The 143,070-nt window shown below is 43.6% G+C and overlaps 4 protein-coding genes, 2 long non-coding RNA genes and 2 pseudogenes across 7 annotated transcripts; 6 read left to right on the top strand and 2 right to left on the bottom strand.

The window, feature by feature from the left end:
* The first annotated feature begins 7,316 nt into the window (after nt 1–7,316).
* Nucleotides 7,317–16,990, top strand: LOC112851235 (uncharacterized). Its single transcript, XM_086688444.1, has 3 exons — nt 7,317–8,153; nt 8,260–8,386; nt 11,645–16,990. The coding sequence occupies exons 1-3, from the start codon at nt 8,004–8,006 to the stop codon at nt 13,879–13,881; spliced, it is 2,514 nt and encodes an 837-aa protein (XP_086544570.1). The 5' UTR covers nt 7,317–8,003; the 3' UTR covers nt 13,882–16,990.
* Nucleotides 16,991–32,295: 15,305 nt separating this feature from the next.
* LOC147573907 (uncharacterized) lies at nt 32,296–44,659 on the top strand. 2 transcript variants are annotated; one of them, XM_086688436.1, is made up of 3 exons: nt 32,296–32,597; nt 35,037–35,163; nt 38,715–44,659. In XM_086688436.1, exons 1-3 carry the CDS (start codon nt 32,565–32,567, stop codon nt 41,873–41,875), a joined length of 3,321 nt encoding a protein of 1,106 aa, XP_086544562.1. In that variant the 5' UTR covers nt 32,296–32,564; the 3' UTR covers nt 41,876–44,659. The 2 variants fall into 2 exon arrangements, with proteins under 2 accessions (XP_086544562.1, XP_086544563.1); XM_086688437.1 differs by lacking the exon at nt 32,296–32,597 and adding an exon at nt 33,324–34,930.
* A 22,569-nt stretch (nt 44,660–67,228) lies between these two features.
* On the top strand, nt 67,229–78,053 carry LOC147573906 (uncharacterized). Its single transcript, XR_015244503.1, has 3 exons — nt 67,229–67,610; nt 68,395–68,510; nt 77,517–78,053. It is a non-coding gene; the product is annotated as an uncharacterized LOC147573906 (long non-coding RNA).
* A 2,990-nt stretch (nt 78,054–81,043) lies between these two features.
* LOC112851360 (uncharacterized) lies at nt 81,044–96,192 on the top strand. The gene is made up of 3 exons (XM_025914887.2): nt 81,044–82,961; nt 84,784–84,910; nt 91,175–96,192. Exons 1-3 carry the CDS (start codon nt 82,929–82,931, stop codon nt 93,490–93,492), a joined length of 2,478 nt encoding a protein of 825 aa, XP_025770672.1. The 5' UTR covers nt 81,044–82,928; the 3' UTR covers nt 93,493–96,192.
* On the bottom strand, nt 87,240–90,525 carry LOC147573905 (large ribosomal subunit protein uL1 pseudogene; annotated as a pseudogene).
* Nucleotides 96,193–102,417: 6,225 nt separating the features above from the next.
* LOC147573904 (uncharacterized) lies at nt 102,418–137,009 on the bottom strand. The gene is made up of 2 exons (XR_015244514.1): nt 136,738–137,009; nt 102,418–102,635 (listed from the first exon to the last, which is right to left on the bottom strand). It is a non-coding gene; the product is annotated as an uncharacterized LOC147573904 (long non-coding RNA).
* Nucleotides 105,785–106,289, top strand: LOC112851231 (DNA-directed RNA polymerases I and III subunit RPAC2 pseudogene; annotated as a pseudogene).
* On the top strand, nt 108,801–131,196 carry LOC112851358 (uncharacterized). The gene is made up of 4 exons (XM_086688438.1): nt 108,801–109,037; nt 111,917–112,043; nt 125,548–129,105; nt 129,343–131,196. Exons 1-3 carry the CDS (start codon nt 109,005–109,007, stop codon nt 128,349–128,351), a joined length of 2,964 nt encoding a protein of 987 aa, XP_086544564.1. The 5' UTR covers nt 108,801–109,004; the 3' UTR covers nt 128,352–129,105; nt 129,343–131,196.
* Nucleotides 137,010–143,070: the final 6,061 nt, after the last annotated feature.

Genomic DNA, 143,070 nt, shown 5'->3' with positions numbered 1-143,070 from the left:
GAGTGAGACAGGGGATGGCTGGAGAGAGAGGGAGAGTGAAAATCCCAAGCAGGCTTCTTGCCTAATCACAGAACCCGATATGGGCCTCAATCTCATGATCCGTGAGATCATGAACTAAGCCAAAAATCAAGAATTGGATGCTCAACCATCTGAGGCGCTCTGGCTGTAATTTTATCTTGTTCTTCCTTTAGGGAAGAATTCCTCCATGTGGGCATTTTGTTTAGGTCTCTGTCTTCTTCTGTATATTAGAGAAGCCCATCAAATTTTCTTTTCCTGACAGTAATGGCTTTATTAAGGAGAAGTCATATAGTGTCCATGGCCTGGTGCTTCAGGGAGTGTCTGTTGTGTGTACTGTGTGTACTCTACTGCTGTGATTTGCTGCTCTATCCTTCAGGCCAGTTGCTTGCAGAGGTTCTCCTTGCCCACAGTGGGCACTGTTTGGTCCTTGGCCTGAATGTGGCAAATTTTAACTAGGTGTCTCCGGCCTGCTTGTTAAATGAGACCTGATGCTACTTCCACTAGAACTGAATCCTTGCAGAACTCTCTGGTCAGGAGATGTGGTGTGTGGGTGGGTTTCTGCTGGTCATCTTTCGAATGGGCCCACAGCCGTGGGACTTAAGCCCACGTGGCCCAGAAGGGCAGTGCTGGCAGAGTGCAGGTGGGTGGGACTTGGTGTATGCAGGTTAGGAAACCAGTGTTCGCCCTGTGCTGTTTACTGGAGCTGGATTTTGCTGAGGGGCAGTGGAGGAAAATGGCACCAGCCAACCCCTTTGATCCTGGAGAGGGGTCTCCATGCTTACTGCTCTCAGGGGAGCGCTCCCAGAAGGCTGAATAATCCCCCATGCATCCAAGGCAGTTTACAGAGAGCCGTTTTCACTCTGTCTGTCTCTGGGATGTTTGCTTGCCAGGAGCAGTGCTTTGGGCTCTATCCCAGCCCAGTATGCTGACGTTTACAACTCAAAAATTTAGGGACATGCCGTGGCAGGGGCCTGTGCTGATTACCTGGGATAAAGTCTCTCCATCCTGAGGCTGATGCGTGTTTGACCGAGAGGGGCGGCTGCCCCAGAGCACGGGCCTTGGGACTTGGAGCAAGCAGGCTAGGCAGCCAGTGTCAGCTTGAGCCACCCTCAGCAGCTCTTCTGCATCTATGCCAAGGGGCATGGGAGGGAAATGGTGCAGCTGGTTCTTTTGTTGCCAGGGAGGCATCTCTGCTAACCCACTTCTCACAGATGCACTCCAAGAAGAGTGAACAGTGTGTGCCCTGTGGTCCCTAGGTGTTCTTCAGATCGTGCCTTCTGACTCCAGGTTGCTTGCCTGCCTTCTCTAGAGGAGTAGGGCAGACGCTCAGGGCTGCATCCCAGTGAAACCCACCAACATTTAAAATCTAGTCTCTGAGCCCTGTTGGTTGCAAAAGCTGCCAGGTGTCAGGCCCTCTCATTTCTCCAGCGAATGGCTTTGGGGAAGTGTTTTCCTAGTGCAATCCCCTGTGCTCTCCTCCCTCCCTCCCTCCTTCCCTCCCTCTCTCTGTCTCTCTGTCTCTCTGTCTCTCTCTGTCTCTCATCTCTCAGGGATCCCAGCCCTCTGCAGCCCCCCAATCTGTTTCTTGCCCAAACCCCATCTCTGCACTTCCTGCTTCCCTTGATGTGACATCTTCTCTCCCTCTAGTTGTGCAGTTTGTTCTGTTGAACCCAGGTTGATTTTATGGGTATTCAGAGTGATTGGATAGTTATTTAGTCGTGTTTAAGGGAAGAAATGAGCCTAGGATCCTCCTACTCTGCCAGTATCTTAGCTCCTCCCCCCCCCAGTCCAAAGATGTCTAATGGACACCTCCTGAGTTTCTCTGCAGTGAGCCAAGCAATCTAAAGGCTTAAATGAATGGAGTTCCAGGGGCTCCGATGCCAAGGAGTCCACACACTGAAGCCACCTACCAACGTGTTTCTTTTGCTGGAAACTGTACATCCACAAGAAGGCCATTAGACTCAGGTGGCTCCAATGCCTTAGCCACCTACACCTCACTTCAAGCAAATTCTTGTAAATGCCTCAAGGGTCAGAATTCAAAACCCAAGGGTACCCTGTCTCTAACAGGCAACTAGGCTTTCCCATATAAGATAGTTTCTGAAGCTATAGCCAGTCATGTAACGTGTTTCCTTTTCTTCTCATTTTGGTCTACAAAAGCCTTTCCCCTAGTTGGGTTTGGGGCTGCCTGATTGGATTTGGTGTTTGCTCAAACAGGCACTTCTAAATTTTTTTTTTAATTTTTTTTTTCAACGTTTATTTATTTTTTGGGGGACAGAGAGAGACAGAGCATGAACGGGGGAGGGGCAGAGAGAGAGGGAGACACAGAATCGGAAACAGGCTCCAGGCTCTGAGCCATCAGCCCAGAGCCCGACACGGGGCTCGAACTCACGGACTGCAAGATCGTGACCTGGCTGAAGTCGGACGCTCAACCGACTGCGCCACCCAGGCGCCCCAAGGCACTTCTAAATTTTAATGTACCTCACTTTATTTAAACAAAACTAATAAAAGTAATAACCCACAGGACTCACATTTACTCATGGTGCACGTAATAATGAGGGCTGCCACACAGCCCTGTGTAATATTACATAAAATGTCCTTCTCTTTTTTTATTTTAATTTTAAAAATTATTTATTTATTTCAAGAGAGACAGAGTGTGAGAATGAGAGGGGCAGAGAGAGGGAGACACAGAATCTGAAGCAAGCTCCCGTCTCTGAGTTGTCAGCACAGAGCCCGATACAGGGCTCGAACTCATGAACTGTGAGATTATGACCTGTGCCGAAGTAGGACACTTAACCCATTGAGGCACCCAGGCACCCCTCCAATGTCCTTTTCTCACAAAATCACCTCTTGTTGTTTCCATCACACCTGCCACATTCTAACGTACAATAGAACTTAGTATTCCTGCTTCATGTTTCCTGTGTTTTTCTTGAACACGATAAAAGGCACATGAAGATGGGACTGCTTCTCTTGTAACTGAATTTTCCCATGCATCTACCAAAAGTTCTTGCAAACACATTATGTGCTCAATGCACATTTTTTAGAACAGAGAATAAACATGACATTTGAATTTACCTCTCATTTTAACTATTCTGGGTGTCCTAAATGTCCTCTTTAAGTCTCCAAATTAGTGTGAAAATTAGTAAATGAAATCTTACTAGAATGGATTCAGGAGGCCCTGGAGGGAGACCTCTCACACAGACATGACATGCATAAAGAGCAGGAGGAGGGGAGATAACTTTTGTCTTGACAAGGGAGGACACATTCCCAGGAGGAAATTAATCTCCTGCCTTTCACAAAAAGAAGGATGATCTCTCCTTGCCCCAGTAAGGAAACACTAACCATGGCATGCAGCCAGTGAAAACCCGCCACAACCTCAAACTTTTCTTCTTCAGTGAACTTTTGTTGAAAGCAACTCTCCCCAATCTCCACCTTAAACCTAATAAACCCAGACTTTTGTGGTGCCTAAGTGGCTCACTTGGTTGAGTTTCCAACTTCAGCTCAGGCCATTTTTTTATGGTTCATGAGTTCAAGCCCCACATTGAGCTATCTGGTGTCTCCCGGAGCGTGCTCTGGATCCAATGTGCGCGCCCCCCCCCCCCCCCCCGCCGCCCCTCTCCCACTTGCTCTCCCTCTCTAAAAAATAAACATTTGTGAAAGTAGCTCTGGACTTTTATTTTTTTTTTAAATGCTGACTTTCCCTCTGTCTCTTGAACCTTGCCTGTGGATAGCCATGGTGTGGTTATCCTCAGTTGAAATTCCTTTGTCATTCCTGAATAAATTCAGTTTGCTAGTAAAGTAGCTGGCTATTTATTTTTAAGCTGGACAGTAGTATTGTTCAATGCTTGTAGGAATGAAAACGTCACATTCTTGAGATAAAACCCTCACAAAAACCAAGTATTGGTTTAGCACAGTCACATGCTCCATTTGGTTCTATCTTTTCTCAGACTTACAGCCTGCTTCTAAAAGTTCTGTTAGTTTGTAACTGTTTTTTACTCTTTACTGATGTGTAGGGAGGTGGAATGTTGGTTTGCCCATAGGTATTTCTGGCACTGTCTTAAACCACTAGATAAACGTTGTGAACTGCTTTCTGAAATGGGCATTTCACATCTGATTTTCTAGGATACTTTCAATTCCTACTGCCAGTGCCTGAAGAAATGAGAATCACTTCCCAGCAAGGAGATGAGGTCATTGGGTTCAGATAATCCTTTACGTCAGGCTTCAGATTCTCCCTTTGCACACACGCTGCAACTAAATGGCAACGTGTTTGGTACCAAATATAGCATCCGTTAAGTTGCTTTCTGTTTGGGATCGAAGTCAATCTCCTGACAGGAACTGAGTATATCTGGGAATGTGGAGTAAGTAATATATGGATAAAAATATTCATCAAAATATGGGAAGACACGGGGCGCCTGTGTGGCTCAGTCGGTTGGGGGTCCAACTTTGGCTCAGGGCATGATCTCGTGGTTTGGGGGTTTGAGCCCCACGTCAGGCTCTGTGCTGACAGCTCAGAGCCTGGAGCCTGCTTCGGATTCTGTGTCTCCATCTCTCTGCCCCTTCTCCACTCACACTCTGGCTCTCTCTCAAACGTAAATAAACATTAAATTAAAAAAAAAAAAAAAAAAAGATGGGACAACAATCACGATATGGGCATATGAAGTTTTGTGTGGAACCAGAGGCTGACGTTGTCAGTTTACCTAATTCAGGGTGGCCTACCATCCCTGTCACGGACTTGTATAGGGTGTGACAAAGGGAACCACATGCCCCAAGTGGAGTCACTTCTGCTGGGTCATGTCACCAAAGCAGGGTACAATACCTAAGTTCATACAACTTCAGCGCTACCCAGAAATATAGTTTCCACTGGTCAGTGAGGAATTTTGTGGTCAGCACCAAAAGGGTAATCGGCCACACGAATAGGTCCTCTGCGTCGCCCAAAGATGAGGTATTCCGCTGATAAGACCTTTTTGTCCCATAACAAAGTGACCTCGCCTGACATAATCCTTTTTCTGTTTATGAACTTCTTGTTCTACCTTTAAAAACCTTACCCTTTCTCTAGCTCTTTGTTGCTTCCCTTAACTTGCTAGATGTGATGCTGCCCAATGCACAAATGAGTGACTGATCCTGAAGACCTTCAAAATGCACTGGGCTGATTTTTTATGATAACGGGGACTTTTGTATTGTTCCCGACCAATTGCAAAACTGACTCTAACGCTTCAGGCTGCAAGCATTTGAAGAGCAACATCTTTCCAGCAGTGCACGGCCTCCTTTGATTTCTTAAGTGCTGGACACATTTGAATGATGTGTCATTTACCTCAGGAAGAGGAAGTGGGAGCAACTAAACTACTAGTTTTAGGCTTTGGACTTTAAAAACCAACAAAGCCGCTCCCTGTGGTAGGAGCAGCACTTTGCAGGAACTCTCGGGGACAGCTGGCCGAACTCTGGAAGTCCCTGGGGCCGAATCCCCTTCGGTGACCGCTGTAACTCTGAGATCTATGGTACCCGGAAAAGCGTGGGGATACAGGACGCAGGCATCAGCCAATGACGGAGCAGGACGAGGCATTTGTGGGCATGCGTGGCGCGTGGGGGTGGGATTTCCGGCCTCTTCGCGGCGAAAGATTTTGGCCTCAGGTTTGTTTACCCTCAGAGGTGGAGAGCCCACCTTTGGATCTTGGTGACAAAGTGATACCGAGCGAAGGAAGGCGCTGTCCTTTCGCACAGACTGGGACCCTCGAGTGCCCGACGCCGTCCGGGCAGCTCCGCGCTCGCTGGACCTACAGAGTCCCATGGCGGCGGCCTCGACTAGGAACCCGGCTGAGGTAAACGCGCGGCCCCCAGGCCCACCCGCCCCGCCCCTGATTCTCCAGACCCGAGCGCGGGGCGCCTGCTCGCGTGCCTGTCCCAGTGCCCGTTGTCCGGGCCCGGGAGGCGCTCGCAGGCGGGGTCCCCGCGTCTGAGCGCCGGCGTGACGGGGTGCGGGAACGAACGGGCTGCAGGGGAGGGGCCGGCTGGTCTGCAGGGGGCCTGCGCCACCAGCTGGGCACGGCAGGTCTCGGTTGTTTCAGCGAACGCAAGGTGCAGCGGCGCCCGTGAGGCCTGTCACCTGGCTGCCTGACCAGTCCATCCGTGCTGGCGGTGTGCCAGGCGGTGTAACCCAGGTGTAAATAGATAGGCGCAATGGCTGCGGAGAGGACAGATTGCAGGGGTGGGGGGCAGAGGGGGCAGGGAGCGCAGGAGGGGGTGCCCGCGCCAGTGTATATCATCGTTGCCGGGCCAGAACGGTCACCGTGGATGTCAGAGAAGCGGTTGAATTTTGGCCCCGGGTTCGAGAAGGGCCAAGGCAAATTTGGGGTGTTGCAGGAGACAGGAGAAAGGGAGGGGTCCCGGAATGCCTGGGGGCTTTGGTCCTTTGAAGTATAATCTGCCAGTTATGTGACGGGCAAAACTGAGTTTCTCTGAGAACGAAAGAGCACCGCAGTCTGGAACAGGCAAGCTGAGGCTCAACAGTAGGCCAGTCTGGAGGACACGAGAGAGGTAGGCTTTTTTAAAGGGAGAGGGGCTAAGTTGGGAAGGCTGTTAAAATCTACAAGTCCCTGAGAGTAAACTGGGAATTGAAAGTATAGTGGCTTCCCATTGGCTGAGCTGTGGGTGGGGTGGTCCCCAAAGCCTGCCTTTTCCCCTCTGGGCTAGTAGAGGAGGTAGTTTCCCAGTCCCCAAGTTCAAGTGTGTCGTCCTGTCGGGTCTGCACTGATCATGGCGGTAGTGCGTGAGAGCTCCCCCAGCTGCGTCCTCCCGACTCCCTTTTAGTGAGGTTTCCCGTTATTAACTTTCAGCGGTCCTAGCAGCGGAAGGGGTGGACGCTCCCATCAGCTGGACGGAAGATGGCAGTAGGTTGATTGTCCTTGGAGATCTCCCAAGTTGCTCGGACGTCGTTAAGTCTTAGATGTTCAGAGAGGCGTGAGTGACGTCATCCAGTGGGCAGCGGGACAGGAAAACCCGGGAAACCGGGGCAGGTTTCAGGATGGAAACTTTGAAAAGTGAGGGCAGTTGTGTGGCCCCGGCGGAGGTTTGGATCACATTGAGGAGGGGGTGCAGACTAGGGGGGCAATGCTATTAGTGGGTCGGAGGGCCTTAGTGAGGTGTGCTGAAGAGTGGTCCCCTGGCTCAGCGCCTGGTTGGGGCTGCTGGGCAGTGCGGGCACAGGCGAAGGAGAGAGAAAGATGTGGCAGATGGATGGGTGGGTAAGGCTTCCATGGCATGATGGGACAAGAGATGGCTGAGGACACCTAGAGTAATTGCGGCAAGGTGACAGGGAGTCTGGGGCTGCCCTTTATTCAGTGGTGTAGGGCTTCACCAGAACTTTGTGGTGCGCTTTTCTGGTGTCCGGGCCGTTTCACAGTCTTGCTGATGGATAAGGTGTGGGGCCAGTGTGGTCACTTGTGCGTCTCTGTGCCTGGCAGGGAGACCTTTAGGGCTGGGCTTTTCACAAAGGTTCAGTGCAGAGTGGAGGGTTGTGACTGTTGGAGGGACAGCATGGGCAGCACAGAAGTATTAGAGGGACTGGGAGTATCTGAAACGGCCACGTGGCTGTGGGTGTGTGTCCCTGAAGCCAGGATCCCCGGCAGGCGAGGGGGACTTCTCGGCCGCACTTGAGGCTTTCCCTCTGGTGGGATCCATGAGAGTGCTGGGGTTGTAGTGGAACCTGTTTGGATTTGTCACACATCCTTTGGGTGTCATGTGACAGGTACCAGTGTGAGTCAAGGGGCATCCTTTGTTGTGGGGCAGGAAGCTGTGGGGGCGCAACTGTGGGGTCTGAAGGTGTGAGGGAGATGCAGACTACAGGGTCATGTTCACTTGGAGAGGGAGTGTGAGTGTGAGCTTAGGGTCTCAGGGCCCTGGGATTGGAGACTGACTGGTCGAGGTGGGTCCATAATTGTCTGTGTTTGAGGGCACATTCGGGGAGACTCCACGGGAATTTCCAGGCAGAAAGGATGGCGCTTGGGGGGCCAACCCAGATTGGCCCCCGCAGATTGCATGTATGCACCCCCTGCCTGTTATTGCTGAGGACCGAGCACAGTGATTGGTGGGATGGTGAGGAGACGGTGGCATTAATGACACCAGGACCTGGTATTTATTCTGAGGTAGGAGCTGGGGTGGCTGGGGAGAATGGGGTGTATGTGTCAGGGTTTAGATTGTGGGTTCCCCGAGAGAGAATGTTCATGGTGCCATCTGTCCGTTTCATGACAGGGTGGTGTGACCTTTGAGGACATTGCCATCTACTTCTCCTGGAAGGAATGGAGACTTCTTGATGAGGCTCAGAGACGGCTGTACTATGATGTGATGCTGGAGAACTTTACACTTATATCCTCCCTGGGTAAGGCCCTCCCCCTCCCCAGTGACCTGGACTGGGCTCTGTATTCCCGCTTTAGCCCCCAACTGCCCATTCCCTAGGGGATGCTTTGTACCTCTTGGGTGTGGACTGTGGGCCCTGCTTGCTCCCCCAGCTTCCGTGGTGGTTGCATTTGTTGCTAAGGCTGGGTTGTTGGTGTGTCCTTTTCTCTCCCCTGCCGTTCCAGTGCTCTCTGTGCCGAACCTTCATAGTGTAAGATTCAAGGTCAGTAGTCATGCCTTGAGGATTATTGATTGCACCTTGCTTGCTCTCTCCCTTGCTGGGTCTGTTTGTTCAGATCACTGCCATTTCTGTGGCCTGGGTTTTGATCTCTTCCTCTCGAAGCCAGTACTTGTGCCTGCCTTTGCCAGAAATTGCACACATTGGCTTGGTCATACTTAAGTGGACTCTGGCCACTTCTCAAGACTATCCAGTGTGGTGCTTTTATAGTGTTTACATCTGTATTCCTACCTCCCCCTACTCCCTTCACCTTTGTTAAGGTACAACTGACAAATAAAATTATGTTATTGAAAGTGTATTATTACATTATAGTTTGATACACTTACACTTTATGAAGTTTTTACCAAGATGAAGGTAATCAACATAACAATTACTTGACATAATTACCTTTTCTTTGGTTAGTGATGAGAAAGCTTAATATCTACTCTCTCAGCAAATTGTAAGTGTACAGTACAGTATTCACAAGTGTAGTCAACATGCTGTCTCTTAGATCCTCACATTCATCTTATAAATGAAATTGTGTATCCATTCCCAGCATTTCCATTTTTCCCAGTCCTTAGCCTTTGGAATTCTAGTTTCTATCTTTATTAGTTTGAGTAAGAAATACCGTGCAGCACTTCTCTTTTGCTTTGTGGCTTATTTCACTTTGGGTACTGTCTTCCATTTCATCCATGTGGTGGCAAGTGTCCATTTTCCTTTCTTTTTTATCACCAATTATTACTACATATATGTGTACTAAATGTTTCTGACTGTATCTTCTCACACACACCTATTCATGTTTCCGTATATTGATTTTTCTGAATGATACTGTAGTGGATGTGTATGCACAGACACTGTGTGGATACTGATTTTCTTTTCTTTGGATACATATATAGAGATGGCAATGGTGGGCTATATGGTAGTTCTGTTTAAAGTTTTGGAGAGGTAGGGGCGCCTGGGTGGCGCAGTCGGTTAAGCGTCCGACTTCAGCCAGGTCACGATCTCGCGGTCCGTGAGTTCGAGCCCCGCGTCAGGCTCTGGGCTGATGGCTCAGAGCCTGGAGCCTGTTTCCGATTCTGTGTCTCCCTCTCTCTCTGCCCCTCCCCCGTTCATGCTCTGTCTCTCTCTGTCCCAAAAATAAATAAACGTTGAAAAAAAAAAAAAAAAATTTAAAGTTTTGGAGAGGCCTCCGTAATATTTTCCATAATGTCTTCCCTGATTCACACCCAGCAACAGTGTTCAAGGGTTCTATGTTGTGCACATCCTCACCAACGTGTTACCTCTTATCTTTTTGGTCATAGCCATTTTAACAAGTAGGAGGTGATATTTGTGATTTTTTATTTGCATTTACTGATGATCAGTGCCTTGATTGCCTGTTGGTTATGTGTATCTATCTTCACTTTCTTCTCTGTCTACGGTTCTGCTACAACTTTTCAATTAGATATAGTCCTGTGTGGTTTTTTTTTTCCTTTTGGAGTATATGCTTTTGAAGTTTTAGGGTTTGAGGTCTTAAGTTGAAGTTTTGAATCAATTTCAAGTTCATCTCCATGAGTGCTGTGAGATGTGGGTCAAGTTTCCTTGTTTGTTCTTTTGGATATTCAGATTTCAAAACAGCATTGAAGAGATTGTTCATTCCCTAGTGTATATTCTTGGGGAAATTTTCAAATACTAGTTGCTTGTATATATTTATTTCTGGTCTCTTTATTCCATTTATGTCAGTGTCCTATTTTTTTGATTATACAGCTTTGTAATGTTGTTTGAAACCAGAAATGGGCTGCCTTCAGTTTTGATTTTTGTTTTCAAGATTTCTTTGCTTCCTGTTTTAGGAGACCCAGTGGCAGGGGTGCCAGTGTCCTCTGTGGAGCAGGCAGTAGGAGTCCCTGCTGAGCAGGGACCTCAGTAGCACCCACCTGGTGGCTGACAGAGATTCCCCAGCCCCTGTTTTCTACCCATCCCCCCATGTCTCTGCTAATATTGTCTCCAGCCATCCTTTCTGTGTGCTTGTGTTCTCTTTTAAGCTTCACTGTGTATTAGTCAGTCTTGATTGGACTCTTGAGCCCTCTGAGGCTACTATGATTCATGAATAGCTGTTGAATTGATTTTTTTTGGTGAAGGCTGGAATCCCGTATTCTACCATCCTGCCAACGTCAGTCACATAGGATGCCTTTCTGAGTCTGTTGTGTGCTGAGTAGCTCTGGGACGGTCGTGGCCATCCAGCGTGACCAATTTTCTTCAGTATTTCTAGCCTCCCTGTGCCCTGTAGTTGCTCACCTGGAGCTTACAGGGAAGAGTCCATACATGGACTGTATCATACAATGGACCTGATCCAGACATGACCAGGTGGGCTCACCGGGGCCTTTTTCTGGTGAATGGCAGCTGGGGAAGGTGTGATATCAGGACGTTGTTCAGATCACACTAGGTACCTTTGTTCAACTAGAGTTTGGTGCCATGCCAATGGCCATACCTCGTTCCTGTCTTTCCTTCTTCACTGTTGACAGTTTGTGTACTTGTGGGTTCTATTCCTTTGGTAGTCCTGTGACTTCCAGCACAGGGGTAATTGCTGTTTCTCAGGCCTCCACATCTTACCCATTTCTCTCACTGCTCTTCCTGGGTAGTCCAACATTCACCTTCGCCCATTTGCCAGAAATGTTCATGTATCCTTAATGTGACCTTGAACAGCCACAGATTTCTTTTGATTGGATTTTTCAGCAGCCTCCTACTCAGCCAGGTGTCAGTAGCAGAAAAGAACCTTGCCAATGCTGTGGGCAGAGAAACAAGTTGTAGACCCTGGCTCTCTTCCTTCCATCAAACCCTGGTTTTCTGTCCTTCCAATGAGCTGTCCACAGTGCATTGACCTTAGGGGCCCAGTAACGCAGAGCAGGCACTCCTTCACCTGAATTCCAACTCCCGTGTCTGGAATAGCATCAACTCAACTCATGCCTACACGAGACAGGTGCATATGTGTGACGGGCTTACCCCTCACTGTAGTCACCACGTATTTCATGAGAGTTTCTTTGCGTTCAGGTTGCTGCTGTGGAGCAGAAGATGCGGAGGCACCCCTTGAACAGAGCGTTTCTGTAGGTGTGTCACAGGCCAGCACGCCCAAGGCAGCTCTGTCTTCCCGGAAGACCCACCCCTGTGAGATGTGCGGTCCGGTCTTGAGAGACATTTTCCGCTTGGCTGAGCACCAGGGAAAACTAAGCAGCCAGAAACTGTTGAGGTGTGGGGCATGCGCACAACGATTTTACTTCATCGTAAACTTTCAGCAGCAGCCGGAGCAGCACACGGGAGAGAAACCATTCAGAAGTAGTGTGGACACGGCCACTTTTGTGAAAGGATATGGACTCCATGATTCAGGAAAGCCCTTTACCTGTACAGAGGTTCAGAAGGACTTCCTGCCTGGCTTGGTGCGTCTGCAGCAGGACGCCATTCATACTGGAGAGAAGCCAAACACAATCAGCCAGTGCAGGGCAACTTTGCAGAGCAGTAAAGGTCATTACACTCGGGGAGAATGCAAGGAAGCTTTTGGTCCCAAATATACACATGTTCAGGATCAGGGTGTCCAACCTGGAAGTCCATGTTTTGTGTGCAGTGAATGTGGGAAAACATTCAGGCAAAAATCTTTATACACTATCCACCAGACATTCCATACTGCACAAGGACATCATGAGTTTGGCGAAGGTGAAAAATCCCTTAGACGAAGGTCAGCTCACAGTCTGTACGGAAAGACTCACACTGGGTCTAGGCAATACACGTGCAACAAATGTGGGAAATCCTTAAGCCACAAATCAGTACTTATTCATCCCCAGAGATGGCATAGTGGAGAAAGTAATCATGTTTGCAGTGGATGTGCAAAATCTTTTAGCCATCGCCAAATGTTGATTACACGTTCTGTTCAAACCTTAGAAAGGCCTTATAATTGTGGTGACTGTGCAAAACGTTTTACCTCTATCTCTGCTCTCAGTTATCATCAGAGATCTCACACAGGGGAAAGACCTTATGAGTGCAGTGAATGTGGGAAGTCTTTTATCTCCAGTACTGGCTTCCGTTCTCACCAGAGTGTTCACACTGGAGAAAAGCCTTATGAGTGCAGTGAATGTGGTAAATCATTTTTCTCTAGGTCTGACCTCCATTATCATCACAGAGTTCACACTGGGGAGAGGCCTTATGAGTGCAGTGAATGTGGCAAGTCCTTTCACCGAAGAAATAACCTCAATGTACACATAAAGGTTCACTCAAGTGAGAGGCCATACGAATGTAATGAATGTGGAAAATCTTTGAAGTGTAAGTCTTCATTCATTCAACACCAAAGAATTCACACAGGAGAAAGGCCTTATGAGTGCAGTGAATGTGGGAAATCTTTTACCACTAGTTTTGTCCTTCGTTCTCACCAGAGAGTTCACACCGGAGAAAGGCCTTATGAGTGCAGTGAATGTGGGAAATCCTTTACTGCTAGCTCTGTCCTCCATAATCACCAGAGGGTTCACACAGGAGAAAGGCCTTATGAATGCAGTGAATGTGGGAAAACTTTTACCACTAGTTCTGTCCTCCGTTACCACCAGAGAGTTCATACTGGAGAAAAGCCTTATGAATGCAGGGAATGTGGCAAGTCCTTTCCCCGAAGAACTAACCTGAATGTACACATAAAGGTTCACTCAGGTGAAAGGCCTTATGAGTGTAATGAATGTGGGAAATCTTTTAAGTGTAAGTCCAAACTCATTGAACACCAGAGAATTCACACAGGAGAAAAGCCTTATTTGTGTAGTAAATGTGGGAAATCTTTTAGTCGTAGCCACGCCCTCCAGTATCATCGACAAAGTCACCTTGGAATAAGGCCTTATGAGTGTAATGAGTGTGGGAAATCTTTTGCTTGTAGTTCTTCCCTCAGATCTCACCAAAGAGTTCACACTGGAGCAAGACCTTATGAGTGCAATGAATGTGGGAAATCTTTTACAGCTAGTTCTGTCCTTCGTGCTCACCAGAGAGTTCATACTGGAGAAAGACCGTATGAGTGCAGTGAATGTGGCAAGTCCTTTCTCCGAAGAAATAGCCTCAATGTACACATAAAGGTTCATTCGGGTGAAAGGCCTTATAAGTGTAATGAATGTGGGAAATCTTTTAAGTGGAAGGCAACATTCATTCAACACCAGAGAATTCACACAGGAGAAAGGCCTTATGAGTGCACTGTATGTGGGAAATCTTTTATCAGTCATCCTGCTCTTAGTTACCACCAAAGAGTTCACACTGGAGAAAGGCCTTAGGAGTGCTGTGAATGTGGGCAGTCTTTCAGCCAAAGCTCCAGTCTCACTCAACAACAGAAAGTATAGTAGATGAAGCCCTTCTGAGTGATCAATTATGAATTGTTTATGTTCACTAGAAGTTGTATTTCTCTTCCTATCCTCTATTCAGGATTAGCAGATGATGTCTTTGGGAGGTAATTTGAATCAGAATGGGTCATGAGTGTGGATGGAGCCCTCATGAATGGGTTTATTGTCTTCATACCAGTTCTAAGAGAGCTTGCTTCCTCTGTGTACCATGTGAGGACCCTTTTGAGAAGATCATCTATAAATCAGGAAGTTGCTCCTCACCAGACATGGAACCGGACCCTATAGGGAATGTTAGGTTGGCTATCCAGCCTCCAGAAAGAAGTTTCTGTTGTTTGCAAGTCACCTAGTTTGTGGTACTTTGTTAGAGCAGCCTGAGCTAAGACATGTGAAGAATGTGGGCAATCTTTTGGCGAAGGATACAGTTTCATAAAAATCAGAAATTACCCTGGGTAAGGCCTCATGAGTGAGGGGAATGACACAATTCCTTTTGCCAGTCCTCTGTCTTCATTGCACACTTAGAGTTCACACTGCCAAAGGGCATTAAGGTAGCAGAGCAGGTGGTATTTCCTTGAGTAGTGTAATCACAGTGGAGGAGTGCCTTTGTGAAGCAGCCACTTAGCTGGAACAAACCTTGTTCACTTGAATGTCCGCAGTGGAGTGACTTACCCTAAGTTCCAGCTATTTGGGAAAACTTGAGGAGCTGTGTTGTGCTTCTGATGTGTCCGGAGTCATTGCTAGATTGAAGTCACTGCCAGTTTCTATAACAAATGACTCCACTTTGATACCTGACAGGTCCCCCTAATGTGTATCAATCACCGCCTACATGCTTAAGCATGTTACCCCTGCGCATTGTCATTGGTGATGGACATTATGGGTAATTGGAACTTCACATTCCCTTCTAAGTTAGGACATGGATGTGATGCAGTGTTTATCCACAGTACCTGATCTGAGATTTGGATAGTGTCTTGCAGATAAAGAGTAAATGTCTTAGGATATTGTTGGTCTTGTGATGCTTGTGATAAATCTGTGCAGCATCCAAGTCCCAACACAGGTATTTGCTGCCACATTTTGCTCTGGTTTATGCATTAATAAATGCCTTTTTTGTTTAATTACTTTAGTCTTAGGTGTTGTATTCTAATGGGTTATTTGAAAGCAGAATTTGGCTCTTCCAGCAGTAAGGACTGAACAGATTTCATTGCATCCCAAGCTTGCTGTGTCCTGGAGAGGATAATTGCAAATAAATAATATGTACGTGTGCACTCTCCAGCTTGGGTGTGAATTTGCATTATGATCCACTACCTTTCTTATGGGCTGAATTGTGAATCCAAAATACCTATGTTGAAGTTTTGGCCCCCAGTATGTCAGAATGGGACTATAGTGAAACACAGGATGTTTAAAGATATAATGAAGTTGAAATGAGGTTATTAGGATGGACTTTTAGTATGACTGGTGTCCTTATAAGAATAGTAGCTGAGGATAGAGGACCAGAAGAATGACCATTTGAAGACAGGGAAATCCCCATCTCCAAGCCATCTCCATCTCTCTCCAAGGACAGAGGCCTGAGAAGAAACTAACCCTGCTGATTTATGTCCAGTTTCTAGATTCCAGATTTGTGGGCAAGTAAATTTCCGATGTCAAATCACCCATGTGGTACATTATTATGGCAGTTCTAGCTAATACAGTCCCCTGTGTTCTATATCTGGATTCTGTGTGGATGCCGGCAATTTTCCTGTGCTCAGAGGGCACCCTGAAGAGGAAGCATCTCCAGTGGTTATGAAACCATCTCCAGTGGTTGTGGAGACGACATGAATATTTTGCTTGTCCACAGCTGATACCACATACTGCCAGGCACTGTTGAGTGGAATATCTACCCCAAATGCTTCAAAGGAGCCATGTGGCCTGACGCACACTATTCGTGTGTTACACCACAGGGGCAAGGGAACTGTAATTGGTAATCTAGAAGATAGGGTAATGAGGGAATAGAGGAGACATCAGCCACTTAGTGGAGTGTATCTCTTACAAACATGTATCCACAGATGTTCTAGTGACTGGCTGGGCAGGATCGGTGTGCACAGAAATTCTTCACTATCAGACATATGTATCCTGTGCTACAGAGCTCATTGTATCTGAAGTCTCATATCCTCTCTGGTGTTTACATCTCAAGGCCATTGTGTGCAAGAGGAAAAGGATAGGGGACAAGGGTGGTTTCAAGTCCAGGGTGGTAGCTTTTTTGACACACCTAGCCAGCATTGTTGTTGGTACCAGCTGTGCCTGTGGCAGATGCTTGTTCTGAAACATTCACCTCCCAAGTAGTCTCCCAGGTACTCCCCAGCCTCCTTGGCTGTAAAAACTGGTCGTCCTGGCGTTGGTGGTGCAGGGACCGACTCCTCTTATGGGTGCCAAAGTCACGCTTCTGTCCCTGAGTCCGTAAATAAACCATTTCTCCTCAAGCTGGACTTCTCAACCTTTTCCCTTGCTTAAGGTTTGGAGGTCATTTTGCGTATACGTCCCTTCCAGGCAATACTACTATTTTCTTCTCTGGAAGTATACCACTATTTACTCATTCATCTGTTTGGACCATTTGGGTTACTTAGAGTTTTGGTGTTTGTAAACAAAGTGCTCTCTCAAAATTTTCATTACCGTTCTCTATGTGGATAGAGGTTTCCTTTCTCTTGTGGTGAGACTCAAAGCGCAATGCCCGTCACAGGTAGGTTAGTGCTAATATTTTTAAGAAACTGCCAAAATGTGATCTAAACTTCAGTTCTGCATTCCCACCAGCATGTACGAGAGTTCCAGTGCCTCCAGTCCCTGCCACTACTTGATAGTGCCAGTCTGTAATGTCAGCCCATTTCATAAGTGTGTAGTGCTGTTGCCATTGCATTTCCTAGGGGTGTTGATTTTGAGTATTTTTTCGTGTGTTTATTTACCACCTGTCTATCTCCTTTGGTACAATTTCTGTTCATATCGTTTGCCCATTATCTTTCCGATGAGTTATGGCTATTTCCATTTTCATTTACAAATAAGAAACGCATACAACAATGGTTTGTATTCAAATTTTCCTCATTCTTAAATGGTGTGACATTTTGCTGTATGGAGTCATAGTAACAGTGTTAGGCTATTTCTTCACTATTTTCACTCAGCTGCTTTTGTGTCCTGCACACGTGACGGCCCAGAACACCATACATGTGTAAGTTTAGTGTGCATTCTTACCATTATGTCTTCACTTTCTTACATCCAGGCATTCAGAAATACAAAACTGCAGCCCTGCTTTGTAGTGCTTGCCAATTTCCCAAGTGTAAATTCTCCCATCATGAGAGCGGGATATGCTGGGAGAAGGCGCTGAAAAATTCCACTTGGGTGTTTGGTGGAAGACTAAACTTTGGCGTGTGCAGGAGACTTTACAATCCCAGGCGGACAGGAGCTGGGGTGGGGGTGGAGGTGGGGGTGCTGTGAGCCAGCTGCAGGTCTGCACAAGCCTCAGGAGAAGATGTTAATCCTGATTGGCCAGAGGGGAGGGACCTCCCTAAACACCCTGATGGGTGAGTGAAAATATGGCTGGCCTCACCTTAGTGGTGACCAGGTTGTCGGGCAAACCCGCTGGGTTCAGATTGCTTCCTCGGATCCCACCCAGTACCTTGGAAGGATTTCTCACCCTCTAGTGATCACCTCCATGTGATGTAACTCTTTCTTTCTGTAATAGTTGAGTGCATTCCCCAAAGATGAATGCCTTTGGTGCATCTCACCCTGAATCTAGGTTGCCTTACCAGCCCTCCCACTCAGGGGAAGACTGCTGGCCGGGGCACTGCGGCCATTTCTGGCTTCCCCCTCTCCAGGGAGGACTGGGAGCCAGTGGGCCAGGCAGAGGAGGGCGACACTCCCAGAAGGAGAGGTCAGCGGCCTTAGTGTAGGAACCCGCTGAGACCTTTTTTCCTTGGACCCACGCGTGATGGTGGTGTCATCTCAGAGCATCAGCCAGGAAGGGGCCTGCAGGGAGAAAAAGGTGCTGGGTCGCAGGTCAGGAGTGGCACAGGGACAGGGGAGGAAAATGGCACCCCCCGGAGGTGACTTTGGAAGGACCTGCTGGGTTGAGTCCCCGTATGTCCTGTGGAGTTCAAGGTCCCACTGTCGATCCTTAATGCAATGCATTGCCCTGAGCCCTGGCCATTCTTGACCCGGGAGGCGCCTGAGGGACACAGCCCAGTCCACAGGTGAGTTCTTGATTCCTTTCCATGTGTACAATTGTGACCACTCTGGCAGCTCCTCAGGGCGACAGGGTGTGACATCTGGGCTAAACTCATTGGATTAGGTTGTCCAAGATTATGTTAAGGGAAAACACCTCAGGCGCAGGTTGGTCAACAAATTATGAGTTTGTTGTACTGTGGGGTACAGGGATGTAAGAGCATCAAGCCTGGGGGTCCCAAGTGGACTAGGTTTGGCTGCTCAGCGTTGACAAAATCCCAAGGCAGAGAAACGAGTGGGGGTGAAACAGGAAAGGAATCTCTTTCAGGGAGGCTAACATAGGGAACACAGTGGACTAAACTCTCAAAGACTGATTCCAAAGTGGTGAAAACACTTCTAGGTTTATATAAGAAAAATGTCAGCAAAGGTGGGTGTGTACATGCAGGGAGGCAGTGAGTCAAGTAGATCATTGTCATGGAGTCACTCATGAGTGGGGTCTTGCTGTTCAGGGCACTCTTTATTGCTTGAAGGGGTCGTTTTGGTTCTCATCTGGGAATGCTTGCCATCAAGGTCTTCCTTAGCCAAGAGACAAGCTCAAAGAACCCAATGAGAAAGTTTGGGGTCAAAACGGGGGCAGCTGAGTTCCTCTTTCAGTACTAATAAAACAGGATGTATGGGAAATCTACCTTGGGCCCTCCAGCCAACCTAGTAATTGTGAAAATTTAACAAACACCTTTAGCCCACATGATTGATTAAGCTTTTTCTGTGTATCCAAAGATCCGGCGTTGTCTCATGGAAAGAATTTAGCACTTCTGCATGTCACAAAACAAACCTGACCCCTAGCATTAAGTCATCAGACCCCCTTGACAACCTTCCAGCACTGTGAAAACATCTATAGCTGTGACTATTGAGTCTGCATGCAGTCAAGAAACTTATGGACCACTGTACTCCCTTTACGATTAACGTCTCTAAACTCCATTAAAAACCCCTGGGCGGGGCGCCTGGGTGGCGCAGTCGGTTAAGCGTCCGACTTCAGCCAGGTCACGATCTCGCGGTCCGTGAGTTCGAGCCCCGCGTCGGGCTCTGGGCTGATGGCTCGGAGCCTGGAGCCTGTTTCCGATTCTGTGTCTCCCTCTCTCTCTGCCCCTCCCCCGTTCATGCTCTGTCTCTCTCTGTCCCAAAAATAAATAAACGTTGAAAAAAAAAAATTAAAAAAAAAAAAACAACCCTGGGCTACACACAGACCTTGGATTTGGCCTTTGTACAACAGCCCCACCTTCCTTAGGTGATCACCCTCTTGAATAAAGCTCATATTCCTTTCCATGGAACACTTGTCTCTTGCATATTGGCTTTTGGAGCAATGGGCAGCTGAACTTTGTCTTTGGTAATGTACAAACAGGAATTAACAGACACATAGACACATGATGGGGTTTTGGAGTGATGGGGGTCCAGAGGTGATGGCCAAGAAATAATTCTTGAGATGACTTTGATGCAAAAATTGATTTTATTATAGCATGGGGACAGGACCCAGGGGCAGAAAGAGCTGTACTGGGATTGTGAAGAGAGTTAACTGGTTATATACAGGGACCTGGGGGAGATAAAGTCCTGAGGATGTTTCTGATAGGATCTTCATCTGCTAAAGAAGACTCACAGATTGCTGGACGCCCAGCTATTGTCAAGCTGAGGTGGTTTTTCCCTTCAGCACATTAACATTAAGAGGATAGGGAGTTCCTGGAGAAATGTTATGATCTGTGTTTGACTCAAGTATTTGACAATGGACTGTTGGTTAAAGGAAATTTAATTTTATCTGCCATTTCCTTCTTGCCATTGTTCCCCACATCACTGTGGAGGGAAGGGTGAATTTGGAGCTAGAGATTTCTAGAGATTAGGCTATTGAGAAGGTTGCCTTTTTCTTGTAATTTGCTAAGATATTTGTAAACTGATGGAGACTCGTATCTTGCATGACTGTGATATCTATCAGTTAACCATTTGTTTTTCCCTTTCCTTTGTTCTTGGACAGCCAGGAGTGCTTGAGGAATGTCACACATAACCCACTGGGGGGAGGGGGAGGTTTGCTGTTAGCCTGTACTTTGCCCTCAGCTTGCCCCACCCTCCCTCATCATATCCCCTGAACAGTTTTGATCCTGAAGTCATTAAGGTTGTTAAAAGTGGAAGGTCTCATCTTCTGTAGCTTCTTCCTGCCGAGTAGGGGTGTAGAGATGTCCCTACCTATGGGTCAATATTGATCAGGTGGGAAATGTATGGGGGAGTTGCAAATGGTGGAGGCAACTGGATCCAACGTGGACAACAGGTGTGAACCTCCTTGAGGAGAAAAGATCATCTGTTGTTTTGAAGTTATTGCAGGGGTGGACTCTGGGCACCAGAGTAGTTGACAAAAATCCTCTAGTCCAGGAGGTTAACCAATCACTAAAGGAAAGAGAGGGATTGTTTAAAGCACCAGTTTGAGTATTCATGTCAGTTAGAAATCCAGAAAGATTTTTGTGGTAATCTGGAATGCACATACAGCATTGTTTGTGTGAGATCACGAGTTCCACTTTAAGTAGCAGCTAAAACATTTAATCCCATTTTATTTTGTAGAACTGTTTTATGAATTTGGGCTATTTTAGCATTGAATAATATGTTATTTTAAGAGTCATTTAAGAACTTAACTGTGTGGGGTGCCTGGGTGGCTCAGTCGGTTAGGTGTCCGACTTCAGCTCAGGTCATGATCTTATACTCCGTGAGTTCAAGCCCCACGTCGGGCTCTGTGCTGACAGCTCGGGGCCTGCTTCAGATTCTGTGACTCCTTCTCTCTCTGCCCCTCCGCCTCTCCCTCTGTCTCTCTTTCAAAAATAAATAAACATCAAAAAAAATTTTTTTAAATACCTTAACTGTGTAACAGGTGGTGTTTAGCCAACAGGTGCTTTCCTGTTTAGTAAGCAATCAGGTAATTTTAAAAAGACATTTTTATAACAAAAATAAAGGTTAATGGATAGAGAAAATTACAAACCCAGTGTCTACCAGTGCTGCCAGTGAGATTTTTAGATGTCAGGCTTGACGCATCCTCAGATGGAGTGGAAACAGGCAGCAGGAATCAGATTGGTCTTTCTGGTTTGTAACTCAAATGTCTGTGGTGATACTTTTGAATGGCCCATTGTAAGAAGGAATTGTTAGTATAAATTGGGGAAAGGATAATGAAAAAGAAAGGTACAACCACCATAAGAGAAGTTTGAGGCTCACAGGAATGAGAAGGCACATTAGTTTGCTCATTGATTAAAGGGGGTACAGGTTTTATTTGAGATATAGGAGCCTATGAAGAGTGTCCCTCTAATTTACTGCAGTGGGAGTACTCAATATGACCCCATAGGGGCCCTTCCATTCTGGAGTTAGATCTGCTGCTGTATTAGACTTTCAATCTTTTTAATAAACCAGGTCTTTGGGTGTAAATGGTATGAGTTTCTATTAGCTGTCAGATTAGGTTTAGGGAGGATATGGTTTGCATATTCACTTAGAGATTTATGAATTAACCCGGCCTCAAGTGAATAATTTAATGAAGTACTATAGTCCTTATCTATTGATAGGCTTACAGTGATAAAAGTCTTTACATACAATTGTTGGGGGAATCCATCCCACTTTCCAGTTGTTTAAGTAATCATATGCCCATGGGGTCTTATTATTACCCCCACAGAACAAGAAGCAAAAAATTGTCCACACCTGTGCCATTGTGACAATTTTTCTGAAGTTTACCTCAAGTTGTCTAGTTTAGGCAAATAACATTTAAAGACAATGAAAACTAAAGTTTAACATCCATAAAGGTGCATTATTGAAACATAGTTTTTCTAAGAACCCTCATTTCCAGGGATAGCCAAATCAAGATTAATTCATTTGTAGACCAAACCAAGTTTCAACAAACTTGGCCTAATTATTTACATAAGCTCAGCAAGAACAGCAATTTATCATGTAGATCTTTTAAAGTTTGCTTTGCTGGAAACTTTTGTAAGGAATCTCCAGATTGAACTTTTGGTAGGCTCTCAAGACCAGAAGCCAAGACAAGTACTTGCCATCAGACAGTCCTGCAATACCTGTAGAATTATGCAAATTCCTCCTCACACAGTCCCCAAGATATCCTGAGGTTCCTGCACCTGCCAGGAAGTGACATTCTTTACTCACCTGGTAAGGCTGCTGGGAACTCTGTAAGCAAGGTATCAGGCTAACATTTCCAAGGGGGTTTATGCCTCCATGTTTCTTAAAGTGAACCTGTTATGCCCAGAATTCATGATCCCCAAAGACAACCAGGGAGCTGAGTCCAATGCAAAAGCAAAGAGCCTTTATTCGAGCTAGCTCGAGTTCAATCCCCTACCTGCACTGACGCAGTGGTGAGATGCCGGAGAGAGAGTGCGAGTTTCAAAAGCATAAAGGTTTTATAGGGATCTAGAGGTGGTTGGTGGGGTAATGGTCGTGGCCTTAGCCAATTGGCTGGGGAAGGGTCAGAGTCCCGTTGCACAGGTCACCAGACGTGGTTTGAACGGGAAGTTTGAATGGGTGAGAGGGAAGTTACTCAAGGGGAGGAGGCGTGGTCTGAGGTTTGAGCAGGAATTTCTTTCTGCGGTTTTCCTGGAAAGGGGGCCATGTTGGGGACATAGTCACTCAAGATGGAGGACACAGAACAAGATGGAGGACGCAGAACAAGATGGAGGACACAGAACAAGATGGAGGACACAGAACAAAATGGAGTCAGCCGGCCTAGGTCTGCTCTTTCAAACCTTAGTTCCTTAGAGCTGTGTGGTCATATCTGAGTCTATGCATGTCTCTCAAATATGACATTCCAGTCAAAGCCTTGGTAAAATAACCAGTATTTCCAATGGCATCCTGTTACAAGGTGAACATATTCTTATTGAACTTACGCAAGTAAGTATGATTGCCATGGAGAAAGAACACTCACTGAGTTTGTGAATTTCAGAGGGTTTAGGTAGAGAGAAAAGTTCAATACTATAGTTTGTTGACAAATGAATACTTTATCACATTCCTGTATATCATAGATATCTTAAGAGAAAGTTTCCTTAATCTGGGTGAGCAAATATTAGAGATCCAACAATATTTCCAACAAGAATCACAAAACTATAATCTTCCTCTCAGTTCATTTAGTCCCATGTTCCTAATTCTTGTTCAGTTTGAATGCAGCTTTTTCATTTTGGAAATTCTTACCCATTTTAGTTTTAGGATTTTTAAAGATGTCAAATACCTGTGTTTGTCCTAAAAGTCCTTTTTATGAATCTTCTTGAAGATGAAATATGTTTTGAGAATGAGAACAATTATGAATGACACAATCTCAGAAATGGACATTGCTAAAGATCTTATGAGAGTTCCTTATATGCAATTGACAGGGAAATTCAGTGATTTCTGTGACACATAACATTTTATGATCAGAATATCAGGTGATTACCTTATTACCGAAACATATTAAAATTTTAGGAGTTGCATATGTATTTGAGCATTTATAGCATTTACTTATGCAATACAACCTAAGGTTTACCATTATTTGGGAGAGCTTTTCCAAGTAACTTAACATACCAAATAAGTCTGAATGGTCAAAAGGACTTCATTTACAATTTAAATCCTGGGAAGTTTGTTAAAACCTTACAAAGTTATAAAACATATCCTAAATAGGATTACAGATCATTACGAATCTTATTTGTTTAACCAAGGTGGCAATAAGAGATTCCAAAGGCAAATATGTAGGGTTATATAGTTGTTAGCAAAACTTTGCTGGTTTAACATTGACAAGTTTTAACTTTAAGTAATCAAAGACCTGATAAAGACAAAACATAAAGCTTTGGTTTTCCTGGCGGACAAGAGAGCAAAAGCTATTGTTTACATTATTCTTAACAGCAGATCAACAGTCCAAGAAAACTTTGTCTTTTGAACCGAGAAAAAAGCAGAATTTTAATCTAATACCAGTGTACTTTTAAAATCCATCCATTTCATCCTTAGTCCATTCTGACCACCATAAAATTCCTTTCCAAAGATTTCCCTTTACAGACCTACAACTTTCCTTCGCCTTCAGATTTTGTCCCAGGCCATTTCTCTGCAAACAACCAATCTCATTTAGGACAAAATTACTTTCTTTTACCTTCAACAAAACTGTATTTCCATTTTACATACAGAGTTGCTTTTCTTATATCTGTTAGTCTTAACTACATTCTGCAGAATTTTAACTCAGAAACCTTAGTCTCCAGTGAAGACAGTAACCAACTGTAACCTGTTACACCAGAATTCTTTAGATGACAAATTTATAAACCAGTTAAGCACAAAGCATGTTTACCAACAGATCCAATAGCCTTAGTTTTTCTGCAGTAAGTCGAAGCACAAACCTATGTTTAGTAATCAATGCTTTAGTATTTTATCTCATTAGATATCCAATGATTTCAATCGCATTTAATGTGTGTGAGAGAAACTTTAAAGTTTCAGATTACCAAAGGCTTTGAAAGCTATCTTAACAATTACCCATGAAAACTTTGGGGCAGACAAAATTAACCAATATTTTAAGTCATATTTTGCTAACAAATTCGAACAGAGATAATATGAGTTTACTTGACCTTCAGCAAGCCTAGGTAGATGAGTTCCATATTTAATGCTGATAACTATAAATACAGGTCTATCTTAATTAAACCAAAGAATTTAAATTAGTTTACCAAATATGTTTCACTTGGGTCCAGTTAAGACAAATTTTTCCCCATTGTCCATTTTTTAACCTGGAACACTGGTGGGAAAATCTGAAGTGGGCATTCCATGGGTGGGGGTTGCTCTTCTTCTCTGACTTTGAGGGTGGGAGGAGGAGTTGATGGTGCCTGAGGCACTGAGGATGGTATAGGAACCAGTTCTGCAGGCCGCACCCAAGATGGTGCAGAAAGAGGAAGAGGGGGAGGGGAAGGAAGAAGCAAGTTGCCAGCAGAAGGTAGACAAAGGGAATTCCCAGTCCTGAACCTTGTCACCTTGGACAGAGCAACAGATGCCATTTCTTTCTATCTGTCTCTCTCTCGCCCTCTCTCTCCCCTGCCCCCCATTAACTATTGGAATTAGGCAGTCCACATCAGGCCGGAGAAGACAGAGAATTTCCCTGAAACAAATGGAGTTTCAGCAGCTGCTTGGGAATATTCCTTAAAGTCCCTGTCGCAAGGTAGACTAACCACAGTTAGTTTCAATTATAGCCATTAACCTGGGAAATGATTGAGGGAGAGGCCTTCACATCTATTACGAGGAGGAACAGAGAGAGTCAGTGACCCTTTCATTAAGGATGGCCTGTGTTTCCTCCAGCAACTGAGTTCTAGCAGGAGGAGGCCTGTTTAGACATCCAATTTGTCAGGAGGGAGTTTAGTAGCCAAACACATTTGGTAAAACACATTCTGCAAGAGGCCTTTTGGTCTGGGTCCTGATTTAGAGCCATGAAGACCTGGACCTAGGGTACCTCTGTCGATTTTCCCTATTGCCTGCAGAAGAGATCTGTTAGATTCGACTAAGGCCTTGCAGTGTTGCAGGACATCAGTCCTTTCCTAAATCTTGCAATCCAAATTGTTTTCAATGAATTAAAAAGGCATCCCAAGGGAGAGTCCTTAGGGATGGAAGAGAAGCTCCCAGGCTCCTAGAAAGAGAAAAGTAGAGAAGGTCCATTACCACGAAGATCCCCCCTGACGCCCAGGTGGTGTTTCATGCACCGTATATGTCAGAGGTTCCTGGTGTCAAAACGAACTGAGACATCCCTCAAATGAAGTCACTATGATGACCAACCAGCCAAACAAGACCGCTGAAAAAGGGATGGTAGCATTCCCCACCCCCCCCGCCCACCCCCCCACCCCCCCCACCCCCCCCCCCCCCGCTTCCCCATTGCACCCTGGCTACAAATGGGTGCCGGTATATGGACCAAGTTTGCCTTGCTGAGAAGGCCAAGAAACCACTGTTTGTTTGTTTTTTAATTTTTTAATGGTTATATTTTTGAGACAGAGAGAGACCGAGCATGAGCAGGTGAGGGGAGAGAGAGAGAGGGAGATACAGAATCAGAAGCAGGCTCTAGGCTCTGATCTGTCAGCACAGATCCAACACGGGGCTCAAACTCATCAACCGCAAGATCATGACCTGAGCCGAAGTTGGACGCTCAACCAACTGAGCCACCCAGGCACCCCCAAGAAACCACTGTTTTTAACCCATGGCAAATATTGGGGAAATGTTACATGGAGGAATTAGTCAATTTTGTAATTTAAGTAGTAGTTAGTAGAGGCCATTGACCAAAAACAGTAAAGACAGAAATCCATCATGATCTAAGCGACATTCCAACACATATAGTTTTTACAGCCAACTTCCTAGGAAATGGTCCCTGGTTGGGTTTTAATTCAACTGGGTACTGGCTTTGGCCAGGTCCCGGTGCAGGTCCCCCTGCCAGAAGTGGCTAGACCAGGGATGTGGAGGGGGTCATGTTAGACCAATGAGGAGGAAACCTTATACTGGAGTCTTAAGATTGGCAACCATCTTGGTGACTTGGGTGGCTGTCCTGTGCCCAAGACATACAACTTTTTATAAAGACAGGAATAAAGAGAGGGCGTCAAGTTTCTGGGTCTTATTACTATTTTGGCCAAGGTACTAACTTCTAGCCAAAAGTCAGGCTTTCTCCTCCATGTAGAGTAGCCATGGGCTAGAGGATTGCAGCCTGAACAATTGACCAGAAAATGTTCCAATAAGACCATGCTCCTTGAAAGGCCCTCGAAATGAGAGTAAAAGAAGAAAAGAGAAAGTACTCACCAAGTTTGCACCGAAGCTCAGAGTCCAGTTGAAAAGACTCATAGCCCCACACATTGGACGCCATATGATGAGGTTTTGGGGTGATGGTGGGGTTCGTGGGGTCCAGAGCTGATGGCAAGAAAGAATTCTTGAAGACGTCTTTGGTGCAAAAATGTGATTTTATAAATCATGGGGACAGGACCCATGGGCAGGAAGAGCTGCACCGGGGTTGTGTAAATGACTGGTTATATACTTTGCAGTTTTTTTTTTTGGGGGGGGGTAAAATCAAAAGGGAAGTTTCCAAAGAGACTTTCATATGCTAAAGACTCACAGATTACTGGAGGCCTAGTTATTGTCAAGCTAAGATTGTTTTTCTCTCTAGCAAAGCATTAAGACAATAAGGAGTTCCTGGAGAAACATTTTATTCTGCAAGCCTCAAGTATTTGTCAATAGGCTGTAGGTTATAAGGAAATTTGCTTTTATCCACCATTTCCTTTTTGCCTTTGTTCCCCACAATACTACAATATTTACTAAGATATTTGTAAACTGATGGAGACTCGATCAATTTAACCATTTGTCTTCTTTCCTTTCCTTTGTCCCTGGGTAGGCAGGAGTGCCTGAGAATGTCACACATATCCTACCTGGTGTGGGGGGCAAGGAGGGCTGCTAGGATAAGAAATCGAAACCTAAGAACACCCAATCGAAACACCCAATCACAAACAGCTAACTAGGCTTTCCCAAATAAGGCAATTCCTTAAGCTATAGCGAATCATGTAACTTCTTTGCTTTGCTTTCCACTTTTGTCTAAAAAAGCCTTTCCCCTGAGTTTGGTTTGATGCTGCCCAAATGTATTTGCTGTTTGCTCAAATATGGTCTTCAGAATTTTGATGTTCATCAATTTGGTGAGGGAGCCAAAGGCAAGTAGAGGGCGAACCACAAGCCAGCAACCTGCCAACCTCATTGGGATATATGTGACATTCCTCAGGCATTCCTGACTGTCATAAGCTAAGAGAAGGAGAGAACAAATGGCTAACTGACAGAGATGATAGTTATGCAGGATGCAAGTCTTCATCAGTTTACAAATGTCTTAGTCAATTACAAGAAAAAGACAATCTTATCAATAGTCCAGCCTCCAGAAACCCATATACTCAGTTTCCTGGAGCCCCAACATCACCCTCCCTTTCATAGTGATGTGGGGAACAAAAACAAGGAAGGAAGGAAATGGCAAATAAAATTAAATTTCTTTATAACCTGTACCCATTGACAAAGACTTGAGACAGGCAGAGTAAAACATTCCTACAGGAACTCCCTACTTTCTTAATGTTAATGCCTTCATGAGGAAAAAACAACCTTAGCTTGACAATAGCTAGGCCTCTCATAACTTATGCGTCTTCTTTAGAATATGAAAGTCCTTCTGGAAACCTCCCTTTTGCCTTTACCTCCCCCAGCTCCATAGTACATAACCAGTCACTCCTCACAACCCCAGTGCAGCTCTTTCTGCCCAAAGGCCCTGTCCCCATGCTTTCATAAAATCACCTTTTTGCAACAAAGAGGTCTCAAGAATTCTTTCTTGGCCATTCGTTCTGGACCCTCACCACCACTCCAAAACCACCTCAACTTTATCTTTTAAAAGAACTAAAAAAAAAAAAAATAAAATAAAACTCACATGACTCATCCTTGCTCAGTAGTGCTCTTATTAAAAAGAGCTTCCTTGCATAGGGTGCCCAGGTGGCTCAGTCCAGTGGGCATCTAGCTGTTGATTCCGGCTCAGGTCATGATCTCACAGTTCGTGGGTTTGAGACCCAAGTCTGTCAGTGCAGAGCCTGCTTGGGATTCTCTCTCCCTCTCTCTCTCTGCCCCTCCTCAACTCTTTCTCTCTCTCAAAATAAATAAACTTAAAAAAAGGGCTTCCTCACTACACAATGTAATATTACATCCAATCCCCTCTTCTCACAAAATCACCTCTCCTTTTTTTCATTGCACCTGCCACATTCTAATGTACAATATAACAGTATTTCTGCTTTCATGTTTCCTGTGTTTTCCTTGAACATAATAAAAGCCACATGAATATGGGACTGCTTGTCTTCTCTCTCCATTTCTCTCGTGAATCTACCAAAAGTTCCTGAAAAGGCAGTATGTGCACAATGCAAATTTGTTAAGACAGTGAATAAACATGACAATTTTTAAAGTTGATTTATTTTGAGAGACACAGAGCAAGCAGGGCAGAGATAGAGGGAGAAAGAGAATCCCAAGCAGCCTTTGCACTGTCAGTGCAGAGTCCAACGTGGGGCTCAATCTCATGAACCCTCAGATCATGACCTGAGCTGAAATCAGAAGTCTGAAGCTTAACTGACTGACCCACCCAGGTGACCCTAAACATGACATTTCAAGTTCTTTCCCATTTAAACTATTCCAGGTACCCTAAATGTCCTCCTTAAGTCTCTCTTCAAAGTAGTGTGAAAATTAGTAAATGAAATCTCCTTTAAAAATGGAGTCAGGAGGCTGAAATGAGGGAGCTCTTAGTCTGGTAGGACATAATCTGCAGGAGGAAGGAATATCATTTATTTTATTTTATTTTTTAAATTTACATCCAAATTAGTTAACATATAGTTCAACAATGATCTCAGGAGTAGATTCCTTAGTGCCCCTTACCCATTTAGCCCACTCCCCCTCCAGTAACCCTCTGTTTGTTCTCCATATTTATGAGTGTCTTATGTTTTGTCCCCCTCCCTGTTTTTATATTATTTTTGACTCCCTTCCCTTATGTTCATCTGTTTTGTCTCAAGTCCTCATATGAGTGAAGTCATATACTATTTGTCTTTCTCTGACTAATTTCACTTAGCATAAAACCCTCCAGTTCTTCCCACATAGTTGCAAATGGCAAGATTCCATTCCTTTTTGATTGCCGAGTAATACTCCATTATATATATATATATATATATATATATATATATATATATATATATACATATATATATATATATATATATATATATATATATATATATACCACATTTTCTTTATCCATTCATCCATCAATGGACATTTGGGCTCTTTCCATACTTTGGCTATTGTTGATAGTGCTGCTATAAACATTGTGGTGCATGTGTTCCTTCGAAACAGCATACCTGTGTCCCTTGGATAAATACCTAATAGTGCAATTCCTGATTTGTAGGGTAGTTCTGTTTTTAGTTTTTTGAGGAACCTCCATACTGTTTTCCAGAGTGGCTGCACCAGCTTGCATTCCCAAGGAATATAATTTTTATATTGACAAAGGAGGATGCATTCTGGGTAGGAATTTAGTCTCCTGCCTTTAATAAAAAGGATGGTCTTTCCTTGCCCCACCAAGGACACACTAATGAAGGCATGCAGCCACTGAATATCTGCCACAGCCTCACACTGTTGTTCCTCAGTGAACTTTCATTGAAATCAGCACTCCCCAATCTCCTCCTAAAACCTCATAAAAACTGACTTTACCTGTGTCTCTTGACACTTGCCTGTGGACACTTGCCAGTTAAAATTCCACTGTTATTCCTAAATAAACTCAGTTTGCTAGTAAAATAACTGGCTGTTTATTTTTAAGCTGGAAAGTATTGCTCAATGTTTGCAGAAATGAAAATTTCACATTTTGCAGATAAAAGTCTCACAAAGACCAAGCACATTGGTCTGGCACAGCCACATGCTCTGTTTCATTGTATCCTTTCTCAGACTACTTAGAGCCTTCTTCTAAATATTTATGTGAGTTCCAAGGCTCACTTGTTAGAGTGTCCAACTTCAGCCCAGGTCATGGTTTTGCGATCCCTGAGTTCCACCACCACACTGCACTCACTGCTGTCAGGACAGAGCCTGCTTCAGATCCCCTGACCACCGCCTCCCCCCACCCCACCCCCCCCACCCCCGGTTCTCTATCCCTCACCTGGCTGTATTCTCAAAAATAAATAAACATTTAAAAAAGAAAAGTTCTGTGAATTCTACTGTTTTTTGGTCTTTACTGATGTGTAGGAATATGGGATATGGGTTTGCCCTTAGGTATTTCTGTTACTGTCTTTATACCACTAGATAAACGTTATGAACTGCTTTTTGAAATGGGCATTTCACATCTGATTTTCTACGATAATTTCAGTTCCTACTGCCAGTACCTGCAGAAATGAGAATCATTTCCCAGCGAGGAGATGAGATCATTGGGTTCAGATTCTCCCTTTGCACACATGCTCCAAATGGAAATGGCAACAGTATTCGGTACCAAATATAGCATCAGTTAAGTTGCTCTCTGAGATTGATGTCAAACTCCTGTAAGGAATTGGGTATATCTGAGAATATGGAGTAAGAAATATATGGATAAAGGTTTTCCTCAATAGATGGGACACAATCACTATACAGGCAAGTGAAGGTTTGTGTGGAACCAGAGGCTGACCTCCTCATTGTCCACCTAACTCAGGGTGACTTGCCATTCATCTTCCTTCTTCCCTGTCACAGACATGCATGGAGTGTGACAAAGTAAACCACAGGCCCCAGATGGAGTCCCTTCTGCTAGGTCATGTCACCAAACCTGGGCATAATACCTAAACTCATTGTACTTTCAACCACCCCCAGAAATTTAGTTTCCACTGGCCACTGAGGAATTTTGTGGTCAGCACTAAAAAGGTAATCAGCTACATGGATGGGTCCTCTCCATCACCCAAAGGAAGATGAGATATTTCTCTAATAAGACCCATTTGTCCCCCAATTAAGATGACCTCAACTGACATAATCCTTTTTTTCTGTTTATGATGTTTTTGTCCTACCTTTAAAAAGCTTTTCCTAAAAACAAAAAAACAAAACAACACAAACCAATACCAAAAAACCTTTCCCTTTCTGTAGCCCTTTGGAGCTTCCCACTACTTGCTAGATGTGATGCTGCCCAATTCACGAATCAACGAATAAAGGCAAAAGACCGTTAAAATGTACTGGGCTGAATTTTTGTTGTTTAAAGAAACTTTTCTATTGTTCCTAACCAATTACAAAACTGACTCTAACGCTTCACGGTGCAAGTGTTTGAAGAGCAACAACTTTCCAGCTGTGTATACTCCTTTGATTTCTGAAGCGCTGGACACATTTGAATGATGTGTCCTTTACCTCAGGAAGAGGTCGTGGGAGCATATAAAATAATAATTTTCTCCTTTGGAAGCTGATTGAGCTTCATGGAGTGTGAAGTTAGGGCTCTTCTCTGTCTTTAACAATGTGCAAAGCAGTTCCCCGTGGGTAGGAACAGCACTTTCCACTAACCCTCGGGGTGCGGCGTGTCCAAAGCTCCAGGGTGCAAAACCTACTTCTGGTGGCAACTACTGCGCTGGGAGCTAAGGTACCCGGAAGGCACTGGACACAGAGGACAGAGCGAGGAGCCAACAAGGGTACAGGAAAGGGATTTCTAGGCGTGCGCAGCCGCTGGGGGCGGGACTTCCGGCCTCACCCCTCGGACGACTTCTGGCCTTTCCTCAGGTCGGCTCAACCTCTAAGGTTCCGGAGCGGACTTTCGGGGACGAGGTGACAAACTGACAAAGCGCGAGGGGAGGCGACGTCCCCGCCGCATAGACTGGGGATAACGACTCGGCTGACGCCACTCGGGCTGCTCCCCGCCGGGGCCGGAACTGGGACCGCGGGTTCGAGTGTCAGTTCTCCCACAGAGTCCGATGGCGGCGGCCGCGCCTAGGAACCCGGCTGAGGTAAACGCGCGGCCCCCGGGCCCTCCCGCCCCGCCCGCCCAGCCTCCCCCCGCCCCCCAACCCCGACCCTCCAGGCCCGAGCGCGGGGCGCCTGCTCGGGTCCCTGCGGCCCAGGTCCCGGTGTCCGGGCCCGGGAGGCGCTCGCGGGCGGGGTCCCCGCGTCTGAGCGCCGGCGTGACGGGGTGCGGGAACGAACGGGCTGCAGGGGAGGGGCCGGCTGGTCTGCAGGGGGCCTGCGCCACCAGCGGGGCACGGCAGGTCTCGGTTGTTTCAGCTAACGCAAGGTGCAGCGGCGCCCGTGAGGCCTGTCACCTGGCTGCCTGACCAGTCCATCCGTGCTGGCGGTGTGCCAGGCGGTGTAACCCAGGTGTAAATAGATAGGCCCAATCTGGCTGCGGAGAGGACAGATTGCAGGGGTGGGGGGCAGAGGGGGCAGGGAGCGCAGGAGGGGGTGCCCGCGCCAGTGTATGTCATCGTTGCCGGGCCAGAACGGTCACCGTGGATGTCAGAGAAGCGGTTGAATTTTGGCCCCGGGTTCGAGAAGGGCCAAGGCAAATTTGGGGTGTTGCAGGAGACAGGAGAAAGGGAGGGGTCCCGGAATGCCTGGGGGCTTTGGTCCTTTGAAGTATAATCTGCCAGTTATTTGACGGGCAAAACTGAGTTTCTCTGAGAACGAAAGAGCACCGCAGTCTGGAACAAGCAAGCTGAGGCTCAACAGTAGAGGTAGGCTTTTTTAAAGGGAGAGGGGCTAAGTTGGGAAGGCTGTTAAAATCTACAAGTCCCTGAGAGTAAACTGGGAATTGAAAGTATAGTGGCTTCCCATTGGCTGAGCTGTGGGTGGGGTGGTCCCCAAAGCCTGCCTTTTCCCCTCTGGGCTAGTAGAGGAGGTAGTTTCCCAGTCCCCAAGTTCAAGTGTGTCGTCCTGTCGGGTCTGCACTGATCATGGCGGTAGTGCGTGAGAGCTCCCCCAGCTGCGTCCTCCCGACTCCCTTTTAGTGAGGTTTCCCGTTATTAATTTTCAGCGGTCCTAGCAGCGGAAGGGGTGGACGCTCCCATCAGCTGGACGGAAGATGGCAGTAGGTTGATTGTCCTTGGAGATCTCCCAAGTTGCTCGGACGTCGTTAAGTCTTAGATGTTCAGAGAGGCGTGGGTGACGTCATCCAGTGGGCAGCGGGACAGGAAAACCCGGGAAACCGGGGCAGGTTTCAGGATGGAAACTTTGAAAAGTGAGGGCAGTTGTGTGGCCCCGGCGGAGGTTTGGATCACATTGAGGAGGGGGTGCAGACTAGGGGGGCAATGCTATTAGTGGGTCGGAGGGCCTTAGTGAGGTGTGCTGAAGAGTGGTCCCCTGGCTCAGCGCCTGGTTGGGGCTGCTGGGCAGTGCGGGCACAGGCGAAGGAGAGAGAAAGATGTGGCAGATGGATGGGTGGGTAAGGCTTCCATGGCATGATGGGACAAGAGATGGCTGAGGACACCTAGGAGTAATTGCGGCAAGGTGACAGGGAGTCTGGGGCTGCCCTTTATTCAGTGGTGTAGGGCTTCACCAGAACTTTGTGGTGCGCTTTTCTGGTGTCCGGGCCGTTTCACAGTCTTGCTGATGGATAAGGTGTGGGGCCAGTGTGGTCACTTGTGCGTCTCTGTGCCTGGCAGGGAGACCTTTAGGGCTGGGCTTTTCACAAAGGTTCAGTGCAGAGTGGAGGGTTGTGACTGTTGGAGGGACAGCATGGGCAGCACAGAAGTATTAGAGGGACTGGGAGTATCTGAAACGGCCACGTGGCTGTGGGTGTGTGTCCCTGAAGCCAGGATCCCCGGCAGGCGAGGGGGACTTCTCGGCCGCATTTGAGGCTTTCCCTCTGGTGGGATCCATGAGAGTGCTGGGGTTGTAGTGGAACCTGTTTGAATTTGTCACACATCCTTTGGGTGTCATGTGACAGGTACCAGTGTGAGTCAAGGGGGCATCCTTTGTTGTGGGGCAGGAAGCTGTGGGGGCGCAACTGTGGGGTCTGAAGGTGTGAGGGAGATGCAGACTACAGGGTCATGTTCACTTGGAGAGGGAGTGTGAGTGTGAACTTAGGGTCTCAGGGCCCTGGGATTGGAGACTGACTGGTCGAGGTGGGTCCATAATTGTCTGTGTTTGAGGGCACATTCGGGGAGACTCCACGGGAATTTCCAGGCAGAAAGGATGGCGCTTGGGGGGCCAAACCCAGATTGGCCCCCGCAGATTGCATGTATGCACCCCCTGCCTGTTATTGCTGAGGACCGAGCACAGTGATTGGTGGGATGGTGAGGAGACGGTGGCATTAATGACACCAGGACCTGGTATTTATTCTGAGGTAGGAGCTGGGGTGGCTGGGGAGAATGGGGTGTATGTGTCAGGGTTTAGATTGTGGGTTCCCCGAGAGAGAATGTTCATGGTGCCATCTGTCCGTTTCATGACAGGGTGGTGTGACCTTTGAGGACATTGCCATCTACTTCTCCTGGAAGGAATGGAGACTTCTTGATGAGGCTCAGAGACGGCTGTACTATGATGTGATGCTGGAGAACTTTACACTTATATCCTCCCTGGGTAAGGCCCTCCCCCTCCCCAGTGACCTGGACTGGGCTCTGTATTCTCATTTACCTCCCTTCCGCCTACTCCCTCTTCCTCCTTCCATTCCCCCGGCGATGCTTTTTCCTTCTCAGGTGTGGATGTGGGACTTGCCTGCTTTCCCCGCTTTTTTGGTGGTTGCATTTGTTGCTGGGTCTGGGTTGTCCATATGCCCTTTTCTCTCTCCTTTCAGCCCAGTGCCCTCTGTGCTGAACCCTCATACGGTAAGATTTGGGCGGTAGTCATTAATTAAAGCTGGCAGATTGCACCTTGCTGGCCCTCTCCTTGGCTGGGTCAGTGTATCCAGATCTATGCCATTTCTGTGGCCCAGGTTTTGATCTCTTCCCTTTGGTGATGTGTACTTGTGCCTGCCTGTGCCAAAAATTGCAGGCATTGGCTTGGTCACACTCAAGTGGACTATGGGCTACTTCTCAAGACTATCTTATGTGGTTCTTCTTGTAGTGTTTACATTTTTCGTATACCTGCCCTTCTCCATTCAGCTCTGTTAAGGTTTGATTGACCAAATTGTATCATTGAAAGTATATTACAAGATGAATTGATATACTTAAACATTATGAAATTATTACCAAAATGAAGGTGATCAGCACACTGATTACTTGACATAATTACCTTTTTCAGGCTCGTGGTGAGAAAGCTTAATATCTACTCTCAGCAAATTTTAAGTTACAGTACAGTCAGTATTAACATGTGTAGTCAACATGCTGTCCTTTAGATCCTCAAACTTACTCATCTTATAAATGAAAGTGTGTACTCATAACCATCATCTCCCCATTTCCCCCAGTCCAGAGCTTCTGGCATTCTACTTTCTGTCTCTATGAGTTCGAATATTTTGTAAGAATACCCAAATAAAATACCATGCAGTATTTGTCTTGTCCTGTGTGGTTTATTTCACTTAGAGTAAGTTTTTCCGTGTTCATCCGTATTGTGGTAAGTGCCCGTTTTACGTTCTTTTTTATGGCTGAATATTCCTACACTTGTGTGTGTACTAAGTGTTGTCACTTATCAGCTCATGCACACTTAATCATGTTTCCCTATGTTGACTGTTGTGAATAATACTACAGTGGATGTGGATGTGCAGACACTTCGTGTAGATTTGATTTTGTTTCCTTGGGATACGTACCTAGAAATGGCAATGGTGGGCCATGTGGCAGTTTCATTTAAAATTTTTTTTGTGACTCCTCCCTATTATTTCCTATAATGACTTCCCTGATTTACATACCCAGCAACAGTATTCAGCCATTCTTTTTTCTCCACATCCTCACCAACATGTTACCTCTTGTTTTTTGGTCATAGCCATTTTAACAGGTATAAGGTGATATCTTGTGGGGGTGTTTTTGTTTTTTGTTTTTGTTTTGTTTTGTTTTTTTGAATGAGAGACTGATAGAGATAGCACGTGCAAGCAAGGGAGAGAGAGAATCTTAAGCAGGTTCCAAACCGAGTGTTGTGCAGAAATCAAGAGATGCCTAAAATGACTGAGCCCCCCAACACCCCACATAACTTATGATTTTGATTTGCATTTCCTGATGATTAGTGCTCCAAGCCCTTGTTGGCCAATTGTGTCTCCTTTTCACTGTCTTCTGTGTGTCTGGTTCTGCTGCTACTTTGCAATTTGCTATAATCCTACTTGTTTCTTTTTGATTTTGTTGTGTGTGTTTTTGATGTCATATTAAAAAAAAAAATTGACAATAGTAAGGTTAAGGAGACTTTTCCCTAGTTTTTTTCTAAGAGTTTTAGGGTTTGATGTCATGTGCTGAAATTTTTAATTAATTTCAAGTTTATTTCCATGAGAGCTGTAACATACAGATCCTGTACATTATTTTTTTTCATTTGGAATATCAGATTCGACAACAGTCTTAAATAGATTATTTTTTTGGGGCGCCTGAGTGGCTCAGTGGTTGAGCGTCTGACTTCAGCTCAGGTCATGATCTCGCGGTCTGTGAGTTCGAGCCCCGCATCGGGCTCTGTGCTGGCCGCTCAGAGCCTGGGGCCTGTTTCGGATTCTGTGTCTCCCTCTCTCTCTGACCCTCCCCCGTTCATGCTCTGTCTCTGTCTCAAAAATAAATAAATGTTAAAAAAAATTTTTTTAAGAGATTATTTTTTCAACAGAGTATTCTTGGCATAATTGCCAAAAATCAGTTAATTATGTATGTGTAGTTAGAATTTGGGCTCTTTATTCAATTGCACTGGTCTATTTTTTATGCCAGTGCCATATTGTTTTGATTATATAGCTTTGTAATGTTGTTTGAAACCAGAAATGGGCTGCCTTCAGTTTTGATTTTTGTTTTCAAGATTTCTTTGCTTCCTGTTTTAGGAGATTCGGTGGCAGGGGTGCCAGTGTCCTCTGTGGAGCAGGCAGTAGGAGTCCCTGCTGAGCAGGGACCTCAGTAGCACCCACCTGGTGGCTGACAGAGATTCCCCAGCCCCTGTTTTCTACCCATCCCCCCATGTCTCTGCTAATATTGTCTCCAGCCATCCTTTCTGTGTGCTTGTGCTCTCTTTTATGCTTCACTGTGTATTAGTCAGTCTTGATTGGACTCTTGAGCCCTCTGAGGCTACTATGATTCATGAATAGCTGTTGAATTGATTTTTTTTGGTGAAGGCTGGAATCCCGTATTCTACCATCCTGCCAACGTCAGTCACATAGGATGCCTTTCTGAGTCTGTTGTGTGCTGAGTAGCTCTGGGACGGTCGTGGCCATCCAGCGTGACCAATTTTCTTCAGTATTTCTAGCCTCCCTGTGCCCTGTAGTTGCTCACCTGGAGCCTACAGGGAAGAGTCCATACATGGACTGTATCATACAATGGACCTGATCCAGACATGACCAGGTGGGCTCACCGGGGCCTTTTTCTGGTGAATGGCAGCTGGGGAAGGTGTGATATCAGGACGTTGTTCAGATCACACTAGGTACCTTTGTTCAACTAGAGTTTGGTGCCATGCCAATGGCCATACCTCGTTCCTGTCTTTCCTTCTTCACTGTTGACAGTTTGTGTACTTGTGGGTTCTACTCCTTTGGTAGTCCTGTGACTTCCAGCACAGGGGTAATTGCTGTTTCTCAGGCCTCCACATCTTACCCATTTCTCTCACTGCTCTTCCTGGGTAGTCCAACATTCACCTTCGCCCATTTGCCAGAAATGTTCATGTATCCTTAATGTGACCTTGAACAGCCACAGATTTCTTTTGATTGGATTTTTCAGCAGCCTCCTACTCAGCCAGGTGTCAGTAGCAGAAAAGAACCTTGCCAATGCTGTGGGCAGAGAAACAAGTTGTAGACCCTGGCTCTCTTCCTTCCATCAAACCCTGGTTTTCTGTCCTTCCAATGAGCTGTCCACAGTGCATTGACCTTAGGGGCCCAGTAACGCAGAGCAGGCACTCCTTCACCTGAATTCCAACTCCCGTGTCTGGAATAGCATCAACTCAACTCATGCCTACACGAGACAGGTGCATATGTGTGACGGGCTTACCCCTCACTGTAGTCACCACGTATTTCATGAGAGTTTCTTTGCGTTCAGGTTGCTGCTGTGGAGCAGAAGATGCGGAGGCACCCCTTGAACAGAGCGTTTCTGTAGGTGTGTCACAGGCCAGCACGCCCAAGGCAGCTCTGTCTTCCCGGAAGACCCACCCCTGTGAGATGTGCGGTCCGGTCTTGAGAGACATTTTCCGCTTGGCTGAGCACCAGGGAAAACTAAGCAGCCAGAAACTGTTGAGGTGTGGGGCATGCACACAACGATTTTACTTCATCGTAAACTTTCAGCAGCAGCCGGAGCAGCACACGGGAGAGAAACCATTCAGAAGTAGTGTGGACACGGCCACTTTTGTGAAAGGATATGGACTCCATGATTCAGGAAAGCCCTTTACCTGTACAGAGGTTCAGAAGGATTTCGTGCCTGGCTCGGGGCATCTGCAGCAAGAGGCCACTGAAACTGGAGAGAAGCCAAACACAATCAGTCAGTGCAGGGCAACTTTGCAGAGCAGTAAAGGTCATTACACTCGGGGAGAATGCAAGGAAGCCTTCTGTTCCGAACATACACATGTTCGGGATCAGAGTGTCCAACCTGGAAGTCCATGTTTTGTGTGCAGTGAATGTGGGAAAACATTCAGGCACAAATCTTTATTTGCCATACACCAGAGATTCCATACTGCGGAAAGACATCATGAGCTTAACAAATGTGGAAAATTGCTAAGGCAGATGTCAACTCACACTGCACATGGAAAGACTCTCACTGCGTCTAGGCAATACACGTGCAACAAATGTGGGAAATCCTTAAGCCACAAATCTGTGCTCATTCATCCCCAGAGAGGGCATAGTGGAGAAAATGATTATGTTTGCAGTGGATGTTCAACATCTTTTAGCCATAGTTCAGTTTCGATTATACATTCTGTTCAAACCTCAGAAAGGCCCTATAAGTGTAGTGTCTGTGCAAAATGTTTTACCTCTATCTCTGCCCTCACTTATCATCAGAGATCTCACACAGGGGAAAGACCTTATGGGTGCAGTGAATGTGGGAAGTCTTTTACCTCCAGGACTGGCCTCCATTACCATTACATAGTTCACTCTGGAGAGAGGCCTTATGAGTGCAGTAAGTGTGGGAAGGCTTTTATCTCCAGAACTGGCCTCCGTTACCATTACAGAGTTCACACTGGAGAAAGGCCTTATGAATGCAGAGAATGTGGGAAATCTTTTACTGATACTTCTGCCCTCCGATATCATCAGAGAGTTCACACTGGAGAAAAGCCTTATGAGTGCAGTGAATGTGGGAAATCTTTTACTACTCCGTCTGCCCTGCGTTGTCATCAGAGAGTTCACACTGGAGAAAGGCCTTATGAGTGCAGTGAATGTGGGAAATCTTTTACTACTCCTTCTGCCCTCCGTTCTCACCAGAGAGTTCACACTGGAGAAAGGCCTTATGAGTGCAGTGAATGTGGGAAATCTTTTACTCATACTTCTGCCCTTCGTTATCACCAGAGAGTTCACACTGGGGAAAAGCCTTATGGCTGTAGGGAATGTGGGAAATCTTTTACTACTCCTTTTGCTCTCCGTTCTCACCAGAGAGTTCACACAGGAGAAAGGCCTTATGAGTGCAGTGAATGTGGGAAATCTTTTTTCTCTAAGTCTGACCTCCATTGTCATCATAGAGTTCACACTGGAGAAAGGCCTTATGAGTGCAGTGAATGTGGCAAGTCCTTTCTCCGAAGAAATAATCTCAATGTACATGCAAAGGTCCACTCAGATGAAAGGCCTTACAAGTGTAATGAATGTGGGAAATCTTTTAAGTGTAAGTCAGCATGCATTCAACACCAGAGAGTTCACACTGGAGAAAGGCCTTATGAGTGCAGTGAATGTGGGAAATCTTTTACCACTAGTTCAGGCCTTCGTTATCACCAGAGATTTCACACTGGAGAAAGGCCTTATGAGTGTACTGAATGTGGGAAATCTTTTGCTGACACTTCTGCCCTCCATTATCACCAGAGAGTTCACACAGGAGAAAGGCCTTATGAGTGCAGTGAATGTGGGAAATCTTTTTTCTCTAGGTCTGACCTCCATTATCATCACAGAGTCCACACTGGGGAGAGGCCTTATGAGTGCAGCGAGTGTGGCAAGTCTTTTTCCCGAAGAAATAACCTCAATGTACACCTAAAGGTTCACTCAGATGAAAAGCCTTACAAGTGTAATGATTGTGGGAAATCTTTCAAGTGTAAGTCATCATTCATTGAACACCAGAGAGTTCACACCGGAGAAAGACCTTATGAGTGCAGTGAGTGTGGGAAACCTTTTTCCACTAGTTCTGTCCTTCGTTCTCACCAGAGAGTTCACACTGGAGAAAGGCCTTATGAGTGCAGTGAATGTGGGAAAACTTTTACTGCTAGCTCTATCCTCCGTAATCACAAGAGAGTTCACACTGGAGAAAGACCTTATGAGTGCAGTGAATGTGGGAAAACTTTTACCACTAGGTCTGTCCTCCTTTATCATCAGAGAGTTCATAGTGGAGAAAGGCCTTATGAATGCAGCGAATGTGGCAAGTCCTTTATCCAAAGAAATAGTCTCAAAGTACACAGAAAGGTTCATTCTGGTGAAATGCCTTATAAGTGCAATGAATGTGCGAAATCTTTCACCTGCAAGTCAAAACTCCTTGAACACCAGAGAATTCACACAGGAGAAAAACCTTATCTGTGCAATAAATGTGGGAAATCTTTTAGTCGTAGCCATGCCCTTCAGTATCATCATCAAAGTCACCTTGGAATAAGGCCTTATAAGTGTAGTGAATGTGGGAAATCTTTTGCTTGTAGTTATTCCCTCCGATCTCACCAGAGAGTTCACACTGGAGAAAGGCCTTATGAGTGTAATGAATGTGGGAAATCTTTTACGGCTAGTTCTGTCCTACATGCTCACCAGAGAGTTCACACTGGAGAAAGACCGTATGAGTGCAGTGAATGTGGCAAGTCCTTTCTCCGAAGAAATAGCCTCAATGTACACATAAAGGTTCATTCGGGTGAAAGGCCTTACAATTGTAATAAATGTGGGAAATCTTTTAAGTGGAAGGCAACATTCATTCAACACCAGAGACTTCACACAGGAGAAAGGCCTTATGAGTGCACTGTATGTGGGAAATCTTTTATCAGTCATCCTGCTCTTAGTTACCACCAAAGAGTTCACACTGGAGAAAGGCCTTAGGAGTGCTGTGAATGTGGGCAGTCTTTCAGCCAAAGCTCCAGTCTCACTCAACAACAGAAAGTATAGTAGATGAAGCCCTTCTGAGTGATCAATTATGAATTGTTTATGTTCACTAGAAGTTGTATTTCTCTTCCTATCCTCTATTCAGGATTAGCAGATGATGTCTTTGGGAGGTAATTTGAATCAGAATGGGTCATGAGTGTGGATGGAGCCCTCATGAATGGGTTTATTGTCTTCATACCAGTTCTAAGAGAGCTTGCTTCCTCTGTGTACCATGTGAGGACCCTTTTGAGAAGATCATCTATAAATCAGGAAGTTGCTCCTCACCAGACATGGAACCGGACCCTATAGGGAATGTTAGGTTGGCTATCCAGCCTCCAGAAAGAAGTTTCTGTTGTTTGCAAGTCACCTAGTTTGTGGTACTTTGTTAGAGCAGCCTGAGCTAAGACATGTGAAGAATGTGGGCAATCTTTTGGCGAAGGATACAGTTTCATAAAAATCAGAAATTACCCTGGGTAAGGCCTCATGAGTGAGGGGAATGACACAATTCCTTTTGCCAGTCCTCTGTCTTCATTGCACACTTAGAGTTCACACTGCCAAAGGGCATTAAGGTAGCAGAGCAGGTGGTATTTCCTTGAGTAGTGTAATCACAGTGGAGGAGTGCCTTTGTGAAGCAGCCACTTAGCTGGAACAAACCTTGTTCACTTGAATGTCCGCAGTGGAGTGACTTACCCTAAGTTCCAGCTATTTGGGAAAACTTGAGGAGCTGTGTTGTGCTTCTGATGTGTCCAGAGTCATTGCTAGATTGAAGTCACTGCCAGTTTCTGTAGCAGAAGTCATTTCACCAATGCCACCTGGCAGGTTCCCACAATATATATCAGTCACCACCCCAATATGCTATGGCAAGATGGTCTCTGTGGTTTGTCATTGGCAATAGGAATTATGGATTGTTGGAACTTCTCATTCCCTTCTCAGTTAGAATGTGGATGTGACACATTGTTTATCCACAGCACCTGATCTGAGTTCTTGGTGGTATCTTGCAGAGAAAGACTCATCTTAGGGACGTTACCATCTTTTGATGCCCAACTGGTCATGTGGGGCAAGGCCTCGTCCAGAAGGAAGAGGCAAGAGGTAGCGTTCTGTGCAGCAACATGGTGAAGTCTTTTCCTTTGCAGACCCTGGTGTGAGTGTGGTAACATCTCAGATATGATTTTGAGGAAGTGGCTGAGCCTTGTGGACAGCAGTGTGGGGCATGCCAGGGGACCACTGTGCCAGGTTGGAGGGCCGGGTTGACATGCAAGGAGTAGGTGAGACACCTGAAGGGGGTGGCACACCCAGCAATGCTATTTAGGTAGGACTCTATGGGCTGAGTCTCCCTTTTTCACCCTGGACATGGATTTCCCACTGTGGGTCCCTAAGACAGTGACCTGCCTATTGCTCTAGCCACTCTTTTCCCAGTAGTTCCCTGAGGGACACCGCACAGTCTATGTGGCCCAGAGGTCCTTGACCCAACTCATATGTGCATGCTGTGCAATGGCATGTACAAGTCTGTGGTGCCAGTGAGGGACTCAATCTCTATAGTGATTATATTTTTTGAAATAAATTGTTAAGGACAAATTAGTATCAGGCAACAAACCACATATTCAGAAAGCTTAGAGTACACTAAACAGGATAAATGCAAGAAGAAGAAAAAAAGACCCACATGTAGGTGTTTTATTTTCAACTTACTTGAAATCATAAAGTTTTTAAAGAAGCCTGAGGGAAGAAAATACCTTAGCTCCAGAAGAACAAAGACTTACATCCATTTTCTCAGAAATCATGCAAGCAAGACAGGAGAGGAATGAAATATTTAGTGTTGAGAGAAAAACTCATCAGGCTAGAGTTGTCTACCTGGCAAAATTATCCTTCGACAGTGCAGGGCAAACAGCATTTCTGAAAGAAAAACTAGGGAACGTTTTGCCAGCAAACCTGCCATCTTATTCCATTTTGGGTGATATGACAAAGTACTACAGACTGGGTAATTTATAGAAAGATAAACATTCATTTCTCACAGTTCCGGAGGCTGGCAAGTCCAAGGTCAAGGCGCCAGCATGGGTGAGTTCTCTGGTCAAGATCCTCCTCCTGGTTCCTAGTTGGCTTTTCTTGCTACATTCTTCCATGATTAAAGAAATTAGGGATTTGTTTTTTCAGTAGGCTGCAGGTCCAGGATGGAGCCAAATATGGGGCTTTAACTCATGATCCTGAGATCAAGAGTTGGATGCTTAACTAATTGAGCCATCCAGGCACGCCAGAAATAAGGGATCTTCGTGGAGCTCCTTTTATAAAGGCAGTAAACCCATTCGTGAGGGCTCTAACCTTATAACCTAAGCACCTCCCAAAAGTGTCATATTTAGGGGTTAGGATTTTTTCACATGAATTTGGGGAAGGGGGGTGACCATAGGATCTTGCTTGCAAGAATTGTGAAAAGAACTTTAGAGACAAGGAATGTGATATGGGTCAGAAACTTAGATCTACATAAAGAAAGAAAGAGTATTGTAGGAAGAATAACAACGTATAAAAAGTATTTTTCTGGGGCACCTGGGTAGATCAGTCAGTTAAGCGTCTGACTTGGGCTCAGGTCATGATCTCACAGTTTGTGAGTTTGAGCCCCACGTTGGGCTGTGTGCTGACAGCTCAGAACCTGGAGTCTGCTTTGGATTCTGTGTCTCCCTCTCTCTCTGTACCTCCCCTGCTCGGTCTCTGTCTCTCTGTCAAAATAAATATTAAAAAATTTTTTTAATATATTTTTCTTTTTTAATATTATTATTTAACAATTTTTAAGTATGCTCCACACCCGACAAGGGGCTTAAACTCATGGCCCTAAAATTAAGAGTTGCATGCTCTGCCAACGGAGCCAAACAGTTGTTACATGAACAATATATTCTGTTATTTATGATTATCTTAATGTGTGTGTGCAGATATTAGGCTTTGATATTCATAGAATGAATGATGTCAATGATAAAAGGGACTGGAATGAGGAATTGAGATTATTTTGTTATGATAAGGTATAGTATCCTTGAGGTGGTGTAGTATTTGAAAGTAGATTTGGAAGGGCTCCTGGGTGGTTCAGTCAGTTAAGCGTCTGACTTAGGCTTAGATCACAATCTCACGTTTCATGGGATTGAGTCCCATAGTTAGTGCAGAGCCTGCTTTACATCCTCTGTCTCTCTCTGGCCCTCCTCTCCTTGAGCATGTGTGCACACTGTCTCTCTCTCTCTCTCTCTCAAAAATAAAACCAGCATTAAAAAGAAGTAGATTTGGATTAGTTGTCAATGTTTATTGCAAATTCGAGGGCAACAAAAAGTATAACTGATATGCTAAGGAACAAAAGAAGATGGAGTACCATAAAATACTCAGTTAAAACCATAAAAAGCAGGAAAAGAGTGGAAGACAAATTGGGACAAAGAACAAGGGTGATGAATAGAAATCAGTAACAAATATGGTATATGTTAATCTAACTATATCAATAATCACTTTGAATGGTAGAAAACTAATTAAAAGATTTTCACAATGGGCCCCAAAGCAAGATCCTACTATATATTGTCTACAGAAACTGTGCGATGATACGTATGCAGTGTTTTAACCTCTGAGTTTGTAGTAATCTATTACAGGAACAATAGAAAATGGATAGAGGAACAGACATGCAGAGAAATGAATGATTGAGAAAGACATAAAGCAAGTTAGTGAGGGCTCACTTTATGAAGCTTCTCCCTCTGTGTGACATGGTAGGATCAGTGTTGGTAAGTAAACTGCTTTATTTACTGTGGCTTCATTGCTTAACAGTATCCATTAACTGTCATCAGGCAAAGGTATAACTTTATGTTGATGTTTTATCATAAAATTATGCAGGTATGACTGGGTCAGAAATGACCTTAGGATTATAGAGTGCAAAAGTCAGTTGGTGACCTGTTTAGCTAGTTAGAAAGCATTTAAGTCATTGTGCTTTAACGAAACACCCTTTATCTGATTGTGAAGTTCTGAGAATGGGGAGGTATTGGAAGGATACAGCCTCATCACAGAATATTGTATGAAATTAACCTGATAAACACACAATGTGTAGAATTTTATAAATATGAAACCATACTCCAGGAATATAAGAGTTTGAAATTAAGCAAGCCTTCATAACTCATTATTGACATAGAAACACACAAATATCAATGGAACAGAATAGGGAGCCCAGAAATAAACCCATACATTTATGGGTTTGTCTGTTTATAAAGACAAAGCCAAGAATATATAATTCAGAAAGGATAGTCACCAATAAATTATGTTGGCAAAACTGGGCAATCACATGCAAAAGAATGAATCTGGACACCAGTCTTATACCACAAATGAAAATAAGTTCTAAATGGATGAAAGATTTGAATGTAAGACCTGAAACAATAAATCTAGAAAAAACATAGGGGTAATCTTGAAATTGGTCTTGGTAATGTTTTGTTTTGTTTTTTTTTTTATTTGATACCAAATATATGGTGGTGACGAAACAGGTACAAACATTTGTCAAAACTCAATGAAGTGTATATTTTATTACTGTTTTCAGTTTATTATTTTGAGAGAAAGGGAGAGAGAGAGAATCCTAAGCAGGTGATGTGCTGTCAGTGTAGAACCTGAGATAGGGCTTGAACTCATGAACAGTGAGATCATGACCTGAGCTGAAATCAAGAGTCAGGCACTTAACCGTCTGAGCCACCCAGGCACCCCAATTGTATATTTTAAATGGGTACACTTTTAACAGTTTAAATTGTGCTTCAATGAAGTGTGAAAACACTAGCTTGTTTAAATGGTCACTAGGATCAACAGCCTAGCCATCTTGTACAAAATGGGACACAGAGGTATACCTTTCTCTGGGAGAATGGGGAAAGGATCTTCCCCAACGTAATAAAAATTATGTCAGACCTGAGGCCAGAATGCAGGTCGCCTGACACACAAGCAGGGTTTCTTTTACACCCCTGTCTTCCACATAAAGGCTCTGAGGCACCTGGGTGGCTCAGTTGGTTAAGCATCTGACTTCGGCTCAGGTCATGAGCTCACAGTTTGAGTTTGAGCCCTGCTTTGGGCTCTGTGCTGACAGCTCGGAGCCTGGAACCTGCTTCAGATTCTGTGTCTCCTCTCTCCCCCTCTCTCTCTCTGAAAAATAAATAAACATTAACAAAATTTTTTTTAAGAAGGCTCCATCCGACTTCCTTGAATGAACATGGGCACATCCTCAAAAGACAGGTTCTGGGTCAGAGACCACAGGGCAGCTCTTCACACTCACCTCCAGGTGACCATGATATCTGAACTGCTGGTTGACTTGTCCAGTAGTTTTTGTCTTGATAAGCTCCACCTGCCAGGGTGGGGAGGAAAGGACAGTCATCCCCTATGATTCTTTTACCTGGCACCAGGGCTGGTCTCCAATCACTCAGAGAGAGAGAGAGAGAGAGAGAATCTTGAATATATTCAAAGATGTTGAGGTCTAAGGGGGCACTGAAAAGAGGAGAGTTCAAACATCTTCATTTATCCAAGTTAGAATTTTTCTTTCTTCTTGATTTATTAAGGAGAGAACCTCACCTTTTCGATAAGTTCTTCATTTTTTGTGAGTTCTTTGGACCATGACAGATCCCAAGAGGGAAGAATGAGTATGTGAAAGAACTTATAAATAGAGGGTGAGGCTTCTACTTGTCCTTGGAGGAAGCTAATAATTAGGTGGGTGAAAAGAATGAAATACTTTTGCAGGTGTCTTTTGTTGTGTAAAAACATGACCCCAAACTTAAGTGATTTTTTTTTTAATTTTTTTTTCAACGTTTTTTATTTATTTTTGGGACAGAGAGAGACAGAGCATGAACGGGGGAGGGGCAGAGAGAGAGGGAGACACAGAATCGGAAACAGGCTCCAGGCTCTGAGCCATCAGCCCAGAGCCTGACGCGGGGCTCGAACTCATGGACCGCGAGATCGTGACCTGGCTGAAGTCGGACGCCTAACCGACTGCGCCACCCAGGCGCCCCTTAAGTGATTTAAAATAGCAAATAATGGGGACACCTGGGTGGCTCAGTTGGTTAGAAATCCAATTCTTGATTTTGGCTCAGGTCATGGTCTCAGGGTTCATGAGATCGAGCTCCATACAGGGTTTAGTGCTGACTTCACAGAGCCTGCTTAGGATTCTCTCTCTGCCCCTCCTCTGCTCGCATACACATTCTCTCTCAAAATAAATAAACAAAAAAATAGTGCATTAATTCAGTTTTGGGGGTCAGAAAACTGAACAAGTTTCAGTTGGGTAATTCTCTTCACTGTATCAACAGAAATTATACTTAGAGACATTCAGGTAGTGGGTGGGTTGGTTTAGGGAGCCTGGGATGATTCACCCACGTTCCTGTGCTGCCTTAATAGATGGCTGGAAAGGTGGGCTCAGCAGGAACTTTGAACTAGAGCATTTACATACACATGGTCAAACTTCTTACACGGAAGTCCAGGTGTATCTAGAAGCTCACAGAGAAGCTGCAAACTCTTTGTGTCTTGTTCTCAGAGATGAAAAAAAATGCATCCACCAGTTCTTTCAGTCAAACAAGTCATCCAGTTTTGAGGTAAGTTGAAATAGAGTCACTTTTCAGTGGGAGGAATAGCAAGGAATTTGCTGTCTTCCTTAATATACCACGAACACTTGGGGCACCTGGGTGGTTCAATCGGTTAAGCGTCCAACTTTGGCTCAGGTCATGATCTCATGGTTCATGGGTTCGAGCCCTGCATTGGGCTCTATGCTGACAGCCTGGAGCCTGCTTCAGATTCTGTGTCTCTCTCTCTCTCTGCCCCTCCCCTGCTCATGCTGGGAGTTCTGTGACAATGGGGACACTGATGTATTAGCCAAAGCCCTGCAGGTAGGAAAGCCAAAGTAAACCTTCTATGATGCCACACTAAATGATGAAGATTGGAATGTTATGAGAACATCGAGGACAAACGAGGGTTAGTGAAGCTGTTGGGTATTAGGAAAGGGTCCTTAGTGGTAGCCTTGAAGGATAGATGAGATGCCTCAGTGAAGAATCGAGGGCAGGCATCAGTTTTGTGATACTTGCCTCTTCCTCTAGCAGCCAAGGTCCATTTGAGCAAAGGCTCTGTGTCTGTTCCACCCATGCTGCATCCATAGAGCTTCACACCTGTCATTTGTTCACTAAGTGTTCATGAGAAAAGAAAAGCAGTTAGGAAGATGCACAGAAGTACAAATGTATAGGATATTCCAGGAAGGCAAGTAGATTAATGAGGCTGAAAGTTTCTGTGCAGGGAGAGGGTTAATGAGGGCAGACGCTGCAGACAGAAGCTTAACACAATGCCTTACCATTTACAAAATAATAGAATCACATATTGATAATACTTTGAATTATAAGATAAGATGTTCATAATACAATATTACATTTAAATGGGACACTATACAATTCCTATGGTTTAAATCAGGAGTAAAACATGTATCCAAATTGGGTAGTATTTTTCACTATGTTGTGTGATTTTTCACAGAAATGTGACCTGCTCTGGCCAGCCTTCCTGACCTCAGATGATGCCAGCTTCATCTTCCCAGTTGCAGAGCCCACAAATCTAGGGACTATCTTTGATTCATTTTATTTTCACTCCCCGTATCCATTCCTACTGGATATCCTACTTGCTCTGTCTCAGAATTTGTCAACAATGTGAACACTTTCCATTGTTTTCTCTGCAACTAGCCTGGACAGAGCCAGCATCTTTTACCTGGGTTTCCTCATTGGGTGTGTAACTGTTCTTCCTCTTCCTAACTTTATTTTCAGTGTAGTCTCCACCCACCAGTCAACATGAACCTTTCAGTGTACAAAGCAGATAGTGTCTGTGTTTTGGTCAAACCCTGTAATGGCTCCCATTTTATTTAGAGAAAATTCAAAATTCTTACAGAAACCTAGACAGCCTTACAGTTCTTCCATGTTTTTCTCTGACCGCCTCCTTAAACTCTGCCCCACATCTAGTTCCGTGTGCACTGGCACTTGGCTTTGCCTGGGACAGGACACTGGTGGCTTCCTGTGTTTAGATAATATATACAACATATCTGCATAGCTTAGTCATTCATCTTTTTTCAAATACTGCCTGTAATGATCTTGTCAATGAGGTTCTCCATTACTACCCAGTTTATATTGCATCTTCCTTCGTTCCCTGATCATCCCTCAAACCGTCTTTTTTTTCATGCAAGGAACTGTCATCTTAGATTCAATATTTTGTTATTGTCCATCTTTCTTAACTGTAATGCTGGCTTGATAGAGACAGATTCTTCACAAGTTTTTTTTTTTTCCTGGTACCTCTTATACATCAAAAAAATTAATAATAATGACATGTGATGCTTCACCTGTGCCTATTGAAGCAGTGAGTAAAAGTCTATCCACTTTTTCCAGTTCATTTCTGACATTCAGGCAATTTGTTCCTAATCAATTCTTTTCTTCTCCCTTTCAGGCTTCCATGGTGCAAAGTTATAAGAATTAAAAAATAATCACATTTGGAAAGCAAAATGCCTCAGGTTGGCAAGAAACAAAGCCCAGCCTTGTTCTCAGCTTCCTTCTCTCACTTTCTAGACCCCAGTGTCCTTCTCTCACCTGTCCCTTGTACCTGGTCTTTTCCAGGCTTCTGAGATGTGTTTTCTCTGGCCTCTCTCTCTCTCTCTCTCTCTCTGACCATATAATTGGCTAATCATTGCAAATTGCTCCTACTAGCTTTTAGTAATTTTCACATTTCACAGTTGTCTTTCTGAGAAAACTGCCACTACCCAGACAGACACTGTCACTAAGCTTACAAGTGAAATGATAATCACTTGCCAGCAAGAGAGGAGATCATATTGTCCCCAGCCTTTATTGTGGGGATAAGATGCTCCCTTTGCACTTGCACTCAGACTGCGGTCATGGTAGCTACTGTCTCAGCAAGAAAAGGTATTTGGTAAGTGGACCTTCTTTCTAGATAGATACTTAGAAAAGTAGAATATTTCTTTAGAAAACTCATAAGAAATATGGACATAATCATCTTTTCTTCTTCCCCTCCCCCCGTGGTTGAAACTGAACCAAGAAAAATATATGAAGTGGTGATATTTTCTGAGGGTTCCTGAGGCACAGAGCCACCCCAGCCTTCCTAGCTCAAAGTTGCCTGACATTTCTTGTCCATCTTCTTTGTCACAGCCCCATCTGCAATCCTCTCCCTGAGTGAACACGTACACCCTCACAGCCCTCACTCCCCTACTTACATGGTTGGTATGAGTGTGTTTAGCTCTTGGCTTCTGCTTAGACACCTGGTGTCTGATGGCACCTGCGACATCCTTTTACACATCTGTGTATATTGTGCTCTGATTGGCTGTGACAGTATGTCTGTGAAAACTTTCTGTGACCAGTGCAATCCTCCATATCCTTTATTATGGGTTCTGGAGAGGAGGATGCACTTTACTGAACCAGTATTTCATTGCTACAGAAAATTTCTGGGATCAGTGTCAAGAAGATAGACTATATCTCCCATTTAGTGAAATACAAATCAATCGCTCTCTTTCTCTCTCTCAGATTGCCAGGTTTAATCAGCAGGATTAATCAGAGATTAAAATGTGTTAATGTCTTTTTAAAACAATTTTTAATTTTTTTCTTTTGAGAGAGAGGGAGAGTGAGTGGGGGAGGGGCAGAGAGAGAGGGAGACACAGAATCCGAAGCAGGCTCCAGGCTCTGAGCTGTCAGCACAAAGATGTGGGGCTTGAACCCATGAACTGTAAGACCATGACCTGAGCCACCCAGGCACCATGAAAATGTGTTAATGTCTTAATGCCAATCTGACATTTAAAGATTTAAAAATGCTTTGATAGTCCTCAGACCTCTGCATCTGCACCAGATCCATTGAGATTTCGGAAGTTGTCACCCCACTCAGTCATCAGGTAGTGAAAACTTTACCTGTTCCAAGCCAGAACACCTGTGGAGCGGGTATTTTCCTGTCACTGTGCCAGGAAGTAAATGTGCCCAATTTAATCCCTAACTGTTCCTCCATAGAAAATACTTTGATAAAATAAGGGAGAAAGGTTTTTGCTTTTCCATGAATGACTACCATTCTTGAACGCACCCAGATCCATAGCCACAGCTGGCCCAGGATTCAAATATTTTCTTGTTTGAAAATATTTACCAAAATTTTATTGTTCTCCCTCTTACTCACTTGCATGGTTTCTGAGAAGATGAATGTAATTCTTAATCTGTGTTCCTCCATAGGTAAGGTATTTTTTTCTTTCAGGATTGTTTTCTTATTTATCTTTCAAGTTTCTATAAATTGAAATATACCTACATGTAACTTTTTTTGGACATTTATCTTGCTTAGTGTTCTCTGAGTTTTCTTCTATTCCTCCTGTTCTTCCTCCTCCCCTTTCCAGTGCAGGATATGTGATTGTGTTCCACTTAGTTACCACTTATGTTGTTTATACACACTTATATTTAGTTGATCAAATTATTTAAAATATTGAGGCATTTCATGCAAGGTAGTTATTTGTGCATTCCTTTAGATCTTATTTTAAGTTATTTTCTTGAAATATTTATTCTGTATTTAATTCTTTGGTTTTGTACCTTTACACACATTTTATCAAAGCACTTTTTTCCCATCATATTTTCAAATATAATCTATATCTACGCAGAACCACCTACAAATTATTCATTTTACCGTAGCACTTGTACATTTTCTAAACTCATAATTATTCATAATAATTCATTTTTTCCATTTACTAATTACCTATTTATTTAGCAGGTATTCAACTGTATCATCTCCACCAGTTAAAAGGTAAACTTGTGATGCCAAGAAATTCAGTATCATTATACTTTTGCCTTATATTTGCTAGAGATATGGATTTCAGCCTTATCATATTTCTGAAATTTTTTCATATGTTGCTGGTTACAACCGCTCTATAATTATAAAGGATGCTCTTTAATATGGAAAAAATTAAAATCATACAAGAGGCAGTGCTCTATTAATAAATCATTGGTCCACACATTCCTGAGGTCTAGAAGTAGGGGTCAGGAAGTCTCACCCAAAAAATGTACGTATTTGTTTGAGTGCTTTGATTTTTAAAAAGACTTTATTATTTATTTTTTTTAAGTTTATTTATTTTGAGAGAAAGAGAGAGAGAGAGTGCAAGTGGGGGAGGGGGAAAGAGAGAGAGGGTGAGAGAGAGAGAATCCCAAGCAGGCTTCACGCTGCCAGTGCAGAGCCTGCCGTGGGGCTTGAGCTCACGAAACCTTGAGATCATGACCTGAGCCAAAACCAAGAGTCGGGACACTTAACTGATTGGGCCACCGAGGCGAACCTCAGATTTTATTTTTAAGTCATTTGTACAAAAAACATGGGGCTTGAACTCAGAAGCCCGAGATCAAGAGTAACATGCACCACTGACTGAGCCAAGTGTTTTGGCTTTTAATTGAAATTTTGTTTTCTGATAAAAATCAAGGATGCATTTTTATTTATTTTTTTAAAATTTTTTTTTAATGTTTATTTATTTTTGAGACAGAGAGATAGAGCATGAACAGGGGAGGGTCAGAGAGAGAGGGAGACACAGAACTGAAGCAGGCTCCAGGCTCTGAGCTGTCAACACAGAGCCCGACGCAGGGCTCGAACTCACGGACCGTGAGATCATGACCTGAGCTGAAGTCGGTTGCTTAACGACTGAGCCACCCAGGCGCCCCAAGGATGCATTTTTAAAAACAGGTGATATTTGATGACACCAGAACACAACATCAAAAGAAAGTTAGAACTGGGACATGGCACCCTATTCCCTTGGGCATCATATTCTCCATTTTCCACTTCTGTCCACATAGCTGGCCTCTTTCCTTTGATGTGACTCTGAACAGTAAAGGCATTAGGGTTTTTAAATGAGACTTCAGAAAAATAATAGAAATAGAGTAAGATAAAGAGACTTCAACATAATACTCTCTGAAAATTGCAGGCCAGTTGATACAAAGTGAAAAAATTACAGTGCCCAGGAGAAAAAATAAATGTCCCAAATAGAAAACAAATTCTAATATTTGTTATTCAAATAAGAATTTTAAAACATTGATATATGAATTTGCAGACATCTACAAAAGATGAGGAGGCAGTATAATAAACCACATGAATCTATTACACATCTATTCCAGGATCAATCCATGGCTAAACTCATTTCATGTATAATTGCACCCATATTCTCCAGGAACTACTTAAAAGCAAATCCTAGAAGCCATATAATTGCATCTATAAATACATCACTTTGAAAGACAAAGACACTTGGAGTACTTGGCTGGCTCAGTCAGCAGAGCATCTGACTCTTGATCTTGGGGTCATGACATGAGTTCAAGCCCCACATTGGGCGTGGAGGCTCCTTATTAAAAAAATTTTTAGGGGCGCCTGGGTGGCTCAGTCGGTTAAGTGTCCGACTTCAGCTCAGGTCACGATCTTGCGGTCCGTGAGTTCGAGCCCCGTGTCGGGCTCTGGGCTGATGGCTCAGAGCCTGGAGCCTGCTTCCGATTCTGTGTCTCCCTCTCTCTCTGCCCCTCCCCCATTCATGCTCTGTCTCTCTCTGTCTCAAAAATAAATAAACGTTAAAAAATTTTGTTTTAATTTTTTTAAAAAGACAAAAACCCCTTTCCTCTTATTTACAATATCTTTCCATCCATAAACATATTAATTCTTCAATACCGTGAAGTATCAAATCATTATTCAGAAAGAGGTCATTTATCATGTGGAATTCACCTTATTCTAAGTTGGCTTCTGATGTGACTCTCTGCCCTGTAATTCCTTTTACAGATAATTATTCTATCTAATTTGACATTCAGTAGACTCATTCACAGATGTTCATGTCTACTTCTGTCTACTTCTTTTTGCATAACATGAAAATATTCTATATTTCTGGGGCACCTGGGTGGCTCAGTTGGTTGAGCATCCAACTTTGGCTCAGGTCATGATCTCACAGTTTGTGAGTTCAAGCCCCACATCGGGCTCTCTGCTGTCAGTGCAGAACCGGCTTTGGATCCTGTCTCTCTCTTTCTCTCTCTCTCTCTCTCTCTGTCCCTCTCCCTGTTGTGCACACGAATGCACACACACACTCTCTCAAAAATAAACATTAAAAAATGCATTAGAAAAAGAAAATATTCTGGGGCACCTGGGTGGCTCAATTGGTTAAGTGTCCAACTTCAGCTCAGGTCATGATCTCACAGTTTGTCAATTCAAGCCCCACGTTGGGCTCTGTGTTGACAGCTCAGAGCCTAGAGTCTGCTTCAGATTCTGTGTCTCCCCCTCTCTCTGCCCCTCTCCTGCTCGTGCCCTGCCTCTCTCTCTCTCTCTCTCTCTCTCTCTCTCTCTTTCTCTCTTTCTCTCTCATAAATAAACATTAAAAAAAGGAAGAAAGAAAATATTCTATATTCTTGTCTACTTTTGTGACATTGTTGTTATTTTGTTAGATTGATTGAATAAGAAAAATAAGAGTTTTGGGGCGCCTGGGTGGCTCAGTCAGTTGAGCGACTAACTTCAGCTCAGGTCATGATCTCACGGTCCATGAGTTTGAGTCCTGCGTGGGGCTCTGTGCTCACAGCTCAGAGCCTGGAGCCTGCTTCGGATTCTGTGTCTCCCTCTCTCTGTCCCTCCCCCACTCATGCTCTGTCTCTCTCTGTCTCAGAAATAAATACACATTAAAAAAAATTTTTTTTAAAGAAAATAAGAGTTTTAATTTTACTTTCACTCATTCCTTTGATGCTCTTCATTTCTTTGTCAATCTGAGTTTCTGAACTTGCTTTCCTTTTCTTTAAAGAATATCTTGTGACATTTCTTGGCAAGGTAGGTCTAATAGCAAGAAATTCCCTCAATTTTTGTTTGTCTGAGAAAGTCTTTATTTCTTTTTCACTTTTGAAGGATAATTTCACAGGGTACAAAATTATAGTTTGGTGAGGGTTTTCTCTCAACATTTTCAATGTTTCACTCCTCTCTTGATTACATGGTTTCTGAAGAAAAGTTGTAATTCTTACTTGTTGCTCTGCTATTGGTGAGGTGTTTTTCACTCCAGCATTATTCATGGTTTGTTTTTACTTATCTTTGGTTTTACATAATTTGAAAATTATATTCCTACTAGTATTTCTTTTATTGTGGGTGGTGGTAGTGGTGGTTTGTTTTGTTTTGTTTTTGTCCTGTTTGGTGTTCTCTGAGCTCCCTGGATCTGTGGTTTGCTGTCTGACATTAATTCGGGGGAAATTCTTAGTAATTATTGTTTCAAACATTTCTTCTATTCCTCTCTCCCTTGTCCATCTGGTCTTTCCATTGTGTATATGTTACACTTTTTGTGGCTGCCCCTCAGTCCTTGGATATTCTTCCCCTTTTTTTCAATCGTTGTTCTCCTTGCATTTTAGTTTCTGAAGTTTCTGTTGATATCTTTCTGTAATGTATTTATTTATTTATCTATTTATTTATTTATTTATTTATTTATTTATTTATTTATTTATTTATTTATATTTGAGAGAGAGCACAAACAGGGGAGGGGGAGAGAGAGGGGGGCAGAGGATCTGAAGCAGGCTCTGCGCTGACAGCAGTGAACCCGATGTGGGACTTAAACTCAGGAACCTTGAGATCATGACTTGAGCCAAAGTCAGACGCTCAACCAACTGATCCACCCAGGTGCCCCACTATTAATATATTTTTAAGCCCAAAGAATCTTTCCTCAGCTGTGTCCAGTCTACTAATAAGTCCATCAAAGGCATTCTTCATTTATGTTACAATATTTTTGATCTCCCGCATTTATTTTTGGTTCTTCCCTAGGGCTTCCATCTCTCTGCTTACATTGCTCATGTGTCCTTGCATGCTGTCTACTTTATGCATGAGAGCCTTTAGCATATTAATCATAGTTGCTTTATATTCTGGGTCTGATAATTCCAGCATCCTTTCTATGTCTGTATCTGATGCCTGCTCTGTCTCTTCAAATTGTGGGTTTTTTGCCTTTTGTACCTTGTAATTTTTTTCTTGATAGCCAGGCATGATGTATGGGTAAAAGGAACTACTATATTTAGTCCTTTCATTGTGTGGTAGTGAGGTGTGGAGGAGGGGAATTCTAAGATTAGGTCTCAGTGTTCTAGTGAACCTGTGCTTCTGGACTATTTACTTCACAAGTGTTTCTGTATTTTTCTCCTCCCTTAGATGGGACGGATGAATGGCTAGAATGGGCTGGAGTTGGGTATTTGCCTTCCCTGGGATTAGTTAGGCTCTGATAAAACCCAGCAAGTCAGGTTCAGGTTAAGTAGTTTCTCCTGAGTGCAGGCCTTGTTGAGAAGAATGAACTGTTGTGGCTTATTTCAGAAGGGTTCTTTTTCCCCTCCTCCTGCAGGAATCTTGAGATTGATGGTTTTTTGTTTGTTGGGTGTTGTTGTTGTTGTTTCAGTATTTACTGTGTGAATCTGGCCAAGTTCCTGGAGATAATTTCACAATTTTGTGGGGTCCTGCTGTGACTGGGTCCCCTGGAGTTTTCAGCTCGGAATTGTCCACACTGTGCATCCAGCAATTCATCAATTACAGTGTGGGTTTTTCTACCCAGACACTGGTTCTCGTGGTGGTTTCTGCTCATGAGTGTCTCTGCTGCAGCAAGGGGTGACTTTCTATATTCACCTGTCTGTCTCTCTGATCTAGGGCACCAGTTTACCCTGCGCCCCTCCCCTTATGGATCCAAAAAGAGTTATTAGTTTTTCAGCCTGCTCAGCTTTTTATTTATGGTGAGGTTGTAGTGGTGACTTCCAATTTCCTTATGAGTTTAACCAAAAACTAGAAGTCATCCATCATGTTCATATTCTCTTGGAATAATGGTGGGTTTTTTTTGTTTTGTTTTTGTTTGTTTGTTTGTTTGTTTTTGAGGAAAGACACTTTCTTGATGTAATGAGAGTAACCAAATTTTCTTTCAGTCTCCATATTCCTCTGATTCAAATGAAATTAAACTGTAACATGTCTTCTGAATGGATGGATTGATTTCTATTAACTTAAACTGGGGTCTTACCTTCCTAACTCAGATTGTTGCTGGGATCCTTGGAAATTCTTCACTTCTTTGTCTTTATAATGTTATGTTGCTCAGTGCACAGGTCTTGAGACCCATAGACTTGATTCTTAACCAACTGGCCTTAGCTAACATCTTGGTTCTTTTCTCTAAAGGGGTCCCTCAGACACTGACAGCTTTTGTATTAAAATCTTTCCTGGATGATGCTGGATGTAAATTGGACTTCTATTTATACAGAGTGGCCAGAGGGGCTTCCCTCAGCACCACCTGCCTCCTCGGTTGTTTCCAGTGCATTAAGCTTTGCCCCAGTTTCTCTGGGTAGATGCATTCAGAATTAGATCCACAATGTGCATTGGCTTCTGCTCTTTCATCTACTGGATTCTGCACCTTTTGTTAAATATGCTGATTATTATGAATGTAACTGGCCCAAAGAATAGCAAAAACATAGGTGTGGAAAACATTTATAGATACTGTTCCTCCACCCATTCCTGAGAGATTGGTATTCTCTGTAACTGCAGTTGTTCACACCTTCACTGATATTGTGTGTTTCAGCCTCATGATGTGGACTAACTGCTCCATGGTCCTTGTTCTGTTCAGGCACAATCAGAGTCCAACACATTCACAGCAACAGCCTTTCCCCCCAGTCCTTCCCCCGAAACCAGAGCGACATGCACCATCTTGATCCTGGTGAGCATGTTAGTCTCTATCTTCTATTTTATCATTCTGGATATCCCAGACTGTGAACCCAAGCCACTGGCTGAGGAATGCCTCTGCACTAAAGATTGGTGTCTTTAGGCTTCCCAACATTCAGCCCCTTTGTGTTCATTTTCAGTGATATCCGAATCTCAAAGTTTTGCTTTGTTGGCTGGACAAGGAAAACAAATGCTCTAAGGATGGTCTCTGGGCCATAAGTTTCTTCCAGAACATCCCACCACTAATTTGATTACTTTATGCAACATTTGTGGGCTTCTATGCAAAAACTCTGAGATTGTGTTGAATAAAAATTTTGATTTTACATTGTTTAATGGGCTTCCAAGAAATGAACATGGTATAAATAATAACTCAAATGTATGGCAATTCCTTAAAAAAAATAGCATTACCTCCTTAAAAATGTAGCATTACCATATTATTTAACAATTCCACTATACCCAAAAGAATTGAAAGCAAGGACTCCAACAGATATTTGTACATCAGTGTTCATAGGAACATTATTCATGATGGTGAAAAGGTGGAAACAACTCAAATGTCCATGGATGGATGATGAATAGATACAATATGGTATATACATACAATACGATATCATTCAGCCTCAAAAATGAATTAGATTCTGAAACACGCTACAACATGGATAAATCTTGAAAATATGCTTAGTGAAATAAACAAGACAACAAAAGACAAATACTGAATGATTCCATTTATATGAGGTATTTAGAATAGCCAAACTCAGACAGAAAGTAGAGTATTCATTACCAGGGGCTGGGGGAAGTAGGGAATGGAGATTTTTGTTTCTTCAGTATGGAGTTTCCATTTGGGATGATGTAACGAATGTGGACAATGTGATGATGTGGACTTAATGCTGCTGGTGGTTGCACAACAATGTGAATGTACTTAATTCGACTGAATTGTACACTTAAAGTGGCTAAGATAGCTAAGGGCACCTGGCTGGCTCCGTCAGTAGAGCATGTGACTCTTGATCTCAGGTTCTTGAGTTTGAGTACCACTTTGGGTGTAGAGATTATTTTAAAAATATAACGGGGTGCCTGGGTAGCTCAGTCCAACTTTGGCTCAGGTCATGATGTCATGGTTTGTGGGTTCGAGCCCTGCATCAGGCTCTGTGCTGACAGCCTCGAGCCTGGAGCCTTTTTCAGATTCTGTGTCTCCCTCTCTCTCTGCCCCTCCCCCATTTGTGCTCCATCTCTCTCTGTCTTTCAAAAATAAATAAATGTTAAAAAAAATTTAACATATAAAATGGTTAAGTGGCACATGGGTGGCTCAGTCAGTTGGGCATCTGAGTCTTGATTTTGGTTCAGGGCATGATCCCAGAGTTGTGGGATTGAGCCCCACGCTCAGCTGGGAGGCTGCTAAGATTCTCTCTCTGTCTCTCTCCCTTGCTCATGCACTCTCCCTCTTTTTCTTAAAAAAAAAAAAGTAAAAAAATAAAATGGTTAAGATGGTCAATTTTATGTCTATTTTACTACGATAAAAATGTAAAAATACTCAAAGATGACTTTCTCAAATGGTAGTATCACTCACTACTGAAATTTGAGGGTTTCATGATAATGCTGTGGATGGAATTTTCAGTGTTTTGGAGTTCTGAGATGGAAACTGTTGGGGAAATATAATTATCAACAAAATCTGCTGCTGACCCGGAAAGCTTCTCCACACTAGCAGACAACAGTCTTATTCTTGAACAGGATGTAATGTGCATCAGGGACTACCCACTAAAAAGACAATAAAATCAATAAGGACTCTCTGCCTTTTATAGGTCAGAGAAATACAACCTAAGACATCCATGTTCTTAAGATAAACAATAACTAGATGTCAAGTAAGATGACTTCATAGCACCATTTGTTGCACAAAATCCATCTTAAACTCACTTCACAATTAGAATGGCTGTTGGTGTTTGCTGGTTGCCTTATCCTAAGGAAAAATAAATTTCTTGTATCTTTTATGGCAGGAAGGAATTTTGTAACTTGGACCCTGGCTCCTGCAGAAGTTAGGCTCCTATCTTCCCTTGGAATCTAGGAGATGGTATCTTAGTTTTCTCCATATCATTTCAAAGAGATGCCCTTCAGATCTTCAAGAAAAAAAATCCTGGGTTTTAAAACTGGCATGGGGCTTATCTAACTTTTATAAATATTTACATTTCAAAGAGCAAAGGAAGAATTCACAATTATAAGTTTTCTAAAGCAAATACTCTAAGAAAAGTGATGGATAGATGGAGTCTCTTTCTCTTCTTACCTCAGGTTTTTTTTTCTTTTTTAGATTTATATTTACCCTTACAAAACTCACTGCTAATCTGAACTTTAAACTAATGACTAAAAGATTTGTTTGCATTTTCTAAGCATATAGGGTGAAGGTCCTTTCAAATGGAGAGAAAAGTCATGGGAATATCCCAGATTATGGAGGCTGATAATAAAGACTTCAGAAAAACTGAAGGGAATTTAAGAAGTATGTGAGTGCATATAAGACAAAGCAGAGGAAGTATTGATCATTTCTTCTGTTAGGTCTTGATGGATATGCTAAAGATGAGAATCTTTACAGAGGGGACATGATGGGTCAATAAGCATTTATTCACATAGGTGAAATGATCATATTTCTTTAAAAATTTAATTAAATAAATTTACTTTATTGACTGTTACATTTAACCACCAACGAACCAGGAAAAATACTAAAGGAATAGTTTGGAATTTTTTATGAAATGAAAACAACTTTTAGAAATATTTGGTGGTCACTGGTGCATAATGGCAACTTTCAAAGACCTGGATTTTCATTTCCTCATTATCTATATTTCATAACCATTTGTCTTTTATTTATTTTAATAAATTTAGTATTTATGTATTTATTTACTTTTTTGAGTGAGTGAGAGAGAGAGAGAGAGAGAGAGAGAGAGAGAGAGAGACAAAGCACAAGCAGGGGAGGGGCAGAGAGAGAGGGAGAATCCGAAGCAGGTTCCAGGCTTCAAGATGTCAACACAGAGCCAATTCAGGGATTGAACTCACGGACCAATGAGATCATGACCTGAGCAAAGTCGGATGATTAGCTGACTGAACTACCCAGGCGCCCCCCCCCCCCATTTGTCTTTTATGATGACTAACATAAAAATAATTCTTGGTCATTGAAAAATAGTCTTATCTGTGGCTAAATGTAGTTCTGTGATATCTGCTTTAAAAAAATCGATTTGAAAATTGTTTGAATTTTAGTATTTAATTACTGTTTAAGTAAATATGAAGCACATGTTTGCCTAAATAGCACTGTAATCCAATATATTTAAGTAACATGGGTGTTATAAATGATAAATCATGGTGATTTAAGTTATATTTAGTATTTCTAATAAACTCAATAACAACATAAATTTCCATAGGAAGAGTTGTTTCTTTTCAACATTAATCTATATTCTAATAGAAAATAAGAAACTGCATGATTTCCTTGAAGCTTTTTTCTTTTGAAGTTTTTACTTTGATGTTTTAATAGTTTTCACAGTCTAAGAGTTTTTAGTAAATGCTCAGTGGCTTACCTAGATGTCATCTGAATGAGATGCAATTATTTTGAAATGTTGAATCTTTCCATTGTTTTCACAAATACTGACTTTGAAATCTGGCCTAATGCAAGACACTCAAATTACATGTTCATGTATTGCATTTTTCAAAGGTACATATATTATATGAGGGTTTTTGTGCCTATGCACCTTGTCTGTTATATTCCAAAACTTGGGGCATCTGGTTGGCTCAGTCGGTAGAACATGCGACTCTTGATCTCATGAGTTCAAGCTCCATGTTGGATGTAGAGATTACTTAAATAAATCTTAGGGAAAAAAAGAATCCAAAACTTAACTCCAATTTGTCTCAGTGTAAACAAAGCTCCACTTGAAAAATTGGTTTATGAAACTCTCAGAATCACTTTTCTTTTCTATAAATGTGTTGTAGGTTCTAGTAATGATGGAGTTACACGATCTGAATCACACCCTGCACAGTGGAGAGCAGATTATGTATGAGGTTAAGAGAGGAGGGAGGGAGGCCAGAAGGAGGCTACTGCAATAGTCGTGGTGAATGTTGGTGAACCAGAGTAGTGGCTGTAGAGGTGGGAGAAGTGGTTGGTTTCTGGGTCCATTTTATGATTTATTGTTTATTTATTTATTTCACACAATTGGAAAGGAAGAAGGAGAGAGAATGGGTCTATTTTTAAAGAAAGGCCAAGTAGACATTTTGATGATGTAGGTGAGGGAGAAAAGGGAGGAGTCAGAAAAGACCTTAGGGTTTTTGGTCCTAGCAGCTGAAACAATGGAAGCTCCATCAACTAGGATGAAGTTGGTGGAAGATTAATTTTTATTGGGACTATCAGGGGTTTTGTTTGGCTCTGTTAAGAGTCTATGATATTTCACAGAATGCTAAGTGAGGTCACCAAGTGGGCAGTTGGACACACAGGACTAAAAATATGGGGAGCAGTTCAAGAGGGAGACATCCAAAAGTGGTGAACCTGAGTGGAGCTTTGGATCACATGTAGGAGGGGGAAATTTATGTTATGATGGTGATACTCTTATTTTTATGGTGGTGATGCTCTTAATAGGTTAGGAAGATGGTACCCAGGATTGGGCACCATGGTTGAGTGTGGAGGGCACAAAGGTGAGGAGAGGATGGTCTGGCAGGTGACCAAGGCTTCCCTGGGATGAGTAGATATGAGATGGATATGAGGACAGAATAGTAATTGAGTCAAGATGACACTGAAGGCAAGGCTCCTGCTTATTCTTACTACTATACCGAATCAGCATAATTTTGTGATGAGCTTTGGTGAGGTCTGGGATTTTTCAGTCTTGCTGGTGGATGAGATCTGGAGCAAAGGTTGTCATCTGTGAGAGATACTATGCCTGGCATGGGGGACCAGTAGTGCTGGGATTTTAATGAAAGTTTTGTAGAGAATGGTGGGTAATGGCTGCTGAGGGGATACCAGTGCAGCACAGAAGTGCAAGAAAGCCATGCGTGTCTCAAACTCACTTGTAGTTCTGGGTGGTTAATATTGAAGAAAGATTCAGAGGCAGGCTGTGAGGCCTTCAAAGCAGCATTTGGGACTTTTCCTGACTGTGGGATCCATCAGAGGTCTGGGGTTGTGCTGGATCATGTTTGAACTGGTCAAGCACTCTTTGGATGCCATGTGCCCGGTACCTGGGTGAGTCCAGGGAGATACCTGTGAAGGGGGGCAGGGAGGTGGTGGTGACTATGGTGTCTGGAGATGTGAGAGTATGGTCCACAGAATGATGTGCATATAGGGGGGAAGTGTGATCTGATGGCTCCAGGGCCTTTCTATGGGGACTGAAGGTAGAGTTGTGAAGACAGGTTTGGTTGTATCTGGGAGTCATGATCTTGGGGGGCCCAGGGTTATTGCCTGGCAGGAGGGTTTGCACCCTGCAGGCCAGGCTCACTGCTTAGATGGGGTCTATCTCCCCACCTGCCCGTTGTTAGTGAGGTCTGAACAGTATTACTGTGACAAAGAGGAGAGCATAGTCATCAGTGGGACCAAGGACTGGTATCTAATCTGAGATGTGGATCTCTGGAGGAAAATGAGTTTGTATTGTGGGACCTCAGAGAGGCTACTCCTGAATTCAGCTGTCCCTATAATGACAGGCACTATGACATTTGGGGACATGCTTTTGTATTTGTGGGAGGAGTGGGGGTTCCTGGATGAGTTCCAGAGATTCCTGTACCACAATGTGAATCTGAAGAACTTTGCATTTATATGCTCATATCCTCACTGGGCAAGGCATTCATGCCCTCCCCAGTGCTCTGGTCTAAGCTTTGTATCCCCACTCTCCAGCCCTGCTTTCCCCAGATGGTGCTCTGTCTTTCTCACATCAGGACCATGGACACTGTTTCTGTCCCCAGTTCCTGAGCAGGTGCTGTGGTTGATAGGGCTGGACTGTTTGCACTGACCTCTTCCCTCCTCATGCCCCAACATCTGCCTCATAGGGAAAGATTCAGGGTCAGTACTCTTATAGTGAGCCCAAGGATCTCACTTGCTTGCCCTCTCCCTGGCCAGTGACTGTGTTTAGGTCCATGGAACCTCTGTACCTTAGGTTTTACTCCCTTACTTTAACTGACATTTCCGTGTGCAGGCTCGTGCCACGAATTCCTTGCATTCTCATGGCCTCTACTTACCTGGACCATGAGCTGTTTTTCAAGCCTCCTGCTCAGTTCTCTTTGTAGTGTGGAGATCTCTTTTGTGGTCTGTTGTGTGCTTAATTGCCCTGGCCCGGTAGTGACCACTCACCTGACAGTTTTTTCCTTCATTGCTTGTATCCTCCATGTCCCATGTAGTTGCTCAAGTAGGGCTTCAGAAGAGTCCTTTCTGCATCACAGGATGGACATGACCTTAGCTGTGACAGGGTGGGCTCAGAGGGGGCCTGACCCTGGTGGATGGCAGCTGGGGAGTGTGTGATGTCTGGGCTATGTTCAGATCACACCAGCAACCTGTCCTTTCCAACCAGGGTTTTGGTGCCATTGCCAGTGGCCACACCCCATTTCTATCTTTCTGTTGTTGGTACTGTGCTGACTTGTTGAAGTCCAGGGGAAATCTTGAATATCTCTGTATTCCACATGTTACCCATCCCTCTCAACAATCTTTCTTAAGTGCTCTGCCACACTGACCTGCCTATGTTGTACCCGAAGGTGTACAGTATCCTGACATTGGCCTTGAACTCCCACTCATTTGTTGCAATTGGATTTTCCTGGGCTCTCACATGCCTCTGCATGGCCTTCAATGTCACCAGCAGACAAGTTCCTGCTGAAAGCCTTTGGTGGAAGAAGAAGATGTACATCTGCTTTGTTTCCCTGTGCCACACCCGGTCCCATGTCCTCCTGGTGAAGCCTCTACTATTCTGTGACCTTATGGTTTTAGTAATGCTCAGCAGCCACATCTGCAACCAGAACCCCACTCCCATTTCTCAAAAGCTTCCCCTGAATTATTCCTGGTTGCAATTCAATTGAGTAATTCAACTGGATGTGATTCATTGAGTCAGTGTAGACACATTACTCCAATAATGTCAACACATATTTCACTGTTATTTCTTTGCTTTAAGGTTATTGGTGCAGATCAGAGAACAAAGAGGTACCTTATGAACAGAGTGTTTCTGTAGGAGTAGCACAGATCAGGATTTTCAAGGCAGGTCCCTTCATCCAGAAGACCCACCCCCGTGATATGTGTATCCCTATCTTGAAACACATTTTACAGTTGTCTAAGCACCATGGAAAGCATCATGGACAGAAACTGTTTACAGGAGAACAGCATGTACCAAACAATTTTATTTTAGTGCAAACCCTTAGTGTCACCAGGAGCAGCATTTTGGTGAAAAATTTCAGAAGAAACATGGAAAGGGCCTCATGTGTGAAGAGATGCAAGTTCCATGTGTTAAGGAAGCCCTTTACCCGTGGGGAGGTTAGGAAGGACTTCCTGGCCACCTTGGACTATTTTTATAAGTAGGGCACTTATACTAGGGAGAGAGCAAACAAAACCATCAAGTGTGGGTTGGTAGAAAAAGTCATTAAAACTGGGAAGAACGCAAGACAGCCTTCAGCTACACCGACACACTTGCTCAGAATCAGGGTGTCCACACTAAAGAAAATCCTTACAGTATAGTGAATATAGGAAATCTTCTGGCGATAGCCTCACCTTCAATTATCAATGGAGAGTTCACGCTAGAGAAAGACCACAGTTTGGAGGAAATGTGAAATTTCCTTGTTCAGTATAACAAAAATGGATCAAAGCCTCTGTGAGTATCCATCTGTCTGCTTTGAATCTCATACATCTGAACCTCCATAAAGGGAAGATGCCCCATAAATTTCATTTATGTGGGAAGCATATGTGGCTATGTTGCACTTTCTAACCAGCCCAGGGCTCTTTCCAGATTCATGTCACTGCCAGTTTCTGTGGCCAAAGCCACTTCATCTCAACTACCTGGCAGGTTCCCCTCTGGGAAGCTGGCATCTGTTCTGCCATGTATTGGAGAAAAGTAGTAGTAGCCTGAGCCCTTAGAAGGTCCATATCCCCTTCTCTCTGATTAGTTGGCATGGACCTCACCTAGTGTTGTCCCAGAGGAAAGCAAATGAATTCTACTGGCAGCTTGCCAAGAGCTACCTTTTTCAGGTACGTTTGTCTCACGCGATACTTGCAATTAATTTTTCCCACTCCCAAGTCTCCAACTTGGGGACTGCCTATCACATATTGCTTTGGTTTGTACCATTAGAAAGACCTTATTTTTAAAATACTCTCTAAATTTGGGGTTTCTAGCTACTATGCAGTGGTTTATAATAGATTTGGGCTTTGCAAGCATTACAATTTTTGTCGATTCCCGAACTCTGTGTGCCTCTAAGGGAACAGTATGGGAGGAAATGGCACCTCAGTGTTGGGCAAATTTGCATCGCTGCCCATAGCCTCTTGGCAAAGATTTGTTATTCTAACTCATGGCTTGGACACCTGGGTGATTAGTCTCCAGATATCCGCCCATGACCTCCTTAAAGAAGGACTGCCGAACCTCTACCCTTGAACAAGGGCCTTCCATTTCCCAGAGGCCCTCTCAGTAAATCTTGGCCTTTTCTCCTGGAGTCAGGTGGAGAACCCTCTTTCCTAGGCCTTGGGAATCTGTGGGAACTAAATTTCCCAGAACGCCCAGCGTTAAAGACGGCATCGCTGAGCCAACGAAGGCTTAGAAAAGAGGTGTTTCCGTTTGAGCACAAAGGGTTGGGGCGGGGCTTCCTGTGTCCAGTCTGTGGCCATCGTTTTGGCTGTCGGCAGGTGTCTTTGCCTTGTGAGACGTTCCGGAGGGCCGGGCCGGGCGAGAAAGGAGGCTTTGTCCCGCCGTACGGAAGCGCGTCTGGGGGCGGGGACCTCGTCGCCAGCGAGACCGGCCTGGAGACTTCTGTGCCCGTGACCGTCGTGTTCACTCAGCTGTCATCACTTCACTCCGCCCACAGTCCGATGGCGGTGGCCGCGCCCAGGGACCCGGCTGAGGTAAACGCGCGGCCCCCGGGCCCCCGCCTCCGCCCCTCCAGGCCAGAGCGCGGGGCACCTGCTCGGGTCTCTGCAGCCCAGGCCCCAGTGTCCGGCCCCGGGGAGGTGCTCGTGGGCGGGGGCCCGGTGTCTGAGCGCTGGCGTGACGGGGTGTGGGAGTGGGCTGCAAGGAAGGGGCCGGCTGGTGCAGGGCTGCAGGGGGACCTGAGGGGGAGGATTCGAGAGTGTGGGGTCCTCCTTCTGCCCTCGGGGAACATAAGTGCCGCGGAGTCACGGGGGGACTGGCGGGCTGGAGGGTTGTCCTTTCACGTGAGGACTCTAGACGCCAAGGACTCTAGACACTAGACGCCAAGTTTTGGCCAAAGGAGGGACACGATCTCCGTAAGGGGTGGGGGGTGAGGGGTGGTGAAGACCTTGTGGCCCTGGGAGGTTGAGTCTTTGTTCAAGGTCACACCTGGTAAAAGGCAAAACTGAGTACTCAGGCACAAAAAATAGAAGCCAGCCTGAGGTCAGCTGGCTGTGGTCCTAAGTCCATGTCAGGGGTTATATGTGGATGTTCCCTTTAATGGCGACCTTTTTAAGCAGGTGTGGAAGGTTAACCCAGGACTGGGTACCAAGATGTGCAAGTGCCTAGAGGTAAAACTAAAGTCAGGAATGTTCAAAACCACAGGTCTCCGTTTCTTTCAAGTAGGAATAAATAGCAAGTGGATAGGTGTCATGACAAGAGTGACTGCCTGAGCTTCTGGGTGTGTGTTCTAGAAGTAACAAGAGGTTTTGATCACAGGAAGGAGGTGATGTTACCAAGGTCTTAGAAGACTTCATCTGGCTTCAGAGTGGAAAACAGACTATGAGCTTGAGGGAGCAAGGACAATCATTGTGGTGGCTACTGCTATAGTCCAGGTGAGGGGTAATGGACCAGGGTTGTTGCTTAGGAGATGGTTGTATTCTGGCTGTGTGTTAAAAAAATTTTTTTATTAATGTTTTATTTTTGAAAGAGAGAGAGAGGCAGAGCATGAACAGGAGAGGGGCAGAGAGAGAGGGAGACACAGAATCTGAAGCAGGTTCCAGACTCTGAGCTGTCAGCACAGAGCCCAACACAGGGCTTGAATTCATGAACCATGAGATCATGACCTGAGCCAAAGTTGGTCACTTAACAGACTGAGCCACCCAAGTGCCCTGTGTGTCTTTATTTATTTTTTATTTTGTATTTATTTATTTAAAAAAAAATTTTTTTTAATTTATTTTTGAGAGACAGAGAGAGACAGAGCCTAGGCGGGGGAGGGGCAGAGAGAGACACACACACAGAATCTGAAGCAGGCTCCAGGCTCTGAGCTGTCAGCACAGAGCCTGACATGGGGCTCGAACCCACAAGCCGCGAGATCATGACCTGAGCTGAAGTCGGACACTTAACTGACTGGACCACCCAGGTACCCCTGTGTGTTTTTAAAAGGGGCAACTAGGGGCGCCTGGGTGGCGCAGTCGGTTAAGCGTCCGACTTCAGCCAGGTCACGATCTCGCGGTCCGTGAGTTCCAGCCCCGCGTCAGGCTCTGGGCTGATGGCTCGGAGCCTGGAGCCGGTTTCCGATTCTGTGTCTCCCTCTCTCTCTGCCCCTCCCCCGTTCATGCTCTGTCTCTCTCTGTCCCAAAAATAAATAAATGTTGAAAAAAAAATTAAAAAATAAATAAATAAATAAATAAATAAATAAATAAATAAAAATAAAAGGGGCAACTAGACTTTCTGATGTGGACAGTGAGAAAATGAAAGAGCTAATTAGTGATGACCTCAAAGATTTTGGTCTTAGCAGCTGTAGGAATGGAAGCTGCATCAATGTGTTACCGAACTCCAGTCCTTGGACCCAGTGAGAGTAGAAATGAACCTGGACCCACGATTTAAAAATACAGACAAAGCTTTATTGGAGCAACAGCTGTAACTGAATGGAAACACAGTCACAACAAAGGTGTTAGACTGGCTCTCCGAAAAATAGGGAACTTTAAAGGACCTAGGGCGGAAAAGGAGTGATGTGTAAGCATGTAGAGGTGGGGAAATACAAGGAATTGGGCACGCAGGCGCATTGACAGAACATCCTTCTTCATACATTGGGTGTTTTGTTTGCAGTTAAGCCTCCACCTCTGGGCGTGATTTTCAACATTGTAGTGAGTTAAAGGTAACTCTTGGTCACTCCATGATCCATCTGTGCTGGCGTGAGTTAGGGGTTAAGCTCCAACTGGTCTGGGCCGCAAGAGCTCTTCCTCCAGGCAGTCGTGATAGCTTGAGGGGTAGTTTTGGTTTCCATCATGGGATGCTCTGCCTCTTGGGTCTTTGGCCTGAGTTAGGAGATAAGCTGGAAAGAAGAGCCTAAGAAAAATGTGGGACAAAGGTCGGTGGATACAAGCAGGTGAGAAGTAAAGGTCAGGTCTTGGGATCTAGCTGCTGGCACATTCAGATGAGCAAGTTGGTATTCACCGAGGATATCAGGAGCTTAGTTTTGACCATGTGAAGAGTCTGAGGTGTTTCAAAAATCAGTGACTGGAGGCATCAAATGAACAGCTTACAGGTCGGGAAATCTGGGGAGGGATTCAGGTTAGAAACATCCAAAATGTGGAAACTACAGTGGGGACGAAGAGGACTGAGCGGTGGGTCGTATTTAGGCAAACTTGAGGTTGTGGTGGCAAAACTATTTGGGGGCCAGGTGTGGAGGGTGAGGGCCAGGACTGGGTCTCTTGCTTGGATACCTGGGTGATGGTTTCGGGCTGCACAGATGCAGGTAAGTAGACATGAGGTTTGGTGTATCAGACAGACTAGTCTGTAGATGGCCAGAGCTTCCAAGGGAAGAGTGGATTTGCAGTGGATGCAGAGACGAGAGGTAGGGGACAAAAGATGACGCCCAGGCCAGAACTGGTATTTATTAGCCACTTTTTAGACTTAGCAAGATTTTGTGAGGACTTTGGTGGGACCTGATGTGTTTCATTCAGCCTGGTCAGGGAAAATAGGGTCACCTGTGAGAATCACTAGGCCTGGGGTGGGCAATCAATGGAGTTGGTCTCGAAGGTTAGGGGGACAGAGAAAATTTTTATTTGCTGAGGTGATAGCAAGTGCATCGAGGAAATAGGATGGGCCTATGGATATGTGAGATCTGCCCATGGTTCTGTGTGTCTAAGTCAGGCAAGGATCAGAGCCACAGGATGATCAGAGCCATAAAATGATTTGGAATAACACTGCTGTTGGGACCCGTATGAGGTTAGTGGTCTTACAGGATCCTGTTTGAATTTGCCACTTGAATTGTGGGTGCTGTGTGCCAAATTGTGGCATAAGGCCTAAACCCTGTATGATATGCTTCCTTGACGTGTGGAGGTACCTAGTGCTCTCAGATGGCCTGAGTGCAAATTCTCCTTCCCACACTGCTTCACGGGATAATATCTCCTAGCCTAACAACCCTTTTCATAAAGGGAACAGGGCACGGTTCCTGCTCATCTCTTTGTAGCAGGTTTCAGTCCCCTCCCAGCCCACAGACTTATTCACACAAGCCAGTCACAGCCTATGGGATTCAGAGGGCTCCCAACCTTTTCATCCTACAAGGATAGCATCTCACAGCCCCTATTTTCTCACTTTTTTCCAGAATGCAGCCCCCATGTGGGCCTTTATGGTGAGTAGTATCCTGTACTCAGAGGGGTGAATTTGTGATAAACTGCTGTCAGTCACATCTGTCCAGTCTTAGGTGTTATGTGTTCAGCCATCACCATAATCTGAGGGTGGGGTGAGGAGGAAGCAGTTTAAATATAGGTAACTTCTGGGCAGGTCAGGGAGCTGTCTTTGGAGTGGGACAGTGAGGCGGTGGCAGCCACAGTAATTTGACTGTGGGTTACGGGCACTAAGGGATGTGCAGCCTAAAGAAAGATGTGGGTTTGGAGAGGGAACATGTCAGATGATCCCAGCGCCCTGCATTGTTAATTACATGACAATGACCATACCAGGGGAATTGCTTGTCAGGAGGTTGTGGATCCCTGTGTGCCAGGCCCACAGCTCAGATATATATTTTTCTGCCTGTCTTTTATTGCTGGTGGTTGAACCCAGTGGCCAATGGGACCATGAGGAGACAATAAGACCAGTGGTACCAGGGCCTGATTTCTCCTCTAAGTTGGGAAGCTTGGGAGATGGATGGTCATAGGGAGATGTGTGGGGGAAAGGATTGTGGCTTCTCAGAAGTAGAATGTAGTTTTATCTGTCATCATGCAGGGCAGTGTGACCTTTGAAGATGTAGCTTATAGTTGTCTACACTATAAGCAAGATGAAGCAGACTTACTATCACTGTTACTGAATTTTGAATAAAAATATCCTGGAAGACTAAATGACATGAAATGTGAGCTTACAAATATATAAAGTTGATTAGATAAATAATGAGATGTTCTAGAGGGAACTTAAAGCCTAGAGACTATACTTGGAACATTTGTTTTGCTTGCCCAGCAGGTAAAGCAGGACTGAGACACCCACATGTCACTGTCAGAAAGCATGAAGGGATGAATGTTGGGGAGGCTGAGGAGACCAGTGTAGAGGTGTTCATCAGACTATGTTGTAGGTTCATAATCAGGGTTATTCAAAAAGATGAAGTCGAAGAAAGAAAAGGCGACTGACATATTCTTTAGGATGAGACATGGCTCTTGTCTCACTGAGATGAGAATAGAGTTTGGGGCTTTGGTTTCACAGGAAGGTCTGGGGGAAAGGCCGTGGCTGTGAACGTGGTGGGCTTGTTGCTTGTACCCGATCAGGACAAGGACATGGAGCCACTTGGTAGATGAGGCCAGAGCACACAATGTCAGTGGATGGCAACATGCATACCTGCAGTGAGGTGATATTTCTAGAATATCCAATGAATACTACTATATATATTTTTTAGTAGTTTTTATTTATTTTGGGGCCATTTACTTTCATAGCAGTAAAGTTACTTAATGCAGATGCAGGCTGCAGGAGAAGAAACCAGTGACACTTTGGAGACATCATTCTAAGCTCCATCCACTGCAAAGTATTATGGCAAAGCTTAAGGTTCTGAAAGCCACTCAGAAAGCAGGCAATGCTGAGAAAAACCTGCCCCTTGTGTGAAAATAAAGACAAGGTAATATCCAACATCATTCCAGAAAACATTTCCTTCCAAAAGCTGTCATTGGCTGAGAAATCTCATTAGAGGGAAGGTTTATTGAGTTTAAAGATAAGTTGGTTGAAATTCAAGTCTGTCAATAACACCTTCTGTGCTGTGAGAAAAGTAAAATTATAAAGATAATATAAGGATCCCACATTCAGTATGGTTGAGGAAGATAATATCCAAATTTTAGTAGAAACCATTTTATCAATTTAGAGGACTTGGGTGGTTTGATTTTCCTTGAATCAGAGAAATGTGTAAACTTTAAAATAAAATTGGATTGGGGCACCTGGAAGTTGGTGGAGCATGTGACTCTTGATCTCAGGGTTGTGAGTTTGATAAATAAATAAGGCTTATTATCTTTACACTCAGAAGTCATTTTTCACGTAACCGACTTTTCCAACTCAATATAACATAAACATTAACATCAGGTCTTTCACACACACAAATTTAATTTTTGGAGGGTTTTTTAATACTACCAAAGATTGAAACTAATTTGATGTCTGTCAATGGAAGATTGAATAAATCATGACGGATACCAAGATGGAGCATTAGCTTTGGAGGAAGTTCTGCCAACTGCTACAGCTCTGGAACATACTGTTAGGTGAAAAAGAAGAGGAAGAAGGTGTCATAATATTTTGTGCAGGTAGCTGTATTTTTCTAAGAATGGAAGGAAAATTTTGTTTGTTTGTTTCTCTTGAGTGTCATTAGGAGCTGATTGGCTCCTAAGTAAGAACTTACTGAATATATTGATACTGACTTGATGAAAATAGAGATAAGGAGATAGTATGTTTTTTGGAATGTCATATAGAGAAAAGTAGCAATGGCAATGACCCCATATGAATAATTCTACCCAAGTACCAAATCTAATTTTGATCCCACCCATTGATTTTAAGTGACTGTTTAAAGGAACAATGGGGCATCGAAGATTATATTAAAATACATTATGAGTAAGCAGTAAGCCAAATTAATATATGTGAAATTCTATTAAGATATATGAACCCTTTCATAAAATGTAATATGTTAAGATAAAAGGGATAGGATATCTGTAGAATATAATAAAATCTAGAGAACATATAAATATGATACAATGGTCAGAAAAATATTTGAGTGCTGATTCCAACAAACAACTCTAAATATTTAATCAACACATCACAATTGAATACTGACTTGGTAATTGATGATTTTAAGCAACTATTATTTAATTTACATGTAATAAAAATACTTTATGTTAAATGAAATATTCTTTTATAAAAAACATTCTTTTATAAATATTCACATAAGTGTTTAGAGGCACAATTATATGGCTTCTTAAATTATCCTTAACATGAATTAGCTTTGGAGGGAAGTTGGGTGGGTTTATAAGCGAAATGAGTTTGGCAGTGGGTAGGTTCTGTGAAACTGTTATGGGTTCACATGGTTCATTTTATTAACCTTTCTCTTTTGTAGATGTCTGAAATTTTAAAGTTATTGTTAAAATGTCATTATTTCAATAATTAAATACAGATAAAAAGATTTTTCCTCTATTTGCTAAAATCATTATTTTCTAGGGCACCATTCATCCTTATATTGCATTATTTAGCCTTCAATTTTGAGAGTATTACATTGAAGTCTCTTTCTGTTACTCTGTTTCTCATCATTTTTCCTAAGCAAGAATCGATAATTTATATGCTTTCTACGTTGGGAGGAGAGGTCAGTGAAAGGAGTAAGGTCAGCCATGTGGGTAGAGCTTGCATACTGGAGAAGAGAAGACCCCACTAAGTTAGCTGTTATTTTGTATTTATGATCAGTTTTTTACTTGTTAAGCAGGTCATCAAATCCAGATTATTATTTAAAAAAAATTTTTTTTAATGTTTTATTTATTTTTGAGACAGAGAGAGACAGAGCATGAACAGGGGAGGGGCAGAGAGAGAGGGAGACACAGAATCGGAAGCAGGCTCCAGGCTCTGAGCCGTCAGCCCAGAGCCCAACACGGGGCTCGAACTCCTGGACTGTGAGATTGTGACCTGAGCTGAAGTCGGACGCTTAACTGACTGAGCCACCCAGGCGCCCCAGATTATTATTTTTTAAATTAGACTTTATGATTTTAGGGCAGTTTTAAGTTCACAGCAAAATTAGTGGAAGCTACAGAGGTATCCCGTATACGCCTTCTCCCACAAAAGCACACACTTCCTGCTATCAACATCCCACGTCAGAGTGATATGTTTGTTCACAATCTATGAATCTGTGCTGACACATCATTTTCACTCAAAGTCCACAGTTAACATTAGGGTTCACACTTAGTGTTGTGCATTCTGTGGATTTTTACTATCTCCATAGTTCGACCTTTTCCAGAATGTCATATACTTGCAATCCTACAGTATGTACCCTTTTCAGATTGGTTTCTTCCACTTAGTAATATGCCTTTTCATGACTTGATAACTTCTTTTTTTAAATAATTTAAAAAATATATTTATTTTGAGAGAGAGTGCAAGAGAGCACATGTACATGAGCAAGGGAGGGGCAGAGAGAGATGGATGGAGAATCCCAAGTAGACTCTGCACTGTCAGCGCAGAGCCCGATGTGGGGCCCAATCTCACGAACCATGAGATCATGACCTGAGCCGAAGTCAAAAATCTGATGTTATCCAACTGAGCCATCCAGGTGCCCCTTGATAACTTCTTTTTAGTGCTGAATAATATCCCATTGTCTGGATAGGACATAATTTATCCATTCGCCTATTGAAGGACACCTTGGTTGCTTCCTAGTTTGGGCAGTTATGGATAAAACAGCTAAAAATGTCTATCTTCAGGTTTTTATGTGGACATACATTTTCAACTGCATTGGGTAAATACCAAGGGGCACAATGCCAGATTGTATGATAAGAGTGTGATTAGTTCTGTAAGAAACCACCAAACCATCTTCCAAAGTGGTTGTACCAGTTTGCATCCCTACCAGTAATGAATGAGAGTTTCTATTGCTCTGTATTCTTGTGAGCATTTGTTGTCATCAGTGTTCTGGATTTTGGCCATTTCTATTAGATATTTAGTTATATCTCATTGTTTTATTTTGCAATTTCTAATAATAAAATGATGTTGAGCATCTTTTCATATGCTTGCTTGCCATCCATCTGTCTTCTTTGGTGAAGTATCTGTTCACGTTTATGTTAAAAAAAAAACAGTTTTATTAGCTACATTAAGTTAACGACACCTAAATCATCCAAAGTTGAGATTCTCCCAGAGAATTCAAATTAGGATTCATCACAGCATCACTTACTTCAAATCCATAATAATATTTTACTTGTTTACATTAATAGTCCATAAGTTATTAAATAACAGCAAATTATTAATTGGAATTAGACTTCAGGGACCGTCAGATGTTTGGTAAACTACAGGTTAGTTACCGCGAATATATGCTAACAAATAAGTATTTCTGGAGGGATGCACAACAATTGATGACAGAACTTAACTCTTGCGTTATAGGAGATAGGGCGTCAAGTAGGAGAAAGAGGAAATACTAGGTATTGTATGTGTATGCACATAAATCTCAAAATTTGCTAAACAAAAAGATTGTATACATATTGAAAAAATAGTAAGGAAAACAGTAATAAACTAGAACAAAGTGTGTGTGTGCGCGCATGTGCGTGTGAAATTAATCAATAAATACAAATAATAGAAAATTGTAGGAATTGTAATAAAGAAAAAGTATGAAATGAATTTAAATAATAATCAGATGTAACATGTAAGTGGGAGTCAGAACCACAAGATTTGGGTACATAAAGAGATCACAAAAGATCTTTGAGTCCTGGACCAGTTGTGGTTACCTGTCTCACTCCTACTAAGAACTATAGTCATTTGTGAAAAAAATCAAGCCTGTGTCCTGTCTTTTATCACATAGTTTCTGTAGAAGGACACTTAGGGACTAAACTGGCACATCTTATTTTCAGGAGAAGTAACAGGAGACTCCCCACCTCACAGCTGTGTGGCTTAAATTCTAGAGGTCAGATCAGACCAAGTTGTCACTGCTCAGAGGATGAGTGGGGCAGCTGCTTTAGAAATCCTTGCAGATCTGGAGCAGGTGCTGATATCCAGGGGCCATATAAGTGCCAGAGAAACACTTGGGCCTTGACACCGTCATACACCTTTGTGATTCCTGGCCTCTGCACTCGGTGATTTTTCACTTGTTCTTTCTCTTATCCAATGAGGTGTTTATTCTGAGTGAGAACACACTTGTGACAGCACTCCGGCTGTTTTTTTTTTTTTTTTTTTTAATTTTTTTTTAACGTTTATTTATTTTTGAGACAGGGAGAGACAGCATGAACGGGGGAGGGTCAGAGAGAGAGGGAGACACAGAATCCGAAGCAGGCTCCAGGCTCTGAGCTCTCAGCACAGAGCCTGACGTGGGGCTCGAACTCACGGACCGCGAGATCATGACCTGAGCTGAAGTCGGATGCTTAACCGACTGAGCCACCCAGGCACCCCCCCGGCTGGTTTTAAAGGTTAACTTGCTTCTAGTTGACACGCTCCTTACTTGCTGACCTGAGGTCCTTGATCTATAACAGCTCATTTATACTCTCTTTGAGATTTGCAGACCACCTGTCTTGAGGTGTGAGGAACTAGAACTTTCCCAGGCCACAGAGGCCAGCAGATCGGTTTGAAGGCACCTCGGCTTTCTGATTAGCCTAGCAATTTTCTTTTCTTTTCTTTTCTTTTCTCTTTTTTTTTGTAGAAAAACTTTTTTTTTTTTTTTTAGGTCACAGAAATGTTTTTCCTCACCTCCCTTTTTGTATCTGTAGACCTTGCCCTCCTTTGCAGAAAGAACAGAGTCCTCCTGCACAGCACATAACCAGGACCCCGCCGCACAACTACCAAGCACCGAGACAACATCTATAACTGGCACCATCGAGTTTGCCCGTGACCAAGAAATGTTGCAGGTCACGGCACTCCCTTTGCTGAGTAGCTGTCCTAAACCCTTTTACCAACCCCTGGGCCAGGTAGAAACCTCAGAGTTGGTGTTTGGACAAGAGTCCTCTTCTCCCCAGGTTGCCGGCCTTGTATATAAAGCTCAAATTCCTTTCCAATTAAAACTGGTCTCTTGAGCAATGATCTTTCAGGCGACTGCCAGCCAAACTTGGGTTCAGTAACACTTTCTTTGTGCTGATCCCAGAAATTTGCTATAGACATAAAATACAGATGAAATAATGTGCACCCAGCTCCCCAGGACCAGTAATAAAGTACACGGGGTGTGCAGTTTTGTAACTGATCACAGAAAGTTTTCAAAGACTATTCATTCATCGGGCTCTCCAGAGCAACAGAACCGAGAGAGAGAGAGAGAGAGAGAGAGAGAGAGAGAGAGAGAGAGAAACGTCATATTCATTTTTTCCTCGGTAATATTGGCTTAATGGAGACACAAGAGAGAAAGGAGAGAGATTTTAAAGGAACTGATTCACAAAAATGTGGAGGCTGGAAAAGTCTAAGATCTTAGATCTTAGATCTAAACTGGAGGTCCAGGGAATAGTGGATGTTCAGCGCTAGTCTGAAGCCAGTCAAGAGACAGAATTTCCTCTGTCTGTGGAATCCCTGACTGTGCCCTTCTCATCTGAAAATATATTGCATATTTTAGCTATTTGTTTTGTTTGAAGTTTATCTTTCCTGATGGTAACATTGACTTAATAGAGGCAGGTTCTTTGCCAGACATTTTCTTCCTCCTACTTCTCATATACAAGAATAAGGTGTGACACACATTGCATGCTTAACATGTACCTATTGAAGCAGTGAATAAAAGTATACCTACCTTGTCCCTGTTCATTTTTAAGAATGTGAAATCTTTCCTACTTCTTTATTTTCATCTTCTAGCAGGCTGCAATGATGCACAAATAACAGAAATTTAAAGTAATATATTTTTAGGTGAAACACTTGGGTTGACCAAAAACACATCTCAGTAAACACATCTTCCATCTTAGCTGTCTTCTCTCAATGATTAGACCTTGTCTTGCCTGTCGTTTTTACCTGGTGTTTTCCAGGCATTTTAGATATGTTATAGGCTGGCTGTTTCTCTCAAATAGTTTTTTTAATTTTTTTTTAACTTTTTAATTCCTTTAGTTTATTTATTTTTGAGAGACAGAGAGAGACAGAGCATGAGCAGGAGAGAGGCAGAGAGAGAGGGGGAGACACAGAATCTGAAGCAGCTTCAGGCTCTGAGCTGTCAGCACACAGCCTGACCTCGGGCTCCAACTCATGAGCTGTGAGATCATGACCTGAGCCAAAGTCTGATGCTTAACCGACTGAGCCACCCAGGTGCCCCAAAAAAACACTCTTAAAAAGTTGAGTTGTAAAGGGTGTGAGTGAGAAATGGTAGAAGCAGGAAATGTACTGGATGGAAGAGTGAAGTATAATTGTTTTAAGGTGTCCAACGAAGTTATTTTAAGTTTTTATTTAAGTAGTCTCTACACCCAACATGGAACTCAAATTCACAACCCAAAGATCAAGAGTTACATGATCTTCTAACTGAGTCAGCCAGACACCCCCAACATAGTTATTTTAAGAGATTTAAACAACTTGTCTTTGCCAACTCCTTACAGCTTCTCTCTAAAGAGTACCTTCAGACAGTGGTGGCTTTGGAAGGAAATATTTTCTAGGTGATGTTGGACATAAACTTGTCCTTTATTTTCACAGAGGGGCAGAAGGATCTGTCTCAGCACTACATTCTCTCAAGTGACTTCTAGGCCAATACACTTTGCCCCAGGATTCTGAGGTGGGTGGAGCTAAGAATGATGTCTTCAAAGTGCCTTGGACTCTGCTCTTTCCTCTAGTGGGCCCTGTAACTCCTGCTAAATTCCTTTCTTGCCATGAATAGACGGGAGCAATAAAAAGGAAAAACAACTCCAGAAAAAAAAATAATTCATGGAAACTGTTATGCAGGCATTCCAGAAAGATATATAGTCCCAGTACATGAATTCATGTTGTTCGTCATTCACATTGTATGTTCTCACTTCATGGTCTACCAAGTGGCTCCAAGGGACTTTGGCGCAGACACAAGTGGAGAATCCAATACAGTCACAGGAACCGCCTTTCCCCTAGACTTTCTCGTAAGCAGCATTCTTATCCTGGTGAGACAAAAGCCACATTCACCATTCTCATCCTGGTGAATACGTTTGTCACCTTTTGTTCTCTTTTATCTTTTGGAATATGAACCTACACCATGGTCTGATGAATAGCTCTACACTGATTTCTTCAGGCTCCCTGACATTCATCCCTTTGTGCTCGTTGGTAGTGACACCCAGGTCTCTCAGTTATACTTTGCCGGCTCGGCAAGAAAAACATATGTTCCAAGTGTAGTTTCTGGGCTCTAAGTTCTCTCTAGGACATCTCACCATTTCTTTAAATAAACTTTACATGTTTGTAGGCTCAGATTTTATGTCATTTAATCTGAGAAACTTTGACTCAAAGGTGAATAACAAAGATCATAACTCTGTTCTATATTGCTTATATTGTGGAAAACATGAAGGCCACTCATTCAAAAGTAATTTTCTAAAATTGTATGATGTCGTTCACTAGAGGCTCAGGTAATTTTATGATCTAACAGTGGGAATGTTCAGAATATAGGAGTTGAGAGTATAAAACCACTTCTGATTAGAAATTTATGCTGACATTTAAAAGATTCTAATTAACAAAGCATAGTGGCAGGGGAGGGGGTGTTTCAATTGGAGAAAAAAAGACCTGGGAATACTCTGAGATGGAAAGGCACATGGAATTCAAAAGACTGAAGGAAGATCAATGGGTGTTTAGTACAATGTATGATGGGGACTGTGGTGAGAAAAGCAGCATAGAAAGTGGGTGAGGCTTTTTCTATGAGGTATCAGAGGACACCTGAACTGTAAGAATGATTAGAACTTTGAGTAAGGGAAATAATGGGTTTGTGAGGGATTAATCAGATGGGATCAATAGTATTGTTAATGATAACATTTAAAAAAATTTTTTTTCAACGTTTATTTATTTTTGGGACAGAGAGAGACAGAGCATGAACGGGGGAGGGACAGAGAGAGAGGGAGACACAGAATCGGAAACAGGCTCCAGGCTCTGAGCCATCAGCCCAGAGCCCGACGCGGGGCTCGAACTCCTGGACCGCGAGATCGTGACCTGGCTGAAGTCGGACGCTTAACCGACTGCGCCACCCAGGCGCCCCAATGATAACATTTTAAGTATCCAAATAAATGTATTAAACTTTACATTTTAGCACCTTTTAATATTTGTTTTAATTGAAAGGTTTTTGTTTTAAATAGTTCTTATAAGTGCATTTACAGTACTTAGTATGAAGCTTTTGGAAATTGTTTTTATAAAAGTCAATTTTAGTAATTATTGTGAGCCATTGGCACCTGGATGATACTTTCAAAAAGTTGCTCTTTTTCTCTTTATTACATATCGTTAGTAAGCCATTTGCCTTTCATTACCACTAAAACGTTTATTAATGTAATATTAATATTTGAAATCCTAAGCCAGAATGTGTATCTGGAGAAAGAGCATTCATAGAGGCAATTAAGGTAAAATGACATCATAAGGATGGGGCACTACTTCATTAGGACTGATTTCTTTATAAGAATAGACACCAGGAGTATGGTCACAGAGAGGAAAAGGCACAGCAAGATGGCCATCCACAAGCCAAGGAGAGAGGCCTTAGGAGAAACCTTCATCTTCAACTTCCAGCATCCAGAGCAGTGAGAAAATAAATTTCTGTTCAAGCTGCTTCAGTCCATACTGTTTTATGACAGTCCTAGTAGGCTACCACAATTGTCATTTAATGTGTTCTTCTCACCAAAAAAATAAATAAGCTGGACATCCAAAAAGATACAGTTAGGGGACACAATGGTCACAATTCTAAAAAGGCTACACCTGCCCTGGCTGGCTCAGTCAGTGGAGCATGTGACTCTTGATCTCACGAGGCTGTGGTTCCAGCCCCACCTTGGGTGTACAGATTACTTAAAAATTTTTTTTAAAAAGGCTACACAATTATAAATTAGCTTTTACAAAATATAGAGGGTTTAGTATAGAGCTTTTACAATTTTACTTCCACTTCTGTTGATTTTTGCTTCCACTTCTCAAAATCACTTATGATACAGGTAAGGGAGAAGTTTTCTGTGGGAGCCAGAAACAATTCCTCTTTGTCCACCTGTGTCAGGGTGGTGTAATATGCCTTTTCTTGCTTTTCTGTGATGGCCCTGTGTGGAGTCTTTTTTCTTCTTCCTGACAAACACACACACAAAACAGAGTAATGCTTCAGGCCATATACATTTGAGGAACAATACCGTAATGTTTCCAGCTATGTGTGAACTCTTTTATGTTTTAATGATGTATGGAATCAGATGCCATTTTAAAAATTTGTTTATTGAGAGCAAGTGAGCACATGTGAGCGAGCCAGGGAGGGGCAGAGGGAGAGAGAATCTCAAGTAGGCTCCATACATACTGCGGACCCAGGAGTGGGGCTCGATTTCACCACCCTGAGACCATGACCTGAGCTGAAATCAAGAGTGGGCCGCTTAACCCACTGGGCCAGCCAGAAGCTCAGCCGGGCGCTCCTAAAATTAATATTATTTGAGATGCACCCAAATCCTCTATCCAAATGTCATCTCTGGCACCTGGATGGCTCATTTGGTAGAGCATCCCACTCTCGATCCCAGGGTCCTGAGTTCAAGCCCCACGTTGGGCATGGAGCCCATTTAAAATAATACTTTTATCCTCAGGGAGCAGGCTGAGCTTTATAGAGTCGAAATAATGTCTCTAAGCCACGTTTAACAATGAGCAAAAACCCCTTCTCCCCACTGACTCTGAAGCGTCACTAGCCTTGCCTGCGTGCCGCGTGGCCCACCTGCTTGGTAGACACTGCGGACCCTGTGCTACTACTACATTTCCCAGGAGATCCTGCACTGGGCGGCCGCAGTCAGGAGCCAATGAGGGGCCATTTCCGTGCGTGCGCATCGTCTCGGGGCGGGACTTCCGGGGCCGTCATCCTGGTCCTTTTGGCACGTTCTTTCACACAAATTCCGGAGCTCGGGGTTCGGACTGTGGATGACTGACCGAGAAAGGGCGGGAGGAGGCGCCGTACGCGGCGCGCCAACCGGGATTCACGGCTCGGCTACGCCGCCCGTGCTGCCCCGCGCCGGGGCCGGGACAGGCACCGCCCGCCCGGGTGTCCGCTCCGCCCACAGAGTCCGATGGCGGCGGCCGCGCGCAGGGACCCGGCTGAGGTAAACGCGCGGCCCCCGGTCCCGGTGTCCGGGCCCGGGAGGCGCTCGTGGGCGGGGGCCCAGTGTCTGAGCGCCGGCCTGAGGGGGTGCGGGAGCGGGCTGCAGGGGAGGGGTCGGCTGGTGCAGGGCTGCAGGGGGCGCCGAGGGGGAGGAATCGGGGGGTGTGGGGTCCGCCCTCTGCTCTCGGGGAACAGAGGGTGTGCGGCGGGGGCACTGGCGGGCTGGAGGGGTTGCGCCTTCATGTGAGGACTCTAGACGCCAGGGAGCGTTCTGGCCTAGCAGAGGGGGGAGGGTTTGGTCTTAGCAGCTGAAGCTACGGAAGCTCCATCAACTGGGATGGGGACGTTGGCGGTGGGCTCATTTTTACTGTGAATGTCTTAAGTTTTTCGGCCCTGTTAAGAGTGTGAGAAGCTTCAGAGAACTGAGTGAAAGCGTCAAATGGGCCACTGGACACTCAGGTCTGGAATCTGGGAGAGGTCCAGGATGGAGACATCCAAGAGTTCTGGCTATTGTGTGGACCAGGTGGAGCTTTGGATCACACATAGGAGGGGTGAGATGCAGGTGGTGGTAGCGTGGTGGCAGTGCTGTTGGTGGGCCGGAAAGAAGAGGGTGCCTGCTGAAGGAGAAGTGTGATAGCGGGAACAGTGTGGGAGAGAGGACCATCTGGCAGGTGGCCAAGACTTCCCTGGGAGGAGTGGACAGGAGACGGCTGCGGAGGCAGAACTAGTCGTTGAGTCAGGATGACAGTGAGGCCTGTTTATTCGCTACCGTGCAGATTCACCAGAATTGTGGCGAGATTTTATGGCATCTGCGGTGTTTTAGTCTTACTGGTGGATAAGGTCTGGGGCAAATCTGTTCATTTGTGAGGGTCACTGTGCCTGGCATGGAGACCATTGGGGTTTTGATGCACTTTTTTTTCCTTCCGTTTATTTATTTTGGGAGAGAGCACAAGCAGGGCAGGGGCAGAGAGAGAGAATGGCAAGCAGGCTCTGAAATGCCAGCGCAGAGCCCGATATGGGGGTCAATCTCATGACTGTGAGATATGAGCTGAAATCAAGAGTCGGACGCTTAAGAGACTGAGCCACTCAGGTGCCCCTTGATGCACTTCTAATGAAAGTTAAGTGGAGAAAGGAGGGTTGCTGCTGCTATGGGGACAGCAAGGGCAGCACAGCAGTAGAAGAGGGTCATGAGATTCACTTGTGGTTCTGGGTGACTAATACTGAAGCAGAGATCCCAGGCAGAGAGATGGGCAGGCCTTCAAAGCAGCACTTGGGGTTTCTTTGTCATTGGGATCCCATCAGAGGACGGGGGTTATACCAGATCATGTTTGAAACTTTCAAGCACGCTGGATGCGGTGTGCCCAGTACGTGGGTGAGTCCAGGGAGATGCCTGTGGTGCGGGGCAGGGAGATGGTAGAGCTTGGGAGTGCATTTGAGGGATCCGTAGATGTGAGAGAGGTCTACTGAATGATGTACACATTAAGAGTAAGTATGAGCTGAGAGCCCTCCGGCCCTGGGATTGGGGACCTTGGGGTGAAGCATGAGCCCATGTGGCCGTATCTTGTATGTATGATCTGTGAGATGTAGGAGAAATGCTTGGTAAGAGGGATGGGGCCCTGAGGGCCAGTCCCAGAGCTTCCTTGACATCATGTGCCCTGCTGCTTGTTGTTGCTGAGAACCGCTGTCAGTGGCGCTGGGGCCCGGTACCTCCTCTAGGGTGGGGAGTTCTGGAGGAGGATGGATGTGGAGTAGATGTGTAGGAGGTGGATTGTGGGTTCTCAGAGAAAGAATGTTCATGGTTTCATCTGTCCTGTTCTTGACAGGGTGGTGTGACCTTTGAGGATGTCGCCGTGTACTTCTCCCAGGAGGAGTGGAAGCTCCTTGATGAGGCTCAGAAACGCTTGTACCACGATGTGATGCTGGAGACCTTTGCACTTATATCCTCACTGGGTAAGACCCTCCCCAGTGATGTGGACTAGGTTTTGCACTTCACCATCCATAACCCTCTTTTCCTTTTTTTTTTTTTTTTTTCCCTTGTCCCTCTTGCCCCCGGGGTCTTCTCTCTCCTTTTCAACATATAGACCATAGGTACAGCTGGCTTTCCCCGTTTCCTGGATAGTTGCTGTCCTAGGTAGGGCTGTGTTTTTGCATTGCCCTCTTCTCTCCCCACAGTCCCAGCACTGTCCCTACTGAACTTTTACAAGAAGGATTTGATTTCAGTAGTTGTGCAGTAAGGCTAATGGATGGCATCTTGTTTGTCCTCTCCCTGGCCAGTTCATTTCTCTAGGTCCATGGCTCTTCTGTGTCCTTGGTTTTGTTTGCTTATTTAATCTGAGATTTCATTGTGCTTGCCTGTACTGGGAATTGCAGGCATTATCATGACCATTATTTACATGGACCATGGACTGTCTTTCAAGACCATCCCGGTTCTATTTATAGTGTTCAGACTTCTTTTTTCTTTTTCTTGTTTGCCAGCTTTATTGAAGTATCATTGACCAATAATTTTGTATATATTTATATTTGTAGTGTATAGTGTTATGACCTTAATATTCATGTATATTATGAAATGGTTATTACAATTGATTTCATATCATCACTTTACATATTTTTTGTGAGTATAAGAACCCTTAAGATGTATTCTCTTAGCGAATTCAAGTGTACAACACAGCATTATTAATGATAATCACCGCAGTGCATATTAGATTCACAGAACTTGATCAGTTTGTAACAGACCAACATCTCCCTGTTTCCCATAGCCTCCAGCCCCTGGCATTCTACTCTTTGTTTCCTTCCTTCCTTCCTTCCTTCCTTCCTTCCTTCCTTCCTTCCTTCCTTCCTTTTTTTGATTCCACATAGAAGTGATACCATATAGTATTTGTCTTTCTCTGTCTGACTTATTTCACTTTGCATTATGCTCTCCAAGTTTATTCATGTTGTCATAAATGCATGATTTCCTTTTTTATGGCTGAACAATACTCCATTATATATATATATACACCAGGGTTTATTTATCCATTCATCCATAGATACTTACCTTGTTCTCATACCTTGGCTGTTGTGAACAGTGCTGCAATAAATACAGGACTACAAATACCTCTTTGAGATACTCAGTTTTTTTAAGGTTTTATTTTTTATTTTTTTTATTTTATTTTATTTTATTTTTTTATTTTTTTTTCAACGTTTATTTATTTTTGGGACAGAGAGAGACAGAGCATGAACGGGGGGAGGGGCAGAGAGAGAGGGAGACACAGAATCGGAAACAGGCTCCAGGCTCTGAGCCATCAGCCCAGAGCCTGACGCGGGGCTTGAACTCCCGGACCGCGAGATCGTGACCTGGCTGAAGTCGGACGCTTAACCGACTGCACCACCCAGGCGCCCCAAGGTTTTATTTTTTAAAGTAATCTCTATACCCAAAGTGGGGCTTGAACTCACAACCCTGAGATCAAGAGTCTCATGCTCTTCTAACTGAAACAGGCACTGCTATTTTTTTTGTAATTTTTTTTTAACGTTTTTATTTATTTTTGAGAGAGAGTGTGCTAGCAAGGGAGGGGCAAAGAGAGAGGGAGACACAGAATCTGAAGCAGGCTCCAGGCTCTGTGCCTGGATGCAGAGCTCGTACCCATGAACCTTGAGATCATGACCTAGCCAAAGTTGGACACTTAACGGACTGAGCCACCCAGGCGCCCCTGGTGCTGCTATTTTTAATTTTTGAAAGCTTTTCCATTCTGTACCGATATGTGTACCAATTTATCTTACCAACTGTGATGATTTCCTTTTTTTCACGTTCCTTACCAACACTTATTCTCTCTTGCATTTTGATAAGAGCTATCCTAATAGGTGTGAGGTGATTTTTTCATTGTAACTAAGATTTGCATTTTTCTGATGTTAGTGATGTTGAGCACCTTTTCATGTACCTGTGGGCCATTTATATGTCTTTGGATAGATGTTTATTCACGTCTTTTGCTCCTTTTTAATTGGGTTATTTGGGTTTTGTTGTTGAGTTTTATGAGTTCTTTATATATTCTGGATATTAATCTCTTGGCAGATACTTTCTCTTATTTCTTAGGTTGTCTTTTCATTTTGTTGATTATTTCCATTGCCATGAAGAAGTTTTTGGTTTGATACAGTTCCACTTATTTATTTTTGCTTTTGTTGCAAAACAAAATGGTGTCCTATCCAAAAAATCATTGGCAACACAAATGTCAAGGAGCTTTTTCTGTATGTTTTCTTCTAAAACTTCTATAATTTTAGGTCTTATGTTTTAAGTTTTTAAAAAAAATCCAATTCAAGTTAATTTTTGTGAGTGGTGTAAAATACAGGTCCAGTGTTTTTGTTGTTGTTGTTGTTGTATTTGGTAGCCTTAGGGTTTATTAAGCTGTGCCTTAGTATAGATAGGCACTGGGGCTTGCCCATGGTGCTCTTAACATGGAAAACCCAGGTGTTCTGCCAATTCTTCTTGAGCACTGACAACAGGAAATTGATAGCTAAGTAGATGTTGTCCACAAGGTCCTCATCTGTCATCTTCACATGGCCAATGGCCACTGCCCGACACAGCATTTTCTTCATCTGGAATTTGATTGTGAACTTCATCCACATAGGCCAGGTATTCTCATTATGGGTCAGCAAGGAAGGGAACTTATCAGCCTTATTCAGGCCTGGGCCCAGGATTTGTGTAATCTGCTTGATCAGAGATTCTGAAAGCAAAAAGGCATCATAGTTCTTGGCCAGCTTCTTGACTGATTTTTTTATTCTTGTTGAGTTTCTTCAGTGCCTCAATATCCGTGTAGGGAATATCCACAGCCTTGGCCTCATCACAGTGATGCTGGCACCCAAATTACATATGGAGAACTTGGGGTGGGGAGTGGACAAAAGCCCACAATGTCCACATTCACCGACAGCTAGTCTGCCTTCTCAAACCAGCTGGCAGGCTTGGCCAAAGTCTCCCCATGCCTCCCATCTTATTTTAAGACCCAAGGTGGAGGTCTTTTTTCTTTTTCCATGTGGATATCCATTTATTGAAGAGACTGTCCTTTCCTCGTTATGCATACTTGGTGTCTTTATCAAAGATTAGTTGACCCATGTGTGCAAAGGTTTATCTCTGGGCTCTCTATTCTGTTTCATTGGTCTGTTTTTATGCTAGTACCATACTGTTTTAATTACTATAGCTTTGGAATATTTTGAAATCAAGAAGTGTGATGTCTCCAGCTTTGCTCTTTTTTCTCAAGATTGCTTTGGCTATTTGGAGTTTTCTGTGGTTCCATATGAATTTTACAATTGTTTTTTCTATTTCTGTGAAAAATGTCATTGGATTTTGTTATGGATTGCATTAAATCTGTAGATTGCTTTGGGTAGATTGCTGTGGTAAAATGGACATTTTAACTATTAATTCTTCCAGTCTGAGAACACAGGATGTTTTTCCATTTGTGTCTTCAATTTTTTTCATCAATTTCTTATAATTTTCAAGATACAGATCTTTCACCTTCTATGTTAATTTTATTTTGAATATTGTTTTCTTTTTGATGCTATTTTAAGTGGGATTGTTTTCTGTTTTTTTTCCCCAGGTAGTTTATCATTGGTGTATATAAATACAATTTAGTTTTGTATGTTGATTTTTTTTTTTTAGTTCTACAACCTTACTGAATTCATTAATTACTTCTAACAGTGTTTTGGTGTATTCTTTGATTTTCTGTATGTTAGGTTGTATCACCTGCAAACAGACCATTTTACTTTCATTCCAATTTGGATGCCTTTTGTTTTTTTTCCTTAATTACTTGGGGCTAGAACTTCTAGTTCTAGGTTGAATAAAAGTGAAGGTGGGGCACCTGGGTGGCTCAGTCAGTTGAATGTCCATCTCTTGATTTCTGCTCAGGTCGTGATCTCATGGTTTGTGGGATTGGGCCTTGCATCAGACTCTGCACAGACAGTGCAGAGCCTGCTTGGGATTCATTCTCCTTCTCCCTCTCTCCCTCTCTCCCTCTCTCCCTCTCTCCCTCTCTCCCTCTCTCCCTCTCTCCCTCCCTCCCTCCCTCCCTCCCTCCCTCCCTCCCTCCTTCCCCTCCCTCCTCCTCCCCCACTCACACTCTCTCAAAATAAATAAACTTACTACATCTATTGATGTGATTATATGATTTTTACCTTTTAAACTCTTATTCCATTAAGGTGGTGTATTGCATTTATTGATATGCACATATTGAACTCTCCTTGGATCCCAGGGATAAATCCTGATTGATTGTAGTGTATGATCCTTGTAATGTGCTTTTGGATTTGGATTTGGTTTGCAAGTATTTTTTTTTTCTTTCTTCAAAGAGTTTTGCATTCATGTTCATTGGGGATATTGGCCTGTACTTTTCTTCTCTTGTACTACCTTTGAGGTAATACTGGCCTCATAAAATGATTTTAGAAGTGTTCCTTCAGTTTTTTGGAAGACTTTAAGAAGGATGGCGTTGATTCTTTAAATATGTAGTGGAATTTCCAGTGATTCTGTCCGGTTCTGGGCTTTTCTTTGTTAGGAGATTTTTTTTTTTAAAGTTTATTTATTTATTTTAAGACACACAGAAAGAGAGCATTGCGGGGGGGGTGGGGTGCAGAGAAAGGGGGAGAGAGAGAATCCCAAGCAGGCTGTGTGTTGCCAGTGCAGAACCCAGTGTGGGGCTTGAACTCATGAAGTGTGAGATCATGACCTGATCCAGAATCAAGAGTCGGAAGCTTAACTGACTGGTCACCCAGGCACCCCTGGGAGATTTTTTTTTTAATGTTTATTTATTTTTGAGAGAGAGCAAGTGGGAGAGTGGCAGAGAGGGAGACCGAGAATCCCAAACAGGCTCTGTGCTGTCAACACAGAGTCCGGTGCAGGGCTTGAGCCCACGAACCGTGAGACCATGACCTGAGCCAAAATTAAGAGTCAGAAGATTAACTGACTGAGCCACCTATGTCCCTTGTTGGAAGATTTTTTATTACTGATTGACTCTCCTTACCAGTTATGAGTCTGTTGAGATTTTCTATTTCTTCAGTATTTAGTATTGTCAGGTTGTATGTTTCTGTGAATTTATCTGTTCTAGGTTAGCCAATTTGTTGTCATGTAATTGTTCATAGTAGTCTCTTTTGTTTGATTATATTCCTGCAGTATCACTTGTGATGTTTCCACTTTCATTTCTGGTTTTGTGTCTTCTCACATTTTTCTTAGTCTAACTAATGGTTTGTCAAATTGTTTATCATCTCAAAAACCCCAACTGTTAGTTTCATTGGTCTTTCTATTTTTCTAGTTTCTGTTTCAATTTCTACTATAATTTTTATTCCTTCTTATAACTGATTTTCTTACATTCCATAAGTTTTAATGTATTGTGTTTCTATTTTCATTTGTTTGAATATAGTTCTTGATTTCTTCTTTGACCCATTGTTCAGGATAATGTTGTTTAAGTTCCACATATTTGTGATATTTTCCAGCTTTCCTTCTATTAATGATTTCTAGTTTCATACCACATAGTTGAAAAAGATCCCTGGTATGTTTTCAGTCTTCTTAAGTGTTAAGAATTTTTTTGTGACCTACATGTGAGAGTCCTAGACATGTTCCATGTGTACTTAACAAGAATGTACAGTTGGGGCGCCCGGGTGGCTCAGTCAGTTGAGTGTCCAACTTCGGCTCAGGTCATGATCTCACGGTTCGTGAGTTCAAGCCCCACATCAGGCTCTGTGCTGACAGCTCAGAGCCTGGAGCCTGCTTCTGATTCTGTGTCTCCCTCTCTCTCTGCCCCATCCCCACTCATGCTGTGTCTGTCTCTGTCTTAAAAATAAATAAAAAAAACATTTAAAATTAAAAAAAAGAATGTACAGTTTATTGCTGCAGTTGGATGGCATCTTCTGTGTATGTCTGTTAGGTCTCTTTGGTATCAAGTGCAGTTCAAATCCAACATTTCCTTACTGATTTTCTGTCTGCATAGTCTGTTGATTGTTGATAATAGGATATTGAAGTCCCCTACTATTATAGCATTGCTGTCTATTTCTGCCTTCTGGTCTGTATTTGCTTAATATATTTAAGTGCTTGGATATTGGGCACCTATATACTTGTAATTAATTATTCTATCCTCTTGATAAATTAACTATTTTATCATTATACCAGACCTTGCTCTTTTTTGGTTTTTATTTGCATATTTGTAATTGGGTTGCCCTCTTCCAATAAAGTCAGCGTGTATTTCACTAGTGTTTCTTTGCGTTCAGGTTGCTGCTGTGGGGCAGAAGATGCGGAGGCACCCCTTGAACAGAGCATTTCTGTAGGTGTGTCACAGGCCAGTGTGCCCAAGGCAGCTCTGTCTTCCCGGAAGACCCATCCCTGTGAGATGTGTGGTCCGGTCTTGAGAGACGTTTTCCACTTGGCTGAGCACCAGGAGAAGCCAAGTAGCCAGAAACTATTCAAGTATGGGGCATGTGTGAAGCAAATCCATTGCAGTGCAAACCTTCAAGAGCATGAGAAGCAGCACATGAGAGAAAAATCCTTCAGAAGCAGTGTGGACAGGGCCTCATTTGTGAAGAGCAGCAATTTCCATGATTCAGAAAAGCCCTTTACCTATAAGGAGGTTGAGAAGGACTTCCTGACCCCCTCAGAACATCTCCAACAACAGGCAGCTCATACTGGAGAGAACAGAATCACCAAGTGTGGGATGACTTTTCAAAGCAAAGAAAGTCATTACACCTGGGAAGAATGCGGTAAAGCCTTTGGTCCCAAACACACACTTGTTCAAGACCAGGGTATCCACACTGGAAGACAGTGTTTTGTGTGTCCTGAATGTGGGAAAACATTCAGGTACAGATCTTCACTTGCTATTCACCAGAGAATCCACACTGGTGACAAGCTTCATGTGTGTAGTGACTGTGGTAAATCATTTACGGGAAGCTCAACCCTCAGTCAACATCGAAGAATTCATACTGGACCAAGGCAGTACAAGTGCAGCAAATGTGGGAAATCTTTTAGCCAAAAATTTGTCCTCCCTTATCCTCAGAGAAGTCACACTGGAGAAAACTGTTACGTGTGTCGTGGCTGTGCTCAATCTGTTAGTCAGAGCTCCATCATTATTCGACAACGTACAATTCACACTGGAGAAATGAGTTATGAGTGCACTGAATGTGAGAAATCGTTTCGACGAAAATCCGATCTCATTGAACACTGGAGAGTACACACAGGAGAAAGGCCTTATGAATGTAGTGAATGTGGGAAATCTTTTACTTCTAGCTCTGCCCTCCGTTATCATCAGAGAATTCATACTGGAGAAAAACCTTATAAATGTAGTGAATGCGGAAAGTCTTTTACCTCTAGCTCTGGCCTCCGTTACCATCAGAGAATTCACACAGGAGAAAGGCCATATGAGTGTAATGATTGTGGGAAATCTTTTACCCAAATAAATCACCTCATTATACACCGAAGAGTTCACACAGGAGAAAGGCCTTACGAATGCAGTGAATGTGGGAAATCATTTAGCCACAAATCTTACCTCTCTCAACACCAGAGAGTTCACACGGGAGAAAGGCCTTATGAATGTAGTGAATGTGGAAAATCCTTTACCTCTGGCTCTGCCCTCTGTTATCATCAGAGAGTTCACACTGGAGAAAAACCTTATGAGTGTAGTGAATGTGGGAAATCTTTTACCAATGGACCGATACTTATTCGACACCGTAGAGTTCACACAGGAGAAAGGCCTTACGAGTGCAATGAATGTGGGAAATCCTTTACCCAAAGAAATCACCTCAATATACACCAGAGAGTTCACACAGGAGAAAGGCCTTACGAGTGCAAGGAATGTGGAAAATCCTTTACCTCTGGCTCTGCCCTCCGTTATCATCAAAAAGTTCACATTGGAGAAAGGCCTTACGAGTGCAAAGAATGTGAGAAGTCTTTTACCTCTGCCTCTGCTCTCCGTTGTCATCAGAGAGTTCACACAGGAGAAAGGCCTTTTGACTGCAGCGAATGTGGGAAATCCTTTAGGGATAGTTCCCAATTGAATCAACACCAGAGAGTTCACACTGGAGAAAAGCCTTACGAATGTAGTGACTGTGGGAGATCCTTTAGTCAGAACTCCTATCTCTCTAAACATCGGAGAGTCCACACTGGAGAAAGGCCTTACGAGTGCAGTGAATGTGGGAAATCTTTTACTTCCGTCTCTGCCCTTGGTTATCATCAGAGAGTTCACACTGGAGAAAGGCCTTATGAGTGTAGTGAATGTGGGAAATCTTTTACCAATAGCTCCATACTGATTCGACATCGCAGGGTTCACACAGGAGAAAGGCCTCATGAATGCAGTGAATGTGGAAAATCCTTTACCCAAAGAATTCACCTCATTATTCACCGGAGAGTTCACACAGGAGAAAGGCCTTTTGAGTGCAGTGAATGTGGGAAATCTTTTACCTCTCGTTCTACCCTCCATTATCATCAGAGAGTTCACACAGGAGAGAGGCCTTATGACTGCAATGAATGTGGGAAATCTTTTAGCCGAAAATCAAACCTTTCTCAGCACCAGAGGGTTCACACCGGAGAAAGGCCTTAAATGGGTAAGACGCATACAGTTTCCTTGTTCGGTGTAATGATACCAGAGGCAACTCTTTGTAAGGCACCATTTGCCTGAATTCAATCTACTGCATCTAAATGCCAATAGTAGAGAGGTTTCTCATAAGTTTCAGCTATGTGGCTGAAGCATGTGTGGCTATGTTGCAGTTTCTAAACTGCTGAGGGCTTTCTCCAGATACATTTCACTGCCAGTCTGTGGCCAAAGCTATTTACTCCTCCCCCGGCAAGTCTCTACATCATGCATCAGTCATCACCCCACTGTGCTCAGGGAAGCTGACCTCTGTTCTCATTGCTGGAGGAAATTAGGAGTAACCTGAGTCTCTGGGGGACCCACATTTCCTTCTTTCTGACTAATTGGCATAGACCTGGCCAATGTTGTCCTAGAGAACATCAAATCAGTTCAGCTGGCAGCTTGCAGAGAAGGATGAGCATTTGCAGGGACATGGTCTCCAGAGACATTTGTGATTAATTTTTCCAGCTTCCAAGCCACTCACTCAAGAACTGCTAGCCCCTGTTGCTTTGGTTTGTGCAGTAACAAAGTCCATGTTTAAGTCCTTTTCAATCTTGTGTGTTTTATCTACCATGTGTGGTGGTTTATAAACATTTTGCGATCTACAAACATGAAGGGGTGAACAGCTTTCATTGGGGAGGGTCTCAAATTTCTGTGCCTCAAGGGGACAGTATGGTGGCAGAAATGAGCTTACCAGTTTTTGCCAAATTTGCACTGCCCGTGACCTCCTAGGAAAGACTGCATAGAGATCACCCTGAGGAGGGGCAGGTGTGAGAACCTCAGGTGCTTCTGCGAGCAGCATGATTTTTTTTTTTCACAGGGGATAGCACAGGGGATGTCAGCACTGTTGAGGGACACCTCTTTCCCAGGTCCTGCAAAGAGCCATGTGTCCTGATATCCTGTGTTTTGTCATTGATTGTAAGGCCATAAGGTTCAGGGGAGACCAGAACTGCTAAAGAAACACTGACTTAACAGGGAGTGGAGGAGACTGCAGCCAACTAGACAGAATGTGCCTCTTCTAAAAGTGTGCCCACGTATACTGCAGCAGAGGCTGTGCAGAGCTGGGGTGTGCGCAAGTCCATGGACCTCCGGGTGGATGGATCTGGTGTAGCTTACATCGTTGCCATTGGAAATAATTGAAAGGTTTTGTGGATTCCTGCAGCCTCTTAGTGATGTTCATCTCAAGACCACTGCTGCACAGGCAGGAAAACAGATCGAGAAAAGGGGGATCTGTAGTCCGGGGATGCGGCTTTTGTGACCCAGCCAGCAGTCCTCTTGACTCTCATGGAGAGTCCTTCGTTGATCGCTGTATTTGCTTTCACAGCAAAACTAGCCTCCGCGGGGTGAGACTGTGTGTTGAATGTAGGGTTGCAAAACCTATTTTCCAAAAAGAGTTGGACAAACAGATTTTTTATCTTGAATTATTTAAGAAAGGTTTATTAAGGTATAATTACATGTAATAAACTGTACATATTGGAAATGTAGTCTTTAGTAAGTTTTGACATACTTACAAACCTCAGAAAACATCGTGGTCTTATAGTGATCATATCGGTCATTGTATATTTACCTCATGTCCTTTATCTGCCTTCACAGCACTCCAAGTAACCATTGATTTACTTTCCATTAAAAAAAAAAAAAAAAAACCTCTATTTTCTATGATTTATATAGTGGGAATCAAAGTATTTTTTTTTTAAGTTTTTAAAATTTTATTTATTTTGAAAGAGAGCAAGGGAGGGAGAGAAACTCACGCAGGCGCTGCCCTGGCAGCGCAGAGCATGATGTAGGGCTTGAACTCACGAACCATGAGGTCATGACCTGAGCCAAAATCAAGTTGTATGTTTAACCAGCTGAGCCACCTAGGTGCCCCCCCCCCTTTTTTCCTACTTTTGTGTTGCATAAATAATTGTAGATGCATCAATGATATATAAGTAGGTGATCTTTTTTTTTTTTTTTTTTGGCTGAGAAATATTCTTTTGAGTATACCACTCTTAGTTTACCCATTAATTTGTTTACAGGCATTTGGGTATTTCTAATTTTTGCATATGGAAAATAAAGTTGGTATAAACATTCATGTGTAATTATTTATATGGATATGTGTTTCACTTATTTTTTGTCTGTAACTCAGAGTGGAAAGTCTGAGTCATGGGCTAAATGTTTAACTTAAAGAATTTAGCATATTGTGATGTAAATGGTATACCTTTTTGTACTCTTACCAGCAGTGTATGAGAGTTCCATTTCCTCCACATCCTAGTGAATTGTTTGGTTTGGTCATTCTTAATTTTAATCCTTTTTATAAGTTTATAGTGCAGTCTCAGTGTTTTAACTGCATTTTCCTGAGGAGTCATGATGAGCATTTTTTTCTGATGTGTATTTGCTATCTATATTTTTGCTAAACGGTTCATATCTTCTGCCTATTCTATGAGCTTTGGTTATTTTCCTTTTCCAAAAGGATGTGAAACAACAGATGTATGTTGGAATTTCATTTTGTGACTTTTACTTTGTGGGATAATTATTTTTAATACTGAAAGTATATGTTCTTATTGTTTTCAGTTTTTTAATGCTGTGCATAATGGACACACATAAACACTTCTAATCTACATTAATATATTCTCCTTCACTTTCTAAAGTCCAGACATTTAATAATACAATAAAGCCTTGCTTTGTAGTGTCCACCCATTTTCCTGGTCTGTCATTATGGAAGTTGGTAGGCTGGAGCAGGACTCTCGGGGCACCAGGTGGACTCAGGATGGAGAAGGTGTTTTTTGAGTCCTAAAGCCCAACAGAGAGGATATAAGGCACTGATCAGGATCCCTAAGCCCTGGGTTTGAACCCCAGATCCCCAGGACACATTCCCATCTTCTGTGGGCCTCAGGTTCCTCTTGTGTAAAAGGCATGTAAGGTGTAGGCTGCTCCTGAGCATTTGGAGGTCATTTGCTGTGCAGTGGCACCTGTGGCCTATCTAGCCCTGAGCAACTCCAACTTCTGCCTGCAGTGGCACCCCTGGGCCAGGCAATGTTTCTCCAGTGCCCCAACAGCCCTCTATCCCTTGGTGTGTTTGAGAAAGAAATGGGGCCTTCCAGTACCTGCTAACCTGCCTGCAGGGGAAGCGGGGCTTCACGTGGGAATCTGGGCAGCTCGTTATTGCTCCCGGAGTCTCAGCTCCCTGACTGACAGGGAGGCAGTGATGGTTGCTTACCTTGGCCCCTGTGAGAATTACTAAGACTCGCACCCTGAGCATTTATCAGTGTCAGGACTCGTGGGCTTGCATTGTGAGCATCTCTAGTCATGGCAACCTGAGGAGGTGAGAATGATTTTTGTATTTCCAGAGAAGTCCAGGGTTGGAAAGATGGAGTTGGTTTCTCAAGGTCATATAACAGACAAGTGTCGGATTTGAGAGACTGGATTCAAACCTGAACAACTAGCTCCAGCCCTGGGTGTGTGTAACCCCTGTACCACAGTTCACGAAGCCCTCAGCCCAGGGCAGGTGCATAGCAAGGACTAAGGAGGTGCTGTTGCTGCTGCTGTTCTCCTTGGAATGGTCATGACTGTTTTCCCACTTGTCCTCTGCCCCCACTGTCCTCATGGGGAGGCCATTGTCATCTCCAGTGGCCTTCCCCAGGGAGGGCTTTTCTCTCAGTCACAGTAGCATTATGTACACGACTGCATTAGCCTCCTCCTTGAGCCCAGCACAGAGCTCAAACCTTAAGACACCTTGGTGATTCACGGTTGGGTCTATCTTTATCAGCAATGGAGTGATAAGTAAGCTCTGATCCCACTCACCAGTCCGAAGGTCAATATGATGCCTTAGTTTGACTTCCAGGTGTTTATGACCTTCACTCTGGTGGGCTGGGCACAGCCCAGAGAATCTAGTACCTGGAGGTGATGCTGGAGACCTTTGGACTCCTGGTCTTGCTAGGTAAGGGCTCACCTCCCCAAGCATCATCTCTCTCCCTTGCTGCATCTCTGCTTTTCCCATAGGAGGAAACACTGAGCTCTGGAAAGAGCCGGGTCGCAATGCAGCCTCTGTCTCCCTAGCTGTGTGGCCTTGACACACACACCTGGCCCAATGAAGGCCTGCCGGCAGCTGCTTCTGAGGGTCCGCCATCAGTTATCCTCTTGCTTCTCGGAGTCTGTAACACCGACATGGGACACGGAGAACAAAGTTGTACCAGCAGGCGAACACCAGGCCACTACGGCAGCAGGATGACAGCCAGGGGGTAAAGTTGGAGGTTATAAAATCGACAAATATTGGCCATCGCTTGCCTTAGAGAGGGTTTGGGAAATCAGAAGAGCACAAGGGAGACTGCAAGGGGTAGTGGAACAGGGATAGAATCAGGTGGCAGAAGCCCCAGGCCCTCCCTGCCCTGCTGCTTCCTGCTGTGTGATAGCCTGTCATCTGCCCGGTGGAGGTTATAACCTATGCCCCGCCTACCTGACGTGGCCATTATGAGAAAGAGGAGATAATGGCTGCCAAAGTACCAAACCGGTATTAGCTTTCATTTTTGCTACAGTTTTTAAGATCTGGTGTCTGACCCAAAGGAGTTCACAAGAAGGGGGGGAAGCGGGGAGGGGAGAGGGGGAATGGCCAAACTGCTTTCCATCTTGGTTACAGGGTTCTACATCTTCACCACTAGTATTACTGAGAATTTGATGGAAAAGGAAAGAAGCCTCAGTTCTCGCTGCCACAGGAAAAAATTACAGGACAGCAAAATGAACGTAAAGGTGAGCAAAGTGTTACTAAAGTACACTCCAAGGGAGACAAAGTTCCCCCTCCCCCCAGGTGGCCTTCGGTTGGGGCTCTCCATCAGGACATCTAAGGTCCGTCCTCCTGTTGCACATGCCTAGCTTCCTGCCCAACAGTAGCCTATGAATTTCAGTTTCTTTAGATGCTCACCAACCCTTGCTGTAATCGATCTTTTTAGTGTTAGCCATTCTGATATTTGTCTCTTGGATCTCCTTACAAAAATGTGGAGCACGGCACCTGGTAGGCTTCTTTGTCTTTAAGAAGCAACATTTCCTCAACTAGAAACACTTGTCCTATGCCAGAGGATATGGAGGCCATGGACGGGGTCCTGTGGGAAAGAGCTGTGCAGCAGATCTGAGCTGTGGTGGGAGCAGTCCTGTCCACTGGGCCACAAAATTGAGCAGACCACCTGGTAGGAAACATGCAGTGTGGGGTTTGAGTAAGAGTCCAAGCCAGAGAATCACAAGACAGTCCCCCAGGGCTCTGGAGGAAGCCTATGTGTCTGTAGTACAGACTTCTACATCATTTTGACACCATTCCTGTTGAGTCATTGTCTCCAAATAAGAACTGAACAGTGAATAGGGTGTATAAATATCTGTGTATCCAGAACAACCCACTATGAGGAGAGTTCTCTTGGACCAACCAAATTATAAAGTCAAAGGACTCCGGTGTATTTAATTAGAAGGTAGAAATGTGCAGTCAGGATTGAGCCAAATCAGATCTAGAGAACACAACTGGGCTTCATGAGAACCCACCAATGTGGCAATAGCTCACTATAATGGCTGTACTGGGCGTTAAGGGCTTGAGCTTGGGTTCTGCTTGGCTCATTTTGGTTTATGGTTGCAAGTAAAATCAATGGTAGCTGCATCACAGCCATATTCAAGGTGTCCCTGAAAGACAATGAAGCAGCAGCATTTTACCTATGCTTTGGTCTGGCCATCCACTTTGTGTGGAACAATTATTATCCCAAGCTGATAATATATGTAGATTCCAGGTAGTAGCCAGTGATCTGCCCTGGTGAAGAATGAAGAGTGAAGAAGATTGGAAACCAGGGGGTCTGTGGTAGAGACATGCAGATGTACTTACAGAAATGTGCACACAGGAGGGATATTTCTGTCTGGCTTACTAAAATTTACCAACCAATTCAAACAACAATCACATCAATTGTCTTATACTCCAGGCAAGCTCCTGGTCCTGGGACATTGTACTGGCTATTTCTTCTCCATGGGACATCTTCCCCAAGATTCCAAATCTCTCCTTTCCCTCCTTTAATTGTGTGGTCAAATATCTCCCTATGAGAACAACCCTGACCCCTCTATTTCCTATTGAAATCCTCCTGAATCCACATCCTTGCCATTACTTGGTAATGCTTATTTCATATTTCCACAGCACCTGCCACCTTATAATTTAGTATAATATAGAATAGTCTCTTCACTACTTATTGGTCATTCCCCTCAATAACTTTGAATGCAGGCTACGGCAGGACACATTTCTTTCTTTACTGATGTGTAACATATCTAGACCAGTCTCTGAACCAGGTAAGATGTTGAGTGAACGTTTTTGAAACAATGAAACAGCACAAGGCTATATAGCTTTCCTTCCACTTTTCCATGTATTTCTATTCTCACTTGATTATTTCCTTTTCTCTAAGTGTAATTTTCCTCAGAGTTCTCAAAGTGAGAAAAAAATAAACAACACGCTTTTTAGAAAGAAGAATTTCCTGGTAGCCAAGTTTCCAGTGTAGCCGTGGGTTCAACTTAATTCTTTTACACCTTAGAACTCAATGTTCTGTGCTTACTGCCTGAAGGTTCTGCACTCTGGTCCAGTGTCCGTGGTACTGGGGGTATGCGTGGGGGGTGCACACCAAGCAAGTCTCTGACACCATCTGGGTGTCCTACAATTGAAATCAGTTCTGACGCTATCTACCTGGAGATAGCAGGGATTGCTGCCCCTCCCCCACTTCAGATACCAGTCGTAAGCCCATGTTGTCACATGTCCTTCTCACCTACCTGTGTTCCATCTCGCTGGGAGCCCCTTTCGAGGCATTAATGTAATTTTGGATTTCCCTCATTACATAACTCATTTGTTCAATCCTTTGAAAATTACAAAGATGCAGAAGTAGAGGGCTTTACACCAGGTGATACATCTGCATTCACTGTTAAGCCTCAGTTTTGCCAGAGAGGTGAAAAGGTGACTATCACCAGAAAATTATAATGGTTTAGAAGGTTTGCATCAGGAACCAGGGACAGATATATATTATTTCAGATGTGAATGAGAAACAGTAGTATTAGAGGAAGTCATCAAGAAGTCACCATCGGTTGAGTGAAGAGATGGGCCTGGGCAGTCAGAGGCTCCAAACCCCTCCCCTGTCCTGGAAATGTCCACTCTGCTTGCCTTCCCTGCACTAGAAGCTGCCCGAGGACAGCCTTGCGATACTAAGTGTTGTTGATACCATCCGGATGGTATATGCAGCTGAACCCAGTGAAGGCTTCTATATACATTTTAAGATTCCGGCGGGCAGATGCAGAGATCTGTTTATCTTGCAGTCACCCAAGGTAAGCCTCACACATAAGTTTCCTTGCTTAATTCTGCCACCTAGCAATCTGGAGCGGTCTGCCTCTGTCCTCTGTGTACAAGGGCCAGTTTCAGATGATACCCAGGAAGCTCCCCAAATTATGAACTAACAGGTAGAAACAAGAAATGTACTGGATGGAAGAGTGAAACTATAATTGTTTTAACGTGTACAACATTTAAAGAGATATTTTATTAAATTTTTTTTTTCAAACGTTTATTTATTTTTGGGACAGAGAGAGACAGAGCATGAACGGGGGAGGGGCAGAGAGAGAGGGAGACACAGAATCGGAAACAGGCTCCAGGCTCTGAGCCATCAGCCCAGAGCCTGATGCGGGGCTCGAACTCACGGACCGCGAGATCGTGACCTGGCTGAAGTCGGACGCTTAACCGACTGCGCCACCCAGGCGCCCCTAAAGAGATATTTTAAAAAGAGACTCAAAGAGACTGAATAGTACTGATGGGGAGAATATCTGTTAAGAGATATGGTTAAACAACTTGTCTTTGCCAACTCCTTGGGGCTTCTCTCTAAAGAGTTCCTTCAGACAAGGGCAGCGTTGGAAGGAAATATTTTCTAGGTGACATTGGACATAAACTTGTCCTTTATTTTCACAGAGGGGCAGAAGGATCTGTCTCAGCACTACATCCTTTCAAGTGGCTTCCAGGTCAGTAAGCTTTGTCCCAGTGTTCTGAGATGGGTGGAGCTAAGGAATGATGTCTCCGAAGTGCCTTGGATTCTGCTCTTTCCTCTGGTGGGCCCTGTAACTCCTGCTAAATTCCTCTCCTGCTATGAGTAGACTGGACCAAGAAAGAGGAAAAACAACTGCAGAAAAATATTCATAGATACTGTCTTTCAGACATTCCAGAAAGATGGACCATCCCAGTACACACATTCATGTTGTTCTTCGTTAATGTTATGTGTCCTAACCTCATGGTTGGCCATGTGGCTCCATGATCTTTGACCTACACAGGCACAGGAAGCAAGGCCGTCGAATTCACAGCAACAGCCTTTCCCCCAGACCTTCCCACGAGGCTAGAGCCCTCAGCACAATTCTTGTTCTGGTGAATGTTTGTCTCCTTTTACTCCGCCTTCTATTTTATATTTTCACATACCCCTGATTATGGGATTATGAAGCCACACCTCTGATGAATGCCTCTGCATGGGTGTCTTCAGGGTCCCTGACAGTCATCCCTTCAGTCTCTTTGGCAGTGAAACCCAGATCTCTGTTTTGTGTTGCCCACTGGGCAAAACCCCAAATGTTCCAAATGCAGTTTCTGGGCTAGAAGTCCTCTCTAAAACATCCGATCATTTATTTAGTCAACTTTATGTATTTGTAGGCTCTCATTGTATACCATTTAATCTTCCAGGACATTTTGATTCAAATTGAGTAACAATGATAATAACTCTGCTTTGGATTGCTTATAGTGTATGGAAAACAGGAATGCTATTGATAATTATTTTTAAAGAATTTTCTAAAATTGAATACTGTTAATCACTAGAGATATTCAGGAAATTTTATGATAGTATAATATAGGGAATTGTCACCTTAAATAGGGAGGTAAACTGGAACAAGCTTGAATTACCAGAAATCTATTTTATTTAGGAATGACAGAGAAATTGCAATTCAGCACATATAATGTAGAAAGATACAGGCAAGTCCAATGGGGGTTTCAAGCAGGCTGTATTTAGGGCTTGCAGTGCAAAGATAGAGGAGTCAAGCTCAAGTCCAAGCAGGAAGTTCATTGTCTTGAGGATGGAGATTCTTGGGGGATGTTCATTGGTCAGGTGACAAGTCTTCTGTAAATCAAATGTTTACAGCAAATCAGTCTCTCAGTTCTTTTTTGTTTTTTTAATAATTTTTTTGAATGTTTATTTGTTTTTGAGAGAGAGAAAGAGAGAGACAGAGCATGAGCATGAGCAGGGGAAGGGCAGAGAGAGGAGATACAGAATCCAAAGCAGGCTCCAGGCTCTGAGCTGTCAGCACGGAGCCTGATGTGGGGCTTGAACTTGCGAACCATGAGATCATGACCTGAGCCCAAGTCAGATGCTTAACTGACTGAGTTACCCAAGAGCCCCGGGTTTGTTTGTTTTTTTTAATATTTTAATGTTTATTTATTTATTTTGAGGGAGAGAGAGAGAGAAAGCACAAGTGGTGTACAGGCAGAGAGAAGGAAACACAGAATCCCAAGCAGGCTCCTCACCATCAGTGCAGAGCCTGATGTGGGGATTGAACTCATGAATCATGAGATCACAACCTGAGATGAGATCAAGTATCAGATGCTTAACTGACTGCACCCCCCAGGAGCCCCAGTCTCTCAGTTCTTAAGTTCCACTCTTCTGAGAGTCTGTGTGTGAGAGTCTCCATTTCATATTTTCTGGTTCCATTTTAAATTGAGATCCTTTCACAGAATGTTCAGGATTTAGGAGTTTAGGGTAGAAAACACTTCTGATTTGAAATTTATGCAGACACCTATATATAGATATATTTAAATTTACAAAGCATAGTGGGGGCAAATGTTTTAATCAGAGAGAAGGAAAGCCAGAAGTACTCTAAGTTGGAGAGATGCATGTGGAATTAAAAAAACTGAAGAAAGATCATTGCCTCTGTGGAAAAATGTATGATGGAGACAGGGGCGAGAAAAGAATCCCAGAAAGTAGGTGAAAGGTTTTCATGCCAGGTATCTGAGGACACCGCAAAGACCAAAATGTTCAGAACTTTTCTTAGGCCAGATGATGTGTTTGTGAGGGTTTAATCAGGCTGCATAAATAATCAGCGTTGCTTATGATACAAAATGATGAAATTCGAAGTGGGGTCCATGAGCAAACAGCTAAGAAAGAATTCTTGAGACATTTTTGGAGAAAAAAGGTGATTTTATTATAGCACGGGGACAGGACCCATGGGCAGAAAGAGCTGCACTGGGGTTGTGAGGAGTGACTGATTATATACTTTTAAGTTTGCAGAGGGAGTGGGGATAGAGAAATTTTGAAGCAAGGCTTTCAGGACCTTGAGGGGCTAGCTGTTAAGGTTACTTTTAGACTTTAATAAAATATAAACATAAAGTCACTAAGGCAGCCATGAGTTCCTTGGGGAAGGTCACACTCTGCATGTTTCAGGTGTCTGTCAGTGGACTGTAAGCTGGAAAGAGATTTAATTTAAGCTACATTTTTCTTGCCTTTGTTTCCATCATCACAAAATACTAAGTTTCAATTGAAAGAAATGTATTTTACTTTATTAAACTCTATGTTTTAGCACTTGGTAATATTTGCTTTATTTTCTTAAGTATTTGAATTTTTTAAAGTTTATTTCTTTTGCGGGTTGGGGCATAGAGAGAGGGAGACAGAATTCCAAGCAGGCTCCGCACCATCAGGGCAGAGCCTGATGCAGGGCTCAAACTCACAAACCATGAGATCATGATGTGAGCTGAAGTCATACACTTAAGTGACTGAGCCACCTAGGCACCCTGTTTTCTTTAAGTAGTTCTTAGAAATAATGCATTTACAAGGGAACCTGGGTGGCTCAGTCAGCTAAGCATCCAAGTCTTGGTTTCAGCTCAGGTCATGATCTCACAGTTTGTGAGTTTGAACCCTACAACTCCCCATGCTGTCCATGTGGAGCCTGCTTGGGATTCTCTCTCTCTCCTTCTCTCTATGCCCCTCCTCCATGTGCACTGTCTCTGTCTCTTTCAAAATAAATATGTAAATTTAAACAAACAAACAAAAAGAAACAATGCATTAACAGTTGATACTGTAAGTAAATACCACTAAATGCACCTTTTGGAAATTGCATTTTCATAAAAGTCACTTTTAGAAGTTATTGTGAGCCACTGGCAACTGGAAGATACTTTCAAATAGTTGAATGGTCTTTGTCTATCATCTAACTTTAGTAACTCCTTTGCCTTCTATTACCACTAAAACATTAATAGAATACTTTTCATATGTTGGAGCCCTAACCCCTAAGCGACTACTTTTAAAGAGGTCACTAAGGTTAAATGAAGTCACTAAGGTGGGGTCCTACCCTATTCAAACTGGCTGCATTTTTTTAAAATTTTTTTTAACATTTTATTTATTTTTGAGACAGGGAGAGACAGAGCATGAACGGGGGAGGGTCAGAGAGAGAGGGAGACACAGACTGAAACAGGCTCCAGGCTCTGAGCTGTCAGCACAGAGCCCGACGCGGGGCTCGAACTCATGGACCATGAGATCATGACCTGAGCTGAAGTCGGACGCTTAACCGACTGAGCCACCCAGGCGCCCCCAAACTGGCTGCATTTTAAGAAGAATAGACACCAACACTGCTCACCAAGAGGAAAAGGCCCATTAGGACACAGCTAGAAGGTAGCCATCCACAAGCCAAGGAGAGAGACTATAGATCACCAAACCTGTTGACCCGTCCATCTCGCACTCCCAGCATCCAGAACTGTGAGAAAAACATTCTGTTGTTGAAGCCACCCGGTCTGTGGTGTTTTGTTGTGGCCACCCCAGCAGACTAACACAGCTCTCACTTCATGTGTTCTCTTTGCCAAAGACATAAATAACGAGGCTCCACACCCAAAAGATGTAGTTGGGGACATACCTGGTATAATTCTAAAAATGCCACAACAATTTAAATCAGCTTCTTAAGTTTTTAATTTTTTTTTTCAACGTTTATTTATTTTTGGGACAGAGAGAGACAGAGCATGAACGGGCGAGGGGCAGAGAGAGAGGGAGACACAGAATCGGAAACAGGCTCCAGGCTCTGAGCCATCAGCCCAGAGCCCAACGCGGGGCTCGAACTCACGGACTGCGAGATGGTGACCTGGCTGAAGTCGGACGCTTAACCGACTGCGCCACCCAGGCGCCCCTTATTTTTTTTTTTTTTTTTTTTGAGAGAGAAAGAGAGCAGGGAAGGGGCAGAGGGAGAGAGAGAATCTTCTTCTATTTTTAAAATGTTTATTCATTTTTGCCTCTGTCCTTGGCTCCTTGCATAGGTCGTTCCTTCCTTCCTGCTTTGCCCTCACCATTTGCGGTATGCCTTAGAGCCTCCGACCCTCCTACACCACCTGAGGCTTCAGGAAGCCGCCCCCATGTTAGGAGAGGACCAGGAGCTGGAGGGAAAAATTCCTGGATTGAACCTCAGTGGCTGAAGGTGAGAAGAAGACAGCCCTGGAAATGTGTGACAATTGTGTGACATTTTTGTTGCACAAGGAGGAGGACCATACCCTAAGAAATGCTCTTCGTTACATGATCATGAAGAACCCAGAAGTGGAATTTTGTGGTTACACTACAACCCATCCTTCAGAGAGCAAAATTAATTTATGCATTCAGACTTGAGGTGCTTTTCCAGCTGTTGAGCCGCTTCAGAGAGGCTTGACAGGGTTTGTGAATGTCTGCCAGCATGGGCTGGACAAATTTGAGGCCAGCATAAAGGAATATAAGGATCAACAAGCAAGCAGAAATGAATCGACATTCTAGTCTCTTATGCACTGTTGTTGCTTGAGTTGTTAATGTTAGCCATTCTGAGAGGTGGGAGGTGGTATCTCATTGTGGTTTTGATTTGTATTCCCCTGATGATGAGTGATGTTGAGGATTTTTTAATGTACCTGTCAGTCACCTGGATGTCTTCTTTGGAGAAGTGTCTATTCATGTCTTTTGCCCATTTCTTCACTGGGTTATTTGTTTTTTGGGTGTTGAGTTTGATAAGTTCTTTATAGATTTTGGATACTAACCCTTTATCTGATATGTCGTTTGCACATATTTTCTTCCATTCTGTTGGTTGCCTTTTAGTTTTGCTGATTGTTTCCTTTGCTGTGCAGAAGCTTTTTATATTGATGAGGTCTCAGTAGTTCATTTTTGCTTTTGTTTTCCTTGCTTCTGGAGACGTGTTGAGTAAAATGTTGCTGCAGCCAAGGTCAAAGAGGTTTTTGCCTGCTTTCTCCTCAAGGATTTTGATGGCTTCCTGTCTTACATTTAGGTTTTTATCCATTTTGAGTTTATCGTTGTATATGGTGTAAGAAAGTGGTCCAGGTTCATTTTTCTGCATGTCACTGTCCAGTTTTCTCAGCACCACTTGCTGAAGAGACTGTCTTTATTCCATCGGATATTCTTTCCTGCTTTGTCAAAGGTTAGTTAGCCATACGTTTGTGAGTCCATTTCTGGGTTCTCTATTCTGTTCCATTGATCTGAGTGTCTGTTCTTGTGCCAGTACCATACTGTCTTGATTATTACAGCTTTGTAATACATCTTGAAGTCTGGGATTATGATGCCTCCAGCTTTGGTTTTCTTTTTCAAGATTGCTTTGGCTATTCGGGGTCTTTTCTGGTTCCATACCAATTTTAGGATTGCTTGTTATAGCTCTGTGAAGAATGCTGGTATTATTTTGATAGGGATTGCTACCTACCTGTGTTCTCTGAAGAATGTAAATTGCATGAGTATTTGTCTTTCCAGTGTTCTAATGTTTCTTTTTTTTTAACCTTTTTTAAAATGTTTATTTTTGAGACAGAGAACAAGCAACTGGGGGAAGGGCAGAGAGAGAGTCGGGGACAGAAGATCTGAAGCGGGCTCTGCACTAACAGCAGAGAGTCCAAAGTGAGGCTTGAACTTGCAAATGGTGAGATCATGACCTAAGCCAAAATCAAGAGTCTGACGCTTAACCGACTGAGCCACCCATGCATCCCCTAATGTTTCCATTCACATTACAAAAGTGCCTAAGTGCCTGCAACTGAGTATTTGCTCAGTGTACAGCGGTAGAGCTGTGAATAAACAGAACACCTCAGTTTCTTGTCCATTTTTAGTAATCTGGCTACTATAAATGTTCACTTCTTTTCTTCCCTCCAAGGTGGTATTGCTTAATATTTTCAAGAAAAATAGCTCTGCTAAAAATTCTCTAACATCTTAACTTTCTTCAGCATCCCCTGGTATTTTCCCAGAGCTATTTCTAACACTATCTCTAAACTGCAAAAACATTATTACTGGGGCACCTGGCTGGCTCAGTCAGAAGAGCATGTGACTCTTGATCTCAGGGCTGTGAGTTTGAGCCCCAAGTTGTATATGGAGATTACTTAAAAGAGAACCTTAAAAAAAAAAAAAAAAAAAAGAACAAAAACATTATTACTAATTTTCTGAATTTGCATTTCCAAACTACTCTTCTGAAATAATCTCAGTTCCCCATGCACAACTGTACCTGCAATCACTGGAATATCATAGTCACTTACCAGTCAGGACATGACATCATGGGGGTCAATTACACCCTTTATCTGGAGGTTCAGATACTCTGCATCAGACATTCTGCAACTGTTAAAGTTGTAGCCACTGACCCAAACTAAAATAGCACTAAGGTTGGTCTTTGTTTGAGGTAGATGTCACTTTGCAAAATAGAATTGAGTGTATCTTAGAACACTGAGTAAGAATACTAGGTAGTTAAAAATGGGCAGGACACAATCACTGACCTTACAGGCAAGGAACAAATTTTCTGTGGGAGCCAGAGGCAGAGATCCTGTTTATTCTGGCCTAACATCTCTCTTTAGTCCCAGTCACGGCCCTGTGTAAAGTTTTTTCCCTTGCTCTTAGTCAATCATAATAGAACTCACAAAGTGATGACAAAAGCATCAGCTACATTCATTTGAAGAGGAGTAACATACTGCCTTCAGCTATGCGTGGATTATTTTATGTCTGAATGGTTCTATGGAATGATAGGACCATTTAGATCACTGGATTTGGGAACATCTCATTTCTGGGAAGAGGCTGGCAATCACAGAGTATGAAATTATGCCTGTTCATCGCAGTTCACAAGGAGCAAACTCCTTCTCCCTCTAGGTTTCCAGCATCCCTTGGAGAGCAGCCTGGCCAATGCTCAGATCAGAATGGAGAAAACCCTGGCTGCTGCCTCTAGGGATCCGCCAACTACATTTTCCAGAAGACCGTGCGCGGAATTGAGCCAATGGAAGCGTTTCCGCGGGAATTCATCCCGTAGGGGCGGGACTTCCGGCCTCCTCCTTGTGGCGGCCATTTTGCTGCTCTCGGGCGTGCCGGGGCGGGACCGAAGTGACGGAACTGTCAAGGCTCAGGAGTCGTTGTCCCCACGGCGGAGAGGCGGGTCCGCGGCTCGGCGACGACGCCGCTCGATCTGTCCCGCGGCGGGTGTCTGCTCCTCTTTCGCCGCTCTGGGCCCCGCTCCGCCCACAGAGTCCGATGGCGGCGGCCGCGCGCAGGCACCCGGCTCAGGTAAACGCGACGCCCCCGGACCCTCCCCCACCCAGACTCCCGAGGCCCGAGCGCGGGGCACCTGCTCGTGTCCCTGCGGCCCAGGTCCGGTGTCCGGGCCGGGGAGGCGCTCGTGGGCGGGGCCCCGTGTCTGAGCGCCGGCGTGATGGGGTGCGGGAGCGAGCTGCAGGGGGCGCCGAGGGGGAGGATTCGGGGGTGTGGGGTCTGCCCTCAGGGACACAGGGTGTGCGGCGGGATCATGGGGGGACTGGCGAGCTGGGGTGTGGTACCTCCGTTCTGAGGGCGCTGGAGGGTCGTGAACCGAAGAGGGACACGGTCCGTGTTTGGGTGTGAATAGCTTTCCGAAAGCTTCTCAAGAGAGAGGTGAAAGGGGGTGATGAAGACAAGGAGGCCCCGGGAGTGCAGTTCTTGTCGAAGGTCACAGAGCTGGTAGGAGGACTGAGGCGCCGAGGTTGGTCATCCCGAGGTCCCTGGGTTCCAGGGCCGGGCGGGATGCAGGGGAGGCCTGACCTGGTAGAGCCCAGCCCTGGTTGCCTTCACTCAACCACAAGTTCTGAAGGTTGTGAAAGCTCATATGGCACCTGCGCAAGTCCCTCACTGATCTTGACATCGCCAGTACGGCGTCCAGGATTGTGGTGTCTTGAGCCCTTTCCCTTGCTATTTTTCCAACGGCTGGGTGTGGGGTCCCTGAGGATACCCCAAGCGGAGGCTCCTGAGTGCAGGCCAAGGGTTACATATAAACAGGTGTGAGAAGCTATCCCAGAAATAGATATCAGAGTGTGCAAATGCTTGGACAGGTACGACCTGCGTCCATTCTCCCTGTCGGGAACAAAGCAGAGGGTCAAGGATCAGGCCTGTAATGTGGCTGTTGAGAATTTGGGCACCTCTTTTGGAGGCAGTGAGAGGCTTGGATAAGAGGGGGAGGGGCTGGTCTTACCGAAGTCTTAATGGGCTCTTTCCGGTTGTAGAAAAGATAACAGACCTTGGGGGTAGGGGAGGAGGCAGGGAGCCCGGGAGGAGGCAGCTGCTGCAATCCAAATGAGTGCTGATGAACCAAAGCAATGGCCATAGGGGTAGGTGAAAAGTTGGACTCTTCCATTTTTAAAAGAAGGGTAAAGTAGATTTTTTGATGTTGTAGGTGAGGGAGAGAAAAAAGTCAGGGATGACCCCAGGGATTTTAGTCCTAGCAGCTGAAGGGATGGAAGTTTCATCACCTGGGGTGGGGAGGCTGACGGTAGGTTAATTTTCTTTGGGACTGCCAGGAGTTTCGTTTGGTCCTGTTACGAGTCCTGTTAGGAGATATTTCAGGGCACAGCTCGTGGAGACAGCAAGTGAGTAGCTGGATTTGCCGGTCTGGAGATTTGGGGAGGAGGTACAGGATGAAGACATCCAGAAGTGGTGGCTGTTGTGTAGACCAGAGAGGAGCTGTGGACTATGTTTAGGTTGGGGAATGCAGGTCATTGTGACAGTGCCTTAGCTGGCCAAATAGAGGGAGGTGCATGATGAGGAGTGATTTTCTTGCTGTGCACCTGATCAGGATTGCTGGGCACACAAACACGGGTGAAGCAGAGACGTGATGGTGGGGAACACATGGGAAAGAGGATGATCTGGCAGGTGATGAAGGCTCCTGTGGAGTGGAGGCCGTGGAGGCACGGGAGTAATTGAGACAAGAGGACACTGAGGCCAGGCTCCTGCTTACTCGCTATTGCAGTTTCACGGGAATTTTGTGGTGAGCTTCGGTGGGGTTTGTGGTGTTCAGTCTTGATGGTGCATAGTTCTGGGGCAGACTTTCAAAAACGGTGGCTATCGGACCAGGATGGAACTGTGGGTCACACTTTAGCAAGTGTGTAATGTAGGTTATAGTGGTAATGCTGTTAGCTGGTCAGAAAGACTAGGGTGCATGCTGAGAGGTGCTTCTCTTGCTTAGCTCCTGGTTGACATCCTAAGTATGAGAAACACAGGCGACAGGGAGAAATGATGGTGTGAATGTGTGGGAGAGAGGATGATCAGGGAGGCTAAAGCTTCCATGGCACAAGTGGCTGCAAGATGGCTTCGGAGGAGTAATTGAGGCAAGATGACACTGAAGGTAGGGCTCCTGCTAATTCACCACTGTATGGATTCACCAGAATTTTGGGGGGGCTTTGATGGGGTCTGGGGTGTTCGGGTCTTGCTGGTGGATAAGATCTGGTAAATGTAGTCCTTTGTGAGAGTCATCATGCCTGGCTGGGGTTTTAAGGAAGGTTGAGTGGAGAGGTGGGGAGTTGTGACCACTGAGACGACAGCAGGTCCAGCACAGAAGTGGAAGTGGGCCATAGCCATCTAATGCATATGTGCTTCTGGGCGGCTGACACTGAAGCAAAGATCAGAGGCACAGAGAGGACTTCAAAGCAGAATTCAGGGCTTTGCCCAAAGTAGAGTTTGTGGTAGTGCAGCTGTAGGGACTGGAGATGTGAGAGAGGAGAGTCTGCAGAGCAGTGTGCACATCAAGAGGAAGTGTGTGCTCAGGGCCACAGGGCCCTGGTATTGGAGGCTGAAGGGTACAGCATGAGCCCACATTTCAGTGTGTCTTGGGAGTCCCAAAATGGAGGCCCTAGGGAATTGTATGGTTGGGACCCTACAGGCCAGGATGAATTTGGATGACATCTCTGTCTCCCTGCCTGATGTTGCTGAGGGCTGAACTCAGTGAATAAAGAGACCCTGAGGATGGGGGGGGGGGGGGGGGGGTGGGGGGAGTGGAGAGGGGCGGTGCTAGTGGCACATAGGCCTGGAATTCTTGGAGTGGGGAGCTCTGGAGGAGGAGGAGTGTGGGGTAGATGTATGGTGAGATGGATTGTGGGATCTCAGAATGTTCATGGTTTCATCTGTCCCCATCGTAACAGGATAGTGTGTCCTTTGAGGATGTTGCTGTGTACTTCTCCTGGGAGGAGTGGAGGCTCCTTGATGAGGCTCAGAGATGCCTGTACCACGATGTGATGCTGGAGAACTTTGCACTTATATCCTCACTGGGTAAGGCCCTCTCCCTCCCCAGTGGCCTGAACTAGGTCCTGTTCTCCCCCAACCCATCCCTTCTCAGTCTCTCTTACATGTGGACCATGGGCACTGTGGGTTCTCAGCTTTCTGGGTAGTTGCCATGTCGATAGGGCTGGTTTGTTTGCACTGCCCTCTTCTCCCCGCCCTGCAGCCTCAGTACCTGCTATACTAAAACCCTCATAGGGAAGGATTCAAAATTAGTCGATTTTTAGTGACTGTAATGGATTCCACCATGCTTGCTCTCTTCGTTTGGGTCAGTGAGTACAGATCCATGTCACTTCTGTATCCCAGGGGTTTTGTTTGTTTAAAGTTAGCTCTACAGCCTTAGGTCTTGAACTTAGAATTCTGAGATCAAGAATTACATGCTCGGGGCGCCTGGGTGGCGCAGTCGGTTAAGCGTCCGACTTCAGCCAGGTCACGATCTCACGGTCCGTGAGTTCGAGCCCCGCGTCAGGCTCTGGGCTGATGGCTCAGAGCCTGGAGCCTGTTTCCGATTCTGTGTCTCCCTCTCTCTCTGCCCCTCCCCCGTTCATGCTCTGTCTCTCTCTGTCCCAAAAATAAATAAACGTCGGGGAAAAAAAAAAAAGAAGAATTGCATGCTCTACTAAGTGAGCCAGCCAGGCTCCACTGTTTCCCAGGTTTTGATCCCTTCTTTTAGCTGACATGTCTTCCTGTCTCCTTGTGCTGGGTTTGCAGACATTGTCAGACTACTTAGCTGAATCACAGGCTACTTTTCAACAGACTCCTGCAAGGTTTGTACTTTAGGTGTATTTTCTTTTTCCCCCCAGCCTTCTGGAGATACAAATTTATATATATTCAAGTGTACACTGTAGTGATTTGATATATGTATACACTGTGATATAATTTCCACAATTGAAGTTAATTAAATATCCATTCTTATAAAATTATTACATTATTTTTATGTATGAATGCCTAAGATCTACTTTTAGTACTTTCAGTAAATTTCAAGTATACAGCATCATTATTAACTGCAGTCACCATGCTGTATGTTACATTTTCAGAACTTTTCATCTTATTACTGAATGTTTGTACCATTTGACCAACATCTCCCCGTGTCCTCCACACCCCGGCTTCTGGCATTCTATAGGCATACCTTGGAGGTATTGCTGGTTTGGTTCCAGACCACTGCAGTGTAGAAACATCACAATAAAGCAAGTCAGATGAATTTTTTGTTTTCCTGGTGCACGTAAGTTATGTTTGCATTATTGTAGTCTATTAAGTCTGTCATAGCATGGTGTGTCAAAAACAATGTAGCTGATTTAAAAATAGTTCGCTGCTGTCATCTGAAATTGCAGCCAGTCATGTTTTTGTTGGTGAAGGGTCTTGTCTTGATGTTCATGGCTGCTGACTGCCCAGGGTGGTTTGTAAGGTGAGTGGCTGTGGCAGTTTCATAAAATAAGACAACAACAAAGCTTGCTGCATTGGTTCACTCTTCTGTTCATGAGTGATTTCTCTATAGCATGTGATACTGTTTAATAGCATTTTACCCACAGTGGAACTTCTTTCAGAACTGGAGTCAGTCCTCTCAAACCCTTTTGCTGCTTTATCAGCTAAGCGTATGTAATATTCTAAATTTTTTGTTGTAATTTCCACAGTCTTAACATCTTCACCAGGAGTAGATTTCATCTCTTTGATTTTTTTTTAAATTTTTAATGTTTATTTATCCTTGAGAGACAGAGAGACAGAGCATGAACAGGAGAGGGGCAGAGAGAGAGAGAGACACAGAATCGGAAGCAAGCTTCAGGCTCTGAGCTGTCAGCACAGAGCATGACATGGGGCTCAAACCCACGAACCGTGAGATCATGACCTGAGCTGTAGTCAGATGCTAAACCGACTGAGCCACCCAGGTGCCCCTGTTTGAATTTATTTTATTTTATTTTATTTTATTTTGAGAGAGAATGAATGCATGTGTGGGGGAAGGCAGAGAGAGGGAGAGAAAGAATCCCGGGTAGGCTCTGCTCTATCAGTGCAGAGCCCATGAGCTGTGAGATCATGACCTGAGCTGAAATCAAGAGTCGGATGCTCACCTGAGCCACCCAGGTGGCCATGTTTTGAATTTTTAAAAATTTTAATTCCAGGATAGTTAAATACAGTGTTTTTATATTTTCTAAATTTTGGATTCCATCTCAGTAAACTACTTTCTTTGTTCATCCATATAAAGCAACTCCTCATCCATTCCATTCAAGTTTTATCATGAGCTTGTAGCAATTCATTCATATCTTCTAGCCCCACCTCCAGTTCTGTTGTCATTCCCACCACATCTGCAGTTACTTTCTCCAAGGAAGTCTTGAACCCTTCAAAGTCATGGTGAATCCTTTCCAGAAGGTTTCTATTTATTTTGCCCAGATCCATCAGAAAAATCACTGTGGCAGCTCTGTCTGGTTTTACAGGATGGTATTTCTTAAAAATAATGCTTGAATATCAAAATTATTCCTTGATCCATAGGCTACGGAATGGATGTTGTGTTAGCAGGCATGAGACATTAGCTCATTGTACATCTCCATCAGAGCTCACGGGTGCTTTGTCACTAAGCAGTGATATTTTAAAAGCAAGCACTACGTCTCAACAGTGGGCTTAAAATATTCAGTAAGCCATATTATAAACAGATGTGCTGTCATCCAGACTTTGCTGTTCTATTTATAGCACGGGCAGAGTAGAATTCCTAAGGGCTTTTCAGAATGATACGTGAGCCTTGGCCCTAACAAGCTTGACTTTTCCAGCTATGAAAGTGCTAGATGGCCATCTTGCAGTCGAAAGCTGCTCGGTCTGCATTTGGAAAATCCGTGGTTCAGTGTTACCACCTTCACGAACGATCTCCGATCTCCGCTAGGGCTACCAGAGCACTTGCTGCAGCTTCTGCGTCAGCACCTGCTGCCCCACCTGGTCCTTTGCTGTTAGGAGACGGCTTCTTTCCTTCAGTGTCACGAGCCAACCTCTGCTAACTTCAAACTTGTGTTCAGCAGCTTCCTCACCTCCCCTGGCCTTCATAGAAGGGAGAGAGTTAGGGCCTTGCTCTGGATTAGGCTTTGGCTTAAGGGAATGTTGTGACTGCTTTGAGCTTCTGTCCAGAGCACTAAAACTTTCTCTGTATCCGTAGTAAGGCTGTCCTGTGTTCTTATCGTTTGTGTGTTCGCTGGAGTAACACTTTTTTTTTTTTTTTAATTTTTTTTTCAACGTTTTTATTTATTTATGGGACAGACAGAGACAGAGCATGAATGGGGGAGGGGCAGAGAGAGAGGGAGACACAGAATTGGAAACAGGCTCCAGGCTCCGAGCCATCAGCCCAGAGCCTGACGCGGGGCTCGAACCCACGGACCGTGAGATCGTGACCTGGCTGAAGTCGGACGCCCAACCGACTGCGCCACCCAGGCGCCCCAACACTTTTTTTTTAAAATAATTTATCCTAATTAAAAATATAACGTTTATTTTTGAGACAGAGAGAGACAGAGCATGAACAGGGGAGGGTCAGAGAGAGAGGGAGACAGAGAATCTGAAACAGGCTCCAGGCTCTGAGCTGTCAGCACAGAGCCCAACGCTGGGCTTGAACTTACAGACCGTGAGATCATGACCTGAGCCGAAGTTGGACGCTTAACCAACTGAGCCACCCAGGTGCCCTATCCTAATTTAAAAAATATATATATACTTATTTATTTATTTTTGAGAGAGAGAGAGAGAGAGAGAGAGATAATGTGAGTGGGGGGGGGCAGAGAGAGAGGGAGACACAGACTCTGAAGGAGGCTTCAGGCTCTGAGCTGTCAGCATAGAGCTGGATGCGGGGCTCGAGCTCACGAACCTTGAGATCGTGACCTGAACCGAAGTAGGATGCTTAACCAACTGAGCCACCCAGGTACCCCTGGAGTAGCACTTTTATAAATGCTTGTTTATTTTATTTTGAGAGAGAGAGAGCAAGCATGTGGAGGAGAGGCAGAGAGAGAAGGAGAGAGAATCCCAAGCAGGTTCTGCACTGTCAGCACAGAGCCCGACTCGGGGCTCGATCTTATGAACCATGAGATCATGACCTGAGCTAAAATCAAGAGTAAGATGCTTAACCATGAGCCACCCAGGGGCCCCTGCATGTTTTGTTTTGTTTTGTTTAATTCCAGTACCATAATATTTTGATTACTATTGTTTTCTGGTATAGTTTGAAATTACAAATGTGATTCCTCTAACTTTGATCTTTGTAATCAAGATTTCTCTATTTGACGTCATTTGTGGTTCGAATTTTAGGATTCTGGTTCTGTTTCTGGTAAAAAATCCCACTGGAATTTTGGTAGAGTGTAGTGAATTTAAGTTGCTTTATGTAGTAGAAATATTTTAATAGTGATTCTTTCAGTCTACAAACATGGGATATCTTTCCATTTATTTGTGTCTTCAATTTCTTTCATTAATGTCTTACAGTTTTCATTGTATATATCTTTCATCTGCTTCACTAAATGTATTCCTAAGTATTTTATTTCTTAAATGCTATTGTAAATGGAATTGATTTCTTAATTTCTTTCGAGATATTTCATTGTTAGTAATGGGCATATGTGATTTTTGTATGTAGATTTCTTATCCTGTACATTTACTGAGTTTATTCATTTTGACAGTTTTTTGGTGGACTTTTTGTAGTTTGCTTTATACAAGATCTATGTCATCTACAAACAGTTTTACTTCTTTTCTGATTTGGATGCCTTTCTTTTTCATCTCTGATTGTTCCAGGTAGGACTTCCAGTACAATTCTGAATAGCAGTTATGAGAGTGGACATCCTTGTCTCATTCCTGATCATAGAGTAAAAGTTTTTACCTTTTCACTGTAGAATGTGCTTTTAGCTGTGGGCTTATATGTGGCCTTTGTGTATTGTGGTGTATGTCTTCTTCACCTAATTTTGGGGAGTTTTATCATAAAAGGATTCTGCATTTTGTGAAATGCTTTTTTTTTTTTTTTTTTTTAATATTTGTTCATGTGATCATATGAGTTTTGGTCTTCACTCTTTTATAAGATAGAACACATTTACCAATTTACTTATGAGGAACCACTCTTGTATCCCAGGGATAAATATCACTTGGTCACACTTTATGATTCTTTTCATATACTGTTGAATTTGGTTTGCTAGGATTTTGTTGAGCTTTTTTACATCTATGTTCATTAGAGATGTTGGCCTGTAATTTTGTTTTCTTGTAAGGTGTTTTGGTGTCCTAATTCTAGTCTTCTAAAATGAATTTGAAAATGATCCCTTCCTCTTCAAATTTTTGGAAGAACTTGAGAGTTTAATCCTTCACTCAGGTACCACCTCACGCCAGTCAGAGTGGCTACAATGAACAAATCAGGAGACTAGATGGTGATGAGGATGTGGAGAAACAGGAACCCTCTTGCACTGTTGGTGGGAATGCAAACTGGTACAGCCACTCTGGAAAACAATGTGGAGGTTCCTCAAAAAATTAAAAATAGATCTACCCAATGACCCAGCAATAGCACTGCTAGGAATTTACCCAAGGGATACAGGAGTGCTGATGCATAGGGGCACTTGTACCCCAATGTTTATAGCAGCATTTTCAACAATAGCCAAATTATGGAAAAAGCCTAAATGTCCATCAACTGATGAATGGATAAAGAAATTGTGGTCTATATACACAATGGAACTATGTGGCAATGAGAAAGAATGAAATATGGCCTTTTGTAGCAATGTGAATGGAACTGGAGAGTGTTATGCTAAGTGAAATAAGTCATACAGAGAAAGACAGATGCCTTATGTTTTCACTCTTATGTGGATCCTGAGAAACTTAACAGAAGACCATGTGGGAGGGGAAGGAAAAAAAAAAAGGTTGGAGAGGGAGGGAGCCAAAACATAAGAGACTCTTAAAAACTGAGAACTAACTGAGGGTTGATGGGGGGTGGGAGGGTGGGTGATGGGTATTGAGGAGGGCACCTGTTGGGATGAGCACTGGGTGTTGTATGGAAACCAATTTGACAATAAATTTCATATTAAAAAAAAAAAAGATGTTGATAGAAATCTTGTGGTCATGACCTTTTCTTTGTTGGGAGATATTTGATTTCTGAATCAATTTCCTTGTCATTTGGATTTTATGTCTTACAATTCAGTGTTGGTAGGTTGTATGTTTGTAGGACTTTATTCTATGTTATCTAATATGTTGGTGTATATAGTTCATAGTAGTGTTTTATGATCCTTTGTGTTTCTGTGCTCTCGCTTGCAATTTCTCCTCGTATATTTCTGCATTAATTTATTTGAGTCTTGCCTTTGTTCTAAGTCTAACTAAAGGTTTTTCAAGTTTCTGCTCAGAAAACCAGCTCTTAGTATTGTTTGTCTTTTTATTTTTCTAGTTTCTATTTTATTTTTGGTCTGATCTTTGTGTTTTCCTTTGTTTCTCTAACTTTGGTCTTAGTTTGTTATTTTTCTAGTTTCTTAAGGTGTAAAGTTAGGTTGTTTCTTGGAGATCTTTTCTTTTCTTTTCTTTTTTTAAGAGCCGGCATTTATTGCTCTAAACTTTTTTCTTAGAACTGACTTTATACATTCTATATAGATATTTTTATGTATGTATGTATGTATGTATGTATTAATGTTTGTTTATTTTTAAGAGAGAGAGTGTGAGTGGGGCAGTGGCAGAGGGGGACAGAGCACCTGAAGCAGGCTCTATGCTGACAGCAAAGAGCCCAATGTGGGGCTTGAACTCACAAGCTGCGAGATCATGGCCTGAGCGGAAGGAAGACACTTCAACTGAGCCACCCAGGTGCCCTCCATATAGATACTTTTAAATGTTTATTTTTATCTTAGCGTGAGCGGGGGGAGGGACAGAGACAGAGGGGGACAGACGATCAGAAGCAGGCTCTGTGCTAACAGCATCAGACTCAATGCGGAGTTTGAACTCATGAACTGTGAGATCATGACCTGAACCGAAGTCGGACACTCAACTGACTGAGCCACCCAGGCACCCCTCACATTCCATAGATTTTGCTTCCACTTTTGTTTTTCTTAAGATACTTATTTATTTTGCTTTTGATTTATCCTTTGGCCAACTGATTGGATAGGCATGTGTTGTTTAATGTCCACATATTTGAATTGTTAAGTTTCCTCATGTTACTGATTTCTAGTTTCATCCATTGTTAGGAAAAGGTACTTGACAGAATTTCAGTCTTCTGAAATTTGTTAAGACTTGTTTGACATGTGATTTACCTTAGAGAATATTCTGTGTCACTTGAGAGTGTGTATGCTGCTATAGTGAAATGGAATGTTCTATATATGTCTTTTCCATCCATTTGGACGAGAATGTTCAATTCAGATATATCCTTATTAGTATTTTTTGTCTGGATATCTGCCTGTTGTTGAAAGGGGGATATTGATAATTAATATCTGATTGCTGTCTTTTCTGTCTTCAGATCTAGTCGAATTTGCTTAATACTTAAATTAGATGCTTTGATGTGTGATGCATATATACATAAAGTTCGTGCATTCTCTTTATGATTTCATTCCTTTATCATTATGTAATGACCTTCTTTGTCTCTTGACAGTTGTTAACTTAAAGTCTGTTGTATCTCCTATAAGTATAGCTACCCCTATTCTGTTTTGGTTTCTACTTGTGTGGACTATCTTTCTCAATTCCTTCACTTTCAGCTTCTGTGTGTCCTTAAGGCTGAAGTTACTCTAGTGTTGGCAGCATATAGTTGGGTCATGTTTTGTTTTGAGTTCAGCCACTCTGTCTTTTGATTGGAGAATTCTATTAGGACCTACTGTTGCCATGTTAATTATCGTCTCAGAGTGTTGTAGTATCTTCTTCATCTTTTGCTGTCTTCCTTGGTGATCTGATGATTTCCCGTGGTCTTATGCTTCCATTCCTTTCTCTTTTGTATCTCCTATAGGTTTTTGCTTTGTGGTTACCATGAGGCTTACATAAATAATCTCGGGGCAGCTGGGTGGCTCAAGTCTGAGCGTCTGACTCTTGATTCACATCGTGATCTCATGGTTTGTGGGTTTGTGCCCCGCATTGAGATCCACACTGACAGCACAGAACCTGATTGGGATTCTCTTTCTGTCCCTCCCCCCACTCACATGTGCGCGCGCTCTCTCTCTCTCTCTCTCTCTCTCTCTTAATAAATAAACTTAACAAAAAAAAAGAATGCCTCATCAAGAATGATGAGCTAAAGTGAGGTGAATGATATAGGCATTGTGACATAGCATTAGGCTACTAGAGACCCTCTGAACTGTTATAATGAAGGAGGATCATTTACTTTTGCAACTTTTTTTTTAAGTTTATTTATTTTGAGAGATAGCATAAATGGGGAAGGTCAGATAGAGGGAGAGACAGAATCCCAATCAGGCTCTGTACTGTCAGCACAGAATCCAATGCAGGGCTTAAACTCACAAACTGTGAGATCATGACCTGAGCCGAGATGAAAAGACGCTTAACTGACTGCACTACCTAGGTGCCCCCATTTGCTTTTGGACCATGGTTGACCATGGGTAAGTGAAACCATGGAAAGTGAAATGGATGAGGGACTCCTGTATTTTGACTATGACTATACAATTGCATTTACCAGTGTATTCTATATTTTCATGTTACTAATTAGCATAGTTTAATTTCAGCTTGAAGAACTGTTGTAGCATCTTCTGTAGGGTACATCAAGTGGTGAACTCCCTTAGCTTCTGTTTGTCTAGGAAAGCAGTTCTCCTTTATTTCTGAATGACAACTTTGCTAGTAAAGTATTTTTGGTTTGCAGTTTCTTTGTTTCAGCATTTATAGAACACACCATGCCACTCTCCTAGTATTCAGTGTTACAGCTAAGAACACTACTCATACCCTAATGGAGGTTGGTGGGGGGGGGTTCCCTTGTGTGAGTTCTCTTCCCACAGCTTTCAAATTCTCTGTCATTATATTTCGATTTTTATTATATAGTTGACTTTTTTTTTTTTTTTTTTTTTTTTTTTTTAAGAGCGAGAAGGCACAAGTGAGCAAGGGGCAGAGAGAAAGAGAGAATCCCACGAGGGGCATAGAGAGAGAGGGAGAGAGAATTGGGGCTCACCTGGGGTTCATGCTCACCTGAAGCAGGGCTCCAGCTCACCCGATACGGGACTTGAACTCACAAACTGAGATCATGACCTGAGCCTTCTTAACCGAAGCCACCCAGGTGCCCCATATAGTTGACCTTTGAACAACACAGGGGTTAGGGACGCTAACCCCCATGCAGCCAAAAATGCATGTATAACTTTTGACTTCTCCCAGAACTTAGTTACTATTAGCCTACTCTTCACCAAAGCCTTACTAATAACATAAATTAACTCATATTTTGTACATTATACATCTACTGTATTCTTGCATTAAAGTAAGCCAGAGAAAAGAATATGCTAAAATCATAAGGAAGAGTAAATACATTTATAGTATTTTACTGTATTTACTGGAAAAAGTCTGCTTATAAATTAATCCACACGGTTCGAACCCATGTTGTTCTTAAGGGTCACTGTAATGTGTCGTCTTTTTTTCTTTTTTCTTTTTTTTTTTTAAAGATTTTATTTTTAAGTAATCTCTGTATCCAACATGTGTCTTGAACTCATGACCCCAAGATCAAGAGTCTCATGCTTTTCTGACTGAGCCAACCAGGTGCCCCTGTAATGTGTCTTGGTAAAGTCCTCTTTGGTTTGAATCTTTTTGGGGACTTATGAGCATCATATACCTGTATGTTCATGTCTGTCCCCAGATATGGGAAGTTTTCATCCATTATTTTATAATCTGTGACTGTTTACTTTTTTTTTTTTTTTTTTTTCAACGTTTATTTATTTTTGGGACAGGGAGAGACAGAGCATGAACGGGGGAGGGTCAGAGAGAGAGGGAGACAGAGAATCGGAAACAGGCTCCAGGCTCTGAGCCATCAGCCCAGAGCCTGACGCGGGGCTCAAACTCACGGACCGCAAGATCGTGACCTGGCTGAAGTCGGACGCTTAACCGACTGCGCCACCCAGGCGCCCCTATAATCTGTGACTGTTTAAATGAGATTTCTGTCCCTTTCTGTCTGTCTGTCTTCTCCTTCAGGACCACCATAATGCAAATATTGTTTTATGATGTATAATCCACACAGACTTTCCTTATTCATTTTTTTTGTTGTCTTTTTTCTAATTTGAATAATTTCAAAATATCTTCAGTTTCAGATTTTCTTTTTTTTTTTTTTTCTTTTCAGATTCATTCTTTTGATTGATCAGGTTGGCTGCTGATTCTCTATTCTGTATTTTTTGGTTTGTTTCATTCATTGTATTCTTCACCTTAACTTTTTTTATTATTAAATTTAAATTCCAGTATAGTTAACATACAGTGTTATATTTGTTTCAGGTGTACAATATAGTATGCCGTAATTTGTTTGGTTCTTTTTTATATTTTTGTATCTGTCTGTTGAAAATCTTTTGTAATTGTTTTCCTTATTTCATTAAATTGTATTTTCTTGTAGCTCAGTGAACTCCCTTAAGACAATTATTTTGAATTCTTTGACAGTTCATAGATCTGCATTTTGTTAGGGTGATGGATAAATTACTGTGTTCCTTTGGGGGTGTTCTGTTTCCTTGATTTTTTTGTGTTTCTTGTAGCCTTGCATTGATGTCTGTACATTTCATGGAGTAGTCACTTCTAGACTTTACAGAAAGGTTTTAGTGGGGAAGATCTTTACCTGTGTGTGGCAGTTCCCACTACAAGATGGCCAAGAGGCTTAGTGTCTGCAGCTCTGTCATCTGAGATCAATGTTAGAAAGATTGCAGGAGTCCTCAATAGCTAAGGCTCTGTGTGTCCACAGTAGTAGAGAAACACTTTCTCCCACAGGAAGTATTTTGGCCATGGGGTTCCCATCTTGATGCCCAGTCCAGCTCTTGGGTGTCTTCCTGGTGGTGGTAGCATTGGTGTCTGATGTGCAGGCACCTGCAGAGCAGGTACAGGTCTGGTTTCTAGGGTGTGAACTGACACAGAGCATTAGCAGTTCTAGGGTCCCAGATGCCAAATAGTCTGCAGCAGTGTTGAGTGTGCTATGTGAGATGCGGTTGGACACTGAGCATTGATGGAACCTGTGACAGGAGCATGGGTACATTTAGACAGTGTCTCTGGGTTTTGAGGAGCTGGCTAGCCCACAGTGGCCATGGCTTTGGTACTTGAGGCTTGGGCACTCAGGTGACAGCCATGGAGTCAGGTTATGGAATATGGGCAACCACGGAGCAGTTGCATCTCTTGGGTCCAGGGTGTGTGCGGGTTTGATGTGAGTGCCAGCTCTGCTCCCGGGGTGGAGCAGTAGCTCCTTTTTTGGCAGAGGGGGCAGCTCAGTTATTATTCCCTGGCAGGTCCCCATGGTGTCAGCTGTCGGTCATGTTAGTGCAGAAGCTGCCAGGGTCTTCTGCACAGCAGACATCTGGGGTCCATGTCTACAAACACCTGGACACTTCTGCTGTGTAACCTGTGATAGTCCACAGCTGTAGTGGGACTTGTTGAGGTTCGCAGCAGTGGCTCCTGGGGTCCCCTGTAGAGTAGGCCACTGCAGAATGCAGTGGCATCACCCCTTTGGCTGACACATACAGTGCCCACCCTTATTTTCTGTCTCTCCAGGTGTCTTCACTAAGCCAGTGTCCCCATCAATCCTTTTTGTGGTTATTCTCCTTTTTGTGTGCTCCCTTGTGTTGCTGTTGTGTCTTAATTGGACTCTTTTTTAATATTTTTTTAATGTGTTAGAGAAAGCAAGAAGGGGAAGGGCAGAGAGAGAGGTAGAGAGAGAATCCCTGGCAGGCTCCACGCTGTCAGTGCAGAGCCCAACGTGGGGCTCAGTCCCATGAACTGTGAGATCATGACCTGAGCTGAAATCAGGAGTCGGATGCTTAACCAACTGAGCCACCCAGGTGCCCCTCTTGTTAAAAATGTTTTAAAAATTTCATTTAAGTCCAAGGTTGTTAACATGTAGTGTAATAATGGTTTCAAGAGTAGAATTCAGTGATTCATCACTTACATATAACACTCAGTGCTCATCCCAACAAGCATCCTCCTTAATGCCCATCACCCATTTAGTCCACCCTTCGCCCACCTCTCCTCCAGCAACCCTCAGTTTGTTCTGTGTATTTAAGACTCTCTTATGGTTGTCTCCCTCTCTGTTTTTATCTTATTTATTTTTCCTTCCCTTCCCCTGTGTTCATCTGTTTTGTTTCTCACATTCCACATATGAATGAAATCACAGAATATTTGTCTTTCTCTGACTTACTTCACTTAGCATAATATACTCTAGTTCCATCCACATTATTGCAAATGGCAAGATTGCATTCCTTTTGATCACTGAGTAATATTCCTCTGTGTGTGTGTGTGTGTGTGTGTGTACACACACACTTAGTGTGTGTGTATGTACGTACGTACATACGTGCAAGGAATGCAAGATTGCATTCCTTTTGATCACTGAGTAATATTCCTCTGTGTGTGTGTGTGTGTACATACACACACACTTAGTGTGTGTGTATGTATGTACGTACACATGCCACATCATCTTTCATTAGTCAAAGGGCATTGGGTTCTTTCCATAATTTGGATATTGTTGATAGCCAGCCGCCCCTCTTAATTGGACTCCTAAACCTGCTAAGGTCAAAGGCTGGTTTCCTCTGCTGTCATGCTGACATCATCTACCTTGCTCTTTTTTCTAGGCCTGTTGTGTGCTGGACAGCCCTGGGACAGGGCTGGCTATTCATTTGTCCTGTTTTTCCCTTAGGACTTGTATCATCCATGTCCCATGTAGTTGCTCAGGGCTTACAGAGAAGAGTCCTTGCGTATTACAGGGTGGACATGACTCCAGATGTGGCAAGGTGGACTCAGCGGGGGAAGGGATGGGCTGGTCCTGGTGAATGGCTGGAGAGAGTGTGCCATCAGGGATGTGCTCAGATTACACCAGAAACCTGTCTTTATTCACCCCCACTTTTCATGTCATTTCCACTGGCCGCACTTCATTACTACCTTTTTCTTCTCTGGCTTGACACTTTGCCAATTTCTTGGTTCTTCTCATCGTTTCTACTATGACTTTCAGTGCAGTGATGATCATCACCTCTCTGACTCCTCATCTCACCCATTTCTCTCAGTGTTCTTTCTGTGTGCTCCAGCATTAGCCATGAGATATTCACGTGTCCTTACAATGACATGGAACAGCAGCTAATCTGTTGCAGCTGGATTTTAGTGGGCTTGGATGCATGCTTCTACTCAGCATCTCATCAGCAGTGGCAAAGGTCCTGCCAATAACCGTTGGCAGAGAAACGAGTTGTAGTCCTCATCTCTCTTCCTTGTCTCATATGCTGTGTGGGTTATCCACCAGTCTGTGACCTTAGGATCCCAGTAATGCACAACCGAATTCCAACTCCTGTGTCTGGAAAAGCATCCCATAAACTTGTGCCTACACGAGACAGGGGCATATGCGTGACGGGCTTACCCCTCACTGTAGTCACCATGTATTTCATGAGAGTTTCTTTGCGTTCAGGTTGCTGCTGTGGAGCAGAGGATGCGGAGGCACCCCTTGAACAGAGCGTTTCTGTAGGTGTGTCACAGGCCAGCACGCCCAAGGCAGCGCTGTCTTCCCGGAAGACCCACCCCTGTGAGATGTGTGGTCCGGTCTTGAGAGACATTTTCCACTTGGCTGAGCACCAGGGAAAGCCAAGCAGCCAGAAACTGTTGAGGTGTGGGGCATGCGCAAAACGATTTTATTTCAGCGTAAACTTTCAGCATCAGCCAGAGCAGCACACGGGAGTGAAACCATTCAGAAGCAGTGTGGACAGGACCTCTTTTGTGAAGAGCTGTGGATTCCATGATTCAGGAAAGCCCTTTACCTGTGGAGAGATTGAGAAAGACTTCCTGCCTGGCTCGGGGCATCTGCAACAAGGGGCCATTCATACTGGAGAAAAGCTAAACACAATCAGCCAGTGCAGGGCAACTATACAGAGCAGAAAAAGTCATTACACCTGGGGAGAATGCAAGAAAGCCTTCGGTCCCAAACACACGCTTTCTCAGGACCAGTGTTTTGTGTGCAGTGAATGTGGGAAAACATTCAGCTACAAATCTTCATTTGTTATCCACCAGAGATTGCATACTGGAAAAAGGCATCATGAGTTTGATGAATGTGGAAAATCCCTTCGGCAAAGCTCAACCCTCAGTCAGCATGGAAAGACTCACTCCGGATCCAGGCAATACAAGTGCAGCAAATGTGGGAAATCTTTAAGCCACAAATCTGTTCTTATTCATCCCCAGCGATGGCACGGTGGAGAAAACAGTTATATGTGTGGTGAATGTGCAAAATCTTTTAGTCAGAGCTCAGTGTTGATTCCGTGTAGAGTTCAAACTGGAGAAAGGCCTTATAAGTGTGGTGACTGTGCAAAATCTTTTACCTCTATCTCTGCCCTAAGTTATCATCAGAGATCTCACACAGGGGAAAGGCCCTATGAGTGCAGTGAATGTGGGAAGTCTTTTATCTCTAGGTCTGACCTCCGTTATCATCAGAGAGTTCATTCTGGAGAAAGGCCTTATGAATGCAGTGAATGTGGGAAATCCTTTATCACTCGTACTGCTCTCCGTTATCATCACAGGGTTCACACTGGGGAGAGGCCTTATGAATGCAGTGAATGTGGCAAGTCCTTTACCCGAAGAAATAACCTCATTATACACCTAAGAGTTCACTCAGGTGAAAGACCTTATGAGTGTAGTGAATGTGGGAAATCTTTTACCTTTAGTTCCAGCCTGCGTTATCACCACAGAGTTCACACTGGAGAAAGACCTTATGAGTGTAGTGAATGTGGGAAATCTTTTAACAATAGGTGGACACTCATTCGACACCGGAGAATTCACACAGGAGAAAAGCCGTATGTGTGCAATAAATGTGGGAAATCTTTTACCTGTAGCTCCACCCTCCAGTATCATCATCGAGGTCACCTTGGAGAGAGGCCTTATGAGTGCAGTGAATGTGGGAGATCTTTTACTACTAGCTCTGCCCTCCGTTATCACCAGAGAGTTCACACTGGAGAAAGGCCTTATGAGTGTAACGAATGTGGGAAATCTTTTATTTCTAGATCTGACCTCCATTATCATCATAGAGTTCATTCTGGAGAAAGGCCTTACGAGTGTAGTGAATGTGGGAAATCCTTTATCCGAAGAAATAACCTTATTTTACATCAGAGAGTTCACACAGGAGAAAGGCCTTACAAGTGTAGTGAATGTGGGAAATCTTTTAATAATAGGTGGACCCTGATTCAACACCAGAGAGTTCACACAGGAGAAAAACCGTATGTGTGCAATGAATGTGGGAAATCTTTTACCTGTAGCTCCACACTTTGTTACCATCAAAGAGTTCATGAAGGTAAAAGGCCATATGAGTGCAGTGAATGTGGGAAATCTTTTACCTCCAGTTCTACCCTCCGTTACCATCAGAGAGTTCACACAGGAGAGAGGCCTTACAAGTGCAGTGAATGTGGGAAATCTTTTACCTTTAGTGCCAGCCTTCGTTATCATCACAGAGTGCACAGTGGAGAAAGACCTTATGAGTGCAGCGAATGTGGGAAATCCTTTAAGGATAGATCACAATTCAATAAACACCGGAGAACTCACACGGGAGAAAGGCCTTATGAGTGCAGTGAATGTGGGAAGACTTTTAGCCAAAAATCTTCCCTGTCAATACACCAGAGAATTCATAATAGTGAACGGTCTTATGAGTGTAGTGCTTGTGGGAAATCCTTTACATCTATCTCTGGCCTTGGTTATCATCATAGAGTTCATAGAGGAGAAAAGCCTTATCAGTGCAGTGAATGTGGGAAATCTTTTACCAACAGCTCCATACTGATTCGACACCAGAGAGTTCACACAGGAGAAAGACCTTATGTGTGCAGTGAATGTGGGAAGTCTTTTACCAGTAGCGCTACCCTCTCTTACCATCAGAGAGTTCATGCAGGGAAAAGGCCTTACGAATGCAGTGAATGTGGGAAGTCTTTTACTTCCAGTTCCACTCTTCGTTATCATCAAAGAGTTCATGCAGGAGACAGGCCTTATGGGTGTAGTGAATGTGGGAAATCTTTTATCTCTAGCTCCAAGCTACGTTACCATCAGAGAGTTCACACTGGAGAAAGGCCTTATGAGTGCAGCGAATGTGGAAAATCCTTCAGGGATAGTTCCCAATTCAGTCAACACCGGAGAGGTCACACTGGAGAAAGGCCTTATGAGTGCAGTGAATGTGGGAAATTTTTTACACGAAAATCTACACTCTCTCAACATCAGAGAGTTCACACTAGAGAAAGGCCTTAGGTGTGCGGGGAATGTTCAATTTCCTATCCACTGTAACAACTCTGGAGGGAGCTTTGAGGAGTCCTCTATCTGAACTGAATCTCAGACATCTAAACATGCTCAGTGGGGAGATCCCTTGTAAGTTTCATTGACATGGTAAGCTTGTGTAAATATGTTGCACTTTCCATACTGTTCAGGGCTCTTTCCAGATTTAGGTCACAGCTAGATCTTGTGCCCAAAGCCTGTTCTCCTCTACCGCCTGGCAGGTCCCCAAGGTGTGTATTAGTTTACCACCATAGTGTGTTCAGGGAGGCTGACCTTTGTTCCCTCATGAATTGGAGCAAATTAGGAGCAACCTGAGCCCTTAGGGGTCAGCTTCCCCATCTTGACTACCTTCAGCCTGAACCTGAATCATTGATGACCCAGAGAATATGAGTTTGGCTGGCAGCTTACAGAGAATAACTACCTTTTTCAGGAACATGATGGTCTCCTGTGATACTTGTGAGATGTTTTTCCAGTTTCCAAGTCACAAACTTGAGAGTGGTCTGCTGCACATTGCTTTGGCTTAAACAATAATCAAGGCCCTTTTTTTTTTTTTAATGTTTATTTTTTAGAGAGAGCACACACGAGTGGGAGAGGGCCAAGAGAGAGAGAATCTGGAGCAGGTTCCAGGCTCTGAGCTGTCAGCACAGAGCCCTATGTGGGGCTCAAACCCACAAACCATAAGATCATGAGCTGAGCCAAAGTCAGATGCTGAACCAACTGAGCCACCCACGTGCCCCTCGAGGCCTTACTTTTTAAAATTTTTTTTTTCAACGTTTTTTATTTATTTTTGGGACAGAGAGAGACAGAGCATGAACGGGGGAGGGGCAGAGAAAGAGGGAGACACAGAATCGGAAACAGGCTCCAGGCTCCGAGCCATCCGCCCAGAGCCTGACGCGGGGCTCGAACTCACGGACTGCGAGATCGTGACCTGGCTGAAGTCGGACGCTTAACCGACTGCGCCACCCAGGCGCCCCTCGAGGCCTTACTTTTTAAATCCTTTTTAATCTTGAATGTTCTACTTACTCTGTGGGGTGGTTTATAAACAGATTTGGGCTCAACAACCATTAGAGGGTGAACTTTTTAGGAGTCTCAAATTGTCCATGCCTGAGGAGGGAGAGGATGATGGCAGAAAGTAGCTTGCCAGCCTTGACCAAATCTGTATCACTGCCCCACAACCTCTGAAAAACTGCAGGGCTTTCTGGTTTTCATTTGAGGTCTGGATGCTTTGTGTTTTAGGAGTCTCAGTGATGACCCCAAGCAGGGGACAAGTGTGAGACCCTCAGAGGCTTTTGAAAGCAGCATGAATTTTTCACTTACTCAGAGGAGCTATCACAGGGGATGTCAGTACTGTTGAGGTGTTTTCTTCCACAGCTCTGCAAACAGCCATGTGCCCTGATGTCCACAATCCATTGGGCCAGGGTCACTGGTTGTAAGACCACAGGCATCTGGGGAAACCATAATTCATAAAGAAACACTGGCTTAATAGGGAGTGGAGGAAACTGCAGCCAACTTGATGGAATGTGCCTCTTCTAAAAATGTGTCCAGGAAAGTTTCTGTGACCATGACTTTGCAGGATCAGTGTGTACACAAATCTCAGGACCTCCGGGCACATTTATCTTATGTAGCTAAAGTAATTGTCAGAGAAAAAAATAAAAATTAAAATAATCAAAAGGTTTTGTGGATTCTGTGATGTTTGCCTCAAAGCCGTTATCACACAGACAGGAAAAGAAAAAAAAGATAAAGGAGGATCTATATTCCTGGGATGTGGAGCATTCCTGTTGACTTGTATGGAAATATTCTTCACTGTTCTCCACATTTGCTGCCACTGAGGTGATACCCCCATAGGCGTGGGGAAGATTGATGGAGTCAGTGTGCCAAACAGGTTGCCAAACCTGTTTTCCAAAAAGAGTGGGACAGTCTATCTTGAGCTTTATTCAAGATATAGCCTACATGTACTAACCTGCATATATTTAAAGTATAATTTTATAAGTTTTGACATAGTTCTGAACCTCTAAAGCCATCATCATAGTCCTGATAATAACCATATCTGTCACAGTATGTTTACTTAGGTCCTTTTATAATCTTTGCATCCCACCTCTGTAGGTAACCATTTGTTTCTCCTACAATAGACAGATTGAGTTTATGTTTGGAATTTATGTGTCACAATTACTTAGAGACTCATCAATGATACTATGTGAGTAGTGGGTTTTATTCGTTTTTGCCAAGTAATATTTTTGGATATACCAGTTTATCCATTTATCAGTGTACAAGGATTTTTTTTTTCTAGATTTTGACTACTGAAGATAAGGCTAGTATAAACATTAGTGCTCTCTATGTGAATGTATGTTTCCTTGATCTTCTGTCAGTAACTTAGAGTGTAATGTCTGGGTCACAGGGTAGGTAAATGTTTTACTTTTGATTCTACATTTTGCATCTTCCCAGCAGTGTCTCAGAGTTCCATTTCCTCTGTTTGGCCAATCATTTTAATTTTAGTCCTTTTAATAAGTTTTTAGTGTTATCTCACTTTCTGTTTAAATTGCATTTCTGTAAGGATTCACAATGGGCATTTTTTCCAACGTTCATTTGCTATCTACATCTTTGGTAACATGTCTGCACATATCTTTTTACTATTCTTTGAGCTTTGACTATTTCCTTTAAGAAACAGGACAGTGAAACAAGTGTGTGTGTGCACAATTCACAATGGGATGGACACTTATGCTGTACCCTTTTAAATTTTTTCTGCATTATTAACATATTCTCCATCACATTCTTAAGTCCAGTCATTGAGGAATACAATAAAGCCTTTCTTTGTAGTGGTTTACCCATTTTCCTGCTTTATCACCATCGGTGACCATTGGTTGGTGGGCTGGAGCAGGTGGCCGATAACATTGCATCAGGATGGGCTGGGTTAGACTTTACTTTGAGTCCCAAAACCTGGCGGGGCGGAGGGTGGGGTGGTAGTGATGTAGAGGTCATTGATCACACTCCCCAGGTCCTGGTCCAAGCTGCCTATGTTTAATTCTTGGATTCCTGGCCATAATAAAGACCCGCAGGCAAATGCGCCCATTGGGGGCCTCAGTTTTCTCTTATGTATAATGGGCATTAGGAGCTGCCCCACCCCTGGTCCTTTGGAAGATGTGAAGAGCTGTGTCCATTCCTGTATAGCTCCACCTGTAGGGGGCATCCTAGGGCCAGGCACCTGTAGCTCTCCCAGTTACCACCAGACGCCTATGCTCCCACGTGTGTGCTGGAAAGAAATGGGGCGTCTCAGAAGCCCAGAAGCCCCTGATCCAAATCAGTCCCCAAAAACCACCTGTAGGGAGGAGGGTCTGCACAATACCAAGGTCTTGGTGTGGATTCCCCAGCTAGGAATATCTGAGCAACTAGCTAGGGCCCCCTGAGCCTGTTTGCTGACTATGACATAGAAGCGATGATGGGGTTTACTTGAGCTCCTGGGAGCATCAATAAACGTAACAAAACACTGAGCACTTATGCCGGAATCCCATAGGACTTTGAGTTTGTATATGATGTTTTATATCAAGTTTTTAATATAAATATTTCCATAACTTTCCTTTTTCACAGTTCTCTCACTGTGCTTAACTCTGATTTATTGGCATTTATATTGCATTAGTAATACCCTAGTTTTGTTCGTTCTAGAGTGCCTCATAAATCAATGTTTACTGTAGAACTTTGACTAATCCATCTATATATGACCTAGTTTATTTTCTCTTCTGAATCACTCTATAACTGAAGCCAAGAGCATGCTTGTCAATTGGTGGATTATCACAGAAATATTTTGATTCATTTTCATATATACTGGGAGAGCTCTTCTTATGGACCTCTACTTGCCCTAACTGCTGAATTAATTCTCCTCACACCCTCTTAAAACAAATTCATGATGCTTAAATGCAAAATGATGAGTACTATTATAAAGGTGTGTTATTCCACACCAGAGATTCTTTTCATAGTTACCTTCTGGGTTCGTTAAGGATCACTTTTTTTCTTTCCTAAAAATTCAATGCAGGTTTTATTGAAAATTTATATTGTTTAATATGATGTAAACAACAGATGATAGTTGGAAAAACAAAAAGCATTCTTATTTTAATGAATATTCATTTGAGTGCACTGGAAAGCTTCCAAATACATTTTTTAAAAATTCAGTGAAATGTGGCTGGTAAAAGTGTAAGTGATAAAGTATTAAGTATTCTATAAGTTTTCTACAATTAGGATGTTTTTGAAACATTTAAAATTTTCAGTCTACTTTAGCTCTGAATGGGTTAAAGGGAAGTTTTTAAATCAAAATGAAATCAAAATGAAACTTTTGTATAGGGGTGTGTGTGTGTGTGTGTGTGTGTGTGTGTGTGTGTGTGTGTGTGTCTATCTTCATATATTGGATAGTTTCCACAAAAATTGTTTTAAAATTTTGCCTAGTATTTTATGGCTTGTGTGAATACTGAAAATATCAGTTCTGTTTTACATTCTGTGTTATTTTTGTGGTTAATTTTTTAGTTGTATTTTTGTATTTTGCATATATTTTTATTTTTAAAAAGTGAAAAGCATATTTTGTGGCTTTAAATTGAGATCTTGTTTTGTAATGACTTGGACATTTAAAACAATTTTTTTTTAATGTTTATTTATTTTAGAGAGAGACAGAGTGTGAGCAGGGGAGGGGCTGAGACAGAGGGAGATACAGAATCCAAAGCAGGCTCCAGCCTCTGAGCTGTCAGCACAGGGCCTGACGTGGGACTTGAACTCACCAACGGTGAGACCATGAACTGAGCTTAAGTCGGACACTTAACCAACTGGCCACCCAGGCACCCCATGACTTGAACATTTCAAGTGCAGTTTTGTTTTAAAAATTTTTAAATAATCTTAGGCTTTTTGTTTTCATGTTAGGATTGGTGCAGTTAATTTTCTATTTGAACTGAGATATAAACTGAGATTTTTTCCTTCTCATTTGCAAAATCCATCTTAATATTTATTTGATTATTTTCTCTACAAATTGATAATCAAATTTAATACGTGTATGTCTCTAAACGTTTACCAGTATGTAGATGTCAGAGGTGTTCCCAGGCTGTCTACTGTGTACCACTAACCCATTCTGGTTTTCCTTCTAGAATAAGTTTCTAGATATAAATGTAAGGTTTCTCAATAAAGTTACATTTATTATTTATGTATTTTGAGAGAGAGAGAAAGCAGGGGAAGGGCACCCCAAGCAGGTTCTGTGCTGTCAGCCTGAAGCCTGACACAGGGCTTGAACCTACCAACCATGAGGTGAGATCATGACCTGAGCTGAAATCAAGAGTCAGACGCTTAGCCAACTGAGCCACCCAGGTACCCCCATTTATTACCCATTAAAATACATTAAAAAAATTTTTTTTAATTGAGGTATAGTTGACATGTAATATATTAGTTTTAGAGGTACAACATAGTGATTTGACACATACATCATGAAACGCTCACCATAAGTGTAGTTATCATCTGTCACCATTCGAAGTCATTACAATATTATTGACTGTATTTCCCATGCTGTATTTTCATGTCTCTGACTTCCTTATTTTACAATGAGAAGTTTGTACTAATCAATCCCCCTCAACTATTTTGCAAATCCCTCTTCTCCTTCCTCCCTGGCAACCACTAGTTTTCCATGATTCAGTTTCTCTCCTTTGTTGTATTGTTTTTTAGATCCCACACATAAGTGAAATCATATGGTAGTTGTCCTTCTTTGACTTATTTCACTTGGCATAATGCCCTCTACATCCATACACACTGTCGTGAATGGCAAGATTCCATTTTTTTTTTTTTTTTGTGGCTGAGTAATAGTCCATTGTGTACATATACCACATCTTTATCCATTCATCTATCAATGGACACTTTGGTTACTTCCATATCTTGTCTATTGTAAATGATGCTGCAATAAATGCAGGGGTGCACAAATCTTTTTGAATTAGTGCTTTTGTTTTCTTCAGGTAAATATCCAGAAGTGGAACTATTGGACTGTATCGTTCTATTTTTAGTTTTTCAAGGAACCTCCATATTGCTTTCCAGAGTAGCTTCACCGACTTACATTCCCATTAACTGCATGAGCGTTCCCTTTTCTCCATATCTTCACCAACACTTGCTTCTTGTCTTTTTGATACTAGCCATTCTGACTAGTGTGAGGTGATGTCTCATTGTGGTTTTGATTTGCATTTCCCCGATGATGAGTGATATTGAGCATCTTTTCATGTGTCTGTTTGTCATCTGTATGTCTACTTTTTAAATTTTTTTTTATTGTTTATTTATTTTTGAGAGAGAGAGAGAGAGTGCGAGCAAGGGAGGGAAGGCAGAAAGAGAGGAGACGCAGAATCCAAAACAGGCTCTAGGCTCTGCACTGTCAGCACAGAGCCCAACGTGAGGCTCGAAGTCACAAACCATGAGATCATGACCCGAGCCGTAGTCAGATGCCTAACCAACTGAGCCATCCAGGTGCCCCATGCCATCTGTATGTCTTCTTGGAAAACTGTCCATTCAGGTCTTCTGGAAATTTTTAATTGATTTGGAGCTTTTTGGTGTTGAGGTATGTGAGTTCTTTACAAATTTTGGATATTAACTCCTTATTGGATATATCATTAGCAAATGTCTTTTCTGATTCAGTAGCTTGCCTTTGCATTTTTGTTGATGGTTCCCTTTGCTATGCAAAAGGTTTTTAGTTTTAGTCCTATTTATTTTTGCTTTTGTTTTCCTCATCTACAGAGACATATTCAGAAAAGTATTGCTGAGGTCAATGTACACGAGATTACTGCCTGTTTTCCTTTAGTAGTTTCATGATTTCAGGTCTTCTGTTTAGGTCTTTAATCCATTTTGAGTTTATGTTTCTGTATGGTGAAAGAATGTGGTTCAGGTTCATTATTTTGCATGCAGGTGTCCATTTTCAATACCATTGATTGAAGAGACTGTCTTTTCCCCATACTACGTTCTTGCCTCCTTTGTCATAGATTAATCAGATAAGTGTGGGTTTATTTCTGGGCTCCCAATTTTACTTAATAACCTCAGGAATATTAGCATTTTTGTTTGAATTGTCTTTTAGTAATTTTATTTATAATATCTAATCTTCTATATCAAAAATGGCTTATATCTATTTTCATTTAGGTCTGCTTTTCACAATTCCCATAAGTTTTTAGGTTTCTTTCCATTTTTTTAAAAAAAGCTTTTAGTGTTTATTTTTGGGAGAGAGTGATAGAGCATGAGGCAGGGAGGGGCAGAGAGAGAGGGAGACACTGAATCCAAAGCAGGCTCCAGGCTCTGAGCTGTCAGCACAGAGCCCAATGAGGGGGCTCTAAGTCACGAACCATGAGATGACCTGAGCCGTTGTAGGATGCTCAACCGACTGAGCCACCCAGATGCCCCAATTTCTTTCAATTCTTTTGTCACATTTCTTAGTATTTATTTTTCAATTTTTTATTTATATTTCATTAAGATATTTTCTCTAAATGTTTAGATGGGAGAAAGCTTCCTACAGGATTACCATTGATTTTTTTTACTTTATTGCATTTCCATGTTAATATTTCATATGATTTTAAAAGGATTCTCGGCTATAGAAATGTCATTTGTTCTAAGTATAATTCATAAATATGCCCTCAGCCTTAGAGCATTAAATATTCCAGACATATCTTACCACCCATCCTCTGATCCATATCTCTTACCACTTCCAGAGTAGACAGACACACAGCTTCTCAGGTAGCCATTCCAGTTGTGACTTCTGCACTCCTGCTCTTTGTTCGCACACAAAAGAAAGGCTAGTGGTTTCCTGACCATCCCCAGCTCAGTTTTACCTGAGAACTTACACATCTTGGTACATCTCCCATAGTACTCTCCACACCTGTTTGCACTGGTTGCAAGACCTGACATGGATTTCAGTCCCTGGGCTTTGGGTTTCTCCATGATCTCCAAACTCAAGGACTGGGAAAATGGAATTTAGACTAACAGGGAACCACAGCCCTGAGAACATGCCAGTGGGGTCTCTGAGCGGCTTTGGAAGGCTGGACTTGAGTCTTCCTGTTCACGATCTTTCACTGGTCTCAGCGTCCTCGGGACGTAGGTACCACACCTCAGCCCGCCACTACAGCAGTGACTGCGCTGCACACCCTCTGTTCCCCAAGGGCAGAGGGTGGATCCTACACCCCCGATTCCTCACGCGACGGCCCCCCTGTAACCCTCTCCCGCACTCCGTGACGCCGGAGCTCATACACGGGGCCCCCGCCCAAGAGCGCCTCCCCGGCCCGGACACCGGAACCTGGGCCGCAAGGACGCGAGCAGGCGCCCTGCGCTCGGGCCTGGAGGGTCTGGGGGGAGGGGGAGTACCCGGGGGCCACGCGTTTACCTAAGCCGGGTCCCTGCGCGCGGCTGCCTCCATCGGACTCTGTGAGCGGAGCAGACACCCGGGCCGGCAGTCCCTGTCCCGGCCCCGGAGTGCGCAGCCCGGGCGGCGTCGCCGAGTCGCGAACCCGCCTCTCTGCCACGCGCCCATTTCTCTTCTATCACCTTGGTCCCATCCTGGCGCTGGAGAATCGGAACACACCCTAGAGCAGCAAAGCAGCCACCACTGGGAGGAGACCGGAAGTCCCGACATAAGCGATGAATTTCAGCGGAAATGCTTCCGTTGGCTCAACTCCGCGCGCGGTCTTCTGGGTAATGTAGTTGGGGGCCCGTGGAGACCGCTGCAGAGATTTTCTCCATGCTGACCAGAGAATGCAATGCGGCTCCCTAAGGGATCCTGGAAACCTAGAGAGAAGAATTGCTTCTTGTTAACTGCGGTGAAGGCATAATTTTGAGAGACTACAACATATCAGCGAGATTATTGTACGCAGTTTAATACCCATTGTTTGGAGTGCACTTTGGAGCCACTGTCCCTAAAACCAAGCCAACCAAAATAAGTCAGAGGAAGGCCTTGTGGAAGGAATCACCTTTTAAGCCACCAAGTGGCTTGTTCTTTGAAGTTAACTAATTGAGTTCAACTTCTGCAGGTGTTAACCCAGTTATAGTAGGTGGTGTTAGCCACAGCACAGACAACTCCTTGCTCAGGTAGAAGATAATCAAGAGCTCTTCTATTAAAAAAAAAAAAAAGTTAATGTTTATTTTTGAGAGAGAGAGTGAGGGAGGAGACAGAGAGAGAGAGGAGGGGGAGACACAGAATCCGAAGCAGGCTCCAGGCTCTGTGTCAGCACAGAGCCTGATGTGGGGCTCAAACTCATGAGCTGCAAGATCATGACCTGAGCCGAAGTTGGACATTTAACTGACTGAGCCCCCCAGGCGCCCAGAGCTCTTTTATTATTAAGAACAACTTTGGTTAGAGAGTCTGAAGATCTTTTTCAGAAGCTATTGTCTTAGCACAAATTCTATAATATCTACCAGACATAAGGGCTTTCTGATCACATTTGCCTTTACTTTTACTCCTACCCAGGGAAGTATGGCCCTGCCAAATGAAGCAAATCCTGAGTCATGAATACCTCCTTGTAGGTCTGTCTTGACAATGTGAAGCCAAGGAAGTTGATCAATAAGATGCCTTAGTTTGCTTGTGAAAACAAGCAGTTAGATAGCCTAAGAGGGATTGCCCTGCTGTGTGCTAGCTATCTAGGCGTTCATAGGCCCAAGGAGAATGATAACATTCACAGGGAAAGACAAACCCTGTCAGCGCACAAACTGTTCTCTTTGAAGTGTACTGCAGTGGGTGGGAGATGGGCTAGATGGGTGATGGGTATGAAGGACGGCACTTGTTATGATGAGCACTGGGTGTCGTATGTAAGTGATCAGTTAATTCTACTGAAACAATATTTCAGTGTATGTTAACTAGGATTTAGATAAAAATTTGGGGAAAAAAAGTGGTACTGTTCATGGATTCATTTGTAGGGATTGCTGTGTCTACCCATTCAAGCCAGGAGCCATTTAGGTTTTTGTTTTTGGTTTTTAAGTTTATTTATTTATTTATTTATTTTGAGAGAGAGACAGAGAGAGGGAAAGAATGTGAGCAGGGGAGGGGCAGAGAGAGAGAGAGAGAAAATCCCAAGCAGGCTCCATGCTGCCAGAGCAGAGCCCGATATGGGGTTTGAACCCATGAACTGTGAGATCATGACCTGAGCTGAAATCAGGAGCTGGATGCTTAACCGACTAGCCACCCAGATGCCCCAGGAGCCATTTAGCACATATGGAAAGAAAATCTAGCCTAAAAGAGTGAGTCCTTCTAAATACCTTGCAAGGATGTTTACTGCTGGTGAGATCTTTTAGTGAGTAGGGGCAGATCTGACATAGATAATCAAGGGAAGGTGATGGTACAAACATACTAAGATTTATATAAAGTATTTATGCCTAATTTGGTACATACAGTTATAATTGAAGGAAGGTAAAAACAAGGCATAGGTTTTTCTTTACACAAAAGTGGAATTTGGTAAGAGACTTCTTAAGGGGGTGGAGGGGGGTTGATTGTAGTTTGCATTTACAAATAGAATAGAAGAGTAATTGGTCACAGGGAGAACTAGGAGGTCTCTAGTCTCATGGGAAGATTGGTATCTTCGATGACAAATCCAGAAGCCTGAAAAAGTCACCCTACCCCAACCTTAGCAGTGGCCTGGGAGTTACTAATAAACGTGTTATCTTTCCAGGTCAATGCCAGAGTAAAGGAAAAAAAGTGAAGAATAAAAGATTTCATGCTTAAAGTATGAAGTCTTGATCCAGCATCTTGGACGGAAGCAGTCTGCTTCAATGTCAGCTGCTTCTCTTATTTGTTGATTTTATTTGGAGGTCTACAGCGTCTGTATAGGACCAGATGTCAGCTGGTGACTTTAGCTGTGAGATGTGTATCTAAGGCTCAATTACAGCTAGTTTTGAATTAGTGTTGGTGGTCAGGAGCACTTGAAAGGTCCTTTCCAATGGGTCTCTAGAGCGGTTTTTCTCTAGAGAAACATTTGTGATGTTTCCAAATACACAGTCACCAGGCTCCAGACTATGACTAACAGGATCATTGGAATTAGAAACAGGGAAAGATTCTTTAACCTTTTGGTGATAGGTTTTAGCATAAGACACGAAAAACTTAGAATCACTGGTTATATTAGTATGAGATAACAAGGGATCAGCAGAATGTGGGATCAGCCAGTAAACACTGGTTTACTGGTGACTATTTCATATGGAATGAGTCTATGTTTTCCAAAAGGGGTACTGCAAATAGTCAGCAGAGCCAGAGGCAATACCTTAGGCCAAGGGGTCCAGTACTTTCAGCAAGCTTAGATATTTTAAGTTTTAGGATTCCATTAGTTCTCTCAATGTTGCCTGATGGATAGTGATAACTCCAGAAGGTTTGAATGGCACTCATTAAAGCTTATAAGATTTTCCCAGTGAAGTGGATGTCTCAGTCACTGGAAATTATGGAAGGTATACCCCATGTAGGAAACATTTTCTAACAGTTTCCTTGCCACTATAAGGGCATCAGCTTTGTGGCAGAGGACGGTTTCAACCCATTTGGAAAACATACATATAATGAGGACATATTGATAACCCATACTAGGTGGCAATTTAATGAACTCCAGCTGTGGGTAATCAAGAGATATAGAGGGAGGAGTTTGAGGCCTCTGGGGGGAAAATAGTTTGTCCAGTATTAGATGTTGATGGTAAACTGTTTTTGCAATTTTGTAGAAGTCTACCCACCGATGTTTACTTATGACTGAGTCATCTTGAACACACCTTGGCTGATGAAGGAATGTAAAAACAAATAAAAGGATTTGCCATGGAGCTGGGAAGAACCAAACAGCTGTCTTGGGTTCCCATGGCCCTAACTGTTTATTGAATTTGCAACCATTGTTCTATCTTAATTTTTCTGATCGGGGAGCAGACTATTGTCATGTCACAGGGACATCAGGATGGCAAAACTCTGGCAGCAAGAGGTCATTTTTTGTTGTTGGAGAATGGCCTTAATCCACATGTGGATAATTGCAACTTTTACAGATTCTATTGCTGCTGCCTCTGCATGACAGTCAGCTAGGACATTTCCTTGGTACTTAGGTGTAGTCTGTTTAATGTGAGCCTTAATTTTGATGACAACAATTTCAGAAGGTAGGAGAATAGCAGTAAGAAGGTCATTTACATGTCCTTTTAAAAAAATTTTTTTAGGGGCGCCTGGGTGGCGCAGTCGGTTAAGCGTCCGACTTCAGCCAGGTCACGATCTCGCGGTCCGTGAGTTCGAGCCCCGCATCAGGCTCTGGGCTGATGGCTCGGAGCCTGGAGCCTGTTTCCGATTCTGTGTCTCCCTCTCTCTCTGCCCCTCCCCCGTTCATGCTCTGTCTCTCTCTGTCCCAAAAATAAAGAAATGTTGAAAAAAAAATTTATAAAAAAAAAATTTTTTTTTAATGTTTATTTAGTCTTGAGAGAGAGAGAGAGAGAGACAGAGTGTGAGTGGGGGAGAGGCAGAGAGAGAAGGAGACACAGAATCTGAAGCAGGCTCCAGGCTCTGAGCTGTCAGCACAGAGCCCAACGCGGGGCTTGAACTTACGAATCATGGGGTCATGACCTGAAGCAAACTTGGATGCTTAACCAACTAAGCCACCTAGGCGCCCCATTCATTTTTTAAAAAAGTTTTTAATTCATTTTGAGAGAGAGAGAGAGAGAGAGACAGAGGGTGCACACAAGTGGGGGAGGGGCAGAGAGAGAGGGAGAGAGAAAGAATCCCAAGCAGGCTCGTCGCTGTCAGCACAGAGCCCAATGTGGGGCTCGAACCCATGAACCATGAGCTCATGACCTGAGCCAAAATCAAGAGTTAAATGCCTAGCCAACTGAGCCACCCAGGTGCCCTACATGTTGTACATTTTTGATTGGGGTCCCAGTGGTTGTAAGAAAACCCTTTGTTTCTATAACATTCCGAAATTACGGATGACCCCAAAGGTATATTGGCTATCAGTATAAATATTAGCAATTTGGCCTTTCCATAACTGGCATGCTCTGATAAGGGCATAGGGCTCTGCTTGTTGGGCTGATTTAGCCTGTAGGAGATTTTTCTTCTCAAGTAGTTCATATTGGATGATAACAGCATAACCAACCTGGAAATTATCTTTTTTTTTTTTTTTTTTTTTTTACAGTGTGACCCACCAACAAACAAAAATAGATCAGAATTAATTAATGTGATGTCTCAAATCAGGATGTGGTATATGAAATGGGACATTATTACCCCACAGTCATGGGACTCACCTTCATCAGAGGTAGTGACATGGCAGGATTAGTAAGATTATAGTGTTAGGTGGTGAAAGCAGGTTACTCTGCGTGCAGAGAAATTAATTCAGAGTTAAGAGGATTTTTTTAATGTTGGTTTATTTTTAAGAGAGAGAGAGAGCAGGGAAGGGGAAGAGAGAGAGAATGGGGACAGAGGATATGAAGTGGGCTCTGCACTGACAGCAAAAAGCCTGATGTGGGGCTTGAACTCAGGAACCAGGAGATCATGACCATAACCAAAGTTGGATGCTCAATCCACTGAGCCACCCAGGTGCCCTACATCTATCTGAATTCTTATAGGCTTTACACTTTTTATTCTCTTTAGTCAGCATTGGAAGGGTCAGATTTTTGAACACCTCGATTAAATTAGAGAACTATTGTTGGAATTTTTCCTCTTCTATATCAAAGAAAATTATAAAGAATATGGGTATAGGTCAGTCAGGAAACTAAGGTGAGAGCTCCACTGAAGGCAACAGATTAGCCCTTTTAATTTAGAAAGATCTCTGCCTAATTGATTGGGGCTGTATCGTACAGGAAAATGGAATGTTTTTCATTGAAAGACCCTAGAGTCACTTGTACTGGTTGGTATAGAAATTTTCTCTGAATTTTATGAGACAATCCCTCTATGGAAACTTTTTCACTCCTAGAGATGTTGTTGGCCTATGAGAGTGGGAATTAAAGTAGACAGTGTAACCCCAGTACGTACCAGAATTTGTCAAGGCTTTCCATTAAATTTAGCTTTCCCTTGGCTGTTTAAGGGTATTACTGTATGTAGTTTACTGGAGGGCCCCCTGGAGCCCCATCTATTTGGGGAAGATTCCGTTTGATTGAATGTTAATTTGTATAAAACAGGGGGAAAAAGGCTGATGAGGAAGCTGTTTGGTTCAGTTGATGAAGCCTTGACTTTTGGAGAGAAACCCATGCTCACAGAGGCATTCTGGGCTTCATTTGGTTTGTTTGTTGCTGCAGCCTTTGGTATCTTTGAATAAAACCAGCTGTGTCCTAATTGGAAAATGGGAAATGATAATTTGATCCCCACATACAGCCCTTCAGGTTTATTCTCCAAAATTGGGCAATCAGTTTTTGGAACACTGCTTGGCCACGATATTCATTAGACTCTGGAAAAAAATGATCAATTAGAGGCACCTGGGTGGCTCAGTCAGTTAAATGTTGGACTTCGGCTCATGTCATGATCTTGAGGTTGCTGAATTGTGGCCCTGCGTTGGACTCTGCACTGACAGCTCAGAGCCTGGAGCCTGCTTCTGATTGTGTGTCTCCCTCTCTCTGTCCTCCCCCCGCTTATTCTCTCTCTCTCCCCACCTCTCAAAAAATTACCAATTAATGGATCCATATATTATAATACTGTCTTGCAGTTAGGTTTCTCTTGTAAAAGGGAGATATTTGGAAATAGAAACTTTAAGATTTTGTTTACATCTTGTATGTGTTTCCAAGTATGTTGTGAATA

This window comes from Puma concolor, chromosome E2 (assembly GCF_028749965.1).
Source record: "Puma concolor isolate L17-30 chromosome E2, mPumCon1.1.hap2, whole genome shotgun sequence".
Lineage (NCBI taxonomy): Eukaryota > Metazoa > Chordata > Mammalia > Carnivora > Felidae > Puma > Puma concolor.
The sequence above is the reverse complement of the archived record's forward strand: the minus strand, read 5'-3'. Positions and strand labels throughout refer to the sequence as shown.

Coding starts and splice junctions, on each gene's coding strand:
- LOC112851358 (XM_086688438.1), top strand. CDS start 109,005: ATGGCGGCGGCCGCGCGCAGGCACCCGGCTCAG. Junction 109,038..111,916: donor CGCGCAGGCACCCGGCTCAG/GTAAACGCGACG, acceptor CCATCGTAACAG/GATAGTGTGTCCTTTGAGGA. Junction 112,044..125,547: donor TGCACTTATATCCTCACTGG/GTAAGGCCCTCT, acceptor CTTTGCGTTCAG/GTTGCTGCTGTGGAGCAGAG.
- LOC112851235 (XM_086688444.1), top strand. CDS start 8,004: ATGGCGCTTGGGGGGCCAACCCAGATTGGCCCCCGCAGATTGCATGTA. Junction 8,154..8,259: donor GACCTGGTATTTATTCTGAG/GTAGGAGCTGGG, acceptor GTTTCATGACAG/GGTGGTGTGACCTTTGAGGA. Junction 8,387..11,644: donor TACACTTATATCCTCCCTGG/GTAAGGCCCTCC, acceptor CTTTGCGTTCAG/GTTGCTGCTGTGGAGCAGAA.
- LOC147573907 (XM_086688436.1), top strand. CDS start 32,565: ATGGCGGCGGCCGCGCCTAGGAACCCGGCTGAG. Junction 32,598..35,036: donor CGCCTAGGAACCCGGCTGAG/GTAAACGCGCGG, acceptor GTTTCATGACAG/GGTGGTGTGACCTTTGAGGA. Junction 35,164..38,714: donor TACACTTATATCCTCCCTGG/GTAAGGCCCTCC, acceptor CTTTGCGTTCAG/GTTGCTGCTGTGGAGCAGAA.
- LOC112851360 (XM_025914887.2), top strand. CDS start 82,929: ATGGCGGCGGCCGCGCGCAGGGACCCGGCTGAG. Junction 82,962..84,783: donor CGCGCAGGGACCCGGCTGAG/GTAAACGCGCGG, acceptor TGTTCTTGACAG/GGTGGTGTGACCTTTGAGGA. Junction 84,911..91,174: donor TGCACTTATATCCTCACTGG/GTAAGACCCTCC, acceptor CTTTGCGTTCAG/GTTGCTGCTGTGGGGCAGAA.